Source organism: Tiliqua scincoides, chromosome 2 (assembly GCF_035046505.1).
Source record: "Tiliqua scincoides isolate rTilSci1 chromosome 2, rTilSci1.hap2, whole genome shotgun sequence".
Taxonomy (NCBI): Eukaryota; Metazoa; Chordata; class Lepidosauria; order Squamata; family Scincidae; genus Tiliqua; species Tiliqua scincoides.
In genome coordinates, this window is record NC_089822.1 from 208,389,909 (window position 1) to 208,534,087 (window position 144,179).

The 144,179-nt window shown below is 44.5% G+C and overlaps 3 protein-coding genes and 1 pseudogene across 5 annotated transcripts in view; 2 read left to right on the forward strand and 2 right to left on the reverse strand.

Annotated features, from left to right (window-relative positions):
* Nucleotides 1-4,467: 4,467 nt before the first annotated feature.
* Nucleotides 4,468-74,696, forward strand: TWF2 (twinfilin actin binding protein 2). The gene is made up of 9 exons (XM_066616729.1): nucleotides 4,468-4,544; nucleotides 26,583-26,660; nucleotides 45,617-45,795; nucleotides 48,627-48,722; nucleotides 53,128-53,232; nucleotides 68,234-68,359; nucleotides 68,514-68,664; nucleotides 69,305-69,426; nucleotides 69,920-74,696. Exons 1-9 carry the CDS (start codon nucleotides 4,520-4,522, stop codon nucleotides 70,085-70,087), a joined length of 1,050 nt encoding a protein of 349 aa, XP_066472826.1. The 5' UTR covers nucleotides 4,468-4,519; the 3' UTR covers nucleotides 70,088-74,696.
* LOC136642260 (5S ribosomal RNA) lies at nucleotides 62,783-62,899 on the forward strand (annotated as a pseudogene).
* Nucleotides 74,697-80,504: 5,808 nt separating the features above from the next.
* Nucleotides 80,505-113,752, reverse strand: LOC136638928 (hyaluronidase-like). Its single transcript, XM_066612957.1, has 4 exons — nucleotides 113,574-113,752; nucleotides 86,427-87,432; nucleotides 81,911-82,000; nucleotides 80,505-80,897 (listed from the first exon to the last, which is right to left on the reverse strand). Exons 1-4 carry the CDS (start codon nucleotides 113,750-113,752, stop codon nucleotides 80,505-80,507), a joined length of 1,668 nt encoding a protein of 555 aa, XP_066469054.1.
* Nucleotides 113,753-142,462: 28,710 nt separating this feature from the next.
* The window catches only part of ALAS1 (5'-aminolevulinate synthase 1), an 11,566-nt gene continuing 9,849 nt past the window's right edge, over nucleotides 142,463-144,179 (reverse strand). For all 3 annotated transcript variants that reach the window (XM_066616185.1, XM_066616183.1, XM_066616184.1), the window contains exons 10-11: nucleotides 143,543-143,705; nucleotides 142,463-142,760 (exon numbers count right to left, since the gene is read on the reverse strand). In XM_066616185.1, the coding sequence (XP_066472282.1) occupies nucleotides 142,600-142,760; nucleotides 143,543-143,705 (324 nt within the window). In that variant the 3' untranslated portion in view covers nucleotides 142,463-142,599. The remainder of the gene's footprint in view (nucleotides 142,761-143,542; nucleotides 143,706-144,179) is intronic.

A 144,179-nucleotide genomic window follows, 5' to 3' on the forward strand; every position in this document is an offset into this window, starting at 1 on the left:
CAGACTGGCAGAATGGGCAGCAAAATGGCAGATGCGCTTCAATGTCAGTAAGTGTAAAGTCATGCACATTGGGGCAAAAAATCAAAATTTTAGATATAGGCTGATGGATTCTGAGCTGTCTGTGACAGATCAGGAGAGAGATCTTGGGGTGGTGGTGGACAGGTCGATGAAAGTGTCGACCCAATGTGCGGCGGCAGTGAAGGCCAATTCTATGCTTGGGATCATTAGGAAGGGTATTGAGAACAAAACGGCTAATATTATAATGCCATTGTACAAATCGATGGTAAGGCCACACCTGGAGTATTGTGTCCAGTTCTGGTTGCCGCATCTCAAAAAAGACATAGTGGAAATTGAAAAGGTGCAAAAGAGAGCGACTAAGATGATTACGGGGCTGGGGCACCTTCCTTATAAGGAAAGGCTACGGCGTTTGGGCCTCTTCAGCCTAGAAAAGAGACGCCTGAGGGGGGACATGATTGAGACATACAAAATTATGCAGGGGATGGACAGAGTGGATAGAGAGATGCTCTTTACATTCTCACATAACACCAGAACCAGGGGACATCCACTAAAATTGCGTGTTGGGAGAGTTAGAACAGACAAAAGAAAATATTTCTTTACTCAGCATGTGGTCGGTCTGTGGAACTCTTTGCCACAGGATGCGGTGATGGCGTCTAGCCTGGACTCCTTTAAAAGGGGATTGGACAAGTTTCTGGAGGAAAAATCCATTATGGGGTACAAGCCATGAAGTGTATGCGCAACCTCCTGATTTTTGAAATGGGTTATGTCAGAATGCCAGATGCAAGGGAGGGTACCAGGAGGAGGTCTCTTGTTATCTGGTGTGCTCCCTGGGGCATTTGGAGGGCCGCTGTGAGATACAGGAAGCTGGACTAGATGGGCCTATGGCCTGATCCAGTGGGGCTGTTCTTATGTTCTTATGTAATCCAAGGCGGTTTACATAGGCAGGCTGTTCTAAACCCCCGTCAGGATTTTTACAATTGAATCTAGTCTTTCATAGAACTCCTTGTTCCAGCTGGATTCCTTCCTTGTCTGGCCTCTCTCTGGCCCTTTGGCTCCCACGCTCCACTTGACGGCAACTCCTCTCTGCCACCTAGGGTCAGCTTATCAGTATATCAGCATGTGGTCAGTTCTCTGGCACTTCTGGTTGTTTCGAATTGGCAGCCTCAGATCTTCAGGCATACAAGGTGGCAGCTCTACCAACTGAGCCAGACTTCCTGCCCTTACCCCAAGGAGACCTCCAGCAGCTGAAATTCCCCATAGGAATTCCCTACATCTATCACAGGATTGTATTCCAAAAAGCACACCTTCCGAGGTTCCCTACTTTCACTCTCAATGTAATCCTATGCATGATTATTCAGAAGTAAACCCTGCTGAGTCCAATGCACCTTCTCCCACATAGGTGTGTTTAGGATTGCAGCCGCAGTCACATAAGATGTTCTCCCTGCATATATTCTCTACCATATGGTGGGCTGATCTAGTAACTCTGTTTGGGTAGAACACAGAACACTTATCTGTAAGAAGAACACAAATGACCTAGAAATGATTGTCTGAATGACATCTGTCTTTAAATGTAAGGACTGTCCTCTGGCAAAGTTCCTCAGGAATGTCCAATAGGTAGTGACTATTGGAATGCAAAATGGCATTCTTATCTATTTTGCAAAAAGGCTGGCTGGTTTCCATTCCACTCTTTTTGGCCAAAAAAGCAAATGAGGCAGTGCTGGATTGCAAGGGAAATAGTAGAGTAGAATTACTCTGATGGTGGAAACCCAGAAATGAACACACATTCATTCTTTCTAAACATCTTTAAAGAGATCATCATATGCAGGGCTTTTTTTCTAATGGAATGCGGGGGGACGGAGTTCCGGCACCTTTTTGCAGGGGCCCCTCCCCTTCGGAGGCATTCCAGGAGGGCAGGGAGCAAAACAGAGGCAGAACAGACAGGCACAGGATTGTACTCTAAGGCTGCCATCCTATCCACAGTAAGCCCCATTCACTCAAGTGGACTTCTGAGTAGACATGCATAGGATTGGGCTCTTAGGCTGCAATCTTAGGCACTTTCCTGGGAGTAAGCTCCATTGACTAGAACGAGACTTACTTCAGAGTAGACATATCTAGGACTGGGCTGTTAATCCTGGCAGAGATATATATCTGCACCCATTTTCACATGCTAAGGGCAGGTGAAAAGGGATTCTACGTGTGTACAACGTGCTGTCCAGCCTTGCCAGAGATCCTCCTCCTCCTTCCCCCACAAGCATGCCCTCCGCCAGCCACATTTGCAGCTCCTCTCCAGCAATGCACAGCAGCTGCTCAGGGCAGCAGAGAACATACAATTGCATGCCAAGCGCCTTCCCAAAGACACAGAGTATTCTGATACCTGAATTAAACCATATTTAATCGCTTGTTTGCAAAAGTAGCTGTTTCTATGTGCACCTAAGGACCCCTCTCATGTAAGAATTCCTTTTTTGTTCTTACTCCCACAGTTGCTTAGAGTAATGTAAGCCATTTTCGGAATCCATTCACTGCTTCCTCTCCTCGAAGTAGTGCTACATACTAAACGCTACAAATGCACCTGTACAGTATTTTTCCCCATGTGTAGAAAAAGTAGCTAGGGGGAAGGGGATGTGGAGATTGACAGCCCAATCCTAAGCATGTCTACTCAGAAGTAAGTTCATCTTTAGGGGGGAATCACATAAAAATATTTTATTTCTCCAATAAAAAATGGTTTATAAATAAATAAATAAATACATAAAAGATTAACAAGTTGTGAGTTCCTGCACCTTTTTTTTCACAAAAAAGCGCTGATCATATGTAATCCTTCCATCTAACCCCAAGTAGCAAAAAGACCAAGCCTCAGTATCTTTAAAGTACAGCGTTTGTTTCCCTATAAGACTTTTATTTAAATGTGGGCAAAGGGTTGGTACTTGGAGTTTTATAACTGATGTGAAAAGGTTTAATATCAAAATCCAAGATAAGTCAAGGCAAGAGGGACAAATTTGCCTCTGATTCTTTGGGCCCTCTTTCAGTTGAGGCTAAGGGAGCACACAGAGCAAGACAGTCAAGTGTTCATTGTTGTCCAGTATAAAGTAGTATTTTTAAGTAAGCAAAGCACTTTGCATGCTGTGATCCTTACAAAGTTAAGGCAAGTCTCCTTTCCATACTGGCGGACAGATAGTGGCTTTCCTAAACATAGTGAGTTTAGCAGAAGCAGGGTTCAAACAGGGAGGCCCTGCCTTGCAGCTCAGGGCCCAATCCTATCAAATTTTCCAGCGCTAGTGCAACCTCAATGCAGCCCCAAAGTAGGGGAACAAATGTTCCCATGCATTGAGGAGGCCTCTGTGACTACCTCCTCACCACAGGATGCAGTGCATGCCTCAGTGGCATGGTTGCACTGGCACTGGAAAATTTGATAGGATTGGGCCCTCAGTCTCTAGCAGTGCCATCTAACCCCTGTATGTTTATGCATGTTTACTCAGATGTATGTCCCACTGTGCAAACAGTTGACACCTTACAGTCAGGTAAATTGCACAGGGTAAATTAGCACTGTGTTCCACTATGCTACACCAGAGGTTGGTTTGGTCAATCCTTGTTCTCCAGGACAGGCCCTACAGTCCTTGAAGGGCATGGGTGCACTCAGAGCATGAGCATGTCATGACTCCTCCCATTTTGTTGGGGTGAGTTTGGGCCAGTTCCCTTAATTACATGTGGGCTCAGGACACGAATTGACTGTGCACATGCAACCATATGGCTAGTCCTCCATGGCATGCTCTCCTGCAGTTGTGCATTGCAGGGCAAGACCAACAAACAAACACATGATGCTGTTGGCTTCCTGGAAGCCCCAGACTGTGAATTCTCTGAAAACTCCTGCAATTCAAGGAACTTCTTTCGAAAACAGACTGCTGTATGGGGAAAAGTCCAGCTGCGGCTGCCTTTCCACGTTGTCCCCCTGCCTGCTGCACCACTTCCCAAGGCGTCCTACTGCCTGCAGCTTCTTCTGGAAGCATTACAGTTCTTAGGGAGGCTGCAGAGGCGCTGGTGGTGGTGAGCCATTCAGAGCCTCACCCTCTGCTTGTCTACTCAAAAGTAAGTTCCATTATAGTCAATGGGGCTTACTCCCAGGTAAGTGTGGGCAGTCTCAAGCAGTCCACTCTCCCAGCAAATCGCTTCCTCCAGACCCGCTGCTGCACTGAGCAAAATTCCAGTGTGCCCCCCCCCGACCTGAATGAGAGGCTGCAACCCTATCCACATTTTCCTGGGAGTGAGCTGTGATGGGACTGGCCTCTGAGTAGACGTGCAAAGGATTTGCCCTGCTATGAGGAGCTCGCCCCCTCCCCTTGACCCGGGCAGTCGCGCCACGGCTCAGCCCAGCCCACGGGCGGCCCCCGCACAAGCCCCTCCTGCCCAGCTGGAGGAACCCGGAAGCGGGCGGCGCTGCAGCCAAAGCCGTTTCCTGCCCGGGAGAGAGCGGCTGGCTGTCTGGGGTGGGAGCTGTGCAAGCGGAGCCATGACTCACCAGACCGGCATCCACGGTAGGAAAGCGGGGAGCCCTGCAAGAGCTCCAGCCCGCGCCCCCCCTCCAGCCCCCGCCCCGGGCGCAGTAGCGGCTTCTGCCCTTTCATGCAACCCCGCCGCGTCCTCCTCCCCGCCCCGGCCACGCTCAGCAGCGCCGCATCCAGGGGCAGCCGCAGCCTCCTGCCGCGCTGGGGTGGGCAGGCAGGTGGCGCAGGTGCCGCGGGGCCTTCTCCTGCTCAGCGATCGGTGGGGAGACCCCCTGGGCTGCGCAGGAGGCTTCCCAAACAAGGGGCCTCTGTGATGTCCTGCGGGGGGTCGGCTAGGAAAAGGAGACGTTTCCTAAGCTGAAGGATGCCAGGCGACCGTGGAGCCTCCAAGTCTGGGCGAATACAGCAGTGGAGGCTCTGCCTCCTTAGGGAGGTTGACGTGGGACGTCAACCGGAGCCCTTCAAAAACCGCCACCACTGTGTGAGGTACCTAACCCATGCGCAGAGCAAGGAGGGCAGAGGGCTCTGCCTTCTTAGGGAGGTTGATGTGGAAGACGGCTGGAAGCCCACCAGGGACGTGTGGTGGGTGGGGAGGCAGGTGAAGGAGAGCTTCCCCACCGGAGCCTTTGAAAAGTGCCACCGCCGTGTGAGGTGCCCAAGCACCCACAATCCATGCAGTCTGTGCTCCCTCCCTCCTCGCTGTGCGAATGGGTTGTGGGTGCTTGGGCACCTCACATGGCAGTGGCACTTTTCAAAGGGCTCTGATCAGGAGGCTCTGCCTCACCTGCCACCCCACCCACCACATGTCCCTGGTGGGCTTCCAGCCGTCTTCCACATCAACCTCCCTAAGAAGGCAGAGCCCTCTGCCCTCCTTGCTCTGCGCATGGGTTAGGTACCTCACACAGTGGTGGCGGTTTTTGAAGGGCTCCAGTCAGGAGGCTCTGCCTCACCTGTCTCTCCACCCACCACACATCCTTGAAGCCCACTCCATACTGGGTGACATTCTGAACGTGTCAGTTTCTCTAGGTGTTACCCTGTTCTCTATAAGTTTTCCTCTATATGGAGTCTGCAAAATAGATGCAAAGTGACTGTTTGCAGCTCCTATTCCATCTGTATTTTCTAGAAAATACTGTATACAGTGATCTAAGCGTAACCAGTGGTATCTATTTTGAATGATTTGTTCTAGAGAGTGAAAGGCAGCCCCATGTGTGCCTGTCACATTTTGGTTTGGGATATAATCTTCATATGTGTACAGCAGCCTCTTCTAAAAATCTGCAAAACCCAGCCATTTGGGTTCATGGCAATGGGTGCAACAGCTTTATGTGATACTGTTGAGGCTTCACAGTATTTCTGTGCCCTGCAAAGAAGTCGTCAATAACTCTGTTCTCCAGAAGTGTGTCACTTTTTCCTCTGCTGCTCCATTATTTCTTAGCTTGTTCAAGCTCTGCAGTGTGAATCATAATTGCAGGCACCATTTCCCTTTCTGCATAGAAGGCAGCTACATCATTTGTGTGTGTGTGTGTGTGTGTGTCTTTAGCATTCTGTCAATGATCACACAAAAGGTAATGTGAAACATAAACCCTACCTAATTCTCTATGCAAGCCAGGATTTTGCTTGAAATCTGAAGAAGCTACAGGGCTGCAGAAAGTCGGAGTGATGCAGGGATTGTGTTGGAAACCTGTCAGAATGTGGTTGTACTGTATGTTTACTAATGTAAATTATACTGTATGTGCATAAGTTGTGCCGATTTAAATTAATGGTAACCATGACACAAGTATCCACCTGACTTTTGTCTTGCTATTTTTAACTTCTTACTAAGAATGTGCGTCTGCAGAATGGTGCCTTGGGCCTAATCCAGGCACAATATCATCTCACTTTAATCCTTCAAATAGCACTGTTTTCAGCAATTGTAGGCCTGGGATGATGCTAATCTGAATATGGTAGACTGGTGCCTGAAGACCTGGAAGGAAAACATCTGGATTTTGTTATAGGGTACAAGTGCTTGGGTATTGTTAAATTTTGAGTTATCTTGACGTATTTGCAAATGTTGGCTTACCTCCTGGCCGTGTAGGATCTAGCTAATAATGTCAGCTAATTTAAGCAAGTACCCTTCAGCCAGGACCAGTTTGGCTGGCAGGTGTACATTAAGCACTTTGAAGGCCATGTCATAAATTGTAGGTTGAGAACATATGCTGTGTGTACATTCATGTTTGAAGTGACCTTGCACAGCAGGGAACTGCATAAGAACATAAGTAGAGTCTCACTAGATCAGGCCGAAAGCCCATGTAGTCCAGCCTTCTGTACCTCACAGTGACTCACCAGATGCCTCGGGGAGCACACAAGACAACAGGAGACCTGCATCCTGGTGCTTTCACTTGCATCTGGCATTCTGAGGTAGCTTCCTTCTACCTCAGAGCCTGCACATACCCATCATGGCTTGTAACCTGCGATGGACTTTTCCTCCAGAAATCTGTCCAATCCCCTTTTAAAGGCATCCAGGCCAGATGCCATCTGCCAACTGCAGTTTGCCTCAGTTCCCTGGCATATGTACAATACATTTACACATAGTGAACATGTTGCTGCTTCAAGCATGATGATGTGTGCACAATGCATGCTAGTAGCTGTACTGTTATACTTGAAATGGTCACATGTGTCAGTCCCGTAGCATCTGTCAAAGACATGAATCCTTAACATGTGTACTAGATGATGCTGATATTGCCTGATGTTTCCTTTCTAAACCACTGGTTTAGGCACTTTGGAAGTATTAATTATTAATTAATTAATATGGAAGTATATATTTGTCAGAAAGAACCACTACATGCATGTGATACTGGCTAGCATGGTGTGTTTCAGCCGGAATTGCTATCTTGAATTCTGTCACTCGTGCTCATCTGTTTGGGCTCATTCTGCCAACTGAACAGAGATAAGAATGGAATTGTCACAATCCACAGTCTTGTAGCACCTGAAACTGAAGTAAGCCTCTGATTGGAAAAAACCTATATAGTTCTCAGTGCCTGGCAGAGCTAGTTGCCCAAACTTCAGGTAGTGTTGCACTACTTGATTAATTATTACATCTCAAGGACAAGACCCAATTTGAAGAAGTAACAGGTTAGAGTGAGATGTCATACTCATTTCGTACAGTGGGCTGAATTCATGAGGCCTGCTGAGGGCCAGAAGTTATGTTGTTAGGTAGGAAGTGATGCCATTAAGCATGTGTTGATCAGGAAAAAGCACTTTTTTGACTTAGGAACTCATTAGCTGCAAATGACAGAAGAGAAAATACACAAATCTTGATAATATTTCGAGATATAGGAGAGTTCAATTATCATGTGGGCCACCCTCTTAGCAGTGACACCTCAACACCGCTCAGCAGCTGAGAGCCTGAGGGCTAGAAAAAAAGCTTATGCAAGTCACATTTGGCCCCCGGGCCTTATGTTTGACACCCTGGTGTGTCAGGGGCCTTTGTTCTAATAAAATATTCTCAAAACATACAATGTCATCTGCATTGTTGTTCAATGCAGTTCCAGTTACCCCCAGAATGAAACAACCCTTGAGCTTGCATACAACTATGGGGATATTCTCGCTCCCCAATACTCTCCTTCCTTATCTGGAATAGTGGGATGTGTTTACATAATCACAGGTTGAGTATTTTGCTGACACCTTGACAGTACCATGGTCGCTGTCTTGGATCATTAGACTGGGGAAATATCATCATTTAGAGTAAAGTCAATACAAGTCAGTGGGATTTATTGTATGTGTAACTGAACCTGAATCAAGGCTATTGATTTGGATTAAGAACTGCAGTTTAACAGGCTTGTTAATAACTACAACATCTCTGGATTTTATAAACAAGCCCTGATTAAATTGCACCCTTGCATTTTTTTAGCTACTGTAAGTGCCAAACTTGATGCCCTGCCTGAGGAGCATATTGCTGATAAATAAAGGAAGTAAAGCAAGAAAGTTGCTTAGTATAGCTGACATCCTGTTAAATTGCTTCAGAAGGCGCTGTAAAGATGCTGGGTATGTCAGGAGAGTGTTGGAGGTTTTGGCCATTGGAAATGCTCTGAAGATGCAATTTGTTGGATGAATCTCTTCTTCCATTTTAACTATCTTGAAATATCAATTGGGGTTTTAAGTGTTCCATGAATTATGTAACATGATCAATATATGAGTGTAGAAGCTGGAGGTGCTGAAGTCCTCCTGGGTCAGCTTTTTAGCCCTTCTTGATGATGCAGAATTGCTACCTGCTATAGAGTCTTCAATGCATTGCAATTGAAATAGACAATGAATCACGCATGGGTATATTCCCCAATTGTCTTCGGAAGACTGCTGTGAAGAATGACATTTCTAAATTCTTCCTGTTGTTAAACACCTTGGTGAGATTCTTTCAGCAAGAAACTCAAATTTATGGTCACTGTTACTTGGTGGTTCAACCACCGTTGCTGGGGAATGAAGCCAATATCTCTTGGCCTCTGCTTCAGAGTTTTATTAAGACAAAAAAGGAAATTCTGTTTCCTGATTAACCAATATGTTTGGGAAGCTGGAAACTCTCTAATGTGGATTTTCTGATCTGCTTTCCTTACAGCAGCATCCTTTAGAAAATGCACCCGGATGAGTTTATTACAAAGTGCCAAAGATCACATGTGCATGGGAGATTGCAAAGGGATTCAGGCTCTTAAATGGGGATCATACCTCTCACAGCTGAATAAGTGCACAACACCAACATAAAACCAGTTTAGGCATATTGGTGGTAAGCTTAGCAGCCCCTGAACGTTGTAGGGTCAGCGCTGGTAGTGCTTTCTGTTGCTTTCTTCTTCAGGTTCTCTTCCCTACACTTCTGATTCCAGATGAAATCACTACATTTAGGAATGCTAGAAACTCTTGAATGGATGTGCCTTTCAAAACAAAACTTCAATTGCCCATCAGACATGATTATCTACACTCCAAATTCTTCTTTACTGGGTAGCTGAAATTAGACAGTGCTGTATCTGGTGGCTGTGCAATACATGATCCAAGTGCTGATACCCTCACTTTTTTAGTCTCTCTTCTCCCTAGTCACACACCCTTTTGTCTAACGTGCAACTTGAGAAGTAAGGAGGGTTTTCTTGTTTCGCTTTCACCACTGATAGGAGAAACCAATGTGAAGATTACCACATTTTACAGTTCAGAAGTAACGATACACTTTTTTTTCATTTAACGTTGTGGATTAGAGCATGGAATGTGTGTGCTGCAGTTTTGTTGTCTCATTGCATAAAGAGAGAGTGTGCAAGAGGCAATGCTCCTTCTAAGCCAGCATTCTTAACCTGTGGGGCCTGCACCCTAAATGGGTACCTAAAGAGGGTCCAGAGGGGGGCATGAAGGGCTCTTAGACTTAAGAAAAATGTTTGCTTTGGTGCACACTTTTTTGACTAGACAAGGACAGTTTTTGAATTTGGCCCCAACTACTGATGATTGGCCCTCTGATGGAGGGGAAACAACAACAGCTTCTCATTGCGTTTTCTTGTCATTTTTCTGATGTCTTCAAATTGTACTAACCAAACACATCCTGCCCCCCTCCCTCGATTTGTTTTGACCCTTTTATTTTTGTTAATTATTTTGCCCATACCTCTTTGTTCTATTGTGCAGTGTGTGAGATAAATGGGAAGATTTAACATATCTGAGTGGGATCAGAAAGGAACTAGAAAGCATTATCTGGTGGTGGTTTATTGGACATGATACCAAGATGCCCCACTTCTAATGTTATTTGTAGTTCTGCAGCTGGTGATCCGTCAGTGTCACAGACTAGCATAGTACATGGCAATGCTGCAGTGCTCCCACCCTCCACCCAGGGCGGTTGCAATGAAAGACAAATCCAAGTGTAGGACCTCAGATGTTAGACTTTCGGGGGGGGGGAGCACCCTGTGGAATAGCATTGTATTGTATAGTTCCTTAGGAAAAAAATCCCAAGATGGTGCTCCTCTTGTTTAACAAGCCATTTCTGCCCAAAGTTGTGTATACGCAACAGGGTTCAAATGTGTACTCCTGTGGGCTGGGCAAAAATGGGTTAAATTAACCAAGAGTTAACTTTCTGGTTCTAGTCTCACAACAGATAATTTCAAATAGCACCTCATTGCTTGTTGCAGGACCTGCTCTAAAACCCATTGAGCAGAAAATGTTTCATTCTTGGCTCTTCTTCCGGCACGGGCTGCGCTAGAGAGATGGAGTGCCTTTCCTCACTCTCCTATTGCCTGTCTATGGGAATGTTCTTCAAATGTACCGTTAAGGTGTGTCTTGTTCCAAGTTTATTTTACTGGGAGTATTCTTGTAATTGGTGACATAGATTAGCACTCCACCCTTTCAACCACTATAAAAGAGTGCCGAAATCCTTTTTTAATTTAGTGAACATAGTCTTGCCTCAGCTTATTCTCGAGGGCCTTCTGGGGCCGTTCCAGAAGTAGTAATAAATGCTTGACTAAATGCTAAGCATTTGTGTAGTGATTTTTTGTGTAGCACTTGCACATGTATTTTCTGGATGTAATCCTTACAGCAATCCCATAAAGTAGTATTATCCACCTTTTGCAGCTGGGGAGTTGAGGCTTAGAGAGAGTGGCTTGCCCAAGGCCATTTAGTAAGTCCCTGGCAGAGGTGAGATTTTGAATCAGGGGAAGTTTTGAGTCACAGTTTAGTCTCTTAGCCCCCACCCTGCATGAAATGATATCTGATTACCTCACAACAGTTCTCTAAGGGCAGGTTAGGCACACAGCCTGAAGGCAACACACTGACATTCATGACTGAGCTGGAAGTACAAACCTGAGGCAACTAATCTGTATTAAATGGCTGTGTGAGTGTCCCCTTAGCAGCCCTAACTTGTGCTAGCTTGAAATGAACCTGAACAATGCTTTTAAAATATAGGAAGTAGACTGTTTGGATCCCAGACCAAGCTGTTTCTGCTTCTCATTTCTCCTTAGATGGTTATGCTTATAAGCCACAGTGCAGCATTTTGGAGAAGAGCCATGAGTAGAAGACTGGTCAAATATTATCAAATGCAAACAAAAAAAAAATCACCAGAACGAACACAGCAATGAGACTTTTCCCTTTGCAGTTCAGTTTCCTGATTCCTGCTCATCTATTGTTTACATTTTGGACTATTATTAGAAGACACTAGCTCAGCAATGTGGTGTGAGACCCACGTTCCAAATTTATGTTTTTAAAGAAGTCTGACCACAGAGCTATCTAAATGCACAAAACAGCGTACAGACAGTGGGTTGTTTGGGCTGGCAGTAAAGCATCAAAAAAATTGCTGTGTTTTTTTTCTGCTTTCTGAGGTTCAGCCCTCATTGAAGTGGTAAATTCTATGTCTGGGTTGAACCACTTACCGTATTTTTCGCTCCATAAGATGCACCTAGTTTTTAGAGGAGGAAAACAGGAAAAAATATTCTGAACCAAACAGTGTAATAAAATATTTAATAAACTATAACAGAACAACATTTGAACCATGTAAAGTGAACAGCAGTCAACAGTGGCATTAAGAACCGTTATCACTGTCATTAACAAATGGAGAGACTTAAAGGTTTGAGTACTCTAGTTTTCTGGAAACCCCAAGAAATCATCATCGCTAGAGTCTGAATTTATGAAGCTCACAAAAGCAGGTGCACACAAATAGGGGATCACATTATCTTTCTGCTACAATGATGTTCTGCCAAATCCCAATCCACTGGGCCTTGTGCCCGCTTAAGGCTGATCAGTCCCCCTTGTGCAACTCACCAGTGCAGCAAGCAAAAGTGAGTCCAGTTCCAGTCCACAGATGCCAAGTAAATCAGTCCCATCAATCAGAGTCCAGAACCAATAAGCCAAATTACAGTCCAAGGTCAGTCAAATCCATCAGGGTATCCAAGTCCAGTCACAATCTACAGTCAGATTCCAAATTCAATAAACCCAGTCAGTCAGTCTCCTCTCCTACCTCCAACCTGCACTCCTTCAAAACCCACAAACCCTTTCTGCCTCTGGTACTCCTTATATCCCTGAGGGCCCTATTGCCTTCCAGTGGCTGCAACTGTGCAGCACACTCTGCTGAATGCCCAGGCCTTACCCTTAAAGGGGCCACTGCTGACACCACATCTACCTCCTCGCCAGTTCTTCCATGATTCCAATACAAATGAACAAGTGGAAAGTCCAACCACAACTTGAATTCTCAAGACACAACAAACCTCTGGATTTATGGTGAGAACCGAGCCTTACCTGGGGCTTGTGCAATAAGCAAACACTGGCATTCTGACCAAGGAGACAGTTTTTTCTTTGTGATGGGGGGGGGGGCTTACATTCAGATGCTGGATGAGGTGAGTGAAAGTGCCCCTCCCCTGCTGTGTGAGTGTGTGTGGGGGGCAGAGCATCTGTGTGTGTAAGAGAAGGGGGCAGCCTGTGTGTGTGAGAGAGGGGGGAAAGTGTTTGTGTTGCAGAGAAGTTGTGATGCTCCAGGCTTGGGGGGGGGAGAGAGAGGCTTTCCTGGGAGTAAGCCCCCCTGACTCTAATGGGACTTACTTCAGAGTAGGCATGCACAGGATTGGGCAGCGAGACTGCCACCCCACCCATGCTTTCCTGGGAGTGAGCCCCAGTGACTCTGAGACTTACTTCTGAGTAGCCTCTGACTGCCCGGGGAAGCAGAGCAGAGCAAGTGGGCAGGGCCGGGGCGGAGTTTTTTTGTTTGTTTGTTTGTTTGTTTGCAGTATTCACTCCATAAGACGCACACACTTTCCCCCCCACTTTTTTGGGGGGAAAAAGTGCGTCTTATGGAGCAAAAAATACGGTAAGTGGATGGTATGCAGGAATGGCACTGAGAGTGGAGTGTGTTTGGGGATGGTGAAGGACACACAACTGAATGCTGCCCCATACAAAAAAAAATCCCTTCATCTGGAAATCTAGTATGCCAGGGAGAAGATGAGACTAGAGTTTGAAAAAAAATATTTAGAGCCCAATCCTATCCAGCACAGGAGCAGCAACTTCAAATGGCTACTGCTGTATCCTGTGCTGGAAATGAGCAGGCTGGAGATCTCCTCAGGTGAAGGGGATATTCATCCCCTTACCCCAGTGATTTTCAACCTTTTTCATCTCATGGCACACTGACAGGATACTAAAATAGTCAAGGCACAACATCAGTTTTTGGTCAATTGACACCGTGCTGTTGGTGAGGGCTTATATCCCCCAATGGTCCTATTAATAAATGACCCTCCACCAAACTCTCACAGCACACCAGTGTGCCACGGCACAGTGGTTGAAAATGGCTGCCTTACCCTGCCACCCTGCTCAGTGCGGCTTCTCGAGCCTGCACCATCTATTTCACTGACTTCTTTTCTTGTATTCTTGAGCTCCTACCCTCACTCTGTGGTAATATATCTCAGACACAAACCTGCTAGCGAGAACTTGGCTCAGTGTGTACAGGAAGCAGAGAAGGGTTAGAGATTCAGTGCATTGATTCCATTTCAAACTGTAGGACAGCACCCTAAGCTTCACCCCTTCTCCTGTAAGTTGGCATACGTAATACCATAATAACCTGTCTTTGTATGCTTTGGAAATCTTTTTACTGGTAGTATGTAAGGGTCCCACAGAAGTCATCCAGAGCAACACCCTTGACTGGGATCCAACTGAAATCTAGAGTCCTGTTCATTGCCACATAATACTTCCATGATGAGGCACTGACATGACTGCTTTAAAAAGTCTCTCCATGAGCACAAAAAGTGATGTCCTATGACTAGGCATGTGACTTCAGTAAATAATCCCTTGCATTGAGGTTGGGTCTAGAAACTCTTTCACATATAGCCTAAGCATGTATAGCGGAATGCCAGATCAAAGTGTCAAAAGGAAATTTTATGACCCGAAACCTATGGTATATAGTTATAAATAAGCATGCTGCCCATGTGACCAGTTATTCCCTGTTTTGCCTGTATTTGTGTACACACAGCCCGTGTGTTCTACTGTGTTCTTAGACTGATTGACATTATAGAAAATCTGCTCTAGTAATTGGTTTTTGGAGCATAAAAAAGTGGTTGCCTGTGTAGTTATACTGTGTATGATTACTTTTTCCTCTCCTAGTTCTTGGCCATGACTTTTCTCTTGTCCTTATTCTTGCCCTACCTGATTTCCTGAAACAGAGTTTTTTTTTGTTTACTTCCTCATTGTGTGCTAGGTAGGCTCAGGTGGCATAATGGACTATCCTCCTTGCCAGATGTCACAGCACATATAATAAAAGAGCTCTTATTTCAGGACTGAGATAATTTGCAGGGCATCATTTGTCAGTGTGCCCAGAATTCCAGTTTGTGGAATTGCTTTTAAGCAAATAAATCTTGATTGAATGAACGGATGAATGAATAAATAAATAAATAAATGAGACAATTGGGCCATACGACCTGAAATGTTGAGATGCCAGCTAGATGTCCCTTGGGTCTTAGTCATACGTATTCAAGCAGCAGGACTTTCCTAATACATCTTTTGAAGACCTGTTTCATGTATTTAGGCTACATCCAAACTGTATGGAAACTGTCTGTGTGCAGTTGCGTCTAGCCAGTAGTTACACACAGTGCTGTTTTTCCACTGTTCTCCTAGCAGACTGCTGCAAGTGGCTTGCTGTGGCGGGGAGGGTAGCAGTCAGTAGAATTGCTACAAAGGAGTGATGTGGAAGCTCAAATTCAGGTGGACTTCTTAAGGAAGGTGTGTGTGACCTCAGTTACTGAGGGCTTATTTGGTGGTATGAGAGTCACTGTAACATGCACGCCCGTTGCCAACCCCTGGAAACAATTGACAGCATAGGCTGTCACTCCCATCTTGGTATCAGCTGTCCTGAAACAGGGAGCAGTGCTGGTGTGGGAAGAAATGATGGCATGGATTTTTCTTGCATGACTTCTCATATCATTGAGCAATGGCAGTGAAGGAACCATGTGGCAGCGGCAGCTCTCATGCAGATAAAAGTCACAGCAAAAGATGGGTGGGATGCAAATGAAGCTGGCACATCCTCAAACATATTTGTTCTTTCGTTCTGGCTCTGAAGTCTAGCATTTTAAAAAGAAATTGGTAAAGCATTTAGCTTTGCAAGAGGATTTTTTGTTTGTTTTGTTGTTTTTGTGCTGTATTCTAGAGCAGGGGTCTCCAAATCCCTGCCTGGGGGCCAGATGCGGCCCGCAGCAAGCCTCTTTCTGGCCCACAGCCACCCTTTTGTCCCCTGAAAGCCTCTGGCCCGCTCAACTGAACATGACCAGAACTGTGCTCTGATTGTGTCTGGAGGGTTCTGAGGGCCAAAGAGGTTGAATGAATGAGCCCATTCATTCATTTATTCACTCATCTAAGTTCCATCTCTAATTTATTTATTTAAATTTTATATTTAAATTTTTTTCCGGCCCTCCACACCACGGCAGGTATTTGATGCGGCCCTCTGGCCAAAATGTTTTGAGACCCCTGTTCTAGAGCAATGGTTTCCAAACTTTTTGCACCAGGACCGACTTTTTAAAAACACTCTGTTGAAACCCACCTAGCTTTATGAGACTGAAAAAGACGTTTCACTTTACTAGTCACTCACGCCTCTGTTTCTATGCTTTTTAGTATGGTGGGGGGGAAGACCTTCAGGAGTATTTGTTGAGTTCCATGTTCATCAGATCAGGCCCATCCTGGTGGCCTTGCATTCCCCTTTGTCTGGCCTTTGATAAGAGCCATGGCTTAGTCTCCTGCTTATGAGTAAACACACACATGTGGTCACTTTCCATAGAGCTCAATACATTTTCCTTGTCTGTGGTGGGAAGTCTCTTCTCAAGAGTTTGTTGGAGCCTGCAATTCATTGGATTGAGTCCATTCTGGTGATGTTGCATTCCCCTAGGCCTACCCTTCGAAATGGTCCAAGGAACATTTGCCTTCTTGTGAGTAAATGTGCACATGTCGCTCCTTTCTGTTTCCAAAGGGCTCAATACGTTTTCTTTGTCAGCTATCAGCATGTCAGTTCCACAACCCACTGGTGGGTCCTGACGTATAGTTTGGGAACCACTGTTCTAGAGCATTAGAATAACTAGCTTACCTGGATGACAATGGAAAGTCATGTGTTGTTTTTTTTTTCAGTCAGTGAATCCTGATGAGTTGTTTGGAGACAGATGAAACTGAGAGCACTGGCCTTATTCCTGATTTCGCAAGCTGAAATTACACAGTAAATTACATTTTTAGAAACGGAAACGATGCTGCTGCTGTCTTGGGCATGAATGACAATGCCTAATGTTTACTTCTCTGGTGGCACTACCTACATATTATTTCCCCTACATGAAGATGAATCTTCATTATGAAAATGTTTGTTGTGCAAACTTTTATGGACAATTGCAGCGGTTTTCAAACTCTCTAGGAGAGCTTAAACCGCTCTAAGTCCTTACAGGGGAAAGGGGGAGGCAGCAATGCGATCCTCAGGATCGCATTGCTCGGGGGGCTGTAGGGGCTTGGCTGTACTTACCGGAGCCTCCTGCAGCCTTCTGGGGATGCGGGGAGCCCTGTAGGGCTTCCCGAAGCTTCAAAAGTAAAAGTGGAGCAATTGTGCCCGGCCTCTGCAAAACCGGAAGTGGAGCGCAATCACCCCACTTTCACTTCAGCTTTGAGGAACCCTGCAGACAGTTGCACAGGACTCCCCACAACCCCAGGAGGTGTGCCTACTGTCCTTATTCCATCTAAAGGTCTCTTCCTCCCTCAGAAGACCCTGTCGTTTTCCCCTTGCTGCTTGGAACTGCCTCGCGGGACATCTGTGGGTAACATCCGCAGGTCGCCAGTTCGAGGCCACCGGCACCGTGAATGGCGAGACCTTGAAGCAGCTGACAAGCTGAGCCGAGTTATTCCACTTGCTCTTTGGTGTGAGCGAAGAAGAAGCTTGGCTGCCCTCCATGAGACTGCTTGTCAGCTTGTGTGGGACGAAACTGGAGGCCAGAATGTGATACCAGATCAGAAAGATCCATCTGAAATGTTGTGGTTCTTGAAAGATAGAACATTTCTTCAATTGTAAAAATCCCTACGGGAATTTAGAACAGCCTGCCTTGAATAAACCGCCTTGAATAAAGTCTGATAAATACCTTTATTATGATGATGATGATGATGATGATTAAGTAAATAACATGGAACCTGGCTTGTCAAGAAGGACTTTATATGTACAGGGTTTGGGTGGTGACTTTTTTTTAAATGGAGAGAAGCACTGAAGCATGCAATTGTTCTCCTGTAGTCTGAAACAGTTCAGTCCAGGAAGGATTATACCGTGTGCTGTCTCTACACATTTGGATTGTTGACGAGTGTGGATTCACTCTGGCTTTTCTAAATGAAGGCTAAATGAACGCCCTTAAAAAGCAGACCACACAAACTGTTGCTTATTAGTTCTCTCTTATTGTTGAATTCTGACTAATCCTTAATGAGCCAGTTACAACAGTGTACTTGACAGGCGGTAGAAAATTAAAGGAGGCCATTTGCTTCCCTCTCATTTTAAGTATCTCATGTTAGGCTGGAATTGAAAAGATTGGAAGTTAAAGAAAAGTAGTTGATACCTTAAGATGAGAAAAGAATTCGTTTGACCAGGAGAGGGAATTAATCAAACTATGCAGACAGGGCTCAACTTGTCTCATAGTCTCAGCTGGATTTGACTTATCCTTTAGTCCAGTCTCTATTTTTTTTTCTACTTGAAGAAGTTTTTGTTGAAACGCATTATAAATATTGACAATAGTAATCACCAAGTGATATTTTTTCTCTGTTGGGGCAGTTACAGTGTAACCTTTCCCTTCACTTACTTGTAGGAGAACCTCCAAGTACCATGTAACAGCTAAGTTGCTAGTGACGCTTTTCCAGTGAGAAAACTTCATAGGGGCCTTTGCACAAGGAGACTTCAGGAAGAATTTGCTATGCATTAAGTCAAAGGCCCTCTGCCCTGAATCGTATGGGTCATTGGGATAGTTTGGTAAAAGCCTGTCAGTTTCTATAGCCCATGATCACAAGGGCCTGATGTGGCCACAGCTGCATCTGAGTGCCTCTGACTTTCCATCTGATGGATGGAATTATTTGCACTGGACTGAAGTGCTTGAGAGAACAATTGGCTACGAAGCTCCCACAGAGCTTCTTTATCCCATTAAAAATACACTTTTAAATTGGCACACTCAAATCTTGAGCAGTATGCATGCTTTTTGTTCCAAGGGGAAAATGTTGCTAGAATATTATGGTTAAGTACAGTATTCTTAACCATAACATTCTAGCAACATTTTCCCCTTGGAACAAAAAGCATGCATACTGCTCAAGTTTTGAGTGTGCCAATTTAAAAGTGTATTTTTAATGGGATAAAGTAACTCTGTGGTCGGAAAAGGAATTTGGTTCACCTTTCTGGTTATGGTTGCCTTTAGGGTTGCCCTATGGTTGCCCTTGATAAATTTTGAGGGGTGAGTGGGTGAGTGAGTGAGAGAGAGAGAGAGAGAAGTTGGATGACCTCTGTCTAATTACATCTCCCAGGTTTTATGGATGTGTGAACACTGAGTTGGGGCACTGCAGGTTCCTTTCCTGTGCAGTAACAATATATAGAAAAACACAATTCCCTATGTCCTGCTTCAAAAAGCTTGTTTCTCTGTTTTTCCAGGTACTTTGACTTGCAGGAATGGTCTATTAAAAATGCCATGTTCATTTTTATCTCATCTGTATGAAGGTTCTGCATTCTTGCAAGGAGTAGGCAGCATAGTACTGAGAAAGAAACTACAGTGTATTTATTTCATGGATAAGCCCTTGGTCACTGTCTGACCAGGGTCTCCTTCACAAATTGACATTTTTACGTGAATATGAAAGACTGTGTGGAAAAACATAAAGCATGTGAGTATACATGTTCGGAAACTGCAACTAGTGCAGAATGCGGCGGCCCGTGTGGTTACTGGAGGTAGGCGGTTCGACTCTGTCAGTCCGCTTCTCCAGCGGCTGCACTGGCTGCCCATTCGTTTCCGGGCCCAATTCAAGGTGCTAGTATTGACCTTTAAAGCCCTATACTGCTCTGGACCAGGGTATCTTAGAGATCGCCTGCTCCCGTACAATCGGCTCGCCCTCTCAGGTCATCAGAGAAGGCCTTTTTACAAGTGCCGCCGCCTAGGGAGGTACGTGGGGCGGCTGCAAGAAATAGGGCCTTCTCAGTAGTGGCACCAACGCTATGGAACTCCCTTCCCCTTGACTTAAGAATGGCTCCCTCTCTTGAGACCTTTCGGCAAGGCCTGAAGACCCTTCTGTTTAAACAGGCCTTCTGAGTTCTTGGCCTTTTAACATCTTTTTAACATCTTTTAATATTTTTTACAGGCCTGATTCTTTTATGACTTGCTGCTGCTCTATGCTCTTTTTACCTATTTTTTTTTACTCTGACTGCTGTTTTTAGTATGTGTTAATATGTTTTTATTTGTTTTTAAATTGTTTTTAATATGTTGTAAGCCGCCTTGAGTCCCTTCGGGGAGAAAGGCGGGGTAGAAATAAAGTTGTTGTTGTTGTTGTTATTATTATTATTATTATTACATGCTTCATACATGTTTGAAGGTGTATTTCTTATAAAGGTATGCAAGCCATGGAGCTAAGACTGGCCTTGATGTCCTGTTGTTTAATTTGTGAAGCAGGCTAGGTGCAGAGGGAATGTGTTTAGCTTGCACAAAGTAAAATGTTTGGTTCTCTGAAAGAAAAAAAAAAACATCCTTGAGGCAACTGGAAAAGAACCAGACAGGAGCACATTGACTAGCAGATGAAATTATTTTGAATCATCTAATTGGCCGCTTTCCATCCTTCAAGCCCCCATTGTGCCCTGTATTGCCTTGCATCTGAGGAGTGCTAAAGTGTTCAGTAAATGGAGAGAAGCCCTAATGCAAACAAAGAAGCTTCACCTGATACAGAACTGTAATTTTGTGGGTGTCTGAATAATTAAGGCCTTGTGAAGTTGAGCGGTCAAAGTTATTGGAGCAGAGGAAACCCCTTGGAAAAAATGTGCTGAAGAACCTTTTAGTGTAATAAGATGACCGTTGGGATCTGTCTGTGAGGCTCTGGATCCCTGACACCTGATCCAACTTTCTCCAGTCATTTCTTCGCTCTTGGGAATCTTGGGAGAGTGAGTGACTAGTGATGATGCAGTTGTTTTACAGGTTTGGAATTCATGCAGTAATATATACACTGGTGTGGCTCTCTGACACTTTGTGAATTGGTGCCTTGAGGGCTGTATTTCAGATAGCAAGGGTCTGCCTCATAACTAACCCCTCAGGGCCCAATCCTATCCAATTTTCCATCTCTGGTGCAGCCATAATGCAGCCTCATGGTAGGGGAACGCATGTTCCCATACCTTACGAAGGCCCCAGTGACTGCCCCTTGATCACAGGATGCAGCGCACACCCCACTGGCACAACTGCACCAGTACTGGAAAATTGAATAGGATTGGACCCTCAGTTTCTTATTGGAGTACATCTAGAAGCAACAAGAGCTATTCTGAACCTTGATTGCCATGCCAGGGACTTGTTTATGAGGTCCACCAAATGCCCCTAAATCAAACACAGCAGTTAATTAAAACAACTTTGAAGTCCTCCGTAGAGAGTGGCAGCATGCAATTGAAATGCTGGCCTTTGCACTGCCATACTGATTCCACGAACACTTCACTATAGATCGTTAGAAGCATTGTGGTGCCTAAATTAGAGGGGCTGAAATGGATGTGTTGTTATGTAAGAGAAGAGTTGTCTGTCTAACTTGGGGTGGTGACACAGATGGCTGTTTATTCCTTTGAATTAAAACGAGGTGGTTGCACACTTTATTGTCTTGGTGACCTGCTCTTGGAGCTCGTAAATCTTCTGAGAGTAAATGTCCTCAGGAGCAAGTAATTGCTCAAGCCAGCTTTCCACCTTAGTCAGATAACCTCTCTTCCCCCCCCCCCATTGCCTGCAGGTAACCACTGTGCTGAGGGCTGTGACTTCCCACCCAGAAATGGCATAGCAAGGTTTTGGGGTACTGTTCTGTTAATCTTGCCTCACACAATTTGAAGCGCAATCCTAATCATATTTATTCAGAAGTGAGTCATTTGAATTAAATGGTATTGATGAGAGGAACACCTATGTTTACAGCAGCACCCTTCACCTTTCATACAAAGGCTAGTTCCTGATTGCCAAATACTCATGGAGCAGCTGTACAGATTCATTGTTCTTACTCTGTAGACAATTTTGATGACACTGCTGGGTCTTTTGTTTAAAAGCAGGTGGTGTTGTGGAAATGTTCCTCAATATGGTGGCATTCCAAACACTGAGTTGCAGAACCCATTGATGGCCACTGCATGGAGTAGCTGCCTTGTAGAAGCTCTTTCCACTGGCTTCCATGTGGGTAGGATAATGTGTACATCAGTTCTTAAGATACATTTTTGATTAGAGGGAAGCAGGTTTATGCTTTCATTTAATGTTGGGGATCTTGCATTGTACTTCATATGCATAATTTCTTTTTTCCTGTTCTGTTGCTTACAGAATGATGCCTACTTTGTTGCATTCAGGCAGTTCTCATGGCACCAAGGAGCCATTTCCTGCAGGGCTGCTGGCAACACAATTGTGGAAACTCTAGAGCAACTTCCCTCCCTTATCTCAGGAAAAGATGGAAAAGAGCTGTGTTGACATACAGTCAGGCCTTGCCTGTGTTCCTCATATTGGGCCTAGGATCTCTAGTCAAGATACACCTTGCTTGAGATCGCCACAAGTCTATGACCTTTCAAGATTCGTTCTTGTAGTAAAACTGAACGTAGTAGCACCTACTACCTCAAACCCAGTGAATGGGAAATGAAAACAGCTACTTGAAAACTCTGTGGCACGGAGTTTATGGCCAGAGAATGAAAGATTGATAGCCAAAGACTCAAGTTACCTGTCAGAGGACAGTGTCACTTCATATATTCGGGAAGGCATCCATTTCAGGGTTCATGTATTATTGATCCAGAACTGGCAAGCCACTATTGAGACATGGACTGATAGAGAAGGGGACATGCAAAGAAAAGCTAGGTTCACTTCTCTCCCAGATTGGCATATGTGTGAGAAGGTACTATAATTACTGTGGTGAGCAGTTTATCAGTATAGCTGAAGTAGGCCTGGAAGAAGGTCAGGCAAGTATGCTCGGCTCAGTCCCTGTGTGTGTACAGCACTGAGGGCAAGGGCACTTGTCGCTGGCAAGCGGATTTATGATGGCTGTATCTTGATATTCTTCGCCTCTCCTCTCCTATGTTTTCTGTGTAATTGGTGCTGAAATGTACTAGTGCAAAAATGTGCTGCCTTGTGCAAAATATGATCACTTGCAAATTTGACCTTTCATTAAAAACCTTTTAAACTTTGTGGCTTTGTAGAAGAAAATAAGTATTTCTTTACCCAGAGTGTAATTAGCCTGTGGAACTTTTTGCCACAGAAAGTAGTGATGGGATCTTGCCTAGATGCCTTTAAGAGGGGATTGGACAAATTTCTGGAGGAAAAGTTCATTACGGGTTACAAGTCATAGTAGGTATGTGCAAGCTCTTGGTTTTAGAAGCAGGCTGCCTCTGATTGCCAGATGCAGGGGAGGGCACCAGGACACAGGTTGTGTCTGTTGTTTTGTGTGCTCTCTGGGGTATTTGGTGGGACACTTTGAGATACAGGAAGCTGGACTTAGATGGGCCTTTGGTCTGATCCAGCAGGGCTCTTCTTATGCTCTTATGTTTGTGGCCCTTATCATTGTGGAAAACCTGTAGGCAAAGTCAGAGAAAGAACTCTGAAGCCAGGGCACTGTGAGCTGTTGGTTTCAGAGGCCTGCGAGACTCTCTTCCCTCCACAGAACTTCTTGTTCCTTGGCCCTTATTGTTCTTCTACTCACAACCGGGCCTGCTCTTTTCTTGTTCCCTACAACAATTAAAAACCCTTTGCAAGAGCTGAGTGTTGGAAAGCAGAGTAAATATGTGTCGATGTCTAATTTATAATGAGAGACAAGCTGGGATTTTTTTTTTTAACATAAGAATATAAGAAGACCCCCACTGGATCAGGCCCAGGGCCCATCTAGTCCAGCTTCCTGTATCTCACGGTAGCCCACCAAATGCCCCAGGGAGCACACAAGACAACAGACACAACCTGCGTCCTGGTGCCCTCCCCTGCATCTGGCAATCAGAGGCAACCTACCTCTACCTTGCAGATACCTACCATGACTTGTAACCCGTAATGAACTTTTCCTCCAGAAAATTTCTCCAATCCCCTCTTAAAGGCATCCAGGCAAGATGTCATCACTACATCCTGTGGCAAGGAGTTCCACAAACTAATCACGCGCTGAGTAAAGAAATATTTTCTTCTGTCTGTTCTAACTCTCCCAGCACTCTTGTGGATGTCCCCTGGTTCTGGTGTTATGTGAGAGGGAAAAGAGAGTCTCTCTCTATCCACTCTGTCCATCCCTGCATGATTTTGTATGTCTTGATCATGTCCCTCCTCAGGGGACACAATCCTTTTTTTGCACAATCCTGTTTCTGTAGAGGGAATGTGAAGATGGGTTCTGGTCTGTGTGCCACATCTGTGCTGCAACCCAGGTGTCTGATGTCCACATCACAGGATATGGGAAGAAAGTGGAACAGATACGGCCTCTGGTGGTGGTTGGGATTGGTGAACCTGAGCACCACTGAGTGATGGCTCCAGCAGCCTTTCAAGGCCACTCTTTGCTAATAATTGGAGTTGTGATGGCTTCCTTTCAGAGAGCAACTTAACTGGATATCGGTGGAGCATTCACTCTCCACCTTTACGGAAGGCATTGTCTGTTAAGCCTTTCTTGCAAAGGTTCTCTGTTACTAAGTCTGATTAAACTCTCAAGATTACAAAGGAGGTTTGTAATGAGTGCTGGCAGCACAACACTGGGAAACTCAGAGTCAGTGAGAACCAAATAATTAATCCTTGTTAAACCAGTGCTTGATATTTTGCCAACTAGGCAGCCTCTTGCTTAGGAAAGGGTGTCAGACTGCACAAATCTAGTAGTGAGTCGTTAATTGTTTTACTCCTAAGATTATAGCTTGAGACACTACTGTCAGTGATTGGCTATATGGAGAAGTATTTTAAATTGTTTCACAGTGTGTGCAGTGGAAGACAGGCTGTACCACAAAGAAGATTTGGCATCCAAATAGTCATGAAGATCAACACAGTGTCCAGTGTTTTCTGGTTATCCATCATATAATTTGTGACTGATTGCTATTAGGTCTTGTCAGAAGGGTTTTGTAGCCTTTTTCCCCCAGATAGGGGAGAAGCTTTCCTGCTTGCTGCCCTAAAGGGAAACTTTAGCCAGAGTAGGCTGTAAATCTGCTTGATCCCTGTAGACCAGCACCATCAATAACAGATGACACCCCCCCCCCCCATGAGTGCCAGGTCACAGGGCTCTCCAACCTTCTAGTTTGGATTTAGCTGTGTTTGCCTCCACCAAGTAGGATCACCGACCACAACCAGATACCATGTAATCATGCAGGTCTGCAAGGTCAGGGTTACATTCTGTACAGCATTCCCACAAACAACCGCCATTTCCTAAAGTTGTTTCTGAATGCAGAAAGAGCTGATAAGATCAGTAGAATAGTACTTCCTCTACCCGAACCTTAGTGAACATAGTAATAATAGCTATGTCCTGGTCCCGGTGTCTGCTGTGGCTTACAGATTATGAATCGCCCCCCAGAATGCACATGGCTTCTAATTACTACTTTCCTCTGGTTCAAATTTTCTTCTTCCTTCCATTTTAGCCTTAGCCATGCATTAGCAGTGCATCTAAACCACTAACTGTTGCTAATACTAACCAGATTCCCTTTCAACCATGATTGGCAACCCTGCTTTGGATATTGGTTAAAATGATGACCTTGGTTAGCATTAACCAAGGTTAAAATTGAAGCAGATGTTACACTAAGGTTACAATCTTATACAGACTTTCCTGGGAGTAAGCCTCATTGGACGCAGTGGAACTTACTTTTGAGTAGATACACAGAGTTGTGTCCCAGGCTACTCTTAAGGCTGACATGGGAAAGAATGGAGAATTTCTGCTGGAGTGGAGGGAGCACGTACTCCTGAGGCCGGCTTCCAATTTGCAAACCATGTAAAGCCTCTTGCAAACCTCTGCAAAACATCTGTACCTGAACCAGTGTTGGTATTTTTTCCAGCTCAGAAGCTATGCTTACACATGTCCAGGAATCTGCTCTTACCTGGGGACAGCTTATTGATGCATATTACTCCATGCTGATTACGCAATGAGCTTAATGGTGCCTGTGAATCCTACTCCCTAGCTTTACCTAGACTCATGTATGTCCATGTTTGGGGAAACGGATGAAAGCATTTTGGGGAATGATATCATACCTGGCAGAGAGCAATGCTCTTAGTCGGAAATCCTTCCTATCCTACATAAGGAAACTTTATCTGTTGCCAACACACAACCAACAGGTTTTCACTTGGCAGCATCTGCAATGTCACCAGGGGCTCAGGGGCTGCCCCTGGTCATTCTCTTTAAGCTCTTGGGTTTGTAGCAGACTATCCTTGAAGGGTCAGCGTAGGACAGACAGAGGGCGAATATCAGAGCTGCTCCAGTTCCGATTCCTATAAACGTCTGGCTGTCTCTTTGCTCAGCAGCTTATTGGTGGAGGCCGCGTGCTTCTGGATATGGCATCTAAAGCAAAACAGTCACCACAAGAGCAAAAACAGAGCTGCTTCTGTCCATCATCATCTTCCCCCCTTCCTGCAGTCCTCCCCACTGCCCTGTATATACATTTGGATACACTGTATATTTAATAAACTGTCACCTGAGCCTGCCCTGCCTTCACAAGCCAAAGTATCTGCTAAATTTGGGATATTATGTTCGCTCAGGCCAAGTATCAAGTTCTCTGGATCACATGTGCTTCCAGCGGGTATTTAACTCTGAAACTTCTGTGAGTCAGTAGTTTGCTGCATAGTGTGGATGAGAGCAAGTGAAATCTACATTTTTTTTGGTCACTTATTTTTTATTTTGTTTTTCTTTCTTTTCGATTTTCCTACTTCCTTCCCTTCTTGTGTTGAAGAGTGGAATAACATTTGGTTTGTCTTCCAAATCTGATCATCATGTTTCTGGTTCTTTTAGCTACCACAGAACTAAAGGATTTTTTTGCCAAGGCCCGGAACGGTTCCATTCGCCTCATCAAAATCATCATTGAAGATGGTAAGTTGGCGTCATATGGTTTCTTTATGCCAACTTGATTAGTTCCTCTGTGCTTCATCGCTGTTCAGCTTGGGTCTTAAAGAGGTTGCCATCCTGACACTGCTGGTGAATTCTGATGGAGGCTGCTGGAATGCAGCTGCTTGGAGCAGACTGATGGGTGCCAAGTGTGGGATCAGAACAGTTCTAACTTTGAAAAGGAGATGGATTTTTTAATCTTTTGATCCTCTTCATGTTTTGTTCAGCTTCTCCCATATATGGCCTTGCTGGCTTTTGCAGAGCAGTAGATGGAAGTTGCTGTACATTAGCTGGTCCAGAGACTGTCCCTCCGGCCCAGGTATTATCAGTGTTTTTGGATGTGGTGGCTGGGCTAAACACTGTTCTGCTTCCAGGGCCAGTTTTCTACTGGTCTTCAAGATGGAGCTCCTAAAAACTAAGTGTGTTCTATGTATGTTCTAAAATAATATTAGTGCTTCAATGTCTGGTGTGACCCCAGTTACAGTATTGTCTGAAGATGAGATTAGTAGTTCCCAATGCTTTGGTAATGGCTTTAAGTGGCATTGCTTTGCAAAGCTATGAAAGCTATAACAGAAAGTAGAATTTCTGTCAACTAGGAGGTATGTGGCTATGCTCTCCTTCAAGATTCATTTCCATGTGATGCTTAGGCTTTTTCTGTGAAATTGCTTTAGGAAAAGCTGTTTACTCCAAAAATGCTCCACATCTCTTGTGGCTCCCCTCTGCTCTATTGTCTGGAGCTGTTACTCAGCACTCGATCCATAATGCATGCCCTGGAAGAAGCTGGTGGTGAATGACTCATTTTCTAGCAGCGGTGTGCTTTACCCAGTGTAATATTGGGGAGAAGGCTAGATGAGAAGGACTCTGTTGAGGAGGACTTTCTTCAGTCATGTGACCCCCCAGTTTGAAATGGTGTACCCCAGCCAGAGGTTAACCAGGTCAGTGAGAACTAGGCCTGTGCTTTTGACCAACAACCTGTGTGTTTTCCTTTCTGATAGCTGGAGATCAGTTACATCCTGAGAGAATGTCATTCCCCTCTCAACTCTTGTACTTTTTAAAGATTGGGAATTTTTTAGTTATTTGATTTTCACTGTGAACCACTTTGTGAAAAGTGAACCACTTTTTGTTGAAAAGCCATATGTAAATATTTTTAACATTAATAATAATTTTCACCACTCTACATGCATCATTTTCTTATATTATTTCCATGGTGGTGGAGGGACTGATTTATCAGGGTGATGAGATTAACTCTTGAATATGTCTAGTCTGGGATTTTCCAAGATAAGAGGCTTAATCCTGTTCACAGTAGAGCATTCATTATCCAAATATCAAGTATCTGAATGTTGTGAATATTTATATTTATTGTCTAGTGAAGATTGATATTGCTGCCAGACTTTGTGAACATAGCTATGACTGGAGCTTTTCCCTGTTTGTATAAATGCATGTTCAGGTGGGGCCTCTTTATCTGCGGATTGTGCACCTACGAATCTGGCTCAATGTGGGTCGCCTGGACATATGTTGAGCCAGACTTGGTCCCACCTCAGCCCTCCGGAGGCGACTGGAGCTGTGCTCTGGTCGCCTCTGGAGGGCTTCCTGAAGCCGATAGAGGCAGTGCATGGCCACCTTCCAGGGGCTTCCCCAGGCCTAAGAATGCCTTATATGGCATAAAAACATTGCTTTTGGTTTCTCTTGGGAAACAGGAAGTAGCGTTTTCTTTTCTGCCACAACAGCCATTCTGAAGCTTGCAGCGGGCAGGTGCACATTGCCCCTGCAGGCTTCAGAAAACCCTCTGCATGGCTTCAGAGGGCTTAAGGGGCCTAAGATTGTGGATTTATTATCTGCGATTTTCAGGATCCACAGGGAGTCAAAGAGCGTATCCCCAGCGGATACCGAGGCCCACCTATATAATGATTTAGCAAAACTGGTGCTCTTGTCATTAATCCAATTTGGGGGCCTTTCAGTTCTGCTTCTATTTAAGTCATTTACCTTGGGTAGATGATACAAGGTCTGATACTATGACTGAGAACAAAATTTTCCAAGAAGGTTAGGTGGAACTTTTGGTTGATCACTATATGTGGAAATGCTGGTAGCTCTTAAGTGACTTCAGTCTCATGATCTTGAGAAAGATTACACCTCATAAGAAGCTTGCTAGGATGAATCTCTGGATATATGAAACATGCCTACTCTTGCATTTTAGTATAGCTGATTCAGTGTTGGACTGTTTAGAACTAGTGCATACATTTCTGTGAATGCAGTGTAGGATATATACTTCGTTAATACTGAATGGAGTATTTTTATCTATGTGATGTGTTGCTATAAAACTTGAGGGCTTATGAGCAAACTGCGTAAAAGGAATAACTCTCAGGTCTTTCTGATCTACTATATTTGGTGAAGAAGGAGCTCTAAGAAACGTCATAGAATCTCCATGATTGGAGAAAAGGAACTTTGTTTCAGAGCTCCTAGGCTCTTTGTAGAAAAAGAGGAAGATGACAGTAAATAATATTTTGATGGAGGTTTTTGACAGCCAGATATATGTGGCTTCGGAACTGACTAGGACTTCTGCTGAAGCGGAAGAAAACTGCAATTAGCATGACAAATTTACTAATACAGATACTTGGTGAATTGTCCCTTCTGTCTTTACAACCCAAGTATTTGATAACACAGGCCAACAGACATTTTGCTTCCTTAATCGTTACACCAATTCCTGGGTATATTTGGGGTGCTGATTCCAAAAATGGCATCAGTTTTGCCCTATCATGTCTAGTTTTGGAGACATGGCATAGCCGCTTTAGTGAATGGTTCAAGCAGCTTCCTCATGAGGAAGCCTACACCATGGCTTCCTTATGAGAAAGCTACTTGAACCATTCACTATACTACTGTATATCTCCAAAACTAGATGCAATAGGGCAAAATGGACGTCATCTTTTGAATCGGCACCCCAAATTCATATCAAACCACCATAAAGTTTGGGAAAAACTTTTCAGACCCTCAGTTTTGTAGACCTGTGTAATTTAACGTAAGGTATTTTAATGGAATTGCCTGTGTGTCTCTGTATGTGTACTTGCACTATTCTGAGAGAACAACTTATTCATGAGAACAGCCCCATTGGATCAGGCCATAGGCCCATCTAGTCCAGCTTCCTGTATCTCACAGCGGCCCACCAAATGCACACCAGATAGCAAGAGACCTCATCCTGGTTCTCTCCCTTGTATCTGGCATTCTGACATAGCCCATTTCTAAAATCGGGAGGTTGCACATACACATCATGGCTTGTAACCCGTAATGGATTTTTCCTCCAGAAACTTGTCCAATCCCCTTTTAAAGGCATCCAGGCCAGATGCCATCACCACATCCTGTGGCAAGGAGTTCCACAGACCAACCACACGCTGAGTAAAGAAATATTTTCTTTTGTCTGTTCTAACTCTCTCAGCACTCAATTTTAATTGATGTCCCCTGCTTCTGGTGTTTTGTGTGTATTAATATTAGAAGAAGTTAGGTATTCACCTCCAAATATTCATTACAGAAGCACACAGGACTCTTTGTCCGCAAGTGTTACAAATGTTATAGCACTTGTGTCAACCTAGCAGTCCCTGCTCGCTATGAGAGCAGGGGCCTTGTCATACAGATGGCCTGTCGAAGAGATGAAAATGTTTTCTGCAGCCTACTTGTAAACACAGCAATGTACCTGTTCACATAGTCCTGCCAAGTGTTTACTTGTGGACACATTTACTTGTAGACATTTTCCCACATCTGGGTCCTTGTTGCTCAATAGGGCATGCTCTCCAATTCATTGCGTAGGCCATGTAAACCTTCACATGTGTTTGCTATCCTGGCAGCTGATGCTTTTTGTTTTGCTACAGCTGCCTCCAAAGATAGGAACTTGTGACTCTAGGAAGCTGTCAGCTGAAGTTATCTGAGGGTGATCTGATGTGCATTATGGATATAACAGATGACCTTTACCATGCAGCATTGCAAAACTTTTAAAGTACTCTTCCATTGCCTCACAGAAAGTGTTCAGGAAAACTAATTGCTCTTGTAGTGCGACAGAGCACAAAAACAGATGTAGTAGTTACAAGAGGAGGAGCTCTGATAGGAACATTTTGCATGCAGTGAGGTACTAATAGCTGCCAGATCTTGAAAATTTCACATCTTTCCAATCCTTGTGGGCTGTGAATTTTTAAAAAAAATTAGTATTCAGGTCCCTTTTATCACTGAACTTGAAGAAGGGTTTGATTTTTTTTTATTTTTATTTAGGGGATATCTTTCTTAAAAGACCATTTTGCAATTGCTTCAAAGGTAATAGCAAGCCCCATTGTTCTCATAAATACCTTCTCAGGTTGTATGATATATTGGTTCCCTAAGGAAGTTGCCATTTGCGAAACAAAATGTATTAACTAATTAATTTAACTAATACTCCTTTTAGCACAGTGGGATTTTTGTTTTTAATTGAAATAAGCCTGTGGCCCAACAAAAGGTTGGTGAACACCACAGAAATCTCTGGTCTCTTATTGCCACCCTTTGGCAATAGCAGCTTTGCTGGCCTTCCTTTCTAGAATATGGCTTTTCCACAGCACAAAAGCAGCTTTTGCTGTAAATGTGGTAAGAATTGCATGCCCATTCTAGAGAGAAAGTAAAGCTATACAAAATAAAAACCTCTTTTCGAGATACTGCACCAGCATTCAGAAGCAAACACAAGTGATGGCATTTCTTGATGCTGGCATTTTTCACTCGATTAGGTCTAAGGGGTATAGCACATATATTTTACAGTGAGCATCACTGTGGTGAAATTACTGCTCCAGCTATAGCTTGGCTGCCCTTATCCGGATAGCCTGGCAACTGTTATTGATAAGCGAAAGCAAAATTCTAGATATGTCTATGCAGAAGTTCCATTATGTTCAGTGAAGCTCACTCCTAGTTAAATGTACAGTGAACCCTCCACTGACCTTGGCTTCCACAGATTTGAGCCACTGCCGATTGGAAAAAGGACTTTTTTGTCTGTCCATGCCTCGGAATGGTTCAGGAAGCAACTGGAAGCGACTTCCAGCTGCATCTGGGAGGCATTCTGAGGTGCAGGGTGGCCTGCAGCCCACTCCAGTTGCTTCTCCATGCCACAGAACATCCCTGGAAGCAAACCAGAAGTCATGGGCGTGAACCCAAAGTCATTTCCTGCAGGCCTCCTGAGACACGGGGGAGGGACGGGACAATGGAGTGGACCACAAACCTGGCACAAACTCCAGAGGCTCACAGGTAAGGCGTTGTGATGCTGCAACCTGCACCCAGCTTACCTTAACCCATTTTTGCCCAGCCTGCAGGTATACACATTTGTTCCCTGTTGTGTATATACAACGTTCGGCAGAAATTGCTTAAGCTGGAACTCCAGTATCCACAGACTTTGGAATCTGCAATGGAAGAGGATGTTCTGGAACCAATCCCCTGCAGATACCGAGGGACGGCTGTATATAGATTGCAGCTTAAGGCATTTTGGATTGTGTTTAATGAAGGAAGGCTTCTGTCTTCTTAGTTTTGCTATTATCCCAAGGTCCAGTTAGTGCAAAATGATCCTGCCCACTCCATATATCAGATCTGTCAACTTCTGTTCTATACTGTTCATTCACAAGGGATGTTATTTATTCTTTGGTTATAAATGTTTAGGAGGAGGAAGGGTTTATGTGGATCCCTGTGCTTTTTCTGTAGAGGCTGAAATGCTGTTCCTGAATTTTCCCCATAGCCATTACTTTTAAAGGTGAATTTTAATCATTCTTCAATGGCTTTGAGCAGTTGTCCACAAATTGGCTTGCCAGGGGCATGTACTTCTGGAGCTGCAGCAAGAAGGATGCTCTGCAGTGCGTATCCCTTCCCCTGAATTCTCAGTTGTGCTATGTTTTGGAGGGGATAAGAAACAGAAGGAGTCTTCTTGCCTCGTTTCTTGTTTTTTGTGTATCTGAGCACAAATGAGAACTGGAGACCTACATGTTCTCCAAGTCATCTGTGCATGTTGGAGAGTTTGGAGAAAGGGAGGAGGTTGTTGGAGGTTCACATATTAGTAAACCAAACCAATATTTATGGATCTCTGCTTTATAGAAGGTCACCTATTGTACTTTTCAGTATAACCCATGTTTACAGAATAGTTGGAGGCAGGAACGTTTGGTACATCAGCTTTCTAGAGACTCTTACGACTGAATCATCGGGTTTGGCCCATTGTCACAGTTGTGTGTAATGTTCGTTATTTCTAATCTCTGTGCTTTTAAGAAGCAATCTCCATCTGATTAAGCAATCTCTGTAAACTATAAAGTCAGGGTGTATCTGTTGGAGCTTTTCATCTAGTGCAATATGAAAACTTTCTTTCCCACATATAGATTGGAAGAATTGAAGTGCCAAGTGGAGAAATGAGTTGCTGTATATCTGTAGGGAAATGTGACTCATAGAGGCTGGGGTTGGTTCCAACAAAGGATTAGCTTCAAGCTTCAGTTGTGAGCTTCTGCCCTGCTTTCTTCACAATCTTCCTAGAAAAATGAAACTTTGGTTCAAGGTGGGAAGCAAGGAGAAAACTGCCAGCATTTGAATCAATAATCTCTCAGAGCAACTGAAGCAGATTGCGCGGCAGGAGATGCCGCATGTCCAGTTGCGAAAGAGGCATGCTCTGTGGTTGAAAAACATCAGTGTGGCTCATGGCTGTGAAGCCTGAAGCTCAGCTGCTACCAGAAGTGTTAAAGAATCAAAAGAAATCAAACTTGGGTGCAGAAAAAAAGAGCTATGCTTCAGGGTTTTTAAAGCTCATGCTACTAATGTCCATCTAGTTGATAAAAGAGCATTTAGATTAACCTGACCTGTGCAGTTATTTTCTACTCTAGTTGCAGAGTGGGTGTGAAATAACTCTCAAGAAACTTTCAGCAAATCGGGCTTCCCAGTGCTATGGTTTCTGCACTGTCTTTTGGTTTAGTTGCATCAAGTGAAAATGCCATCTCCTCACACCCAAAGTTTGCACAGGAAGTAAGAGTGCTTTAGGCTAGTCTGCCGGGTTCTTCTGCAGAATGCAAGAGCGCAGTGAGCAGCTTCATTTCAGTTCAAGAAATGGAACAGCTTCCTGTTGCCTGGCAGTGTGGTTTTAGTTGCTGCCTTTGTGTATCTACATATTATTGACCAAAGCTGAAATGTAGCCACGCATGGATAAGTCTGGGTGCATCTGAAAAACCCTGCTTATTGATTGGAAAGTGTTTTTGGGTGGCACTGAGCTAATCCGGATGTGCTCAACTGGGCAGCTCTTGATAGGAGAGAATCACAGAGTCTTGAGGGGGTCTTCAAGGCCATCTAGTCCTACCAAATCCTCCTTTTTGAAGTAGGAAAACCCAGGAAAACTGCCCAGCCAGGTCCTGATACCTGCTCCAGCTGCTACTTCCTCTTTTGCATTAGATCTTGGTTTGGCTGCCTTTGCCCAGACATACACAAGTGTGTAATGAAAGTGTGAATTATAAATTTGAGTTATGAGATTATGAAAAGAAACACTATTTTGAGATAAAAGCAGGGTGCCATCTGCTTGAATAAGTGGTAGAAGCTATGGGAAATATAACCAATTGGAGTGATAACTGTGAACGATTAGCTGTCTTTGGGGGGAAAAATGCCATTCTCTAGTTCCCAAAGGTGCAGTTGTTGTGGGCCTTGTTCTCCTGCTTAGTGGATTGGCTAGTAATAATGAATCAAGGTCAGCTGGCATAATAATTTTAAATAGGGATGGTGTCTTGCACAAGTTGTAGAGAGTGATGTCATCTTTTTGTTTTCCATTTTTTTATATGAGTAAACTATCCCAGCAGAAGGAAGGCTAAACAGAGACAAATTTTTTCCCTATGCTCTCCTGAATTGTTGCCAGAAAACTGCTTAAATCCCTGACTTCACTGGGAATAGATTTGAACTGCTGCTCCCATACAGAATGCTTTTATGTGTTGACATTGGCAACAGATTATCAGTGAAATTAGAGCTGCAAAGTACTGTAAACTGATTTGTGATGTGCTGTTTTCCCTGGTTTCTAGTTTCTGTTGTTCCTTTTAAGACTGTTCCAATATCTTGAGAATCACTATGTCCAATCATTTTTATTTTCTTAGTTCTTTGTAGATTCAAATACATTTTTCTTCATGTTCCATTTACCTTGGCTCAGAGTTCAGATGTGGTGGTGGCTCCTCCACCAGAATACTTCTGTGATCATTCCTGGAAGAAATGTATGAGAAAGTAGAACTGGGAGGAGGAACTATTACTTTTAAAATTATTTGAATGTGGAAGTTCATCTAGTTCTCAATGTTCCATAGTTCTGGCAATGATAAGAGAAAACTGAAATGAGGGGCATGCTTGCTCACTCCTTTTATACAGGTTTACTCTGGGCAAGCGTGAACAGAGATGAAGGCAAATTTTGAAGGTACTGTTTTCCTGAAGGTGTTCCTGTGAGATCTAACTTGATTGCAGTAGACCTGGTTTCAGAGACCCCTTTACAGGACACAGGGTTCAAATAGGCCACTTACTTTTCTATCACCTTCATCTCTTCTTTGATATAACAGACTGACCTAGTGAATATATTTATATCTCCATTTTTCCCTTTCTTGATTGGAAGCTATCACTTAGTAAGATATTGCCTTTGGATCCCCTGTGGGAGGAATAGGTTGAGGTGCTGGTGTGAACCCAGTGAAAGAGTAAAACAAAGAGTAGGAATGGTGCTGTGTAACTTCTAGATCACCCAACATAGAAAGGAGATCATGACAAAAGTCCCTCCTCTACTTCCCCTTTAAATCATCATTTTGACCAAGTGAGCTTGCTTTTGTTCCCCCTAGTTCTGACCCTGATGTATTGGAAGTAAATCAGCAAGACACAACTTTCATGTTGTGTCATGTAAGGCTAAGGTTTAAAATAAAACCTTTTAAAGAGCAAGCTAATGTAAAATTCAACCAGTCCAAATGCCAGCTCACCAGAGCTCTTTACCTACACCCTGGCCTGAAGTACAGAAACAATCAGTCACCATAATGCTTTCTTAATAACCCTGTGTCTCTTTGTTTTTGATTTTATGACTCCTTGCCAGTTTCCTGACTTTATACTCCCGCTATTGCTGCTGCTGTAACTTGCATTTGGTAAATTGAGCCTCAGTGATGAACAGGCACAAATCCATTACTTTTGGTGATCCCCTCCGTTTTGTACTCCTGTTTTTGTTTCCAGGGAGTGAATCTGTTACAAGTACCTCATTTAGAAGAGAATGGAGGAAATTCAGTGTGTTATCGAATATTTAAACCTGTTTTGTGGGAGGCTTTCCCATTATTCATGTCTGGAAATGCTAAATTTCACTAATTCTACTACATCAGCTGTTCTCAAACTCACCGCAAATAAGCCCAGCATTGCAGGGGCTTTTAAAAAAATTGCCTCTGCCAGCAGCAGCCTCCTGGGGGTTCAGGGAGCCCCATGGAGTGCTCTGCAAGGCTTCAAAATAATTTAAAAATGCTATCGCTACCCACTTCTGGGTTGCAATCACAAAACCGGAAGTGGGTCATGTTCACATTTTAATTATTTTGAGGTGCACAGAGCCTTGAAGAAGGCTCCACTGGGCTCCCTGCACCCCTAGGAGACTGCTGTAGACAGGGGTTAAGTTTGGGGAAAAAATGCCCCTGTGACCATGGCAGCAACATGATCCTGCGAATTGTGACACTGCATTCTCCCCTTTCCCATCCCTTAAAGTGCCTGGGGCACTTGTTCTCAAGCTGGTGGGTTACAACCCACCAGTTTGAGAACCACTACACTGCAACTGCTACAAGTTAATAGTTGGGGGTCTCGGAGAGTTCAGCCCTAGCTCGGGCTACTCATCTGAGTACAAATTTTTGCTGGACTAAAAACTTAATGAAAGTTGAGCTGCCCCCACCCAGTCCCCACTGACTGGCACTTACAATAAAGCAGGCTAGTCACTCCTGTGGATTCATTGCAAGGCTTCACTGGCCACACGGAAAACTTACAGATGAACATCAGGGCATAACAGAGCGCTTTGTAGCAATCTAGATCCCTTTTCAGATTGCCTCAGCTTTTCCACAGAGAATATGTGTGCACTTGGCTTCCTCCTTTTTTAATGACCTGTCTTGTCCCAGTCTCTTTTTAGAGTGTGTGTATGTTTTTGAGAAATGGGCTGTTTGAATGGAGACCACCAAGGGTGGATGGATTGAGGAATTTTTAGCAAAACTATGGCCACAGTTTATATGAATATGTTCTTGTCATCAGTGCTGAACTGGTAAATCTTGATATGCCGTAGCTCATTACAGCACCAGCTGCACAGTCGTGCCCCATTAAGACTAAGCAACAGAAAAATCAACTTTTGATTTCTTCGTTACAAGCGTTTTCTTCTCTTGTCACTTATTCCTGCTTTGATACTTGCTGTGCTTCATTTAAAGATCTTCCTTATTTTATCGTGAACACTTGGAGTGAGTTACAGTAATGTAAAACAAATGTCTAAAAATAGAAAAATGAAATTTTATAAAGCTCTTTCTGTCCCTTGTGATAATTGGGCTTTCCCAGCATAACCATCTGCAGCATTACCCAGCTGCAAAGTGACATATTAGCAGGCAGAAGTGGTGTTGCAGGAAGGGTGGTCTGCATAATAATTAGGCTGTTCCATATCTGGAAAATATGATCAAGATTTGCCTATTTTCTCTTCTCTCATTTGCAACAAATGAGTCCCTAGGTGAGAACAAATTGCTTATTTCTGGTCATCACCTGCTTAATGATGTCACTTTCTCAATAAGCGCCACGAATGCTGTTCTACCCTGTGTATGAAACAAGTTTGACACTCCTGGACTCATTCATTGGCATCCTTCAGTCTCGGAAGACTATGGTATCGCGCTCTGAAAAGTGGTTCTGGAACAGTGTCTAGTGTGGCTGAAAAGACCGATTCGGGAGTGACAATCCCTTCCACACTGGGAGCAAGTGTAGTCTGTCTCCCTGGCTATGGGCCTTCCTTGTTTGCCTCAGTCTGTTGGGCAAGTGTGTCTTCAAACTGGGAGAGGCCATGCTGCACAACCTGCCTCCAAGCGGGATGTTCAGAGGCCAAAGTTTCCCACCTGTTGAGGTCCATTCCTAAGGCCTTCAGATCCCTCTTGCAGATATCCTTGTATCGCAGCTGTGGTCTACCTGTAGGGCGCTTTCCCTGCACCCTGAGTTCTCCACTCCTGGATTAGGCAATAGAAATGATTAAAGCCTGGAGGGTATTGGCTTGTGATGAAAGAACTGAATAGCCTGAGTAAATGGTAATAAAACAGTAAAGTAAATGCCTGTGTGTAGGATGAGGAGATTAAGTAGTGGTGGGCATGAGCTATTGAGAATACTCACCACAATAGCTAAGCAAGGGTTGAGCACTGGGGAAAATAACAGTTGTGAACATTCTGGCCTGAGGAATAGTCAAGCTTTAGGTGTAGGCATTTCCATTACCGGCGTTCCCATTTTAGAAAAGGTGCAAACAAGTTTTGCTCTCTAGCTTATGTATTTTCCATTTGCCTTGCTAGTGAGACTTCCACATTAAAGGTCAAACAGCCATGTAGGAGTCCCACTAAGCTTAGCTGCAGACAGGTTGATATGGCTACTGAGAGCAGAGTTAAATTGGTTTCTGAGCTGTGTGCTACATTCCTCTAGTTGGGATGAGCACTTCAGTGCGCCTTGACAATAAAGCCTATGATGATGGGAAAGAGTAAGTGCTATTGAGGATTCTGAGCTGAAAAACATGCTTCAAAATTCTGTACCAGGTCTCTCAAATTGTGCTGAAAATGACTGAAATACAGAGCCCTTATAAATTAAGCACAATTTTGTGTTTAGTGTTTTTTTAATCATTTGTTTGTCACTGCTAGAAGCAAGTGCTTTGTGGGGGAAGGGGCAAAGGGCTATACTGGGCATAACCACTGAGAACCTTACACATCCACCCCTTCAGCAATTTCAAGAAGCAGTGTCCAGACACTTTGAATACTGTCTTTATGGCCTTAAGGACTAGAAACTTGTGTGTGTGTATGTGTTAGATGAAAGATGACATTTGAAGCTGGATTCTTTAGCCAGTGCCGCAGAGAACACTCACAGCCTTATATGATTCCTGGTTTTCTTTTTGCGTTGACATCATTTTCCCAATGGTGTGACAGTCCAATGGTTTTCATTGCAAGCATCAAAAGATCCATCTGGAAGGCAATGGGTGCCCAACTTGGACCAAATAATATATTATAAATCAAGTGGAACATGGTGGGAAAGGAGTTGGTATACTCGGATGCAGAAGTCAGCAGCATTTGGGCATGGTAACTTTTGCATCGTGACTGAGCGGGTAAAAAGCCACATGTGTTCATCCCCGTTAGCACTGCTATTTAAGCTATGGCATTATGTTTGCTTGTGGGGTGGGGAGGCTTATATTGTTCTCAGAGAAAAAGCCACAGTTCCGCACAGCTTGTGTGCGGAATCCTGAGCATTGTCCCCCTGTCTGCCTTCCTCCAAACTGACTGATAAATATAACCAGGTGGATAGTAGAGTATAGGATTCCAGTATGTCAGCACTGCCACTAAGAATTGAAAGTATAACAGAGGTGTGAATGAAAATGTGGATAGAAAAGGTAGATTGAAATTAGAGCTCGGTGAGAAAATGCTAGCTTTTGAAGTGCATATTGTCCATTTATCTGGCAAGTTGGTAATATTTTGTCACTGGCATGTGTCATGTGTGAAGGAGACAGAAACTTGGTCAAGCACCCAGGAATATGCAGCGGACATACACTGTGAAGCTACTTTTACCCTGGTGCCCATGCCCTCCGGGTATGAGGAATTGTTTGTCCCCCATCTCAGCTTATACACCTCGTAGATAGGTGGGAAACCCTGAGTATACCATTCAGAGTGAACTGGCTTTGAGTCTGATGTAGGACATGTTCAGTGCAATGAGAAGCAGGATGAAAGCCAACAGATGCTGGAATTGGGTCATCGCTTATGCTTTCTTACCTTAGTGGGTGGGAGCTTTTCATGCTCACTCGTCTTGGCTGGGTCAGTTATAACACGGTGGTGAACCTCCATAGTTAACAGTTGATTTTGCATGTCCTCACTGAATTTTTGCCAACTGTATGGTTCAGCTCCATGTTTATGCCTGATACTAATGTTGCAGGTGCACTCCATGGCCAGGCGCTTCCAGTTGATGTGTTGCTGGGAATTAGCATAGTATTATTCTACAGTCCCTTTGTACCTTTATTATTCTACGCTTTAATACTATGGTCCCTTCAGGACTATGCTCCTACTTACTTATTCCTTCTCAATAAGTATAAGCAGCCTTGCTATGTTTTGAAATGGTAATATGCATCACACACTACCTTATTACAGTATTATTATTTAGAATACGGCATTTGTATACCACTTTTCAACAGGGTAGTTCACAAAGCGGTTTACATAAAATCACTAAATGGCATTAGGTGAGAGAGGGAGGAAATGCCTTTTAAGGCAGAGGCTGCCATCTGCTGTTTTTTAAGAAGTACTTATATGAAAAGCAATTAACATTTGTGGCTGCTGTTTTAAAAAATGTGTTACCTGATTAGTGAATCTAATGTCTTAAGACCTTCTCATGTGACTGACTTCAATTAATCAGCTAAACACTGTGCCCTGTTTTGACATGATTGAAATGCAAGTTGCTTTGCTTTCTTGACTAGGTCACTACAGGTTGTTATCCTCTGTGGGTTTAGCTATAAAGATGATATTTGTTTTGGAATATGAGACATTAGTGTCATGAAGATCAGTTTTCTAGCAAGTGACTTCAGGTTGCCAAACTATACACCAGGATTGTCCTTGTTGGTACATCAACAAATCGATGGTAAGACCATACCTGGAGTATTGTGTCCAGTTCTGGTCAACACATCTCAAAAAGGGCATAGTGGAGATGGAAAAGGTGCAAAAGAGAGTGACTAAGATGATTACTGGGCTGGGGCACCTTCCTTATGAGGAAAGGCTATGGTGTTTGGGCCTCTTCAGCCTAGAAAAGAGACACCTGAGGGCAGACATGATTGAGACATACAAAATTATGCATGGGAAGGATAAAGTGGATAGAGAGATGCTCTTTACACTCTCACATAACATCAGAACAAGAACATCCACTAAAATTGCGTGTTGGGAGAGTTAGGACAGACAAAAGAAAATGTTTCTTTACTCAGCGTGTGGTTGGTCTGTGGAACTCCTTGCCACAGGATGTGGTGACGGCATCTGGCCTTTAAAAGGGGAATGGACCAATTTCTGGAGGAAAAATCCATTACAGGTGTTACCAAAAGGGCTGTTTTGTTTAGGGGAATTATTACACTACCGTTATTGGAACCTCAGGATTGCAGGCTGAATAACAAGATGGCGTAATGCAGAGAAATTCCCTTTAGCTTAAAGAGGAGACTGAAAGATAACTTTTAATAAAAGATTATAGTTTTATTACAAAGCACAAAGGTAAACATAATGCACATGGAAAAATGATAAGTATATGTTTCTTGGTCCTAGTACTTGAATCTAGTGTACCTAGCTTTTATGTTGGTTGCGTGTAAGGAGTATTTGGTGCATCCGAGGAAATTAGAAAAGGGAAAGGTTGTAGGGAAGGATTTTAGGGGTCCCTGGTCTGCCAAACCCAGTTGCTAACTAAAGATGGGGAGAAAAAGGGGGGGGGGAGAAGGGAAAAAGTTCCAGATGCAAGATAGTTACCTGTCCTGTAGAGCAGTTGGGGGGAGGGAGTCCTGTGTAGAGGACCCTCTGACACAACACAGATGTGTTGGTCCTTGGAGGGAGAGCCAGAGAGAGAGAGCATGTGGCGAGGAAGCCCTGTCTTAAAAAGGGTTTTCAGTTTAGCTTGCTTACTACCACACAGCAGGGTAAACATTGAAAAGATCAGGATGTCCCTTATCAGCAAAATTCAATGGCGTCTAATGGCTGGCTTCCTAGATGGGGGAACTTAAACAATACGAAGAGTCAGCAACACACAGAGGGCAGTTCAGGTTTGCATACAGCACTTAAGCAGTGATTGGGTTAAAACAATACAATAAATAATGTAGGAAACACTATGCCAGACTTCTTCATAGGGAGGTGGATTTAAGATGCCTATAATGTGTAACCACAGGGAGGTGGAAGTTGTGTAAACTTGTGACTTGACTTGATTGTGGCCTGTGTGCTGAGGTTTAACCTGCATGATATTTTAGTCCATAGTACATAACCAGAATAGAGAGAAAATCACAACTAAAAGGAAAAAGGGGATCTTCATGTAACACGGGTTACAAGCCATGATGTGTATGTGCAACCTCCTGATTTTAGAAATGGGTTATGTCAGAATGCCAGATGCAAGGGAGGGCACCAGGATGCAGGACTCTTGTTATCTGGTGTGCTCCCTGGGGCATTTGGTGGGCCGCTGTGAGATACAGGAAGCTGGACTAGATGGGCCTATGGCCTATTCCAGTGGGGCTGTTCTTATGTTCTTACAGCCCTTCCTGGACTATGCCATTTCAGACACAGGGGGAGGAGAATCACTTGGTTGAGTGCTTTTCCACATCAAACACTCATTGCATGCAGAAAACTAGGAAGCCCAGGCTGGGGCTGTTTCTCTAGCATTATAGCTTCATATATACATGCTGGCAGGCAGTTTTTTTTTTTTTTTGACATGAAGAACATTTAGTCACTTGCAGTCTGAAGTGTGGTTGCAGGAGAACGCAGCACAAATTCTGCCTCCTCCTTATGTGATTATCATTTGACTTTATGAGAAAATTGGCAAGGCTAGATGTGCCCCAAGTTAGCCTTTTTTATTTAACCTATTAATAATTGTTCCCTCACTGTTTCTAGCTGTAGCATACACCACTTCCTGTTCCAAGGACTTAGCCCATCATGTTATCTGCTCGCCATGCTGACTCACATTGCTGCTTCTCTGTGAGCTGGCCATGGTCAGCCATGGTCTCTTATCCTACTATCCCCTACCTTGTTGGGAGGATAAAAGATGGTGGACTGTCCATGTACACAGCCCCATGCAGGAAGGGTAGCCTATCAATGTGAAAAAGAAATGATCAGGGTTGATGGCAAAACTGGCAGAGCAGGAAACTGCAACGGGAAGTGTATCTCTCTGTGTTTGCTGGTAGAGTTGCACGGTCATGCTGAGCCTGAGGCAGGGGAAGCGGTGAGGAATTGGGCAATCAGATGCTGCACCCTCAGGCAAGAAATAGGACACTTTAATTAAATTCTGAACACTTGCATGGCAAGACCTTGCTTTCTTCTTCAACCAGTTTTGTATTTTAAAATAGCAGACTGCAAGCTGAACTCTTAAGATGGTTCCGTCATCACTGCTTGCTCTGCAAAAAAAAAAAAACCTTGCCAGGGTGACACAAGCAACTGTAAATGAAGGGGCAGGAAACGGCTGCTAGTGGTGACTTGTATCGGAGGGCAGCGCAGTAAAAGTTTCAGGGCTGAGTTGGCAGCCTGAGTGGTTCACAGCAACTATGATGAATGCTGGCTTTCCCCCAATTTTTTTTTGCCTGTTTTTCCTTATCTTTGGACACTTCTCACCCCCCAGAAGCTCCTGTGCAGGTCCAGCAATCTACAAAGCTCCTGGGACATTTTCCTGCAGCAGTTTTTGTTCTCTCTTGAAGCACCATTATCAGCCAACCTTATACATTTGTGGATTCCAATTATTGTTCCCTGTCTGAAGTAGCTAAGCCTTGCTGACTGGGCAGCCAAATCAGCCTGTCTAGGTAAAGGGGTGGGATGGAGTGGAGGTGGGCTCCACTCCTCCAATCAGGTGATGGTATTATATCATCAGATGTTACTTAAGGGATGCTCAAGCGTCCATCCATTTGAGTTTAGGCATTTTCCATCAATCTACTCTCCCCCTCTCCCATTTTGGTTTAATTCCTGTTCTGGAATTTTAATTAATTACATTTTGACTCTGCCTATTCCCCAGTCACAGGCGATTCAGTGAATTGTTGGATCTGAATGCTCTCACAGATGCCACTGTGGTTTCTGATTTTTAATAAGCACCTCCATGGTTCAGAGCTCTCCTGGCAGGAGGTTTTCCCTAGACGACCCTGCTCTGCCTGATCTCTCTATCCTGGGATGGTACAGATAGGGGTAGCAGATAGAAATGTCAATTTTCCCCCCATTCAGCTAACCCAATAAAAAGAAAAGGCAGGGAACAGGAAAGGCTATGTGGGCCCTAACCACTAGAAGCTACAACCCTTGGCCGACTTTCTCCCAATACAATCCCACATTCTTAATTCCTGTCTTTCCCCCTCTCCCCTCTTAGTGGTGGTGTTGACTTGAAGCTGCAGGGGTAGATCAATACTGGCAGAAGCATGGGAATATTTGGCTGTGGGAAAAGCAAGCACTGGGCCAAAGTGGCCCTGTACTCTTAGGCCGAGAGTCATTCCTGTGTAACATTAAGAATGCGTGGCTGTGCGTTGTGGGGTTGAGTTCTGGCAAAGGTCCTGGATCTCCTTGTCTCCTTTTCCTGTTTTTGTTTATCATGAGCAGGAAGGCAAGTGAGTTACTGGAGGAGTCTAGAGAGACTTTGCCTGATCTCACCTTCTTGGGAAATTAGTCTGCAGTGTAAACAAAGCAGGTGATGCAACAGGCAGTTCTCACTTACTGGCCAAAGGCCGTGGCCAAGTGGTTCCTGACTGTAGCAGTGGCTAGAGTTCAGCTCCTTGCTGGTATTTACTATGCACTATAACAAAAAGCACCTTTGGAGAGATTTCAGCCCTGTTTCTCTTCGCCTAGCCCGTTCCTTGACGTGGAAATAAGGAGTGTTCTTTAGCATAAAAGCTGCCTCCTACTGAATCAAACCATTGGTTCATCTTGCTCAATACAGGCTACTCTGATTAGAAGTGGCTTTTCTCCAGAGATTTTTACCTTCCGTGTGTTTTTCCCTCTAAGATGCCAGGCGTTGATGATTCTTATTTTTGAAACTCTCTTCCTGTCACAATTGCAGTAAAAAAAAAAAAGTAGTAATAATCTTGCAGATGGGGGAAGGGGGAAAGTGTTTTTCAAGCTTTTTGCACTTCAGCTGTGACCCTTCTGTCTCTCTTTGTGAGATGGTGCAGCCTAGTCAAGAGAAATTGAAAGCTCCCGCATGATCAGTGGTTTCCCCTATTATGGCCATTATGCCCTCAATCCATATGGCACTTTACAGAGAGTGAAATTACATGTCCCTTCCCTGAGGTGATTACAATATAGATAAAGGCACAAGGGGAATGGAAGCAGGAGTAGTATACAATCTGCGCCATGGTTTCATTTGCACATACTTAAACTTAATTACAAGAGGGATCGGAGACTAAGAAATGATGCAAAAGGCTTCACAGGAAAGGTGAGTTTTAAGAAGATTTGAAGGACGCAAGTTCACTGTTGGGAGATGTCCATTCACAACAGTGACCAACTTGGAAGCACAATGGAGGACAGGTTAGCCGTTCCCATTCTGCTCCTATAGCTGTTCTTGTCCCTATTGTGATGCCACTGCATTCACAGGGACTCCATGGGCACATCAGTTTGTGAAACTTTGGAATAGGTCTCTGGCCAGAGGGACAGTGTGTCTTCTGGGAGAGGAGATTCCTCCTTGGCTTCCAGTCAAGCAGTCTGTCAATAAGCTATTTAAAGTGATTTGTATCACATATTTCCCTCCCAATAATTGGAGTGCTGAAGGTGGCAGTAAACACAAAATAAAGAGGCACTCTTCTTGCATCCCCACGCTGATGCATTTACCCCTCTTTTTGTAAACTCATACAACAGAACAGGTTTAGAACTGGGAAGTATGCTAGTTATGTTTGCCAACAGGTTCTCCAGTCCTGTTTCAGACTTCTGACAAGATCATGTGAGCTTACAAAGCATCATGAGGTTTTAACTTGTTCCTCAGTCTTGACCATCAATGGTATTAGTATGGATGAAACCTCCTTTGCTTACTTGTCTTGCTCTTCTTTCCCCCCTGACTTGCAGAGCAGTTGGTGCTGGGAGCCTACAGAGAACTGTCTCGGCGTTGGGATAAGGACTATGACTCCTTTGTGCTGCCTTTGCTGGATGAACTGCAGCCATGTTACATCCTCTACCGCCTTGACACCCAAAATGCACAGGGCTACGAGTGGCTTTTCATCTCCTGGTCGCCTGACAACTCCCCTGTAAGCTTTTGGTTTGTTTTCTTTAAAAGAAACCCTGCTTGAGATGTTCCTCTCTAGAGGGTTCATATCTTCCTAACATGCATAGTTAGTTTGTGCAGGTTGAAAAGGTATGTTAAATGCTACACTGTAGAAACAGCTGCTGCTGAAGTGACTGTGCCATCTTGCCAGGCTTTAATTGCAACTCTGTCGTGGATAGATATTATGTGTTGCTTTGCCTCTAGATGCTTCCCATAGTACTTTGCAAATGCTGCCCATTATTGTGTGATGGCCTTAAATTCAATGAACTAACTGTATGTTACAGTTTCTTTGGGAGAGCAACCCTGAGATTCATAGTGAGGAATATCTGTTGTCTACTACTTCTAATCCTTAACATTTGTTTAATACCTTTAAAGATGTAAGTGGCCACAGGAAAATGGACCACAAGGGTTCACCTCACCCAAATTCCAGAAAAGCCATTGTGTTGGGTTATTTTGTAACAGACTGATTTCCCATGGCACCATAAAGAGCACATTTATTATGGCATAAACATTCCTTCGCTTAAGGACCTTAACTAAGTCACAGATAGTTGAATGAATCACCTGATATGTGCCAATCTCAGTGACTTAACATATGATGACACAACAGGAGCTATTTTTTTTTGTATGAAGGTTACCCCTCAGGGTTATGTCTCCCTGCATTTACAAATGCTCCACTTTCCAGGGACATTTGTTGTGAGCTATTCCTCAAAAACCTTATATAGAACTCTTCTGCCTGGCATTTTAGAGCTACTGTGCCATCTGGTGGCCACGCAAGGTAATAGTGTTACTGATTTTAGAACTTGCTCCTTAAAATCCATCCGTCTCTGTGACATAGAGCAGGGGTGTCCAAAGGTTTTGGCAGGAGGGCCACACTGCGTTGGGGGCCGGGGAAGAAAAAGAATTAATTTACATTTCAAATTTGAATAAATTTACATAAATGAATATATTAAAGATGAACTTATATGAATGAATGAAGGTCTTGCAATTGCTCAAGGCCTATAAAAGGCTTTGCACAAAGCAAGGCTGGCCTTTTCTTTGCTGCTGCTACTGCATCACAGACCTGAAACAGCAAGCAGTGGAGGAAGCCCTCATCCCACAGCTCACTCAAGAGGCCAAACAGTTGCCCTCACGCTGAGAGCAGTTGCGTCAGGCCAGTGTGGTCTCCAACAAATCTCCAGAGGGCCAGAGGCTCATTGGAGACTAGGGGCTCCATGAGGGCCGCATAGAGAGGCCTTGAGGGCCGCAAGTGGTCCCAGGGCCGGGGTTTGGGCACCCCTGACATAGAGGGAACCATGGTGTGGTCACACTCTGCTCATATATGCACCAATTACATACTATAATATCTTTCACAATCCAGAAATAGATACATGGACAAGAGTGCATTCAGGAGGGCTCTTTCTGGACTGAAGGGAATAGAATAGAATAGAGTGGTACAAATAGAATAGAAAGTCTTACAGTGCAATTCTATGCATGTCTACTAAGAAGTAACTCCCACTGAGTTCAGTGGGGCTGACTGTCAGGAAATTGTGCGTAGGATTGCAGCCTCAATCAGTTAAGAAATACTTGTTGACTCTCAGACTCCAGCAGCCACCAATTTCCATTCATTTCGTATGAATAGAGTTCAGGCATGCCCCCTTATCAGCAGGGCTCCATTCTGGGACACCCTTCCCCCCCTCCCCGATAACTGAAACTGTAGATACAGGCAAAAGCCCCTCCCTGCAGTCCTGAGCTGCTCCCCCCTCCAGAGGTGAGGGGAGCTCCACTCCTCTTGCCTCCAGAGTGGCTTCTGAGCTCAGCTGAGGCCAAGGATGTCCATCCCTGGCCTTTGCCGAGCTCAAACTGAGTTCAGCAATAGAAATAAAATGTGACTTCCTATTTCATGGAGAAACCAGAAGTGACATTTTTAATGCCTTATAAGACATTGGGAGGCCTGGGGAAGCCCTGGAGGGGTGTTATTCTTAGCCATCCTCTGCCTCAGTCAGAAGCCCCTCTGGGTGAGGGTAGCAGAACTCTCCTTGCCTCCAGAAGGGGCATGCGGGGAGGGGCATGGCCAGACCCAGTTCATGGATAACTGAATCACAGATACAGGATCCGCAGATATGGGGCCCCCCTGTACTTGTTTAAATCCCCTATCAGTGCTCTAAATGTATGTCTGTGCTACAAACCTGGATGGTAGAAGCATATACTGGAAATGGGCCCTGTTCACACATTACTCTAAAGTACTTTTGCATATCTGGCTCTGAAAAGAGTATGAACCCTTTGTGGGCTAGTATGTAGATTTTAAGAATGTCTCTCTCTCTCGCATTCTTCCACATCAACATTGTTCAGACATGGCCGCAGACAGTGTACAAGAGACTCAGATGAGTTTTTGGTGTCATCTGTGAAAATGCCCTAAATCTCAGCTTTAAAAATTCTGAACAGGAATATTTCTCCTTAAAAAGGAAAGCCTCAGCGCTGTGAAGTTGGAGACAGAAACAGGAATCCAGGCTGCTAGGAAAGACTTGATAGGAGTCCAGGCTGCTAGGAAACTTCTTGATAAGATAATACATGATTCCTCCAGGGAATAGTTCCCAAGTGAATTGATTCCATACTTAATTGTTTGTAGAATCAGTCCTGTAGATCTTATACTTGCATGTCATACTTGGCTGATGTCATGGTCTATCTGTCCAGGCATTTTAGAACAATCATTTGAAGAGCATTACAGTAAAGATACTGTAGCCTCAAAACAAGGCTGGTAGGGGTCATGAATCTATTCACATAGCCATGGAATGTCTTTCCCCATGACTGATTGTTTTCTTCCCTCTGAATGACCAGGTTAGACTGAAGATGCTCTATGCAGCAACCAGAGCAACAGTGAAGAAGGAGTTTGGAGGAGGACACGTAAAGGATGAACTCTTTGGAACAGTGAAGGTACAGCTGTTTGGCATGCACAACAAGCCTGGGAGAGATGCTTATCAATTGGTTTCTTGTATAGTATTCAGGAGGAAGCTACTGGGGTTTCTACAGCTAATAGGAACTTGTTTGTACAAGCAACCCATTCCTACAGCTGGGTTCCTATAGCCTGGTCTATTCATTCTGTTCTTTCTGAATCCATTTTTGTTGTTGTTTAAGATTACTCTCAAGTTATGCTCAGTCACTCAAAACAATTATTATTCAAAAGCTCCTGCCTGCTAGTGACTCTAATTGATTGGTACTCCCATGATACTTGAATGTATTATGCTGAGTAGGGAATGCTGAGATTAGAAAGCTCACTGTGTTCAATAGAAAAGAAAAAAGAGGGTTCCGAAGAGTCACTTCAGTTTGAAGCCTCCATGTTCTGATGCTGTTCAAGTATTAATAGCTGGAGATATAAATATGTAGTAAAGTAGCCGCAACATACCCTAGATCAGGGGTGTCAAACATAAGGTCTGTGGGCTGAATGCAACCCCTGGAGGCAATTTATCCAGCACCCGTTATAATTGAGCTATCCCTACTTGATAATTGGGCTCTCTCATTTCTTGAAAATATCAAGATTTCTACATTTTGTCTTTTGTCATTTGCAGCAAATGAGCTTCTATAAGAGAACAAACTGCTTATTTCTGGCCATCATCTGCTTAATGATGTCACTTCTGGTGAATGCTAACTTTGGCCCTCTGTGGTTGGTTGGCAACCTTCAGTCTCGAAAGACTATGGTATAAGCCTACAACACCCGGTATTCCCAAGCGGTCTCCCATCCAAGTACTAACCAGGCCTGACCCTGCGTAGCTTCCAAGATCAGCCCTCTGTGAAATGAGTTTTTGACATTCCCGCCCTAACTCGTGCACCAAGGTGAAACTTGGTTTGCTTAAGGTCATTTTACTCAATACGCAGCAGCGAATCCTAGTTTGTGAGGATAGTGTTCATGGTCCTGGGATTTTCATGGAAAGAACCATAAGGTGGCAGCATTGCTCAGGAAGTGGGGGGTGTGCTACATTATGGAATTCATCATCTATTTCTGACTATATATCTGCAACCTTCTTTGCTTATTATGCAATCCTCAGGGCACATTTATTTTTGTCCAGATAATATGTTTTAAGTCCAGTGTACATGAATCAGTTCTCTCCATTGTCCAGTTTCCTTCTTTAAAGTAAGCTGCATGTGTGAATTGGAAACACCACCAGCTTATCCTCATAACCCGTTTCAGCACTGACTGGTCCCTGAGTCTTTAGAAGCAGAGGAGACATGGTATGCGCATAACCAGTTTCTACAGACATCCTCTTAGTTGAAGATTCAGCAGTTGAGGAATTCATTTGAGGAATAGGGTTTAGATCAGAACTGGGAACCATCCAGGTATATCTTCTCCTCCAGCTGCAGTAAGGTCATTTCTGGCATCTTTCAGGAAACTCAAGCTGATCAGCACAGATATTCCACTTAGTTTCTATTGTATTGGGTGTGGTACCTAAAGCAGGCTTGGCCCTGTATCAAGGATGCACAGTGCCAATGTCTTCATGGGTCATTTTAAGGATTGTTATTTAACAATGGCTGCACTTGCATGGCATGGACTTCTGTGGCATGCAGACCACATGTTATAGAAGACTGACATTTCCTACTCCTTCCTTACATTATCATTGGGCAGATCAATTTTGCTGTGTTTGGTTGCATCAAAGACCCTAAATCTAAAATTCACTGTCTTGCCTCCTGCTTTGCTCGACTGAGTCAAATGTAATATGACTGCAGCAGAGTCGCTGGCCATTCCTCAACCCCACAGGAGCCTGAGAACTTGCAAGGTGTGGGCTCTGACCATAAACATCACAGCAGTGTGGAACAAGCTCCTATAACAATGTGAAGGGGGACATTGTTTCTACAGACTACCCCAGTCCCAAAGAACCTGGCAGGTTCACTGTAGCAGCCAATCCTCCATCCGAAATAGATCTATAGAGCAAAGAGATGAATACCAAGTTCCAAAATCATAGTGGACAGCCTAATTAAGTTTGGAACTCCAAGAATTCTTCTCAAAAATTTAGCAGTTACTTTGTCTATCTCCTGATTAGCTGCTTCAATCCAAACAGCTACTCCGTAAAGTAATTGAGGAAAAACTTGAATTTGGAGAGCATGAATGGCAGCAGGGATGTACTGGTTGCCCTTATAAAAATGGAATTGGGCAATCGCGTTTTGAGATAGCAGAGCTGAAGAGATAGCAGATCTACGATGGTACAACCAAGAATGTCGATAATGAAAAATAATTCCTAAGTATCTGAAGGATTTAACTTGTTGGAATATTAAGTTATCAGTCCTCCAGGGGGACAGGGCCCAGGATTTGGAAAAAAACTAGGATCTTTGTTTCTTCAGAATTGATTGACAAAAGATTGAGAAGAAAATATTCTTGGAAGGAGATCAGCAATCTACGAAGACCTAGCTTGGTAATAGATAGTAACACAGCATCATCTGCATATAAAAGGATCGGAATAGGGGTACCATTTAGTGAAGGAGCAGAAATTCCTGAGGAAGGGAGAAAAGAGGGAAGATCAGCAAGATAAAGGTTGAATAGAAAAGGAGCAAGAATACATCCCTGTCGGACACCCTTGCTCACCAGTGTACTCTCCGACATGGCACCTGAGCGATCCAATCGGATGCGACAGGTGTTAGAAGAGTGTAATGGTTGAATCAAAAAGAGGAGACGGGGGTCAATCCCCCATTTAGTCAATTTCCTCCACAAAATATTCCTATCAATAGAGTCAAAGGCACCTCTGAGATCTATAAAAGCAGAATAAAGTTTAGTGCCATGATACTCAGAATACTTGCTAGCTAAAAAGGAAAGAGTAAATATATGATCTATTGTGGAGGATCTTGGACGGAAACCAATTTGTTCCCTGCCCGGGAGACCTATCGAATCAGCCCAGGATATAAGTTTGTTTAAAAGATACCTGGAATACAACTTCCCAATAAATGAAAGGAGACTGATTGGCCGATAGTTGTTAGGAGAGGCCAGGTCACCTTTTTTTAAAGATTGGTACTGTAGCTTGGACTTCCACTTTTAAGTTTTGGCTTAGACTCCATCTTAATATCCACTCGAATTCTATTCTCTTAGATCTATTAAAAGACTCTTTTTCATCCAACTGGTTTAAACTCATTGATGCCAAACTATCTTCTTTAGATCTTTCTCCTGAACTCTTAGCTGATTTGGACCTTCAAAAAGTGCACCATCTCATTAAACTCAAACTTCGGGAGCAAGACTATGCAATTTTACTATCTAGCTTAAATCCGACCTGCTCACCTCTCTCTTTTGGTTTGTCCCCTTCTCTTGGCCTTCCTGCGAACTATTTTACCCAGCTTACTAACCCAAGTAAAAGACGGGCTTTTATGCTGGCGAGACTGAATATCTTTCCATCAGCATTACACCAAGGGAGATTTTCTAAAACTCCTCGTCTAAATAGATTATGTTTATTTTGTTCAGTTGAACCAGATACTCTGGATCATATCCTTCTGCGGTGCACTACTCATCACAACCTCAGGTCTCACTTACTTGATTCTTTTCTTTCTTCTCTTCCTGTTTCCCTTGTTGATCCTTTCCCAATTCTTCTCAGTGATTACTCCCCTCCTATTACCAACCTGGTGGCGAAATTTGTAGCAGTAGTCTCTAAGGCTAGAGTCTGAAGTTAACATCTTTAAAGCTGTTCTATTTTATTATGTTATTTATTTTCTGTAAACTTTTAATATGCCAATAAAGGTGTTGAAGTGTGTGTGTGTAGAGCAAAGGCCAAGGAACCAAGAAAATCCAGCTAGGAAGGGGTTAGTGGAATCCAAAGGTTCCATGTGGCACACTATTGCAGTGGGCTGCAATAACAGTGGGTTGCTAGAATTCTTGGTAGGCTGCAACTCATGACCTAGTAATGGTTCTAAGAAGCATTAATAGCCGGGTGTTTTTTTTTAATGGTGCTTTGCCCAGGTGTCTTTTCAAATGCCTCTTTGAGTAAGATCTAGCATTCCTGAGGTATTGAAGGAGAATTCCTTTTGCTTTCAGAAGTTTCTGGTTTTTTGTGGCTCTGATAGAAGAGCTACTTACTGTACTTGCTCTTGAATTACTTAAGGTGTGCACCAGTCCTGTTTGTAGTGTCCTCTGTCAAATGTTGCAGCCCTTCTAGCAATGTGGAGTTGTGTTTCTTTAATGAGAGCTTTTGAAGAGTCTCTGGCTGCACAGAACTGAGTGACTGTTGAGGGTCCTGCACAGGTCATTGACTGTGGTGCATGGTCCAGCCATTCGCCCAATGTAGCCCATAACAAATGTTCCCCTGTTTGACTGTGTTGTACTTTGTGCTACATCCATGGTTCTGACATCAGCTGTTCTTTTTGCCTACAGGAAGACATCTCACTCAGTGGTTATCAGAAGCATGTGTCCTCCTGCTCCGCCCCAGCTCCTCTTACTGCCGCTGAGCAAGAGCTCCAGCAGATCCGCATCAATGAGGTGAGAAGCTGTTCGTTGGGACACTTATCTGATGATTGTTCTTGTTCCCTACACCTTAGCATGGCTATGCCCCATAGAACTACGACCACAGTTTTCAGTATGTACGTTCTGTTAGGCAGAAATTGGGAGACAGTTTTTCTGCAGGATTCAAGAGCAGCAGCCATGGCATATTCTTTTCTCCCTCTCCCCCCCCCCCCATTGGAAACAAATAGAATGTCCATGTGCTTTCATTAGAGAGAGGGGAGAGCATAAGAAGAACCCCGCTGCATCAGGCTAAAGGCCCACCTAGTCCAGTTTCCTGTATCTCACAGTGGTCCACCCAATGCATCACATTACAAGTTGGCAACCTTCAGTCTCGAAAGACTTTGCATCACCAAATACATCACCAGTTGCATCACATTAGGTGGAAGCTGTGAGGGGAATGTTCCTGGAGCTGTAAATAATTATAGGTAGATCCTGACTTCCATTTCCATTCCCATATCCATTTTCTTCTTGCAGTGTCTGCCACATAGCATTTTTTTTCATTTCATCTGCTTGCTCTTGCTTTTCTTCAGTTGCCTACCTTTGGTTGACTTCAGAAAAGAATGGTGTGTGGAAGGGTATCCATGCTCTTTACCATCATTCTTGTTACAGATGCCTTCCTGTAAAGTGTTGCAATAATTCCACAGCAGCATTCTGTTCCGTCACTGATTTGTAAAAGCATACATAGAATTGCACTTTCCCGACATTGAAATGTTGCTATTTGAGTGCCAGCAAAACACAGTGGTTCCTAGGACAGAAATTGAGAGCCAGGGTGGTGTAGTGGTTTGGGAGGTGGACTTAGACCTGGATGATCCAGGTTCAAATCCCCCCTCAGCCACAAAGCTTCCTGGGTGACCTTGGGCCAGTCACTTTCTCTCAGCCTCACCTACCTCACAGGGTTGTTGTGAGGACAAGAAAGAGGGGAGGAGCAACTGTGTAAATCGCCCTGAGCTCTTTGGAGGAAGGGCGGTATAAAAATATGAATAATAATAATAATAATAATAATAATAATAAATAACTAGAAGGACAGCAGGACTGCAGCAAATCTGATCTGCCTGCAGCAAATAAGTCATGTCTGTGTTCTGAGTTGCTTCCCCGTGTTGCTTCCCCACTTCCTTGTGGACTTATTCAGTTCAAAAAATTCAATAGTTCAAATAATTCAGTTCAAATTAAAAAGTCACTGAAGGTATTTCGAGATTTTTTTCAACACCCTATTGAAGCTCACCTCCATAGTTCTTACCTTCCTTGTCCCTTGTCCCAAATTATTTACCTATTTCAGGCAGGAAAACCGAAGTTGAAGACCTATAGTTGTTCCCCCATCTTTTGACACAATCCCGGCCTAGCTCTCATCTTCCATTCTGCACTGTACTCTTAATTTGCATTTTCGATGACAGGCATCCAACTTTGCTGCAGAGTCACCTCCACCTCTTCCTCTCCCCCTCTTTGTATCTACATGGCTCAGTGGTTATGACAGGCTGTGAAGAGAGTCCTGCTCTGTTCAGTACTCCTTTTGCTGGGTCAGTGTGCATGTGATCTGGTGTCATTGCAGTAGACAAGATGTCAGTTTTGTTTTGAGTGCAGCTCAGAGAATTGATTATTGCCTGTGAAAGCCAAATAACTAGCCCGGATACTGCACCTCAGTCTCTAGTGCTGCAGTCAGACAAGTCAGCCAGAGTACTTTGGATTCCATGGACAGATTTTTGTCTAGGATTGCATTTTCCTTCTTTCTGGTTGCCGGGAAGTCAGAATGCACAACTGGAAGTGCAGGTGGTCCCCCAGGAAGAGGCAGCTATGCTCTCTCTCCCCCCCTGGTCCAGGACACTCTTTTCTACCCTTTAGAAAGTTCTTAAGGAACTCTTTGCTACCATGTTAGGCCATTGGTTCATTTCACCATGTAGATTGGTAGCAGCTCTCTAGAGTCTTGGTGTCAAACTTCACATTTCAAGAAATATGTATTTTGGCCAGTTCATTGTTTGAAAGAAGTTTACTTAAAATTGTGTACAGGGTGTAGCAAAGGAGCAGCAGAGGGAGATCCAAAGTAAATCACATCTGAATAACAGGGAAAAGGAGCTCTGGAAGTCTCCTTTCAATCCCCCATAGCTTGGAAATGCTGCTTGCAAGACTAGAGATTATTCTCTAAGGTCAATATGTCCTGTTCTGTTCTGCCCTATTTCCGACATTGCCTTTGGCCCTGTTTGAACTGACTGCGCCCTTGTCAAATGACAGGCATTGCCCCTTGCATGCCCTCGGATATTGGTGAGTCACACTGCATGCTAATGGGTGTCGCCTGCCTCTCCATAAGGTCTTCCTTTGCCCTGTTGTTATTGGACAATAGCCATTCAACTTGTGTCTGAAACATACTTCTGTTGCGAGGGTCAGTCCCCTATTGTTACTTACTCAAAGAGACTTCTTTCTGCAATAGGTGCTGTGTGCAACCACAACCAGTCCGCACGCAATTGGGAGCTAAAGGGCAATGACTTCAATTGGGTGTGAGCCTCTTCTTCTCTCATTGTATCAGTGTTAAGACTTGTTGTATTGCAGGGCCTGTTTCATGTTGCTTGATTTCAGCTGGTTTTTGCCTGTGTTTTTGCAGGGTAAAACAGCCCAGGTAAGTGCTTTCTGTTACTGGTTGCTTTCTGTAGTTTTTTCTTCTCCTGCTTCCTTGAGTGAAGTGCGGGGGCTGAACTAGGACATGCTACAAGAAATGTACACTTAGCGGCTGGCGTCCCAGATTTAAAGAAAACAGAGTGTCTGGTATATCAGAGTCACTCCTCAAATCATTTATAGTCTCTTGTATAGAAGTCTTAAAATAAAAGCCTGAAAGATTTATCTTTGCTATGGTATAGCATCAAAATGTGCATACATTGCGTGCGCACCCACATCATAACATAATGTCACTTCCTAAATGGTCAGGGTTCTCCTGAACACCTGCACTGAGCCTAAAAAGGATAAATTGCCTTTTCCTCCTTCCTTTGCCTTACTTGCACATACTCTTGGCCCGTTGGGTATGCTAGCACTTATTGGCCACAGTTCATAAGCCTGGAAGCTCCAGCCAGTTTAAGAATCAAGCTGTGGAGTCATGTGGGTGAAAGACAATATTTCTTTAGAAGTGGTAAAAAAATGATTAGGGTATTGCGTGATGTGTGTGAGGTCAATAATTGACTTTTTATATGTTACATGTATGCCCGTTTGTACAGGGCTTCCATGTCCTTTCATCCCAAAGAGAGGCTGCTAAATTTTTGGAGTGATGCTTTCTTAGAATGTCTCTTGTGACATCACAGGATAGAGTTAAGTTAGCGCAGCATTAGGAATGGCTGAACTTTACTTTTCCAGCATTGTATCAATTTTGCATATATGTTTATATAAAGAAGCTATATAAGTAACCTGGAAAATACAATAATAAACCCATGGATTTCAGTACAGCAAAATGACATTGTCATCTGATCTTGGTCATTCCTCTTGTATAAGACCTTTCTGAGTTGAGCATGGCAGTGTGCGCACCTTATGTGAAATATCTCAAAGCACTTTTGTTTTCCAAATTCTCTCTGTGTCACTTTTAGTGATAATCCACATTTTAATTTAAATTATAAATTTTGTAAATTGTAGGTGCAAAGCATCCTTCACAAACAGGATTATGTTTCATGAACTGGTTGTATAGAGAAGGTGATGAAGTCTTCAAAAGATCATTTTCCACAATAGAAGCAAAAATGTAGATTTGTTGTACGTTCCAGCTGTTTTACATTAGTCCCATGTGTGTGTTAGATCAAAGGTTTTGGAATGTGGCATCTTTTGAAATGTCCTACCAATAATAACGTCTTGAATTGTTTCTAAGCAATTCAGTTGTGATGTTATTGTGGTAAATTAAAAAATAAAAGATAAAAATTTGGAGAGGCATAGAAATTTAAATGCAATTAAAACTGGAACTTTAGCAAATTTATTATGGAGAGATTGTTGATTCTTTGCTGTGTGATGCACTGTCTCTGAAATGGCATATCTCTAGCAGCCATTTGCATTAGCTCAGAAGCAACCAAGCTTGTCCCATTAAGTCTAAACATTTCCATCTTCACTAAATATTGAAATCAGTTAAATAGAAATCCAAATAGGGACTATAAAGCTGTTTTTCACTCTGCCAGTGATATTTGGAATTTTTTGAGATATCAGTACATTCAACCAGTGCCCACTTTCTTAGCTGCATTCTCTGCAGTGCCTCTGTTTTCAATGTACTCCTCTAGAAGAAAGGACCTTTTAACTGTAATTTCTGTTACAAAATACTCAGTCAGTATTTGTTCTCTGGTAATGTTTTCCAGGACATTTGGTCTGCATAGTTCTTTCGCTCAGATTAAACACAAGTGATTTCTAATAGAGAATTACACTATTAAAATTAATAGAGAATACAAAGAGAATTACCTCTTCATATTTAAAATGTTGGGATTCAACATCCATTTTCTGGGGAGAGCCGATATTTGGGAAACTGCAACCTTGCACTCATTAACCCAGTTTTGCCCGGCCCACAGGTGTACACATTTGCTCCCTGTTGTGTTGGGCAGAAATGACTTAAACTACTGAAGAGGTGCCTAGTTTCAGGATCACTTACTCCTGTGTTTCCATTGCAAGATGATGACATATTTTCTGCAGAAGTAGAAGGCACTGAGAAGATTGAGCAGAAGTTGAAAATATGTCCCTGGGAAATCCCAGCTAGTTGCAGTTCAGAGACATATTTTCTGTGAGGCTTTGGACATACAAACACCCTTCAACTGTTAAACTTGGTCAATCTGCGATAGAAATGTGAGAACTTGTGTGGTGTCTGTCTTTTCAGATAATCATTTGAGACCCCACAAATATTTTGCATGAGGATTTGAGCAGACTGACTGCCTTTTAATTAATTTTTTTTTTAAATGTTAGATTTTATGTTTTAAATATGTTACATCAATGTATGCAAATATGTTAGAGCCACCAGTCCTTCACCACAATTCTTAGTCCCAGCACCTCTGCTCTTTTCCCTGTCCAACATTTAGTGAACCTAGGTTTTTCTTTCTCACTTTCTATTCTGGTATGCAAATCCTGAGCTCTGCAAAACAAAGAAACAAAAACCAATTCAACTGCAACAAACTAAAGCTTTACCCATAAGGTAAAACTCCTACAAATTTGCCTTATTTGCATAATTAGGCTTTGTAGTGCAAATCTTCAGACTCCCATGCTTGATTTCAAATCTTTTGTAATTATTCACACAGAGAAGGAGAATGTGTTTCTGTGTTTTAATTAGAAGCACCTTAACTAGTGTTCCTTCATCAGTAAGAGAAACAGCTTGTGTTAGGGATTTTTCTTACCTATGAACAGGCATTTCTGTGAATTCTTAATGTCTGAAAATATACAGATCCATAATCATATGCAATTTGCTAAGGTTTGTAGGGACCAGCTGAACAAATGTAGCAGGGTTGGTGCTAGGTTGCTCTTGGGCAGGGGTCTCCAAACCCCGGCCCGGGGGCCAGATGTGGCCTGTGACAAGCCTCTATCTGGCCCACAGTCAACCTCTTGTCCCCTGAAAGCCTCTGGCCCATTCAACTGCACATGACCAGAGCTGTGCTCTGGTTGTGTCTGGAGGGTGTTCTGAGGGCCAGAGAGGTTGAATGAATGAGCCCATTCATTCATTTATTCACTCATCTAAGTTTCATCTCTAATTTATTTGTTTAAATTTAATATTTAAATTTTTTTTCAGGCCCTCAACACCATGCCAGATATTTGATGCGGCCCTCTAGCCAAAAAGTTTGGACACCCCTGCTTTTGGGTAATACGGCCCCGTCCCCCTCCCATGCATAAGTTCCTAAAACTTTTCCTCCCACACACAGTCTCCATAATTTGTTATGGTTTTTCTTTGTGGGTTGGTTTGCTATCATGAACAGTTGAAAGCGACTTGATGAGTGAATGGGAGGAATGCAGGGAGGCAAAGCCTGGGCGGAATCTTGATGTCTGTCTTCTGGAGCCTCCTCTGTATTCCTCATCCTGCACAGTTCAGATTACTCATGGCACCCCAACTGAATCCTGGTTTTGTATGATGTTGCACACTAACAGCCCAATCCTGAGCTCCTGTGGCACGCAGCTTCGGTTGCACGGAAAACGGCTACCACCAGATTCTGCGCGCCACAGGCTATGACAGACGTACCTTGGGAGAAGGGGACTTTTGTCCCCTTCTCCTGGGTAAGGGAAGTAGCCCCGCAAGGGGGCTACTCAATTCACCGCTGACCAAAAGGTTGGCGGTGAGGTAAAGGCATTTGTGTAGGGCGCCAAGCCCTACACAAACAGGCAGGATTCAGTGGAGCAGAGCTTCCTCCCTGCTCCCTCCCCCGGCACACCTCCCGCCTGCCCTCTCCCCACCTCCCCATCATGCCCGCTCCCAACCCTCTGCTTGGCTCCCTCTGCCCAGAATGCCACCTCCCCCCCATACCCCTGCTTTCCTTACCGTGGCTTGGCAGTCCACAGACACTGGCCTGGCATTAGGCCTCGCAAATTAGGTTCGCAACAGTGTGCACCAGCGGTAAGCTGGCGCATCAAGTTCAGGATTGGGCTCTAATATAGCATCCTTGTGCCAATCCTGGTTTGTTGCAAGCTGTGGTTAGAAGTAGTCCAGATTGCCAGTTTCGATACTAGAGCAGATCGTATTTGTTCTAAACCAGGTACAAAAGTAGAATCTTTCCTCCCCTCACATGCAAAGTGAAAGGGGGGAGTGTATATGTGGAAGGCTTCAATCCTGGCTTTGTGAGACACATCAAGTGACCCTCAGTCTTACCGAGTTCTTTACCTTCCATCTTTTTCCTGTTACTGGGTCTTTTACGTTTTACTGAAAAGGAATTACGTGTTGCTTCTTCTAGTGTTTATGCAAAGTAGCACCTTTAACCTTTGTTCCTGTGGTTAATGCAGTGGAACACCTTTACAGACCTGAGGCAGAAGGTTCAGATTTGCGAGAACATTTAGATGCCTCTCCATGGTGTAGCTACACGTGATGACTTGTTTCTTTAATGTAGACCCTTCTGGAGGAGTTTAGCATGGAGCTAACCTTGTTGCCATTTTTGTTCCCACTGCGAATGCTCCAAGGATCTTCATTCCCTGGCCTCCAGCAATGAGATGGTAGGCCCTCCTCCTCAAATTCTGTTCATTTGCTTTCACTTTTTTGTGCTTAAAACCTCAAGAAACCTCCTTTACCTACATAGCATTGTACACTGTCCTCTACTTATTGTGAGAGATTGATTTGTTTGAATTTGATTGAACCCCTGGGGGCTGGGGGATAAGAATAGGACCTCAGGTTGGCTGTACTTGTCGTAAGAGGCAACTAAACAGCCACTGGGTAGATGGGACTCGTCAGCCTGGGAAGGCAGCTCATCTGAGAGAAGGAAAACTCTGATCCCAAACCTCCACCGCCTTGTGGCTACATCCAGTTATGGAAGAGGCTTCAGGAGTCAACCTCAAGGCAAAATCTGGAGCCGGAGTCCCCCCCCCCCCCAGAGGCAGTTCATGGCTGAACACAGTCACATTCTGGCAATGCCGCTGGAACCAACCATATTGGCTTCTGCCTCTCCATTGGACCATTTCAGCGACATGGAGAGGGGGGATTTGCTGCATGGGTAACAGTCTATCCTCCATATCTGCTTTGCGCACTGGAGAGGGCACTGTTCCAGAACTACCATTCAGAGCGTGATACCATAGTCTTCTGAGACTGAAGGATGCCAACAAGGATTTGTTTGTGAATTTGTTTCTGTTCTGTAAACACAACTTCTGTGCGCAGTTAGACCAATTGTTACCTGCCTTCTAATTCAGAGGCTGTAAAGCTAGTGAGGCATAAAGCCTATTGGCCTGAGCTAGGAAGTCCCAAATCTTTTCTCAGCCATGATCTGTATAGATAAACTGCTCTCTGGGCTTCAGCCCTCCCCCACAAGAGGGGCTTAATGCTAAACTGCCTTTTAGCAAGCAAGCTGGGATTATATGCAAGTATAGTGTATGTAAAGTGATGCAAATGCCAAGACATATTATCATTCCTTTAAATCCGCTCTTTAAAATAGGTTAATTTGTTTTAGGAAAAGAATCATTGGAATGATAACTAGGCCCCTTTGTTTCCCACCCTGTTTGTGCCTTTGCAAGAGGGAACATTTTGGGAATGAGGAAGTCTTTCTAGCATCTACCTTTGCATTTTCTAAGAAGTCACTTTCAGAGCAATCCTATGTATGTGCACATTGTAAATCCCATTGTGTCTTGTGGCACTTTGCCAGATAAGCATGCACAGGATCTTAGCTGTGGTTCCTTCCTTAGGTGGAAAGTAACAATAGTCCTTAGCAATTGTATAGCGCTTTCAGTTGTTCAGAGCACTTCACATGAGCTATCCTGTATATAACCAAATAGTATATTGTGGCTGAGGACCTAAGAGGGAGTGGCTACCCAGTGAGTTCATGACAGAGGTGAGATTCCAGCCTTGGAAGTCTTAATTCATAGCTGCTATGCTATACCAGCGCACCACTATATACTGTGGGAAGCCATTAATGCAGCTCACTTGTGCAGTGTGCAGATATGAACAAAGTCCAAAATCTGACATCTTTAAGAACTTAAGGAGGACTTTACTGGATCAGACCAAAGGACCATCTTGTCCAGCATCTTGTTTCCCACCCAATGACCCTGGGAAACCCTTGAGCTGCAGAGAAGGCCTTTCCTACCATTACTCCCCCTGCAGCTGATATTTTTTGTCCTCTCAGAACTTGCATTTGAGAGCATTTGTCTGAATTTCTTTGGTTTTTTTTTTTTTTTAATGCAGTAGGTTGTAGGGAAAGCCACTGTGTGCCTTCCACAGAAAAAATTACTGTATCCTCTTTTGCACAATAAATAAGACCAAAGCCTACAACTACATTAAAAAAAATTGGCAGCAATTTTGCATTCAGGTCCCTGAATATGGTCCCAATGAAAGTAGCAGCACTCCATACAGGATCTGAAACGTTGACTGTTTATCAAAGTTGCAGTAGGAGCCAGTGCAGAAATATGTACTCAGAATCAACAGATTCGTAGCTGCTATGCTGTTCCTATGGGTAGTAACCTTTTTAGGGGTGTCTTAGCCCAACTGTGTTCATATTATGGTGGTTAGTGACCTTTGTGGGTTATGAGCCCAGATCCGGTTTTGAGGAAGCTTTCTCTTTTGTTTCTGTCACCGTGTGACTCCACTTTCCTACATTCTACATGACAGATGGTAGTGGGCTGTTGCTGCTGCCCATCAGTGGTCGAATACCCTTACCTTGAAGAGGTAGGCCCTTGCCTGCATTTTGCTACCCATTCCCTGTGGGGAAGTCTTTCTCATTCCCAGTTTGGTCACATCCTTCTTTACCTTGTCTCAAAGAAACAAGCACACAAAACACTCCCAACACACCAGAGTTCAGGTTTTGCTTTCATACTGACTCAGTGAACATGAAGCCTACTTTCTAAACTACCTTGAGAGAAATCTGAAGGGTAATTTATCTCATGGGTGATGTGAATCCAATTCCCTGCCTTTCCTTTTAAGTGAAGCAGCTGTTACCCTGCACTTGCCTGATCTCATCTGATCTCGGAAGCTAAGCAGGGTCAGGCCTGGTTAGTACTTAGATGGGAGACCCCCTGGGAATACCAGGTGCTGTAGGCTTATACCATAGTCTTTCGAGACTAAAGGTTGCCAACCATTTTTTTTTAAAGTGAATTTAATGTACTGGTGAGTTGTTTTATGGTTAGAGTACTATTAAATCTGAATTGGTTTTAGAATTTTTTCATCAGTTTACAGCTGTTTCCCTCCATTTCTATGGTTTACTTTATTAAATTTTCCTTATAATCCATAGTATAATTTGCTGAAATGCCATCGTGATAAATATTGCCACAGATTCATGGTTAATTCAAGTGGTATATTGAAATTCATGTTAGAAGAATTCATAAATTTTAAATATTTCAACAGTTGCATTTAAGGAGAACTTATTTTTTGAATTTGAAGGGATGAACCTTAGAATGTAGCCAAAGGATCCTGGAAAGTGTTGGCCTCTGAAGCATCTTTAAGGGATTGAGGGAGTCTGAATCACCCTGGACTGTTTAGAAATTAGTCTTCAGTTGCTGCACGTACCTCCTGAACTATAATTTGTAGAAGTTCTCATCATTTAATAGTGCTCTTAAATTACTACTCCAGGATTTTTCAAATTGGCAAGATCTGTGCATGCCTCATATGCTCCATCAGTTCAGGTTCATATGCGCCCATCAATTCACGTTCAGAATTCCCAGTGCTGAAGTAGCAGCCACCTTAACTACAGCCGCTACAGCAGCCGGGAAGGCCCTTACATGGCTGGCCCAGGTGTTCCATGCAGTGAGCTTTGGTGGAACAGGAAGTGGCCTTTTGTGTTCCATTGAGGGCAGACCTACAGCTCCTAATCCTAACCTGTGAGGTGGTCAAAGGTCAGTTCTGTATGTTTTGCACAGATTGCCATGGTAGCTACTACACTGCACATCTTTCTGCAGAAGGTGGTATGGTTACAGTTAACAATATTGCTTTGCAAGTCTGTCTATTGTAGACACACCATTTAAATCTATTTTTTATTGCAACATTTAACAAAATGGTAATCGGATTTTATATATACATTTTATATATACATAAAATCCTTACAAAAGGGCAAATAATATATGTAGTTGAACATGATCATGAAAGTAAGTTTCCCCTGAGTAATAAGTAAAATCCGAAGTAACATAATCAATTTTAAATAGCCTTTTTCAGAGCTTCCAACCTACAGTCTTTCTCATTGTGTCAATCATGTGTTTTCCTATAGATATTTCTTCTGCTGCTTATGATGTGAACCAAACTATATTTGGATGGATCTGGGGTTTATCTAATGATGCAGTACAGCAACACTTAATAGCTAATCAAGGCTGCTTCTGAGCTTTTGAGCGCATGCAGTGAAGTGAATCTGAAATTACTTCTGATAAATAAAAAATGTGAAATGCAAATTTTTCCATACAGTGGAAAGAGGTATTTCTACCGCTTGGAGAAAAGTAAACCCCAGTACCCAATCCATTATCAAGAGTGAAAGTGATAGATGGATAGTTACTCAGTGAAGCATGTGGCCTATTTCTTGCTCGTATGTAAGGCATGAAACTTAATGATTTTTCCCCTGATGATGCTGTATGTACTTTGCAAGGCTCTTTTCTGTCTGCTAATTATTTTAGATAGAAGATTTCATTTTAAATGGAATGGCTTATTAGTTGTTGAATGAGTGTTGCCAGATCTAGCTGCAGGATTTAGCTTAATAACAATTAAATTTTTAACATAGAACATTATTACTAGCACAATTAATTAATCAAGAGAAGCTTCTCTTCCCTTTGAATCCCCTACTCAATGAACCCCTCTAATTTTATAAAATGAGGATGTGTACAGAGAAATATAATTGTGGATGAAGAAGGTGGATCAGAAAAAGTTTAGGTGTACACATTTGGTCCCTGTTACATATGTACAACACTGGGCAGAAATGCTTATATCTGCTTGCTTCCATTATTAGAGGCTTCCAACTTGATCCTTTATAGCACAGCTGCAGAATTGACTCCTTGGCTCCTGCCAGTAATGTGAGAGAATACGGGCTTGCCCTGTTTATCCATGGGTTCGAAACCTGTGAATTTAACTCACCTGAGTTCCAGGGTCGGACCTGAGCAAGTGGAAGCACCTTCCAGTCATGTCCAGGAGGCTTTCTGAGGCCTGCAGAGGCCGCACATGGCCTTTTCAGGCTTCAGAAAGCCCCCTATCATGTCCAGAAGATGCTTCCCGTCACATCCAGAGTTCAGGTAAGCCCCAACCCACAGATTCGTTTATCCACAGATTTTGGCATCTGCAGGAATTCCAGGAACAGAACCCCTGCAACTGCAGAGGTCAGGCTCTATTCTGTTCCCCAAGTCTAGCACCGTGACTGAGTTCCATCTCCTGCTTTAGGGCAACAGTAGCAATTAGCACTGCTGTGTCCAGCCTTAGGTTCCTGGGCCACACAGGGACTCAAAAGAAAGGCCAGACAAGTGCCTTATGCCTTATCCAAGCCCAGGGCAGCAGTTCTAAGCTCACTTATTAGGAAGTACATACTGTTGAATTTGGAAGTCAATAATATGTAGATGGCTTTAAAAAAAAGCTAGACAAATTTGTGAATGACCATTCTGTCAAAGGCTGTTGACTGTAATAACTGAACAGGACTTTCATATTTGCAGAAAGTGCACTATCCATTGCTAGATGCTTGGGGAAAATGGGAATAGCTGACAGCATTATGCCCTGCTTGTAAGTTTCCGACAACTGGAGAAAATAGCATGTTGGTCCAAGTGGACTTGGCCTGATCAAGCGAGGCACTCTTACGATGCAACATTCTTTTTAATAATCATCCTTAAGACCCAGGCTGCAGAGGTGACTCATGCCTGTAGTGTTTGATACTAGTGCAGGAAAGGAAAGAACGGGGCTTTAGGATTTTGAAAATAAGCCAGAAAAGCAAGGCAATCTGGATTTGACTCACTTGTTTCTACAGCAGATGTGGATCCAGCCCAGGTCCTTTAATATCAGTGCATATTCTGAGCCTTCAGTAAGGGCTTGGGATGCTCCAAGTGTACTCAGACCTTCAAACCCACAAGTTTGAAATGAACGGGTGAATTATTTTTAGGTATGTTCTTCAGCCTAGAATGCTGAAGAGTTGATTCACTACAATAATGATGATGATTTACTTTCCCCCATCTTTATTGCAGAAATGGATTCTTAATCTTGGTTTAAAAATGCTTGAATTCATAAGCATAAGAATCATAACAATTCTTATTCATTAAGTACCTAATCAACTAGCCGCTGTACAAAACTTATTGAAAAGAACAAACAATGAGGCCCTGTCCAAAAACATACAATCTGACACTGAAGACAGTACAGAAGAGAGGAGTAAAACTGAATATAGCAGTGAATCTACAGAGATGATCACCGTCATGGACAGCCTCAGAAGTTGCCTCCTGACCAATTCCTCCCCCCCCCCCCGTATTTAGCTTTTGTGTGGTGCAACAGTGGAGTGAAATGGGTCAGCTGAGGATGCCGCTCCATCGCTACCCTCCAGCTGTCTTTTTCATCAGCAAATGGGCTACCTCACAGGACCCCTGTCAAATCATCTCTCTAGGGGACTTCTTCCCCCAATTACACTGAAAGTAGACGATGTCCATCTTGCCCCCCCTTTTTGTGACCTAGAAAGGGGGCCACAGAATGCCTGCCTTTCCTTGGTGTTGCTGAGAGAAGAAGCTGTTCATCCCTTTCTGTTTGTCAGCCACCAAGAAAGGGAGAAGGGTGGATGACTGTGTTCTTTCTCAGCAGGACCCAGCACATGTCTCTACCCAAGGGCCCCTCATCCTGGCACCCACCCTAAATATCCCATATTTATGCTATCCCTTTAGTTCTCAAACTCTCAGGGAGTTTGAGGACCGCAGTAAGTCCTAGCGGGGGAGCGGCGGGGGCGGGGAGAAGGCAGCAGGTACTGGCATTTAGTTACCATTCCATGCAACAGCCTCCCGGGGGTGCGGGGAGCCCTGCTTGACTGTCTGCAGGGCTCCCAGAAGCTTAGAAAGTGAAAGCGGAGCAATCATGTCCCGCCTCTGCAAAACCGGAAGAGGAGCTCAGTTGCTTTGCTTTCACTTTTTAAAGGCTGGGGCGCCCTGCGGAGAGTTGTGCAGAGCTCCCTGCATCCCCGGGAGGCTGCAACAGGGACTGGTAAGCAAATGCCAGTCCCTGCAGCCGCCTTAGATCCCCAGGATCGGGTCACTGCCTTCACCGCGCCCCTTAAGGGGGCAGAAGCCAGGGCCCTCAGGCTAGGATGTCATTACGTCCTAGTTTGAGAAGCCCTGCCTTAGTGGCTTCTTTCAGAATATTATTGTGATAAAAAGTGAGTTTTACTGTTCAGCATGTGTAAACAGTGACTCTGGAATTTGCCAGGAGCTATGGTCTCTTTGAGGGGCATCTGATGACCAGTTTGCCCGAACTCGTCTTGGTCCTCAGGCTATCACTATTGCATAGAACCATGTGCCTTCCAACAATTTTTTTCTTCCAGTTACTTCCTGCAGATAGCAGACTTGTCAGAGCACGTGGCTTCTTTCTTGCCTTCAGCATTGTTATTCCTGAAAAACTGAGTGTTTTAGGCTGTTTCTTCATGCTAGGTCTTACTCAGAGAATCACTGAGATAAAAATGAGTCTACTTTTACCTTTCAAATACAGTGTTTTCAAGTACTGCTATCTTATGGGTGCCCGTTTTCCGGGCAGTCATTGAAGGTAGTTTGTTGCCGCCTTAGGGGTTCACTGAATTGCTTGTGCAATTAGTTGTCTTATAAGTCAGCTAGAGTGAAGCCACTTCTCCTGGGAGTCTCTAGAACAAAACAAAAGATACATTCCTAGTTCACATTGTTCAGAGCCATATGGTGCATTTCATGCAGCCAGGTGTTTCTTTCCCCAGTGGGTAACTTTGGGTGCTGCCATTAGGAGTGGAAGAGCAGCAAGGAAGAGGGGCAGCTTAATCTGTTCCCGTCTTGCCATTCTCCGCTCAATATAGCCCCTGCCAACGCCCGTGAGGAAAATATGGAGAGCCCGCTCTGCCCCCCCCCCCATGGGTGGAAAAGCAGCCTGGTTTTGAGTGGGCATGCAACGGGAAGGGAAAGGAGTAAGCAGCCCTGGTATTACTTTTCAGTTTAAAAAAAGACACACAGAGAGAAAGACATAGTAGCGTGTAATGTTTAGTTTGACTCTCCACTGGAGCCTTCTTGAAGTCCTATCCTATCTGCATAAAAGGGGGCTATAAGAGCATCCCTTTGCAACAGGCTCTTTCTTTCAAGTGCTTATAAGCTTGTAAGCATCAGCAGCATGGCGTTGTGTTTTGCTGTCTTCCTCATCTTTCTCATCTTCGTCTTCCTCCTGTCTCCTTGGTTTCAGCTTTGTCTCTTTTCTTCCCCCCCCTATTGCCAGGTCAAGACCGAAATCAGCGTAGAGAGCAAACACCAGACTCTCCAGGGACTGGCTTTTCCTTTGCAGCCAGAAGCGCAGCAGGCCATTCAGTTACTAAAACAAAAGAAAATCAATTACATCCAGCTGGTAAGAAGATGCTGATTTCTTAGTTTGGTCTTTAAACAGCTTGCACATTTCTCCACGATGCCTACTTGCTCAAGACTGTGCCCTCTCTGTCTTCGTGGTTTATCCCAATCCAAATGCTGCTCTGAATTTTGCCATCTTGTCTTTGTTTAAACAGAAACTGGACCTGGAGAAGGAGACTATAGACTTGGTTCACACACATGCCACTGAAATCGCCGACTTGCCCAAAAGAATTCCTCAGGATTCTGCCCGCTACCATTTCTTTCTGTATAAGCACTCTCACGAGGGAGATCATCTCGAGTCTGTTGGTAAGCTCTGAACAAATCTTCAACTTCTACAGTCTTCTCTCTCTCTCTCTCTCTCTCTCAACCATAAGTTCCCTTTAATCCTTACAAACATGGGTGTATGGGTGTCCTGTGAGGTAGGCATAAGGATTTATTTTTTGTATATTCAAGGGTTTCTGGCTGTATGAATTCTCTTGTCTATTAACCAGGGAATCCTGAGTACATGCCTTTTAATTCTCTTCTACAGGTATATATTTGCTCACACAATTCCTCCAGTGCCAAAAGGAGCTGTATAAGCTATTCCTCTAGTGCCCAAGCTACGTGCAAAGCATTCTGAGATCTACTTGTTCTGTGTTCTTGAAGCTCTATTATATATGAACAGAAAACTGCCTAATGCTAGGTTAAAATTTATTATTATTATTATTATTATTATTATTATTATTATTATTATTATTATTATTATAAAGCAATTCATAATATTGCAGATTCATTGTTGTTCATTAACCACTGACTTTTGTGTTCTGCACACTTTAGAATGAATTTCCTTTGTTCTGTGACAAATGGACAAATGTCATCTTGCAAGGATGGCAGTCACACCCCATAGGGTTGTGGAATTAATCTTACTGGGTCCAGGGATGACTGATCTGCCTTCTCTTCCTTGCAGTGTTTATCTATTCCATGCCTGGTTATAAATGTAGCATCAAGGAGCGCATGCTGTACTCCAGCTGCAAGAGCCGATTGCTGGACTCCGTGGAGCAAGATTTCTGTCTAGAGATTGCAAAGAAGGTAAGGTTTCATCTTCTACCCGTTACAATTGCCTTGAAGAAGGCAATTTGCCTGTTCTTTGCAAATCAGAAGTTCTAAGTGATGTAAAGGGATAGTTGCTAAAGTAGGGACTTCTCTCAGGGAACCAATAGATGATTTTGAGCAAGAATTGTTCATGGAAAGTATCCACATGCTAAGAGGTAGAAGGACAACACCATAAAAGCAATGGGGAAAGCCTTGATTAAGAGTCATTTCAAAACCACAAGGTCAGCCCAGTGAATGAGGGAAAGCTAGCAATCAGTAATACGTTTCTTCTCATTTTAATGAGAAGTTGAAGTGGCCAGATCCTGGAGAAGATCTGATTGGAAGCAGCATTGTATATTTGGGGCTAGGAGATTTATTGGGGAAGGAGGAGTTGGTACCAGTGTGTCATTAAGAGAATGAAGACATCTGCTAAAGTTTAGTGTCTTGGTTGCAAAACTGAGCATTGCAATCCCTCTTTCCTGTGTATCAGATTGAAATTGATGATGGAGCTGAGCTAACTGCAGAGTTCCTGTATGATGAGGTCCACCCCAAGCAGCATGCCTTCAAGCAAGCCTTTGCCAAGCCCAAGGGGCCCGTGGGAAAGCGAGGACAGAAGCGACTTATCAGAGGACCAGGCGAGAATGGCGAAGACAGTTAGACCCTGGCAGACAGGAGGACAGGTCAAGAAAGGGGCTGTGGATGTCTGTCAGCCTTCAGAAATGCAGCTCCAACCAAATCCACCTCTCTGCATCTGAGCCTGTCCGCCAAACTCCAGAGCCTTTCCCTCCACCTCTTATTTCAAAGTCATGTCCGCCTTGGTTTCATTAGGGGGAGGGAGGGGAGGAATTTGGGGCAGGGGAAGAAGAGGGAAAGCTGTGAGTGTTACTTGCTCTTCCTCCTTGCTCTTCCTTCTTGGTAGTGGGGAAAGCCCCTAATTGTTCTAGTTTGAAATGCTCTTGAAACTGATGCTCCTGCTACTGCTTCACATTGTCACCTGGTTTACCTGGAAGCTGCACTGCTCAAAGAATTTTGTTCACTGCTTGTCTGGGGGAGCTGCTACAGGCAGACAGCATGCTCCTTCTCTCTTGGGTACTGTGGCTGCACTGTTGCTAATCATGGTATCCATCTTAGAATTGCCATATTAACACCAACCCCTTTCCAAGGTGACTTGTTAGCATAGGTCTTAAGCCTCAGAACTCCTCTGATTTTACTGTAAATGGTCTGAAGTTGTAGGAGTGTGGTGCAGAGTTTTGCACTGCAGGAGGGGCAATCTCCCCTTTCTTCCTCTTCCCCAGTTTGTTTAGCTTAGGCCTGTGGATTTGGTAGGTAAAGTGCTAGAGGTTTGCCCAAAAGGCAGAAGCTGCTTGTTTAACTCAAGAAAAACCACTCTCTTCCATGCAGCTGAAGTGGAGAAAGGTGCTCTCATTTCAACAATGGCTTTGACATCCACTTCTAGGCCTTACCATATAGCCTTGTTTATAACAAAATAGAGAATTTCCACCATGTGTCCATGAAAGGGCCCTGGAAGTAACTGAAAAGTTTTGCCATTGTCCATTTCGACCTACAAAGCTGTCTACTGAAGATAACTTGGCTAATTGCTGTTCTCTTCTCTCTCTCTCTCTCTCTCTCTCTCTCTGCGCATCCCCACCTTCCCACTTTGATCACTCATTGCCTTACACTGCAGCCATATGAGAAGAGACAGCTCAGGCAACTAGAAACAGGGCAGCATAACCCCATCTGCTCCTCTTGACAACTCTTGGACTTCCTAAGCTCAAGGCTGCAGCAGTTTGAACATGTGACCTCATGTAAAGCTCTGGTATGCTTTACCGTACATTGCCAACACACCAGCATCTCACCCTGAGTTGGCTTTCAGCCTAATGAGTTACGGACATAATGTGTTCACCTGCTGAGAGAGTTCCTGAGGTTCATTCCTGAACTATCTTCCCTCAAACTAGATAGTTCCAAATAGTGCATGCAATGGAACTTTTGCTGTAGAGTCATCCCCCCCTTTTTATCTCTTCCCTGGGTCTCCATACCCAGCAGTCCCATGCCTTTGCTGTGTTCTCTGACACTGTGCTGACTCGCAGCTAGAGGCTTCCAAGCAAAATCACATTGGTCTTTAGCTGTATACTTTGCCAAGCCAAGGGAACATTGGCACTTTCACAGACAACTGAACACTGATTGGGTTGTATTCTTCATGGAATGTACTCTGACCACAGGGTGCTTCATACCCTGTGATAGATGTTGTTTACCATGGCAGTAACACTCTGTGCCCAAGAGTGATTGTTGTAGATCCATGTAAACCAGGTTGGGGGGGGGGGGTGGCTGACGACATGAGAATGTTAAGTATATGCAGAGGTGACTGGAGCAGCTTATGGTAGGAGGGCGAGGTTGGATGAGATCTTCACAGCCCACACTAAAGGCAAGCGGACAAGTAGGCACTCTCCCACGTCGCACAAGTCTCAAGCCAGGATTGTGACCCAGACTGGGGGCTTTGGAAAATCATTGTAGTAGACGTGTTCATTCCATGGGGAGGGGGGGGGAAGGGGGTCATTGAATTTAATGTGCATGATAAAAATTCTCCTTTCTGGCCCCTGCGAAACTTTGTAGTGGTCTGTTTTGTATCTCATGCGAAAGAAACTCTTAAGTCTTTTCTGCAGAACCAGTTGTGTGGTGTTAGCTTCATGGCTTTGAACTTTGATTTCTTCTCTGCCCTCCCTTTTTTTAAATATAAAAAAAGAATAGAAAAGTCGGTGTACTCTTTTGAAGCCTATGGAAGAGCCAGATAATTTAAGCAGCAACGAATGTTGCAACAGTAGCTGACAAAGAAAGAGCCTGGGTTTGCTCTAGTTCAGAAAGCAACTGCAATTTGGTCTGCAGTTTAAGAAAGGTAGGGCAGGTTTCTCCAAATTCAAAGCATTCTGAACTAGAACAGTCTTGGGTATCTGTCTCTTTTTGGGGGGGTGTATGAGTGTATTTAACCACACACAAACTCCCAATTAATGCAGAAGCAAAATCTAGATATTGGCTATCACTCAGCTCTTCTTGAAGGGACTGTGTGCTCACATTTATCATCTGGAGAGGTTTATTGGGAGGATTTGGAACAGTCTTCACTATGATTGAGTCTTGCGCATGATCAGGACTTGATGACGATCGGTAACAGTAAGAAGCACTGACTAGGATCAGAGAATGAACCTAAGCTTAGCATGACCTGTCCGGACAACAGGATCCAGATTCAAATAGGGACAACTGAATCCTCTGCTGGTCGATGTGTGTTTTGTTTCACCAAACCCCAAAAGATCAAGCCACCTACAGAGATTGTATAGTTGCTTGTACCTTTTCCCTGGAAGAGCTACTATCTGAATTTGGGCCACTCCAGCAACTGAGACATAGATGCATTTTCCCCCCTAGGCTCTTTTTCCTACAACACCATCATTGTTGTCAAATTTGCGCTGTTTAACTATTTGGTTTCTCTTCTTTCTTTTCCCTTTCTCTTGTGAACATTGAGGCAGCACTTCTGTGGGGAAATCTGGGTTGGGTTTGTCATGCACACGTGAATCTAGTCCATCCTGTGTTTTGTGTGCTGTTGGCTGCTGTCACCTGCTGTGGGCATTCACACTGCCACTGTGAGGCATAGTAAAGAAGCAAAATATTTTTTTGTCTGTATTTTGTTCTGAGGTAATGCATACTGGTGCCTCTGTCATTCTGTTCCCTCAGGAATGTGTAAAAGTCTACCTGTATTAAAGAGAGTGTCTGGCAGGCCTAAGAGAAGAAACAGCCCAGAGGAATGCTTACTCAGACAGATGTGTTTTCTGAAACTAAAGGAGAACGATCACTGTGTACTTGAGATCATACTTCTTTGGGATTACTACCATTAACCACAAAAGATGAAGAACAAGGATATAGATTCATTTGAGTGTTCTTTGGTGACCACTCTTTTCAACTTCTCTGACCTCCTCTATCTCTAAGGTCTGTCCCACATTAATGGATCCATAATGCATCCAAAAGGATTGGCATCGCTAGAGCAGCCAAGCCCTACCTTTTGACTTGGCCTTACGTAGTATTTGGGCTCTATCAGATTAGTTTGAATTCTTTTTTTTCCTCTATTAATACAGAACATTACCATATAATGGTGGTGGTCCAATGACTATCCTAGAACATAATCAGTTGTAATTTAAGGACCTATCAAAACTTCCATGTGGGAAGAGAATGAGTATGCTGCATCTTGGTACTTCCCCCCCCTTGTTTTCATCTTCTCCTCTGCAGCAATCTAACACTAAGGGCCAAACCTGAGTCTTTTAAAACAATGATAGAACTGCTGTTTGCCTATCCATCCCTCCCTCACCCCATCCATGCCCATGGCCAGAGTCTGTGGCTGCCCCAGCAGGCAAATTACCTGTTGAGAGACTATTTGGAGAATCTCTTGTTCCAGCAGGTGACCTGGGTTTCAGAGTCATCTGGTTGACCTTAGAATAAGCCACGCAAGGAGGATACCGCAATGATCTTCCATAAACATCTACTCTTCCCAAACTCATATCCAGATAGTACAATAGAAAGTTCCCTTTCCCTGCCAATTTTCCAACACTGATGCAGTCTCCAGATAAGAGAACAAATGTTCCCATCCCTTGAGGAAGCCCCCAGGATGACGTCCACTACCACCACAGAATGCAGTGTGTGCTTCATCAGTGCTAGAAAGTTGCATAGGATTGGGCTGTTAGTTTATTAAGCCAATCCAATATTGCTAAATGATGGCACCCAAGATGGTGTTTGGGATATGCATCATAACTCTTATTTTGAACTTGTCTGGATAAAGATGTGATTGTTTTGGTTGCTCATATCTTTAAATTGAGTACCAGGGCAAATTTTACAGCAATTCCAGAGAGACTATTGATTCCCAAGTGGCCTTTTCAAGAATCACATAGTTATAGCACTGAGACCTTGGTTATATTGAAGGACAACAGTTCTGTATTATTGCACAAACCCAGCAGCCGCTGTGATAGGTTTAGTGCAGACCAACTTCTAGCAGGTTTTCAATGCTTGGTCAGAAAGAGCTGGCTGACCTGATGCCAAAAATGTCATTGGGTTCAGCTTGGCACAGTGAGGATATGCAAACCAGCCGCTACCGTTATTTTATCTACACTACCAGTGCCTCCGATTTTTACACGAGCACCAGGTTTGAAGAGACTCTGAGATGCACATTCCTGATTGGGCTGGATGATGCTGTGGATTTGGAGATTTTGGGGGAGGCAGGGCACACTGTACTGAATGCTGTATTTTCTAAAAAATAAAATATTTTTAAAGCAATCTGTGTCATATGTTTCTTGGGAAAACTGAGACAGCTGTGTATGCATTGGTCACCTTAAAAGCTCACTGTGTAGAGACTGCAGCCTCCTGGAGAGCCTGTCATCTACATTGACTTGTTGCTCAAAGAGGCAAGTGATTGAGGGAAAGTGGTGCAGAGGCACGGTAGGATTCAACTCACCACATGACCAGAAACTCAAGTGACAACTCAGCACATGGTTGTGTTACCACATGCTGAGACCCTACACCTTTCCTGATGACACTGACAATCTACACAGATTTAGCTAAAGGAACATTGAGTTGTCACATTGCACAAAGTTAAAGTACCTATTGTAATCCAGCACCATGTTTTTGTTGTCAGGAATCCTTTAAATCTAACCATAATACTTGTGGTAACTTACTAGTGAGGGCATTTCTCTGTATCCCCCACCTGTGGGAGATGCCTGATTTTCAAACACAAGTCACACTCATTTCCTCACTCACTTCCCAGCATGTTTACTATTCACATGTTGCCCCTGAAGGATCAGTGATCAATTTTCTGGATGTTCTGTAACCTGTAGAAGCCACTCTTTGCATAAGTAGGTATGAAAACAGACCAGTTGAGCCTGGATTTTGAGTTTGCCGAAATGAGTTTGCCAATGAGTTTGCCAAAAGTGGTAGCCAGTGGCAGGAGGATGCCCTGTGGCTAAAGAAAGGCTTGTCTACAAGCACTGCCACTTTGTCCGCTTTTGGCAAGAAGATGCCTAAATTCAGAAGAGCTAAACAGCAGTGAAGACGTCTATGTTGTTTGGCTTTGAAATAACCAATAGGAAATAAGTGGCACTTGCATTCTCTGTGCTTGGAAACTCAAGTTAGGATTACCTTACAAGAATTTGGAATGGGAATAATGTTCACTCTGCCATGCTCCATCAGGTTTTGACTTTCAGGCAATGTACGTTTCATCTGCAGGTCAGAAAATATAGCCCCTCTTTTCCACTATATAAAACTCTGGAAATCTAAGCTTGTGAAAGGTTCGTATACAGCAGCTGCTAAACAGAACTATCAGAGTTTAGTATTGGTGCAGAAAATCTTCATGATGCCCTTTGAGGCAAAGTTAGATCTGCTATATCCTGGTGGATATTTTTAAACTCAAAAAGGAGCTTTTGCTCCATTTGCAAAGCTGCTCTGGATCCCATATGCGTGCTCAGTTTATGGACTCCTTTGTGTGCTAAGGAATGCTGCCAGTATGGATTTCTTCTTTCATGGGCATAAATAGGATGGCCAGGCAGTTCCACAGCTGCTCAGGAGAATCAGAAAAATGCCTTTGTGACAGTTGGCATAGATAAGTTGATTGTAGTCACACATGCTGTCCAGGCTGAGGACAGTGTTTAGTGACTGCCTGCTTAAAGGTATCTGAGAAAGGGGTTAATAGCTTGCAAGAGCAAAGAGAGGAAGAATATGCCAATGAAATGTACACATCTGATGCAATGACGGCTGGAACATGTCATGATGATTCACCAGCCCCTGGGAAATCTTGAGCTTCTGTTTGGTGGATGGACTGTACAATATTTCATAATAGATATGGTTAGTTCAGAAGTTGGATGCTGAGGGTTTGAGAAATCTGCTGTGCCTTTGCTCAGTGGCCCCCAGCCTATAAACCATCAGATGCATGGTAGCTTCTGAATAATTGGGTTTTTTTGATGTGGTATTGGAGGACATTGGGATGGCAATGGGTGGAATCAGAGCTGCACTATTCAACTCCCACTTACCACATACTGCAAAACTGCCAGGCAGGTGATGACAAGAGAAATGCGGCAAGTTGTGCTCAAAGTGAAGCTACAATCCAAACACTATGCTAGGACCACCACTCAACCCAGGTATGTTCAACCCATATTCCCACCACAAAGTTTTGGCCATGTGAATTGGTACTACTCAAATAGCATTTATATACACTGCGTTTCTATAATGTCTTGATTCATGCATTACTTTTCTGAGACATGACTTAATTCCCCCAAGTGTATATCTTGTAAGCAATGCTGTGACATATTTTTCTGGCAGTGATCACCAGCAAACTCTCCAGTAAGCATCCTTTAGTGGAAAAAGCAACCTTGCTGTTCTATGTGTAGTTTTTTTGTACAGTCATTCATCTTTTGGATTACAATTTCAATTCATGTTTTATGCTTCAATCACCATTGCTGATTTGGGGCAAACGTTTGGAAGTGCGAAGGGGCAGTGTCTGTCTCCAAGCAGCGGGGAACACAATGGTGGTTGTGACTCCCTAGCACGTGCCTGTGGTGTATCTGTGCCACTTGCTATGACACAGACACCGCACTTTTACTGTGCAGGAATGTGTAAATGGCAAATCAACCCAACTGATGAGTGGCACTCATCCCTCGATAAATGGCACTGTAGCTAAAATTCTCCTTAAGTGCTTGCAACAATCATCTTTTTAACAAAATACAACTATGTGACTGAGCAATGAGCCAGAGCCAGGAAAGTTGCCAGCAAACCCCTCATAAAGAGCCAGCAAACCCCTCATAAAAAAAGAACATTAAGGGTGGGCAGCAAAGTGTATGTAAGATCCTCATAATTCTGAGCTTACCAAGCACTTGTATAATCATTTACCTCCCCACAGCTTCATGGGAGGGCTGGAGAAAAGAGGAATGTGAGAGCCACTGCAGAGAAACAGCAAGTCCTGGCTTGTGTGCAGAAAAGTCCCTCTCCCCCTAATATCTGCTTCCCATAGATGTTCCGTGCCTGTCGTAGTGTCTGGCTGTAGTTAAGGTTGCTAGGCTTTATTTTGCTGGCAGTCCTGGGCCTTTGACAGTTGTGTGATAGACACACATTCAACACATTCACTTTTGCCTTACCGGTATTGAGGAAAGCCACACCTGCTGAATTTGTCCAACATGGTTCATTTCTTACAGTCAAAGAGCTGCTTGGAAACAGGTGATAACATCAATTCCTCCTGGATTCTCTCTACTTTAAAGGTTGTAGGTAATGGGATGAAAGATGACTGACAACCATGACTTTGCTTTTGAGCACTCTCAACTTTCTTAGATCGGTTTTGAAGGAACCTTTTGGAGTGGCATGCATCAATACCGCTGGACTTAAGAGTTTGTCTCTTAACAAATCTCTTCCCTGCAACTCTGTAAGGGCAGACAGGTGAATGCACTAAAAGCTTGTTTACTAGCACAAAAAAGGCTGAGTAGGTTGTTGACACTTAAGAAGAGTAACATATCTTGCTTCTATGTCAGTATGTACAGGATCTGACTGCACGGATATCAGGCAAGATAGCTGTGTCCCCTCAGCTTCTTTGGACATTTATATGTAAACCTAGCTGCTAGCTACTCAAAGATTTTTTTATAGCACTGAACTGGAAACAGATGGGCTTCATGACAAACCTTTCTCCAGTCCCCTGATGAACAAGGTGGCTCAAAGAGTACAAAAGGTATATAACTTCAGATTCCACAATTGCTTCTCATAAGAGCAGCAGACAGAAGGAGCATCGCTTCTACAATCTGCTCCCCTTCACACATACACTCCATGTATCAGCCATAACCCATCTTAGAAGGCATTTTTCCCCTTCAGGCTGTCAATGTAGTTCTGAATTTTTATCAAAACTAGTATATACCACAGTGCAGGGCTGATCTCATTTGCCTGGTAAAAGCAGGAGAGTAATTGTACAGGGTGACCCAAAAAAAACAGAACCCATAAAAATTTTATTAAATCCTACAAAGGTCCAGTAAATTTCAAGAAACTTACTGGACTCAAACTCAAGACATATTGAGGAAGATTATTGTTCCAATATTTCATGCACAAAGTCGACTTGTATACCCTGAAAGAAAAAAGATGAAAAATTGAAATTGACAGTTTTATCCAAAGATTTGTGGGTTCTGTTTTTTTTTGGGGTCACCCTGTATTTGATTGTGTCTGTATATCCAAGTCAGAAGGAAAGTCTGAAGAAAAATGGTTTAATTTGTCTGGCAATTGTGATCAAAAGATGTGATCACTCTCCCTGCCTCCTTTTGTGCCAGTTTAATAGTGGAGACCAGGCGATGCCTCACTCTCTAATCTCTTGGTTTTACTTCTTAAAAGGATAGGATGGGAAATCCTGGCTTTCTGTCACTTTAGCAGCAAGAACATTTCAAAACTATGCAGCTTGTTACAGACAAGAGGATTGTTCTAACTTGAATGCATCCTAACACTAGAGTCCCCCCATAGTTCACAGGTCAACTTGCCTACAATCTACCTGTTTCTTCCCCACCCCCACTCTCTCCATTATATCTATGACATTACTGAAGTCTTGCTCATGTCACATAATGGTGATCTACATGGTTAAAGACTGTGCTTTGGGACATACAGTTTCCCTCTAGGTTTGATGGCTATGTTATAGCAACCTGGAATAATAATTCTTGTTGTCAGTTTTGCTCTGGACCATAGAACATTTTGCATGCAAAACAGAGAGCAAACTTATAATTATTAGGGTGGTGCAAAGGCACTGATGTATTAGGCACCGATGGCTTTGTGGAAGTGCATATCTTTGGGCAGGGCTGGAAACTGGATGATCAGGTTTTTCTATCTCCATATTTCATGATGACCTGTGATTAATCTCCTTGGAGAAGCCAGCTTGGGCTAAAATTTCCACATCCTACTGGGCAGATTTCAGATGTAGCAGCAGCTCAAGCAGGTAGTTTTGTTAGCTGAACTAAGAGGGTTTTTGCTTTACTCAAGCAGTTCTATAACAACATTGGGGAAGCTTCTTCCCCAGCAGCAACTGAAGAGCATAACTATTATTGCCACAACTAGAGAAGGAGCATCAGCCGCTGTCTCTGTGCCAAAGATGCAACCTATACATTTGTTGCTGCTTCTCTTGGACCTGGGAATTTCCTGCATAAAAAATGGTAAGGGGTGAGGGTTTGGTGATACTCAGCACCCCCACTAGGTTTGTCTGAGCATCAGACTAGGGAAGGGAAGACCCAAATTCAGATCTTCACTCAGCTGCAAAGCTCCCTGGGTGACCTTGTGGCCAGACACATTCAGCCTTAATGGTTGATGGGAGGATAAAAATGAGGAAAGATTCATATACGCCACCCTGAGTTAGGTGGAGGAAAGGTGGATTTAAAAAAGACATAAGGGTTAGGTCGATATGCAAGTCACAGGAAAAATATTTAATTTAAAAAATTAAACTTTTCTCTCCCCTTTGATAGAGAGGTAGCTTCACCCATACGTACACTTCCAATTAAAACAGCACCAATCACAGTTTGAGGACATATAGCTGATTCAAGTAGGAAATGTTTGTTCTGTATATAAATAATCTGCTTAAATACATTATGATTCCAAAAGGTGAATGCATCATTATTTAACTTATAAATATCCGCTCCTGATTGGTTTAAGTTTTGCTTTAAAAAAACACCACCACAAGCATTAGAAAACCACTGTTCTTGTCACAGCTTAGGAAAATGTGCACCATGTTGAATTTTAAAGCTGTTTCTATGCTGGTGAAAAGTGTTTCCAAACTAAAAAAAAAATCCCTTGTGCATTGGAGTAATAAAATCCTGCATAGGTGATGAATGTTGTTGGGAAAATCCACATGCTCGCTTTCCCTGTGAAACACCACAAGTGGACGAGGTTCTGGGAAGCTGGTGGGAGTCACAGAACACTTCACAAGACTTCTGCCACCAAACAAAATGCTCAAATCGTTCTTCCTTTGGCTCCACTGAGTAGGGGATCACACAACTTACATTGCACCACTGGCTTCACAACATTCACATTTAACAACAGGTCCAAAGGGCTCATAGAAGCCAAGCCAAGAGTGCAGATAGAACCACCACTGCAATGCACCCGTCATGTGTCTGCAGGCGTAAGCCTCGTCCTCGAGAATGGCAGCTTTCTCCACTCCAACCTTGGTAGCAGTTGCACATGAACTCCTCTCTCATCTTGTTCCTCTGCTGCTGGCTCAAGTTCCCTTTCACTGACACATGAGGTTGATCACCATCTATGTTTGTTTGAATCTGGAAGGAGTCAGGACTGAGGTGCAGATAGGTGTCAGAGGTTATCCTTCTGCGAATACAGCGGCCATGATTATTGCAGATAGACTGGCTGCAAAGCTTAGTTGCCGTGGTCACATTGAGGATGTAAGGGCCTAAGGTGCTAATCAGGTAGTCCCGAACCTTAACACAGTTGGTCTGTCAAGGAAAAAAAAAATCAAATCAGATACAGAATTACAAGTGCTATCTTATTGCCAAACGATTATTGAAAGCAGGATCTTTAACACCCTCAGGAACTTGGTTATTCAGAGATGACTAGCAGTGAAAATTTGTCCAAACTTGCAATCAGGGGAGCCACTAACTGGAGTCAGAAAAGGATAAGCCTGTGTCAACTGTACATCTCAATTAGAAAAACGAGGCCAAAGAGGGCCGTTCATCCAACTGGTGCTATAACCCTGATCGAGGACTGGTTTCCTTTTTGAATTCTCATCTAGATAGTTTTCAGTCTGGGGAAGGGATGGAAATGATCCCTAACATATGCCACGACTGACAATTCTGCATTTCAGAAATTCAAAAGAGACACTGTGTGCAGCTTGGGTAGTGACACTAAAGCATTTTCAATACAGAAAATCCATTTAGGGTACAAGCCTAACTGCCCCCTGGGCCGGTGCAAAATCCTTGTGCCAGCCCAAGAGGGTCACAAATGTGTCGTAAAGCAAGTCTGCCCCTCCCTGAGTGTCAACTGGGCTGGCACAGGGATGTGCGCTGGCCCACAGAGGCTGCATCCAGCCTCAGCACTGACATGGAGAAGTAAGGCTGTGTTGGCCGAGCTGAGCTGACACAGGAGTCTGGGAGGAGGTGGGAGGGAGGGCATTCCGGGGCAGGGGGCGGGTAGGTGGAGGGCATTCCCAGGGGCATTCTGGCAGGCAGGGAGTGGGAGGCGGGGTTGGGACCCAGCAGTTATGCCAGATGCTATGCATCCCAGCAGTTATGCCCCATTCCCTGAGCTGTGTGGAGCGGCTCCAAGTTGCTCCGTTCTCCTCTGAACTTTCGTCACCTCCTGAGGTGGCGCAGGTCTGAGGAGACCCATTGGGGCTGTGGTGGCTCACCCGGGGGTTGCCAGCCAACTTAATGCAAAGTAATAAGCAAGAAAGAGGAGTGCAAGGCAGAAGAAAAAAGATGTGTAGTTTTGAGAACCACTGTGAAATTACCCGGTTTCGAGAATAGTCCGCGTCACCCCAGAGGACAATGCCATGAGCCCCCATGGCTGCAGCCTGTCCAATTGTGTACACCAAGTCTGCCTAGAACAATAGAACACAGTAGTTTACTAGCAGATGGGAAATGCCAAACCATTTCTGCTGGACATCCTACATTTTATCTTCTGTGGTACCCTTATCCAAGGATTGTCTCCTGTACACATGAAGAATCTTGAGGCAGGTACAGTTAAAAAAAAAAAAAGGAACCATGTAAGTCAGTTTGCAGATCATGACACTGAATGGAATAAGAGTGATGGACCTAGGCTTAATACAGATACTGAGGACAGGGAAACTTCTAGTGCTCAAGATTACTGGAAACAACTTCTAGGCAGGGAGAAAGGAGAAGACTGAAGGGAGCACAGCTCCACCAAGAGCACAAATCCTCTACTTCCTTCTCTTTGGCCCTGACCACATGACTAAGTGTGCAGGTGACAGCTGCAGGTCAGCCCAAGGGCAGTGTCAGGGATGAGCTTAGACCAGCGCTTTTCAACCGCTGTGACATGGCACACTGGTGTGCCACAAAGCTGTCTCAGGTGTGCCATGGGATCAGAGGCGGCAGGTAGCAGCTGAGAGCCCACCTGCGGGAGAAGCGGCTGCTTTGAGCCACCCACTGCAGGCAGCACAAGCAAGGGAGCAGCCAGGGAAGGGGCTGGTCGCATGCAGCAACTGTAGAGTCAGCTTGGAGCTTGCTCCTGCTACTGAACATGACACAGGCTGCAACCTGATCCTCACTTTCCTGGGAGTAAGCCCCACTGGCTATTATGGAGCTTACTTCTGAGTAGACATGCATAGGGTTGGGCATGAAGGCTGTTGTTGCCTGCCTGCATGCTGATAGGCCAACAAGAGAAGCCTGGAGGAGCCAGGAGGTGGGAGCTGCAGAGTGAGTGAGAAGAGGGAGCAAGAAGCAGGCAAGCAGGTACATAGCGAGCGAGTGCTGAGGCCCCCAACCAAAGGTTTCAGGGTCCCTGAAAGTCCCTTTTCCTTGCCAGTTTGCCTGCAACTCCCCAAAGGGACCCTCCCTGCACTTTGGGGCTTTTAGGATTGTGGCCCAGCGCCCTTCCTCTATCTACACTTTCCTGGGAGTAATTGACTATGACGCTTACTTCTGTGCAGGCATGCATAGGATTGGGCTTTAGGTTGCACTCTTTTTTTCTCAAATACACAAGCAGGCAGTTGGCACTGCTCTCTCCTCTTCTCCCCCACCCCACCCCCTTCCCCGGATTATTCCCCCCCCCCAATCTCACAATCACAGTTAGCAACTCTCTTACTGTCCCTCCTGTCACTTGTCAGTACCTTCCAAAGATACAGAATCACTGCCTCACATTCTCTCTCTCTCTCTCGCTCTCTCTTCCCCACCCCCAGTTTAACAACAACAACAGTATTTATATACCGCTTTTCAACAAAAAGTTCACAAAGCGGTTTACAGAGAAAATCAAATATCTAATGGCTCCCTGTCCCAAAAGGGCTCACAATCTAAAAAGATGCAAAGGAATACCAGCAGACAGCCACTAGAACAGACAGTGCTGGGATGAGGTGAGCCAGTTACTCTCCCCCTGCTAAATAAAAAAGGAGCACCCACTTGAAAAAGGACCCACTTAATCCTGCACTTGTTTCAGTCCTGTCTCCTCACTGCCCCTCACCCACATTCTCCACTATGTGATCAACCTGCCCTGTCTTTGCCAACACTTTCTGGCACTTTTGATAAGAATTTGAACATAGAATTTTTCCTCTTTTTCAGAAACCACATATACTTCCCTCTCCATGCTTCTTGTCATTTTTTTTGTCATGTAATGATTTGATTGTATTAATTTTATTAATTCAAGATTAACTGTAATGTAGTAATTTAATGTAAGTAAAAAAACTGGGAGCGTGCCTTGACATTTTTAGTGCCTTGTCAGTGTGCCGTGAGTTGAAAATGGCTGGCTTATACATTGTCTGAGGACTTATAGCCCACCCAGCCAGCTCAACCTCTGAATCACCCCCACTCACAAATGGGAACGTACCACCCCCCCCCCAGGCCACCTTGTAAATTAAAGGTTTCTAGGCTCTGTTCCCATTGGCTGGTGGGGAGGGAGGAACTATCACTACCAAAAGACTCTACCCTGCATGCACCAATAGGAAGGGCAGGAAGCTCCCCACCTCTGCTTAGTTTGTGCAGGGTATAGGGGCCCAATGCACCCTGTGGAGCCCAGTACTGGGCTTTAGCCCTGGGCTTCTAGTAACCTGGCAGCAGCACTGGGTACCACTGCCTTACCTTCCCGGCTGTACAGGCAGTGCCAGTGAGGAAGGAACAAATGGCCAAAGACCTGCTTCACTTTCTCCCTGGAGCTCTCCTGTGCTCCTTCCAGGCCTGCTTTTAAACATGCCAAGACATGCAATCATTCCCAACACTGGAAGGGGGAAGCAATCTCCAGCCGTCACTGACCTCCACACGAAGAGATTCTAGTCTCTCCTTCTGGTCACTGCTCCCAGCAGGTGTGAGCTTTTATACCGTGTGGGTTTAAAGCACATTTATCTGTGCTTTATACTGTGTGGGTTTAGCATAGAGTAGCACACTTTTTGGCCTGAGGGCCATATTAGGATATCAATATTAAAATCCTGATCACAATGGAAGCTTGTTGGTGTAATGATCACTTTATTTTGTGAAACGAAACAATTCTTCTATTAATAATCTGGGCCTCAGATCCTTCCTCCATGCACTGATGCTCCACCTGGAAGTGAGGCTGCTATCTTTGGGCAGACATTGCGAGGATGGGCAAGTCCAGGAGGAGGACCTAGGGGCTGGATTGTTGGTCACAGCCGAGCCACAGTTAGAGAGCTAGAATGGAGGCTTACTGGGACTTTGCTCGCCTCTAAGAACATAAGAAGAGCCCCGCTGGCTCAGGCCAAAGGCCCATCTAGTCCAGCTTCCTGTATCTCACAGTGGCCCACCACATGCCTCAGGGAGCACACAAGACAACAAGAGACGTGCATCCTGGTGTCCTCCTTAGCTTCTGGGACAATGAATGCATTCTCTTTTTAAATTTGAAGTTAGGCTCTTTAGAAATCTTGTTAAACAGGTTGCAGGGTCACGCTTTTTATCCCTGCAGTCCAGAACAGAGACTAGCCATATTTTCAGGGTTGCTGCTTGATACAAAAACATCAGATCCATTTGAAGTCGAGTGAACTGATGAAGGTCAAAGAGGACTGGTTTGCATGCGTGTATACATGAAGGTAAGTGGCAGCAATTTTATTGTCCACATTTAACTTCTTGTGTATTACCTTGTGAAACACAGTAAGAATTTTAATCCTAAATAGAAAGGAATGCAGAACACGAAAGAGGCATTTTCAAAGCGCATGCTGAGTTATACGCCACCATGGAAAATCGAGACTCCTAATGGATCGTTAATCCAGCTGTAGGGCCCAACATATTTTTGAACTCCTCACGCAGAAAGACTTATACGCCACATAGTTGGAGGAAAAGAAAACCACAGGCGAGCATCGGCAGTAACGTGGTGTGAAAGCGGATCTCAAATGCTAAGCATTAGCCCCATGTGGATCCGATTTAACAGCATCTCTCATGCAGTGGTGCTCACAGCAAATGGAAGAACAGAACAACAAATGAGCAACGCTGCCTGGAAGCAAAGGCTCCTACAGGCATGGCCAGCCCTTCCAGGAGGCCAACTGAAGCAATCACTGCAGGCAGCAGATTGGTGGGGGGCACCCCTTCTCCGCCCTCTGACTTGTACCTGCTGCTCTTCCTACTCCTCCTTCCACTCTCTAGTTTGGAGAAGGAAGAGGTGGACAGACAGACAGACAGACAGACAGACAGAGGAAGTGCAGCAGGAAGAAAAGTGCCAAGCTAGAACACGGGAGAGTGGGGAGAGCAGAGGCTGGCACATCACTAGATAGAGGAGGATAGCATTTGGTAGGGCGTCTCAGGCTTCAGGAATTCTTGGGCCAGCTCTGCCTATGATAAGGACAAAAATGGTACTGTTTTCTCTATGTTGCCTGTGCCTTCGTGTAAATAAAACAGGTTTCCCACAATTATCCTTTCAGGGGAGGGCAATTGAGCACTTGCATTGTGTGCAAGATTCAATATCTGGCATTTCTAGGTAAGACTGAGGAAGATCATGTCTGAAAGTACAGGCAGTGTAGACTGTTTGCTGCTCCTCGAAGTCTGCCACTTAATGTGAGCCACAGCTAGAGGTGTTTGTTTCCGGTGAGTAAGATCGGTTTACTGCCTAAGTCTTACTAATAACAATGGGCTTACTTATAAGCAAAATAAACAACACCATTTTCAAACACCTCTGGCCACAGCATTTGCATTGGGGACTAGAGAGTTGCATTGTTTCTGGAGAGTAAGATAGGATGACCACCTAAATATTACTAAACACAACAGGCTTCTGAGTAAATAACACCATTTTCAAACACCTCCAGCTATTACTTATAGCCTGGAAGCAAACTAGGGATGGGCAATCACCTCACTCACCTGGTCCAACTCTTTCAGCGTGTGGGAGTAAAATGGCCGGGCATACACAAAGACCGGCAGAGAATGCTCAGAGGAAGGCAGCTCTGCCACTCTCAGGGCTTCAGCCACTTTGGCCCACACAAACTTCTTCCCCTGAGGGGAGGTTCTCAGCGCTTCTTCCATGTAGATCGAAGGGTAGAGAGCCTTGCTGTTTTCCCAAAGCCAGCTCAGCTCATCATTACGCTGCTCCTCCAGCAGGGGGCAGTGCCCTGTGAAATCCTGAAAGCCATCCAAGTAGTGGTAGTTATAGCAGTCTGGGAAGAGGTAATAGCCCCACCAGCCATTGGGACGCAGTGACCGGGCTAGCCGGAGGGTCTCAGACATGAATGTTTTGGCAGCTGTCTCAAATTCAAATTTGGCCCGTGTTTCTACCTGGGAATCAGAAAAAAGGGGGTTCCTCTGTCTTACAAGCAAAAGGGACATGTTCCGGTATACAATTTTCTTATCCCAGTTTCGTATCCACAGGGGCCTCCAGTTCTCCCAATCAATCACAGCAAGGCCTGCAAAGGAGTCAGAGGGCATGGCTGCTGAGATGTCCTTTTCCATCTTGTCCAAGTGTTTTGTCAGGCTGGTGTTCTGAGGGCAGCCTCCGTTGACAGCCGTGGGCGGCGCAGTTGTGTTCAGGTAATAAGGATATAAACCCAGCTGGTCATGGTAGAAGATGGTGATGTTCCCACCCATGAAGGCTTCTTGGGAATTCACCAGGATGCCATAGGCTTCCAAGTGGAGGGGCACCTCCAAGGAAGCTGAGCAGCGAGAGGTGGGTGCATTCCAGGCCACTAGAAAAGGGCGGTCTTTCACAATCGGGGGCAGGGATGGTTTCTGGGTCTGAGTAGCTGCAAGCAAGGCTGGGTACAGAAACAGCAGCAGGAAGACATGGCGATGGGAGGACTGGTGTAGCCTCAAGTGTGTGGAAGTCCAGTCTGGCGGCCTGGTGGGGCACAAAGCTTCTGCCTTGCATGCAATGCTGCAGAAAGGACAGAAGAGTGTAAATCAGGGTTACGCGAGCAGGATGCACAGTACCAGATATTCCTAATTGTAATAAATTCTCCCTATTCCAATTTTGAACTGCAGTTAACGTGTAACAAATTGGTTTTCTCTTCAGAGCATGACTGTTCCTGGATAATCAAATACTATGCGTGCGCGCAGTCATTTATTGGAGGAATGTTCATCTGACAGTAACACTGTTTGTCCCAAGAGCTTCCCGGAGCCTCAGGCCTCTGGCTCCTTTAGGGTACTGTAAAAAGCACAATAAAAAACCAGTGCTCTCCCTGGAGTTTTCAACTCACATTTCAGGCTTGGGAGTGGTGGGGGTAGAGTAAAGAAGTGTGGGAGACGACCTAGAGGACAATTAATTAGATTGCTCTGAAAGGGTGCCTCTCGCTCTATTACAATCCCTTCTAAGGGGAGGCTGCCCAGAGTTGCTAATTGCTGCTGTTTCAGGAGTTTCCCCCAAGCTAATCTGCTGACTAATTCCATTTGCAGGATATATGAATAAGGGGAAAAAGAAAAACCATGTGAGTCACTGCTCCTGAGGGACCCTTCCATTTTGGGGTCGGGCATCTGTTTGCAATGCTATTTACTAAAGAAACTATGATAGTCTAACATTGGAGTGTTGCCAGGGCTGGCCCATCCAGGAGGCCAACTGAAGCAGGCAACAAATTGGTGGGGGGAACACCCATCTCTACCCACTGCTTCTCCTTCCACTCCCCGGATTGGAAAAGAAATAGGGAGCAGAGAGGAATGGGGGGGGGGGGAAGAGTGCTGAGCCTAAAACACTGGAGAGTGGGAGAATCAGACTGGGAGGAGCAGAGGCTGGCACACCATTGTGTAAGGGGGGGCAGCATTGGCCTCAGGCATCAGGAGATTTTGGAGCCACCATTTAGCTTTTCTTAATTTAGAATTTAAAAATTGAAATCTACTTGTAAATTCAAAATCTTTCCTTTTAATCTAATAAAACATTGTGAATAAATGTCCTGCATCAAGAGCCCCAGAGGTTCTAGTCATCCATGCTATCCAAAAGTGCGGGACCTGCCTCTCCACTCTCAGCCGAGCACTGCGGGATTCCATTCTTCTCTCCAAATGCCTCCCAGCTTAGTGGGGCCAGTTCCACTGGGAACTGAGCAGTCATATTAACCTCATTCTGCATAGGCCGCAGAGCAGACAGTCGATGATTACAGCCTTCAATCATTGCTGACCTGTATTAAACTTACTATCCCCCTGGAGGCGAAACACTTCTCAGGCAAATGCATTAGCCACTAATGCCCTGAACTCTCAGAAAACCTGGTCTAACATGATGTCGTAGAAACCGCCTCAAAGGCAGAAAGATCTCATTTCACTTACCTTGATTAAAGTTGAAACATTTAGTTCGTGCTCCCTAATTGAGGTACAACACAAGACACCTCCTCCCACTTGTTGAGCAGACATGCAGATATCCCTCACCAATGGCTGTGCCAGGCAAAGGGACTACTAAGGCTCTGGGCCTTATTGCAAGTTACACCTTACAAGAGCCTAAATCCTTCTGAAAATGGAAAACACAGAAGATGGCTCTTCATGGATCTACCCAGCTGCCTCAGACCAAGAGAAGGCCTCTGTGCTGCCTGAATCCCTTCATACCATTTTGCTGCTCCCCATGTTCCGCAGGGAAGACAGGGAGGAAGGGTTAGCAAGGACAAGTGAGCACCCCTCTCCATGGATAGGGGTGGAGGGACACCCCCTCCCGTCCTAGGAGCACGGTCTGCAGTCTCCCACCTCCACACCACTTCAGTTTCCAATGAACACTGCAGTGCATGCTGGGGTTCTGTCCTGCTCCTGTTCATTGGAAACAGAAGTGGCAAGGAGGAGGGGGAGCACCGCACCACTGGGAGTGAAAGGGAAGGAAGGTGGGCAGGCTCATGAGCACCTCTCCCTGCCCACTTGGTGCTTCATAAGCACTTGGGGGGCAGGGAGAAGAACTTCTATCTTTATCACAAACATGATGACCAGATAAGATCCAGAAACACATCCATTCTCTGGCTGTGACAATCAAGATGATCCAGAGGAAAGCAGATGGGGTGGGTGGGAGGGAAAAATATCAACTGCAGTGTTCAAGAATATAATCACCTACAACAGGGTGAGAAGAAGAGGAACTATAGTCTACCAAAAGATCACTACATTTCTGATGGATCACCTAAGGGTTACTGGGGTTCTTTGCAAGGAATGATAGTCTAGGATGGTGAACCTTGGGTCTGATCTGTTAAGACATTTCTTTCTTAATCAAGAGAGCATACTCAGGATGCTCAAGCTATCTGCCCCTTGACTCTGAAGAAATCTTGATCAGGACTTTTTAACTTTGTTAATTTACAAAACAAATATAAATCCCCAAATCAGAGCAGACCAAAGTTAGCCCACTCCTGATGTATAACAGTATGGCTGACTGTGTCTTTGTCTCTGCTCTGCCTCAGTTTTCTTCTACAAAACTACTATGCCATTAATGTGCAGGTGGAAAGTCATCTGTTCTCTTCCCATAAACTCTTCCCCAGTCACACACACCCACCCACTAGCAGGTCTTTCACTCCAATCTGAAAAGCAGGTACAATTCCAATGTTTGCATGGTGGAATATGGTCTCAATAATGGTCTCATATAATGATCTCAATAATGGTCTCATAGTGGAATATGGTCTCAATAATACAATCACAATGGAAATTTTCTGGGGCCATTCTAACAGATTAACCCCTCCTTTGAAAGAATGCCCAGGAAAAATAGGAATAAATCATTCTCTTCCTCCCTCCCTTTCAAAGCCATTAGTTAATTTATCTGAGATGTCAGATGCTGGTAATTAACCTCCCCTTTTCCTGCCTCTCTCTCCTGCTTTGACCTTCTATATAAATGCAAAGGCTTTCACCTCTCCAACCTCCTGGACTTTTAGTGAAATCAACACAGACCAGAGGCTTGTCCTTGCACTGTGCAGGATGTAGCCTTAGTTTTAAGCACAAAAACACTATTTTATTCATGCTGTCAGAAGCAGAATAGTTGTAAAAGGAACAGTTGTCTCTGTCTGAGTCCAAGCTTCAGGAGCTCTCCAGGGAAGATTAAATGGTGACACTCAATCCAGAGCAAAGATTTCCTCAGGAGAATCTCAGCCATCAATGCAAGAGATAGGAAGGGGTATGGGGTGGAGACACATTTACACTCAAAAGAAAAGCCTTACCATAAGAAATCAGCCACTTGTTAGAATCTTCTAATTAGCAAGTAAATGTATCAGAGGGTTTTACTACAGAGATGCCACAAAACACCCATAGAAATTTTCCAACTATGGGCACAATCCTAACCAGGTCTACTCAGAGAGTAAGTCCTATTTTGTTCAGTGGAGCTTACTCTCAGGAAAGTGTGGTTAGGATTACAGCCTGAGTCTATTGCATTTTAAACCCACCCTTCCTTCAAGGGATCCAGGGCAGTATACATGGTGCTCCCTATTTTGTCCTAACAAACAACTCTGTGAGGTAGGCATGTAAGAGAGAGATGGCAACTGTCAAGGTTACCCAGGGAGCATCATGGTTCAGTGGGAATTTGGTCTCCCTGACTCAGTCCAATGCTCATCACACTGGCGCCCAATAGTCCCCTCTTCTCCACCAGCAGTAGTGTTGCTGGCTGATATTCCCTTGAACAATTTTCAGAATAATAACAGCATTTCATAGAGTTGGAATATACCCACAGGATCATCTAGTCCAACCCTGTACCTGTAGCAGGAAATTCTCATAGAGCACCTCCACCATTTAATTACAGTGCTTTTTCAACTATGGTAATTCACACTTCACAATAATCCTCACAACAGGCATGAAAGCAAGCTAAGATTATTACCCCCATTTTAAAGACAGGAGGCTAAGGGATAAGGATAGACCTTATCCTAAGGATAGCTTGGCCAAGGCTACACACTGAGTTCAGAATTTAAAAGAGATTTCTTGTCCATACCCATTACACTATATATACCAGCTCAAACATTCTGGAAGCTTGCTGGGAAGAAGTCAGACTGGTGATTTTGTGGCAGATTGATGGAGAACAGGCCAAGTGAAAGAAACCAGAGGGGACCTGAGATATGGCTACTTTCATGGAAGGCATTTGTACCTCTGCAATGGAGATTATGGTCTAGTAGTGCAAGGCCCATTTTGATCACCGAACCAGACCCTTCTATATGAAGTTTACTACAATAAAATTCCAAACTTGAGCACCTTTGCTCAAGGTAATACAGCATTACCTGGCCTTTTGCCCTCAGTGTTAAATTTACAAAGGTGGGGAACATCAGTGCTACTGTAATGCTATTAATTTCCAATGAACAGAAGTGATGTGTGCTGGGATCTAGGTGGGCTCACCTTTTGTTCATCTATAGCAGGGGTGACCAACCCCGGCCCTGGGGCCACTTGCAGCCCTCAAGGCCTCTCAATGCGGCCCTCAGGGAGCCCCCAGTCTCCAATGAGCCTCTGGCCCTCTGGAGATTTGTTGGAGCCCACACTAGCTCGATGCAACTGCTCTCAGGATGAGGGCGACTGTTTGACCTCTCGTGTGAGCTGTGGGATGATTACTCCCTCTACTGCTTGTTGTTTCATGTCTGTGATGCAGTAGTGGCAGCAAAGGAAAGGCCATCCTTGCTTTGTGCAAGGCCTTTTATAGGCCTTGAGCTATTGCAAGACTTTCATTCATTCATATAAGTTCATCTTTAATGTATTCATTTATGTAAACGTATGTAAATATATTCAAATTTTAAATGTAAATTAATTCTTTTTTTCTCCGGCCCCCGACACAGTGTCAGAGAGACGATGTGGCCCCACCTGCCAAAAACTTTGGACACCCCTGATCTATAGAGAAGGGAGGCTGTGCGCCATGCTCTTGGTACATTAAGGGAAGGGAAGAGGGAGGGAGGGTTAGTGGGATCCAAATTGCCTATCCCATAAGAACAGCCCCACTGGATCAGGCCATAGGCCCATCTAGTCCAGCTTCCTGTATCTCACAGCGGCCCACCAGATGCTCCAGGGAGCACACAAGACAACAAGAGACCTCATCCTGGTGCCCTCCCTTGCATCTGGCATTGACATAACCCATTTCTAAAAACAGGAGGTTGCGCATACACATCATGGCTTGTACCCCATAATGGATTTTTTTCTCCAGAAACTTGTCCAATCCCCTTTTAAAGGCATCCAGGCCAGTCGCCATCACTACATCCTGTGGCAAGGAGTTCCACAGACCGACCACACGCTGAGTAAAGAAATATTTTCTTTTGTCTGTTCTAACTCTCCCAAGACTCAATTTTAGTGGATGTCCCCTGGTTCTGGTGTTATGTGAGAGTGTAAAGAGCATCTCCCTATCCACTCTGTCCATCCCCTGCTTAATTTTGTATGTCTCAGTCATGTCCCCCCTCAGGCGTCTCTTTTCTAGGCTGAAGAGGCCCAAACGCCGTAGCCTTTCCTCATAAGGAAGGTGCCCCAGCCCTGTAATCATCTTAGTCGCTCTCTTTTGCACCTTTTCCATTTCCACTATGTCTTTTTTGAGATGCGGCAACCAGAACTGGACACAATACTCCAGGTGTGGCCTTACCATAGATTTGTACAACGGCATTATAATATTAGCCATTTTGTTCTCAATACCTTTCCTAATGATCCCAAGCATAGAATTGGCCTTCTTCACTGCCGCCGCACATTGGGTCGACACTTTCATCGACCTGTCCACCACCACCCCAAGATCTCTCTCCTGATCTGTCACAGACAGCTCAGAACCCATCAGCCTATATCTAAAGTCTTGATTTTTTGCCCCAATGTGCATGACTTTACACTTACTAACATTGAAGTGCATCTGCCATTTTGTTGCCCATTCTGCCAGTCTGGAGAGATCCTTCTGGAGCTCCTCACAATCACTTCTGGTCTTCACCACTCGAAAAAGTTTGGTGTCGTCTGCAAACTTTGCCACCTCACTGCTCAACCCTGTCTCCAGGTCATTTATGGAGAGGTTGAAAAGCACCGGTCCCAGGACAGATCCTTGGGGCACACCGCTTTTCACCTCTCTCCATTGTGAAAATTGCCCATTGACACCCACTCTCTGTTTCCTGGCCTTCAACCAGTTCTCAATCCATGAGAGGACCTGTCCTCTAATTCCCTGACTGTGGAGTTTTTTCAGTAGCCTTTGGTGAGGGACCGTGTCAAACGCCTTCTGAAAGTCCAGATATATAATGTCCATGGGTTCTCCCGCATCCACATGCCTGTTGACCTTTTCAAAGAATTCTATAAGGTTCGTGAGGCAAGACTTACCCTTACAGAAGCCATGCTGATTCTCCCTCAGCAAGGCCTGTTCATCTATGTGTTTTGAGATCTTATCTTTGATGAGGCATTCCACCATCGTACCCAGTATAGATGTTAGGCTGACCGGCCTATAGTTTCCCGGGTCCCCCCTCTTTCCCTTTTTAAAGATAGGCGTGACATTTGCTATTCTCCAATCTTCTGGCACCATGGCTGTTTTGAGGGACAAGTTGCATATTTTAGTCAAGAGATCAGCAACTTCATTCTTCAATTCCTTAATAACTCTTAGGTGGATGCCATCAGGGCCCGGTGACTTATTGATATTTAATTTATCAGTTCCCACCCACCTGATGCTTTATTTGAGCTGTGGCAACTTTTTATTTTCTTCCCCCTTCTCCATCCAGCATCACTGGAGGGGGCAAAAGCTGCTGTAGTTCATACCCACCTGCCCTCCCCCCTCATCCATGGGAGGGCATGCACGCAGGGGCAGCATTTTGGAGGGATTCAGGCAGTATGGGGGCTGCCACTGACTCAGAATACTTAAGTCAGCATGAACTTATCCCAATTCACTTTGTTAACAGAAATGTGGACTAGTCTTAGCACAGGTGGCAAGAACAGGTTTCAGTCAATCACTTCAATATTTTGAGGAAGGTGTGATTGTGTTTCCACTGAAATGAAAAAGAACACACAGGTAGACAATCAGCAATTAAGCAGTCAGTCACTTTGCATGACATTTGTATGATTCATAATAATTCCTATCCAACCAGAATATTACTGTAAAGTACAAGGTGAGAGAGATAGACATAAAATACATCTATTTATTACATACTTCACTTACCTTTCTGATGTGTGGTTAAGCTTTGGGTTTTATTAGTTATACATGATTGGCAGGGAAATTAACAGCTACTGAGATACAACACGTTTCCACAGGGTAGAATTCAGGTGGTTTAAATGCAGCTCTGTACGTGCTCAGAAGCACTTCTAAGCAAATTCGTGTCAAACAGACAAGTGAGTGAGCCTCAGCCCGTTAAGCCTCTCAGTCGTACAGATCTGCTTGCAATTGCAAGAGCACATAGGGTCGCTTCTAATGCTGAAGCTACAGTGGCACCCCACGCAAGGAGAAAGCTACCATGTGCAATTCTCATCAATTATAAAATTACTATAGTATCAAAAGTATATTGAGTTGTGCCAGGTAAGCAGAGTCTGGGGTGGGTAAAATTATTGTTATGGTTGTCTGTAGTAAACTCAAGTCCTGACCTGTCCCATCTCCAAGCATTATGGTACTGCATAAAAGTTTTGCAGCAGGTATGGTAGTGGCATGTGGTTTTGCTTTAATAGCAACCTGCCTTTAGTAGGTTTCTGGGCTGACTTGCAATTACAATGCAAAGCCACAGGTTGTCAGAGCTCCTCCCAATGGCCCTTGGCCATTCAGTCTCAACTGCTACTATCGAATGGGTGCAGTGACTCCTGGGGGGTAGCATTTTTAGGCCCTTCCGACGGTTATATATCAGATCTCTTAAAATGATGTATAGGAGAGCACTTGGGGTACATTTAAAACCAACCAACCAGGAAGATCAGAGCTCTGGGCAGCTACTGATTTTTTAAGTGGTGAAGTTTCTGATGTGCCTGTGACAAATATAGGAGATTATGTCCCACATGCTCCCATTTTTCATAAAGCTCTTAGCTTGCTAGACCCATTTCTCTGAGTGCATTTAAAAAAAAATATTTAATATGGCATTAATGCTTGGAAATCCAACAGTAGCATACTGAATGGAAACACCAGAGAGGTTGAATATTCTTAGTCTAGAACAGGGGTATCCAAAGTTTTTGGCAGGAGGGCCACATCATCTCTCTGACACTGTGTGGGGGGCAGGGGGGGAAAGAATTAATTGACATTTAAAATTTGAATAAATTTACATAAGTTTACATAAATGAATATATTAAAGATAAACTTATATGAATTAATGAAGGTCTTGCAATAGCTCAAGGCCTATAAAAGGCCTTGCACAAAACAAGGCTGGCTTTCCCTTTGCTGCTGCTACTGCATCACAGACTTGAAACAACAAGCAGTGGAGGGAGCCCTCATCCCACAGCTCACACGAGAGGTCAGTTGCCCTCACACTGAGAGCAGTTGCGTCGGAACAGTGTGGGCTCCAACAAATCTCTCGAGGGCCAGAGGCTCATTGGAGACTGGGGGTTCCCTGAGGGCTGCATTGAGAGGCCTTGAGGGCTACAAGTGGCTCCAGGGATGGGGTTTGGGCACCCCTGGTCTAGAATACTGCAAAAATGTTCAAAGGGGAAACTGTAGGAAAACTTAATTCCTGACAAACCCTGTGCTCCTCCTTCATGCCATCTTGATCTCTAGAGGAGTGGCTTAAGAAGAAAAGCCTGGCTGGATCAAGCCAAAAGCCCATCTAGTCCAGCCTCTTGTATCTCACAGTGGCCCACCAAATGCCTCAGAGAGCACACAAGACAGCAGGAGACTTGCATCCTGGTGCCCTCCCTTGCATCTGACATTCTGAGGTACCTACTTCTAAAAGATTGCACATACCCATCATGGCTTGTAACCTGTAATGGACTTTTCCTCCAGAAATTTATCCAATTCCTTTTTAAAGGCATCCAGGCCAGATGCCATCACCACATCCTGTGGCAAGGAGTTCCACAGTCTAATTACATGCTTGAAATGTCTTTACTGAATATTAAATTAGGGCATGATTCAGCAGAAGTTAAGCACTAACACTGCACATTGCCAACCTGCATGTCACCCCAGGAACAGGAACCTGCTCTTTCCAGCTATGTGTATCATGCAAGGCATAAACAGAAACACACAGATCAATCAAAGTGATGTAATGCATTTGATGAAAACATTTTCCAATCTCATTTTATACTCCCACCATCATCTCATGCCATTTAGTCTTCACCAGCACTTTCTCTGTTAGAAGCCAAACACTGAGGCTCCAAATCCTATCCAATTTTCCAGTGTCGGTGCTGCTGTGCCAATGGGGCGTGTGCTGCATCCTGTGGTGGTGGTGGGGGCAATCACAGAGGCCTCCTCAAGGTCAGGGAACATTTGTTTCCTTACCTTGGGACTGCATTGCGGCTACACCGCTGCTGGAAAGTTGGATAGGATTGGGCACTCAATTGATAATTACAATTTTGAAAGAGAGGTTTTTTGGGGGGAAAACCCAAGTAATCCAAAGGAGCTCCATGTCTGAAGAGGAGGAGGAACCCATGGAGTTTTTTTTCCTTACTATATTTAACAAACCCAGATCTCACTCTAATATAAAGGGCTCAGAATGTATTATAAAACAGGAATTCAGACAGAATAATGCTCCAGAGGGCAGACAGCTTGAACTTTGCAGACTGCTTTTTAAAAACTGCAATTGCACCAAATCATATTTCCAGGGTCATGTTGGCAACCTTCAGTCTTGAAAGACTATGGTATCGCACTCTGAATGGTGGTTCTGGAATTTCCAGGGTGCTTGTTTGTAAAACACAAAGTCATAGGCTAATCATGTATGCATGCACAAATGTGTATTACACACACACACACACACACACACACACACAGATGAAAACTTTTACACACATCCCCACAGTGAATAATTTAACTCAACCCTTCTATTCCCAGATGGAAGGAAGCTACCTTGGTGTCCAGCGCTTGCACAACTATCATCAAGAAGCAGCAATGCTTATAAAGGAAAATGAGAAATTATTTCTTAGCTTGCAAATCCAATTATACATATATAATTAGGGGGAAAGGGCAGTTAAAGTAAGGGGACAGGGATTCTCCTAGCCTTAAAGTCACAGAAGACATTCTAGCTGATTGTATCCAAAGCAGAGTTCTTGGTCTCCGATCTACTTTCCAATGCAATTATTTCCTCTTCATTCTGTCAGCCACGCTGAACAAGTGCAATGTCAAGCCCACCATGGTTTAAAGTGATGGGCTAGGGGCCAGTGGCAAACTTGCAGCCCTCCAATTCCGGTATTCACCTTGGCAAAGAAGAGCCACTTCTCTTATCATGCACAGCTACCCACATGTCAGGTCTCGAGGAAAGCTGCCTGCTGCTGCTTCAGCTGTCTGCCCTGACAGGTGAATCTCTGGGAGATTTCGAGTGCAGCCCTGACTGCCTTTATCTTCTTTTCCAGAGAACAATGCCAGGCAACTGTTCAGCAAGAAACTGAGGAGAGAGAAGGCAAAGGGCACCTACCTGAGGAGTTCTGCAGCCATGGGACCCAGCCTCTGCCTCCAGATCCTCTTGCCCACTTTAATGTCCTTAGATTTGGGCTCAGACCTGGAACATCAGGGCACCTGCTAAGCCAGCTCCTTCAGTGGATCTCCTCCAGCTTGGACCAATCCCCTTTTCCACAGGCTGCCTAAGGTGCCTCTTGCCTGCATCCCTTTCAGAGAGATTTGCACCCCAGTTTCGTACTCAGAGCCATCAAGCCAGTGTTCCTGAGACCAAGAGAACTGAAGGGGAGGGCAACTACCTGTGGATGCTCCCCCCTGCCTCTGTAGTGGTACAATCCATGTCTGTGAGCTCGTGAACAGCTGTGTTTATGAGCATGTCCTCCAGGCTAACCTCGTGCTTTATTGTGGCGAGTGCATGTTGCATTCATTCAGTCAAACAGAAACTCTACTATTCTTAACTCTTTCAGTGGCTGGCTGGCAGGCAGACAACATCAGTCAGCAGCTTGTGGCCGCCTTTCTCTAATCTTCGCAGGCTATCTCATTCTAAACACAGCCTTGCCCATTGTCCTAGTGTTGACTCCTCTGTAGTTGCTAAAAGGCAGCTGGACTGTGCGAAGTTATCCTACCAGCTGCCAACAGGCTTCTCTATTAACAATCGCACCAAGATTGCAAACTGGACAAGCTTGCTTCACCAGTACAGCACAGGGGCTTTAGATGCCTCATCTGCCTCGCAAACTTCAGAGAGTGGCAACAGGTCTGTCTATTTTATCTTAAGGCACGGAATGGCAAGACATGCCAACGAAATATCAAGAAAAATATCAAGAAAAATCTTCATTTTTTTGTTGCTTTTTTTTTTTTTAAAGGGGGAATCTTTGTCCAGGATTTTCTGAGCAGAAATAGCAAAACACAGTAGCAGGGAAAGAGATTTTCTGGGCAGTGATGCTGTTTCTCTTGCAACTGTGAATCGCTCACAAGGTGGTCTAGAACAAGGGCGAATCTAGAAGTAAAGCTTCTCGCAGCTGTTTCACATATTATATTGCAGAAAACCTTGGTATATTGCCAAGTGCACATGTTCACAGGCATATGTTTGTCATATTAACACTTTACATGTTTATGTGTAAACTTTAACCACACAAAACACAGGTATGAAGCAGTCCTAAAATAGACAGGGCTACCAAAACTACTCTACAAAACTGAGTGGACACTTACTATTAAAATAAGTGGCATCTGTCAACCCTGACTGATGGGCAAGTAAAAACTTCCTCTTGGCACAAGTTCTAAATGGGACCCACAGCTAAAGGCAGGGTCAAAGACTGCCCCAGAGCACAGTCGGAGGGCACAAGATGCAGCCATATAAACAAGTTACGGTGTCAGCTGGGCGATGACCTGGATGGGTGATGACCTGGAAACCCCAAGTATGCTGCCTTGAATTTCACAATGAAATAAAGGTATACATACCCACATCCTACAAAGTAATCCAAAAAGTGGAATTCTGCAGACCATAAAAATGATACAAAGTATTAACGCCCATTTATACAATATGTCTTAAGCTGGCTCTGCCACAATTCATTCATTAAGGATGTGAGTTCATGTACCCTGTTCCTCATTTCCTGTGTGTTACATGATTAGTAATGATTAGTCTCCTAGTCACATGATTAGGCGAAGGGGAAACAGTGCAAGTCCTTAATTGTGTGTCTGAACTAGTGCCAATTTGCATTATCCTGTGTTTGGGTATCATGGGGGGGGGGGAAGCAGGGAATTGCATGACCATCAGAAATCTTATTCAGTCAGTCACATTTTTGGTTGCCGGGATTGCTCACACTCTTTCAAGCAGACCTTCAGAGACATGAGGGCTAAGAGCTTGTGAGAATTGCCATAAAGTGGCTAAGCGGCTGAGCTACATATCAAGGAGATTTCTGGTTTGAGTTTTGCCTCTTCCAAGCAAGGGGACAGCTTGATATAGAGCCTGCAGGAGCTTAGCACTTCTACTGTGACTTCTAGTGCGGAGAGAGACAGAATGTCTCAAAATGGAAGCCACTGGGTCTGTTGCAGCTGGCTGGGCAAACAGATCATATGGAGCTGAAACTCTGTGCCGAAGCAAAAAACTAGGCTCCGTTCCCGTTCATCACTTGCCTACTCTGAAACTGGAAGAGACATGGCCTTTTTTACAGCCAGGTTCCAAACTCTGCTATTTCTGCAGGGAGAACCAAATGCAGCCAGAGGGAATTGGGCACAAACATTCTAGCCCTTTTCACGTAGTAGGCTACTGAAGCAAAGCTGCCTGGCAACAACGGGCAAATATGACTGCCTGGATCGGAGAAGTAGCTCTTGGACTATTGCCTTTTACCCCATTGCCAGTCTCCCAAGACAGCAACTGCCATCTGGTCATATGGAGAGAGCAGCCCATCACAGCTCCCTGGAGGAGCTCTGAAGCTCTGTCACAGCTTCCCAGCATTTTTCAGGCTGTTATATTCCATTAGTGGCACACCACACTCATTTCCCCCTCTGGAATAGAAGGAAAGACATGTCCCCTCCCCACTGAAGCTTCACATCACAAGAGACCCAAAGCACAAATACATCAGGTCAAAGTTTGAGTCCACCTTGCATCCTGTGGAGATGACACATCAAAAGTGTGTGTGAAACACATTAGGCTGAAAGAGAATTATTGACCAAAAAACTGTATTGCTCAAGTATTGAGCAATATAAAAAAATGTATATTAAAAAGTACTGCTCAAAAAAGGAGCACAGGCATACTGCTCAGCATGGTTGAATACCGACTCTCATCCCAGTTTAATTCTTTTCTTACTATAGCAGGCGTATGTTAGCACAAGTGTCCTGAATGGTAGCTTTTTCTATTTCTTTGACAAGTACATGAACGAAAACTCTGCAGTCCCTCAGCTAGGGATCACCATGTGCCATTTCCATGATCTACTTCAGAAAGTTTCATCAGCGAATCTGTACCACTGCATCCATCTTTTGCTTTTAGGAGAAGGCAACCCTAACCACTCTGCAATTCTGGAGCTTCTGAATCACATCTCGTGGCACTGGTTGCTGCCTTGGGAATCTGATGGTTTAAAAAGTTCGTCATACATATGCACATACTTTGGTAATCCAAAAGTATGAGTATGGCTTTAGCATCCTGCTCTTCCGTCCAGATGGTCTCCCAGACAGCAGGTTACAGAATTATTTTTAAACAGAACAGCAGCTCCCCAATCCAACCCCAATACACTAGTACGGTGTTCTTCAACCTGTGAGTCTGAGGAACCCCACTGGGGTCACGAAGCCTCATTTTGGGGGTCGCAGCAACATCTCAAAACCTGTGCAAGAAAGGCTTGGATCCAATCCAATAATGTTACTGCCTTATCAAAACTGAGTTCTTGATATAATTCTGCACAGCCTCTTCTTGCTGTCTTGCCCCACAGCTCCTAAGGCTGCTACCTCACAGGGTTGTTCTGAAAACACAAGAGGTAGAGGAAAGTGGTGTGGGCAGTGATGGTGTGGACTGGGTCCCAGGAGGGGGACAAGAAAGGTGGTGGGTCCCCAGTCTCATACTTTGTTTGTTTGTTTGGATCGCAATGAAAAAGGTTGAAGAGCACTGCACTAGTACAATGGAAAAGGTAGAGCAGCAGCAAATTTAGTTTGAACCTCCATTTTAATGCTATTGGACTGACAGGTTAGATGACTGTCTGAAAGAGTGTGGGGTATGTCTATATACACCCATGCTAGTGCTTGCATGTACAAACACATTAAAGATGGTCCATTCCATATGGGCAGGGCTTCTGCACATTTCACTGTAGCATAAAAGAAGAAATTCACCTGTGTAATTTCTACCACCTCCGTGGCAGGGAGAAGCCCTGTCACGAATCTCCCTTCTGTGCACAGAAGCCTCGTCTCATATGATGTCTGGCAATGGTGTACATTTTATGTTCCAATTAGCATAGTGTATACACACAGCAATCAATGCAGATGGCTTGTCTGTCGCAAATACTGGCAAGTGTCAGATCGACATCTGGAAGCTGGGAAGGATCTTGTCAGCCACCAAGGCCTTCATCTCAGCAGACTGCTCCCCTGGTTCTCAGCTGTTCGGAATCATGTTAAAGAACTGGAGATAATTTGGCTCTGCTGGACCTGCACATCTCCCTTGGACTTGCATCCAAAGGCAGCTCTGGAATAGGCTGAGTTAAAGGAGAATCCTCAGGAGTTGTTGGGCAATGCAATTTCCTGGAGACTTTCCAGCCCAGTCCCACCTGCTGTGCTTCATTTCACAATCCAGTGGAATTGAAACAGTAGTGATTCGTTTCCCCCCCCCTTTTCTGGGTACGTGACTGCTCTCATTCTCATGAAGCAAAATAGACTTTCTAAACATTTTCTAGAAAAGACTTTGTGTGTGCCTAACAGTGCAATTCCATACAAATTTACTCAACTGTTTAATGGATCTTTCTTGGGCTATAGCTCACTGGTATTGCACATGCTTTGCTTGCACAGAATTCTAAATTCAATCTCCAACTAAAGGCTAAGGGAAAAGGCCGTCTCAGTGGTGTAGCTGGGGCTTGCTTCATCCTGGGTCACACTCCCCAGATGTTGCCCCCAACCAGCTGCCTTGAAAGTAATTGAAGTGATGTGATGACATCACTGTAATCACTTCTGGATTGCTCGAGGTGAGGCGGGCCTCTTCTTCGGAAGTGGTTTTTCCCGCTCCAAGCATGACTGTGGGGGTGGAGGGCAGGAGAACCTGCCTGTCGCCTCCTCAGCCAGTCATCTTGGTGTGCTTGCTGGAAGCAAAGGCGGCTGTTTTGGAAGAAGCTGCCAACTTCTCTCCCAGTGATTGCTTTGGTGCGATGCCACCCACTTCTTCTGAAATGGGTGGCACTGCTCTGAGGGAGATCACGCTGAGACTGGCTATGGCAGAGAAGGAAGTTGCAGCCAGCCTCGAGGTGACAGCAAGCCTTGGAACTAGGCTACCCGCTTTCTCAGAAACAGGCTGCATAGCTGCAAGTGACTGACTGCTGTGGAGGTTAAGGGCAGGTCTCTACCTCCCACCACTCCCACAGCTAGTGGCCAAAGGCTTCATGAGCCAAATTGCTGGGGGGGGGGGAGTGGCAGATAGGGGAGACCCGAAGACCCTATGGAGCTATGCCACTGGACCCTCCACCTTTGACCCTGGAGAACGGCTGCTTAAAATGGACAATACGGGGCTAGATGGACTGATTCACTCTAAGGCAGCTCCATATGCCAAGGACAGCATTGTAAGAGCAAGGGGAAGGATCACTGCCCAATAGCAGATCACCTTCTTTGCATGCACAAAGTCTTGTGTATGTGGCAATGTCGAGTTCTACGACAATGATACCTGCAGCACTTTATCATAACACCACCCAGTTGGTTCACTCTGTAGTCAGAAGCAGCATCTTTATCATTCCTTCCTTTCCCATATGCAGGTGGTGACATGAGCGCAGACTTTAGATTGCCCACTCGACACATGAAACAGGTGGGGTGTGGGGCAAAGTTATGCCTGGGCACTACTCCACTGGGGGTTGGAAACAGCACTGAACCTCCAGCTCCTAAGGTCAGCCAGTGAGAAGGGAGGTGATGAAGGGCCAGCTGTCTGTCACTCATGAGTGGCCACTAACAGACCAGCTACCTTGTTTTTGTTTCTTATTTTCCCAGCTGCTGTTCCAGTTCTTTAAAAGTGTCTGCAACAGGCCCACTTAAACAGACAGACCCAGTCTGTCGAAATTCAGAGGACTTTAGGAAAAAGAACGTGTGGATTTGGACCCACTTCTGACAAACCTTTCTTGCCCGTTTCCCTTTGAGAATGCAAGTCACAGGTACTACAGACAGGTAAACAAAACTATGGGAGGTGACTCCTGCCATGTGTTAATCATCAAAGATTAATCCATATTAATGCTCCTTAATGCTCCATTTGCTTTGCCAGACTCGTAAACCAGGTTGTGAAATGGTGTTCTTTTTCACCTTTCAATGCCTGCTCTTAGGTGGAGGTTTTCACCTACTGTGCCATACCATACCATGGGCTGGTAACTCTCTAGCCAGATCAATTGGTATAAAGTACAAGGGTGGATGTTGCATTAGTTAGCATATAACAGGAAAACAGCTATTATAAGTGAAGAGCCCACACTACACAGAGGCTGGGGAACAAAGGAGTCAAACAGAAAACAATGAGGACTGCATTATTAGGCTCTGCTGATGAACTACAAAATACATGCAGTGAACTGAACAGTCAAGAGAAGGACAGCGTTCCTTGTTTTGTGAGTCCTGCCATGGCTAGGCAAGAGTAGGTGTATGCTTGTATATTTTTATACACCCACCCACAGAATACTAGTGTTCTCTTCAGGACACAATGGGTACATCCTGTGTGTACTAGGAGTCTTTAGGGAACAGCAGGAGAAGGGAAGGATTACATACTGTCTGTATTCAGAGGCTAATATCTCTTTTAAAAGGGACTCTGGAGAGCATAGTAATGTAAAGTAGATCTAAAGAGAGGAGCAATTTCCTCCAAATAGATTGCAACCAATAGGCCTCTCAACTACCTTTGTGCACAGGGCAATTCCCTTTGATACAGAATCCTGGCTAATAGATGTCTGGAAATGTGGCTGCCAGGGGAATCAGTTTCACATAATAGCCCAGAGAGATTGTAAAACAACTTGAATGTGGCTCTGTTTGGAGGATCATTTCTCAAGTTAGTTTCTTTGCTGGCATTCTTTAAGATGCATGCAGAGAAGTGGGTCTTCCATTTTGATTTTTTTTTTAAGTGCCTGAGTAGTAGTTCAAGAAGTAGTTCAAGAAGACGCAGGGAAGCATGCAAGCTTCAGGGATCCCCATTAGAGCAATCTAGCATAAGCTGCTCATATTAAATATAGCCAGGAATGAAAAGCTGAGGCGTAGGAGAGCAAGGAAAGAACCAAAAAGTGGAACCAGATCAGGTTCTGAGATGAGGTGCTCCTCAGATCCGAAGAAGCTCAACCGAGTTTGAGCCTGATGTCAGAAGTCATTCTGCCAAGTTAGATGTGCCTAAGCCCACTCACTTCAGTTGGCTGAGGTGTACATAGACTAGTAAATTGATCCTGGGAAAAGCATTCACACAATGCTTTTGGAATATGCTATGCCAGCATGATTCACTGGGGGAAAGGGATGGTGTGCTACTTGCTTTACAACAATTTATAGTACATTCAACATAGTTAGAGGTATTTGAAAACAGTGTTATTTGCTTTAATCAAAAGTAAGCCCATTGTGTTTAGTAAGACTTAGGCTGTGATTCTATCTTACACACTGGGGAAAAAACTTACAACCATAGATTTTAGAAACCAGTTTCCCAGATTCCAGAAGGATAGCTGTGTTAGGGCCCAGTCCCATCCAACTTTTCAGCACTGAAGCAGCTGCAGTGCAGCCCTGCAGTAAGGGAACAAATGTTCCCTTACTTTGAGGAAGCGTCCGTGATTGTCCTGCCCCCACCTCAGGATGCAGAGCATGTCCCATTGGCACAACCGCAACAGTGCTGGAAGTTGGATAGGATTGGGCTATTAGTCTGTTGCAGGAGAAGGAGCAGAAAAGCAAAAGTCTTGTAAACTAAACCTTGAAAACTAACACTTTTTTTTAAAATAAGCTTTTGTGGACTACAGTCCATTTCATCAGAGGCATGACATGAAATCCTCTGTGGGCATGTATATGTGCTTCATATCTTGTATCTGATACACTGTATTCCAGGAAAGCTTATGGTGAAATGAATGGGTTAGTCTTTAAAGTGCTTCAAGGCTTTAGTCCCCCCCCCGTCCCCCCCCCCCAATCTTTAATGATCAGGCAGGAGGAGGAAATGTTGGTAGGTGGACTTGTTTCTACTCCATCAGCCTCAGTCCTTCCTCTGCACCCCTCCCCCATGCCCATAGGCATTTGCAATATCAAAAGGTAAGCTGTCAACTAAGTAACCATTCCAGACCTGAAGTTCAAAATAAAGCTATACATGGTGAATTTTGCATTGCATGGTAATAATCCATCAACACTGGGAATAGTCCAATGGCATAGCTAAGGGGGTACAGGGGGCAGCAGGGGGTATGTATGATTAATACCATTGCTTTATATCTATCATTGGAAAGGTAATTCAATATTGAATGCAATGAAACAAACTGCACTGGAATACCTCTTTTCCAGCAAAAATTATGGCCAATTAATCAGAAAACCTTTTATTTATTTACTTAATAAATTGAATTTGATTTCATTGTGGGGAGGAAGGCCACAAACTCTTCTTTGACCCCAGGAAGCAGATGCCTTAAGCTATGCCACTGCCCCATTTTTCACTTTTTAAAAAGTCTGGGTGTGCCATCACTTCCGGGGCATCGTTTTGCACTGGGCTACACTCTGATTAGATATGCCACTACAGTAGCCCTCAGAGTTTCAGGATTATAAGGAACCTGACATTTTAAAGCCTCTAATTTCCCTATCCCTCCTTATAATTTTTAAGATGATTAGCTGAGAACCAGAAAGTTTTGCCCTGAACCATAAATAAGCCAAAGCAAACCTGTTTTTCTGCTTGTTCTTCCCAAGACAAGTCAAGCGGTAATCGTGTATATTTTTACTGGGAAGTTAGTCCTATTGAACTGAGCACAACTGACTCCTGAACAAACAGGTTTAGGACTGGACTGTCCAGCTCTAGCAAACCTGGTCCAGGTTGGTAGAGAAAAAGAACACAGTCCATTGTTTAAAGCAGTGGCAGAGAGGCTGAAGCTCAGTGGGAGAGCACATGGTTTGACAATGGAAGGTCCTGGGTTCAATTCCTGGCACACCCAGGCAGAGCTGGGAAAGACCTCTTCCTGGCACCCTGAGCAGCTGCCGCCCATCAGTATAAACAGGTGGAGTAAAGATCTGTCTCAGGATAAGGAAGTGTCAAAAGCTCAGCCACTATTTTATCTGAAAAAGCAGAATAGCATATACACATATTACTTAGTAATGTGTTTTCATCATGAGTAGGTTATAACAAAGCATTCTATACACAGGCTGGAAAAGCGAGCCTTGCATCCAATTCAAGGTTCCACATTAATAAAAAAAGACACATTCTAGTCTGCTAGTGCAACACTAAAGGATTAAAATAATAGGTTGCGTTTATACTATACAACTGCAGTCTCTTTGTTGTTGTTGTGCAATTGTAGAGGGAGCATCCACAGGAGACCACGATAATGAACCCCATTCTCTGAACTGTTTTGACATCTCTAATTGCACCGCATGGAGACTTTTGACATATATGGGAGTAAACAAACCATAAAAGCAGCAGAAAATCCACTGAACTTTAAAGATCTCTGGCAAAGGAAGAGGAGGAGAAAAAAAAACACAGAGCAGCTGCAATGACAGCATATTTAAGCTGGATTTCAGGTCAAATTGGTTTCAGTCTGGAATAATTTCTCTGCACACATTTACTGTCTATTCCCACCCATGTAGCAAAGATGACAGGGCAGCTATGCTCAGTTTCATTTTCCCCTTGCATGCAACAGACACTAACTCTCCAAATAATTTTTTCAAGTTCATCTGAGTATCAGACTCTCCTAAAACATGTGTACTCACAAGAAAATGCATTCATGCAAATATATATAATGTACCAAATCAGCAAATGCAAGATGGACCTCTCATATCTCAATCAATTATATAACAATTCAAAGAGCTGGATTAATAATCTCAAATGTTGGAAAAACTCCATTCATCCAGTAATCTCCAACCTCAAGTCCCACCGGATAGATAAGACAAATAAATACATTTCACTGGGTTGCAGAAAATGCTTTTCAGGAGTAACACACACTGTTGCAGGGGATTTGGGCTAATCCTCAAATGCTAACCTGCTACTCAGATTGAAAAGTACTTTTATCACCTAGATTCCAGATTTATTTTAAAAGAACCAGATTTATTTTAAAAACATAAACAACCCTTTCACCAACACTTACTGAAGCAGTATAGATAGCACAGCAGTTTGTGGGAGGCATCTAAGAACCGGCTAGTTTACTCTGAAACTGCTACAAGAATCTCAACAGACATGCTCTCGGAATTTAAGCCTGTTCTCATTCATAATAAAATAGTTGACATTAACAGCCTTGCTAAACCAGGTGAAATGACAATTAAAAAAATTTTTTTTTTAAATTGTTCATGAATGCTTGCATTCCAGCAACGAGGAGCATTTAACACAGAAACTATGCAGAGTTGTGGCAGGGTAGTATGTTTGAACGTGAATCTCTCCAGATCACAAAGAAAAGGGGTCTCATTCAAGGAGCAAAAAGGGCAGATGAGTTGGTAGATGGGTCCTCAACACTCTCCTTGCTCAGAACTCTCTTCCCCATAGTTATCCCCACCGCAGATGGCCTGCAGTCACCATGCACTGACAACCCCATGTGGTACAGAGCTGCTGAAATGGCCACCGCTGTATCATAAGAACATAAGAACAGTCCCACTGGATCAGGCCATAGGCCCATCTAGTCCAGCTTCCTGTATCTCACAGCGGCCCACCAAATGCCCCAGGGAGCACACCAGATAACAAGAGACTTCATCCTGGTGTCCTCCCCTACATCTGGCATTCTGACTTAACCCATTTCCAAAATCAGGAGGTTGCGCATACACATCGTGGCTTGTAACCCATAATGGATTTTTCCTCCAGAAACTTGTCCAATCCCCTTTTAAAGGCGCCTAGGCTAGACGCCAGCACCACATCCTGTGGCAAGGAGTTCCACAGACCGACCACACGCTGAGTATCCTGTGGGGCCAGAGCAGTAACCTGAGGTCTTTTGGAGGTAAGGGAATATCAGTTACCTTACCCTGTGTAAAGCCCTAGTGGCCCCAATGGATCTACTTGGAGCTGTACCAGCTACTTAGCTGGTGCAGAACCAAGGAGATCCATGTTCGGCTCTGTGACTCAGGAGGGGGGATAGGATTCAGTGTCAGCCTCTGCTGCCATCCCCACCTCCTCATGGGCCTAAACCTCCTCTGGCCCTCCTTCCTCCTGCCCAGTTTCGCCCCTCCCCATCTTCCTGCCAAGTGGGGGATTTCCTTTCTGCCACCACTGCCCACTTCTTCTCTAAGTAGTGCTGGCCTCCCCACTGGAGCGGTTCATCTAGTGGCCGCTGCAACATTCCCTATGGCCACAGAGTTGGATCGGGCTGCCCTACAGTTGTTGTAAAGATAAAACAGAAAGGTGGGACCTTGTATGCCACCCTGAGTTCCTTGGAGGAATGGAAAAATACAACTGTCACTGATAAAGTGTCAGAACAGATGGATCTGACAGTTTGGTTCTAAGCGTAACAATTAATCATTCCATTGGCTTTGGCATGTGTGTTTTTCAAGTGGAAATAGCAGCTGCAGGTGAAAAACCCACCTCCCCACTACACACAGCTGCGATTTGCCTGGAAGAGAAGCTTCCATGTGTACAAATGATTTATCCTTTCCTCCAAGGGAAGGTGCTCCAGTCTCCTGAGCATTTCAGATGTCCTTTTCTGTACTTTTCCCAGCTCTGTGATATGGTGCTTTGAGATGTGGTGACATGCGCCTTCAGCAAGAACTGCTTTCATGCTTCTGGAACAAGCGGGACAGAGACCTTAAAAAACAGACCCCAAAGCCTTTTGAAAAACCATGGAATTCACAAATGCTGAGCCACACACAGGAAGCGGCAGTGGCAAAACACAGCTCAGGCAACCAATTTTCAAGGAGATGGAACTACAAAGGGCTGTGTTAGGACTTGTCCCTTCTCATTCCATTTCAGAAACTATTTTGAGAAACTGAAATAAAGTTTGTGACTGGGGGCAACCCAGACTGGAGCTGGGAAAGCATTCTCAGGCTGGAAATACAAACTGTTTTTCTGGGAGTGTATGAGCCAAACCATCTGTAACCACCCATAGTCATTCTTATGTGGCCCTTTAGCAATGCAAATGGTTCTTCCCTGCCCTCTCCATGTCATCCTCACAATAACCCTGTGATGTGTGTGTGTGAGAGAGGGAGAGAGCGAGTAGTTGGCCCAAGATCACCCAGTGAGCTTCATGGCTGAGTTCAGAAGAATCCTAGAGAGTAGGACCTAGTCCAACTTTCTCACCATTACATCACATTTCAGAACAGAGGAATCTCTGGGATGAAAGAAGCACTACTAGACTATGAGAGCATACAGTCGAGCTCAGGGAAAGAGCAGATGCTTATACACAGAGGCAATATCAAAGGTCGGTCAGATCAGGCCCTGGCTCACACCCATCACTGGGCCAACTGGTCAGTCCACAGATCCTCAGAACTAGTGGCAATGATAACACTCCATGCATCATGAGGGGTTGCACAAGAGCCACTATTGGGGGCCTGAAAGCCAACCCTCAGACAGAGCGAATCAAGGCAACAGCCCTGGGTTTCAACATCATAGTATAAGAAGATGATTGAGATGTCAGTGGCTCTATACTAACTCCTCCAGCATCACTGCTGAAAATGTGGCAGTGATGCTAGATGCATCAGTAGGAGGCCACTGTGATCCTGTCTGGAGAGTGATCAGAACAGGATCACACACACGTCCTTACTACTGCTGTTGCTGTGACTGCCTCCCCTCTCCACCTTTTCTACATCTTTAAAGTAGGTGAGATGAAGCGATGCTGGGAATGTCCCAGGTGAGATGTCTGGAATGTAGCCAAGGGGACATGACCTAAGTTTTGGGAGGGCAATTTCAGTGGAATGGAGTGAGAGGAAACCAGAAAAGGGGATCTAGAGTAGAGAGGAAGTCAAGGCATATAATAGTGAAAATTATATTTAAAACTACAACTACTTCTGGGTCTATACAGTAGTATAAATTGGTGGTGTATATTTATATCCTACTTTCTAAGAGATTGTATTGGCAAATCTGTTATTTAAAAAGAATGTCTGATGATTAAAGAAAGGATTTGGACAAGCATAATTGGTTTCAAATGTGTAGTGTTGACTTTTCTCATTATAATGTCTTGAGGACTCAAGTGGAACTTCTATCTGAACAGATTCAGCACATGATGAACTCCACCACAAGCCCATAACACTGCTAGCTTTTAGTCGGTCCATGCTGGTGGTCAGCTGGAGTAAGATGGTTGTGTGTGTGTAAATTGGACACGGTGATGATGAGCTTTAGGCACACAGTTTAAATGGTCCAATGTAGGAGGGATTCAAAAAGTGCCAGACCGTCCCACTCAGTGCCCAGCATCTGATAATGACAAATGTCATCACATAATGTGGCTGGAGGGCAACATGTCTGAGGTCAACCACAGCATCTTATCTTGGGAAGAGAGTCCCACCAGGTTCCTACAGACTCTTTGTAAACCACAGCTAAAAATCTGATTGATAGACCAATGATACTCTTGGGGATTGTGTAATGCAGGATTGCGTGATGTCAAACTTTTATAACTTATTGCAAGTTTTCCGTGAATGAGTGTTTGCTCACAGTGTGGCAACCATTTCTCGACACCAGCACTTTTTTCAGAAGGGGCTCTTGAACAAGGACAGCACACAATGAAAAGCCTCGAAAGAGGGAAATGTACTTAAGTAAAATACTTGAGCACATACTTATTTCATCAGGACATAGCTAAGTAGTTCAGCAATTACCATCATGCCATGCCTTTGCAATTGCAGGGTCACATCTTAATCCATGCTCAGTCGCAGGCCAGGCACTACATGCAGAATGTGCCCAGCTTAAGATTTAGGATGTTCATCCTTGAGCAGCGGCATAGCTAATGATCGTGTAGCTCAAAATGATGCCCTGGAAGCAATGTCACAAGCGGAAGTGATGTCACGCATGGGTTTTTAAAAAGTAAAAATCAAGGGAAAACATACCTCCCCCCTCCCAGAAGCACTCCATCCACTTGCTCTGCTGCTTCCCCTTAGCCAGTGGCATAGCTAAGGTACTATCTGCTACCAGGGGTCAAAGAAGATTTTGTAGCCCCCTTTCACAACAAAATCAAATTTAATTAAGTAAATAAATACAAAGCGTGCCCTTTACTGGTTATAGACACTGTGCTGGGCTAAAGAGGGACGGTCTCCCCCTGCTAAATATAACAGGAGCACTACTTGAAAAAGTGCCTCTTTATTCAGTTAGCAGGGATCACTGTATTATGATACATGGAAATGAGAGTTGACTCATATTAACACCTTATTGGTTCAATGCTGTACCATAACAACATCTCATTGGCTCTCAGAACAATCAGTCTCAGATCAGTTTTGAGTTAGGAAATCCAACTTTTGTTCCATAAGGTAGTTATGTTTTCATTTTATGGTTAATTGGCCATAACTTTTGATAGAATATAGATATTCCAATGCAGTTTCTTGCATTGCATTCCTCATTAAATTACCTTTCCAGTGACATATAACATATGGTATTATTCATACATACCATTTTTTTCAATTTTGGCCACTAGTGTCAAGCTCAGTTTGTTGCCGCCCTAAAGCTTGTTGCCCAGTGCAACTGCTACCCGCTGTACCACCTTAGCTACACCACTGTCCTTGAGCAAGGTAAAAACAAAATAACAGACCAGCCATTATGATGAAGGGGGCCATTAAAGTTCAGAAAAGAAAGGGGAAAATTATCCACATGGCATAGTGAGTTTACCACACTACTTAGGATGCAATCCTATACACATTTTGGGGGGAGTAAGTTCCATTGAATGCCATGAGACTTGCTTCCGAGTGAAAATGCATAGGCTTGCGTTGTGAGATAACAAAGTGAACACCTGGGAGAGGAGCCATTCAGTCGACTGATGCCGCTATCTGTGGACCTCTGGGCAGTTTGTTTAATTGCCTTAAGCCAGTGGGTCCCAAACTGTGGGTCAGGACCCTCCGTTGGGTTGTGATCTGATTTTTGGTGGGTCTCCAAAGGGTGATGGTAAGATCAGATAACTAACTGCCTCAAGCCCTAAGGCTGTTCCAAAATCAGATACTGTAGCTGCTAATTACCCTGCAAAGAGCTCAGCTCCTGCAGTTTGCAAGTATGTGTAAATATAGGGAGATAAATGTTTGAGGTGATTAAAATGTTTTTACTGGTGATTATAAATAAAAAAAATTATTATTTCTTCCTAGATCCCTCCTGCTTTTTAAAAGTCTGATAAACTTAGGTGTGTTCTGATAGAGTCATTTTTAAAAGTGGGTCTCAGGTGCTTAAAAGTTTGGGAACCACTCTCCTAGAAGAATAGCCCAATCACATCTGATCACATTTCCTAGGTGGGTCCCAATAGTGTGTCATTTTAAAAAGTGGGTCTTGGCGCTAAAAAGTTTGGGAACCACTGCCTTAAGCAGCAGAGGATGGGGGGGGGGGGTTTGCCCAGCCTCCTCCCAGCGAAACTCCGTCTCCCACCCAGCACAAATCCCCCATCAGAGCTCAGGCTCTCCCTCTCGCAGGCAGGGATAGTAAGTGCCTGTCCCCATGTGATGGTCAGAGGAGCGGAGGGAGTTGCTGGATCTAACCCAACATGTGCCTGTCCTTCCCTTCCCTGCAGCGCACGAGGAAAGGGAGCAGAGAACGACGGACAGACAGTGGGGGGGAAGGGAGAGGCAGGGCTGGAGAAGGGGGGGGGTCCTAGCCAAGTGCTTCAGGATACCAGCCCAAGAAGTGCCAGGCAGCCAGCCGCCTCCCTCTCTGACCCACTTCAGGAGATCCGGGAACAGGCACCCCCCAGCGGCCCTGGACGAACCCAGCCCCCGTCAGCGTGCGTTTTTGGAGGTCTCTGCGAACAAAGGAGTCATTGATTGGAGGGGGCTCCCTCCAGGCAACCGCACGCAGGGCTCGGGAGGGGCCAGACTTGTTGCCGCTGCTGCCCAACAAAGAGGAGGAGGAGGAGGCGCCCCGCGCCCGCACACGCCCGTCCCCCATCACACGCAGCCTTTACCTCGTCCGCCTGCTCATCGCTCCCAAGCCAGGCATCCCTCCCGGGCTGGACCGCGCAGCGCAGCGCCTGCTCCGCTGAGGCCACCGCTTACTTACCTGGGGCAAGGGCAGGACCACCCCTTCACCTGCCGGCCACGCCCACTCGCTCCAGGCCACGCCCCGCACCAACCCACCTGGCGGCGGCACCCTCGCTGAACTTTGCACATCTCTCTGCGAACCGGTCCCTGATCGCTCACCTGTGACTCAGTTCCGACCGGAACAGGCTCGGCGGGGCGGGGGGCGGGGGACTGGCAGCAGTGCCAGCAGCAGCTTTCCCCTCCAGCTCTCTTCTGGATGGGGAAAGCTGTGCCTGCCTATGAGACCTGAGTTCAGCTGATCAGCAGTGGGGAGGTGTCCAAGGGGGGAGGTTGTTGGAAGTGTCGAGAGAGATCCGCCTCTTGCAGCAGGCTTGCCTGCAGCCCCGCGTAAAGCGAAAATCGCGTATACCGTGCAAGCACTCACAATTGCCTGGAAAATCCCTGACATCTGTAAAATGGTACTGTCTCTTTAAGAAAGGAGAGACCCCCCCCCCCCGCTGGAAGAAAGACTGGAAGCAGCTTCTTTCTCCCTTCTCAGGCTCCCTCCAAGGCATGTATTTAGGAAGCAGAGGGCAGAATTGCCTGCAGTGGTGAACTGCTGCTGGCTTTTGGTTTTGGTTGTGTGGATCTTGTAAAGATGAAATTGTTCAAGCCTGTGGCATGCAAGATGTGGGCTGACCGGACTAGGGAAAATGGCCAGTGTGGATTGCAGCCGCAAGGTAACAAATGTTCCCTTACCTTGAAGAGGCCTCCATGATTCCCCCCCCCCCCCAGGATGCAGCACATGTCCTATTGGCACCACTGCATTGGCACTGGAAAGTTGGATAGAATTGGGCCATAAGTAGGAAACACACCACCAGGTCTAGGAGGATGCCGATAATGGACAAGTTGGACAGGTCTGACTCAATATGCAACTTTATGTCTTGGGGGGGAAAAATCCACTTCTGATTGAGTCACTCAGAATGAATTGATGCTCTCAGACTGCTGTGGACTACAACTCTACAGTGCCACCTGCTGACAAAATTGTCACAGCAGAAATGACATCCTGCTGTACAGGACTGTTACATATCTAGTTTGGAACTAACTGTTCAGAAGAAAGTTGCCCTTGATTGAACAAACCTCAATTTAACAGATGTTGAAAACAAGAGCCGTTTACTCCTTCACTAAAAACTAGTCATATATTTTGCGCATGTGCACCTCCATTGACTTAGGTGCATATGGTACAGTCATGTAATTTTGGGTGTTCTTTGCATTAGTCCATTAAATTGAGGGTTCAATGTATTTCAATACAGTTATTTTATAGTGAATGGATGGTTTCTGGTGTCTGATAAATTGGTAGTTGACAGGGGGTCAAATCAGTTCCTGGTTATCTGAGGAATCATTGCAAACCTCCATATTCCTAGGCTATTTATCTGTATTCCAGGGAGTTCTATTATATCCTCACAACCCTGGTGACCAGATTTTCTCTTTCTCTAGGATATGTGCTCTTTTTTAGCCTTGTGTCTTGGAAAAAAAACTTTAATGCCTTCCTTTTCCCTGCAAGCAGACCCCTGCAGGCAGCCTTCTTGTAATTAATAAATTATATGTAATATAGTTTTAAATTTAATAATAAGTAATCTAGTGTTTCTGTTAACCACGTGAAATCAATATATGAGTATTTTTAGTTTTTATTTTGTCATGTCCTACATTTTTCTTGGATGTCCTACATTTTGGGATGCCTTGTTCTCTTTTGCAGTTATGACATCTGGTCACCCTGCTCACAACCAGGCTTGGCCCAAGTTGACCTGGCACTCAAAATAGCATGAGAGTCTGCATCCTGCAACCAGTATTCAGGCACATATGCATGCTCCCATCCAATCTCTATTGCCACCACCTCACCTCACTCCACCTGCTGCCTTTAAACTGGCCAGGAGGGAAGGATCCTGGGAGCAGAACCACTCCACTCCCTGTATCTTCCTCACGAGACCAATTGCAAGGAAGCAGGCAGTGACCACAGCCTGGAGGCAGCAGAGGTGCAGTGGTGGCTCTCTCCTCCTTAGCTGTACCACTGGAAGTGGAGGAGATAAGCTATGTCATCCACCTTTCACTCACCAGTTACATGAGAAGAGGATGGGGCAGTGTCAGGTGGAGTGACCAGGCAGCCAGAGAATTGGGGGAGGTCACAGGCAAGCTTGGCATGGGGACATCCCTATGAATTTGCTGCCACCTCCATACTGCTGCTTGAAACTCTTGTTTGACCTCTTGGCCCTGCTCATAGCAACCCTGCAAGATTGTTTAGACTGAATGACAGTGACTTGCCCTACTCTAGCAGTCAAGCTAGAGTTTGAATCTGGGTTTCTCATCAGGAAATACATATAAAACTTGTACTGAGTCAGACCCTGAGTCCATTTAGCTGGCTGGTCTGCTATTCTCTGGAGTTTTCGACTGAAGTCTTTCTCAGCCCAACCTTGAGATTTGAGTACTGAGGCTGAGACCTTCTGAAAGCAAAGGATGTGCTCAATCACTAACTATGATCCACATTCAAACCAGTATTCTAGCCACTAGGCATCATTGTTGGTTGGAGTATGGATGCATGTGCTTAGCATAGATGTGCCAGGGACTTGGCCAATCAGTGCTACCTTATGCGTGTATATTGGCTCTGCCATTCATATTTTACATGTTGGCAACTGGAAACAGTGGTGTAGCCATGGCAACTCAATTATGGTGTAAATTTAGAGGTCCTTAGCTGTGAATAAAATGACAATTGTACCTTCCAGTAGGTTACTTAAAAATGACAATTTCTGAAAATCCTTTCCTTTGTAAGATATTACTTTTTTAACAAGAGGAATTGGCAAAGGGGAAACAACAATATATTGTAATATTGTCTGCTGCTCCTGATTGGCTACTTTATGCATCGTTTTATTGTTTTATTTTATTGTCTTACTACATATATTTTATGTTAGCCACCCAGAGCATCCACATCAGTGGGGGAAAAGCAAGGTAGAAATATTATAAATAATAAACTGGAGGATGAGGGAGAGATTGTTTTATTATCAGTTTCTTATCCTAAGCAGCTGGTCTCAAAAGCTGCACACCTTGGTTTAAGTCAGTTCTGTCCAACGTTGCATATATGCAACAGGGATCAAATGTGTACACCTGTGGGCTAGGCAGAAATGGGTTAAGGTTGTGTTTGCACAGTGGCTCAGATGCAATGATTCTTGATTGGGACCTCCAGCAGTTGTGCCATTGGGTGCCTATTTGAAGATTGCAGGTACTGTAGCCTGAGGATATGGACAAGATATTTTGGGAGCCGTAGCCTGCTGCCAAGGTGCCCTCCTTGGCTCACATTATCAAACAAGGAGAGAAGGACTGTCTGGGTTGAGGAGGTGATAAGTAACCATTATAAGAAAGAGTGGTTTGGCAGCCTTGAAAGTTGTTGTTGTTGGCAACCTTCAGTCTCGGAAGACTATGGTATCGCGCTCTGGATGGTGGTTCTGGCACAGCGTCTAGTGTGGCTGAAAAGGCCGATTTGGGAGTGACAATCCCTTCCACACTGGGAGCAAGTGTAGTGTGTCCCTGGTCTGTCTCCCTGGCTATGGGCCTTCCTTCTTTGCCTCTTTGCCTCAGACTGTTGGCCAAGTGTCTCTTCAAACTGGGAAAGGCCATGCTGCACAGCCTGCCTCCAAGCGGGCTGCTCAGAGGCCAGGGTTTCCCACCTGTTGAAATCCACTCCTAAGGCCTTCAGATCCCTCTTGCAGATGTCCTTGTATCGCAGACTCACAAAGAGAGTCTGGTCCAACAAGAAGCTGACGGAACATACCAAGATCCAGGTCTACAGAGCTTGCGTCCTGAGTACACTTCTGTACTGCAGCGAGTCATGGACTCTTCGCTCACAACAGGAGAGGAAACTGAACGCATTCCACATGCGCTGCCTCCGACGCATCCTCAGCATCACCTGGCAAGACAAAGTTTCAAACAACACAGTCCTGGAACGAGCTGGAATCCCTAGCATGTATGCACTGCTGAAACAGAGACACCTGCGTTGGCTTGGTCATGTTGTGAAAATGGATGATGGCCGGATCCCAAAGGATCTCCTCTGTGAAGAACTCGTGCAAGGAAAGCGCCCTACAGATAGACCGTAGCTGCGATACAAGGACATCTGCCTTGAAAGAGGCAGTTGTGAAACCGATTTTGAACAATCCTCCAGACCCAGAGGACTGTAGTAACCATTGGCTAGTCACCAATACTACTTTCTTGGGAAAGACACTCTTATTTGCATACAGCTCCAAGCACTCTTGGTATACATGATGGTGTTGATGATTATAATGCTGTCAGCTCATATGGCAATTCATACTGCCAGCATTTTAACTAAGTACTGTATCCACAAAAACCACAACAAGGGGAGAAAACCCCACAAGATAGTGACTTGCTTGGGGTGGTTATCATATCATGCATCCTCTAAGGCTTTTTAACCCCTACTCTGCCCTTCAGTACGTAAGAGCATAAGAAGGGCCCTGCTGGATCAGGCCAAGTGCCCTTCTGGTCCAGCTTCCTGTATCTTACAGCGGCCCACAGATGCCTCAGAGAGCTCTCAAGAACACAAGATACCCATATCCTGTTGCCACCCCTTGCATCTGACATTCGGAGACAGGCTATCTCTAAAACTCACTCCTGAGCAGCTGGCACCAGCAGGAACTAGAGACAATACTCCAGGTGGGACCTTAGCATCAATTTGTACAATGGCTCAATAATATTGGCTGTTTTTTTTCCTCAATCTTTTTTTTAGTGTTCCCAAGCATAGAATTGACCTTCTTCACCGCTGCTGCACAATGGGTTGATACTTTCAGCAAGCTTCCACCAGCACCCCAAGATCTCTCTCCTGATCCATCACAAACAGTTCAGAACTCATTAGTGTATAGTCAGAACCCATTAGCGGATAATGGCATAAGTAACTTATAACCATTCGTGTATATAACTGCACAGTACAGTAGTACCAAGCCTTGCAGGAAAGCAGAGACTTCCTGTGCCTGCACAGCAAAGAGGACTTGACTGCTTGACTCATGCTTTCCCTCCTAGGCACATGTAGAGCAACCCACACTGTACTCCTACTGCCTGGTACCAGTGCTTTGCAGGCTCACTCCCCTGCCACACGGGAAAACTGAACAGTAAGATTTGTTTCCAGCTTTAACTCACTGATCATGTGATATGCTCTGACAGAGCTGACTTTGTTTTAGTCTGGGCAAATTTGATGATGGCATGCTTAAGCCAAATACTCAGATAAGACACATTTTCTCTCTTCCAATGCAACTTAAATGTCTGCTCATTTGTTTTGCTTTCACCTACTTTCTTGAACTAAGAAACGTGAAAGAAGATGTGGCATGCAGTCAAATGCAGTTGTGCTGGGACATAACAAGTCTCAGCATTGCTCTGAGAAAGGCACACAACCGAGAAAGGTGGCCACAGCCAGTCTCAGCACAGTTGCTCCAAGGAACTTGAACCTGTTCACTAGTGTTCTCTTTGGAATAGAAGAACTACCTTTTGGGCTTAGACCTGAGGATAATAAAGGAGGGTTGCCAGAACACCTCAGGTTCAGAACCTAGGACTGTTCACATATGTAAGCAAATGGAGAAGGGCCTGGTGGGTGGAGCACCTAGCAGTGGATGACTAATACCACTTTCCCTGCTTCACCCTATTAACTGGGAGTGAACAGGGAAAAGGTAGCTCTCACACTGCCACCACCCAAAGTTAGATACCTTACATGGAAGGAAGTCTCCTTGAAAAAAACCCTCCTCCAAATGAAAAGTAGCCCCCAAATCTGGGGAGTCTCCTAAGAATCGAACAGCAGTGGAATGTGTGTGGCAGTCTGTAAACTGAAAAATAACATATCAATTCAAAAGAAATGAAGACCAGATATCCTGCCTCCCCACTTGTCCTCTGTTTTATTCTTTTCCTGTTTGTTTAACAGGCTTGTGACCCCACAGCCAGACGCTCAACAAAGAAAGAGATATGGACTGGTGAGCAGCCTTTCTCTTCGTCAAAGAAAGTGGAGGGTCCTCTGGTTTCTTCTCTTCCTCACATTGGTTCACATGGTCCTTCGTCTCACCTTGGCAGCAGTATTGATCTACTGCATCATAAACTACAGCAACATGTTCTGCAAGATATGCTGCAGGAAGGGGGAAAAAAAGGCTGCAAGGGGGAAGTAAGTGGCAGCCAGTGTCCCCTTTTGCTGCACTCACAGAGAGCCACTATGCCATAAGATCAACCTTAGACCCAGCTTTCCTTTTTTGGAGTGGGGGATATGATATCATACAAGCATTATGCCTGCCATGTTTTTGGTCCCTTCTGTGGCATCACTTCCTATATCTGGAGAGAGGAGCCTCATTTCATAGCTCATGACACGGGACTATGGGTTCTTTCGCGGGGGAGGGGAACAACTTTACTTCATTTCTGCAAGTTGGAGTTCTGATGCATGGTATATCTTTGTATTCACCAGATACCAATCTCGTTTGTCAAAAACATCCTTGGAGTTACTCTGCTCTTTGAGCAGCACTTCATCTTTGGCAGGCAATGAAATCTCAAGACTGTTAAGAAGCCCACCATCTCCATCACTTGTTGCTCCAATGGAAGATGCAGTTGGACATCTGAGGCATCTTCCCAGACCCCTTGAAGCTAGCCTAAAGAAGATTCGCTGTGAAGCCATGACCCACCACTGGGTCAAATCTAATACTAGAAACATTTTGAAGGCTTGTGGCAGTGCCCAACCCCTGAGTCAGACTCCCAGGAAGAGCGTAACTGCCATTTGTCCAGCCTCCAGGCATCATTGAGGTGCACCCAGGGCCTATTTTGTACCTTCCACAAGGCTCTCTGCTTGTGCACACACCCCAAAAATGCCAACTTCAATTTTCAAAAATAGGTCTTGTAGAATGTGAGGCCTCCCCGTGGAGGGAGGGCCTGCCCAGCCTTTCCGAGAGGGACCCCCTTGTGGAGGCCTCAGAATAGTTCACCAGAAGAAAGGGGGGGGGGTTGTGTCTCCCAGCTCCTCCTCTTTGGGTTGGCAGCATTTGCCAGTCAGGAACAGGGGCTGCAGTCAGCAGATCCTCCTACCTACTCTTCTGACTCCCAACTGCCTTGTCATCCCTGGCCTCCAGGTTTATGTAGGGCAGGCCCCTCCCCTTTGGCCCCTCCCCTTCCCTCACAGGGATGGTACAAAAAGGGCCTGTCTCTGGGACTGCCCTCCCCTGGGTTTACCACAACTCCTCCCCTTCCTCTCTCTGTTTCTCTCCCACCTGGAGCTGCCAGGGTTGTTCCTGAGAGGGCTAGGAAGGCTGATGCCTCTGCTCTGGTCTCTGCCTTTGGGGGGTGGGCTGGCCCTGCCCACCTGGGTCCTGTAGCTCTGCAGAGGAGGTCCAGTTGTGAGCTCCCGATGTCATAGCCAGGTGCCCTGCCCTGCAAGGCAGTTTCAGGCTGGCTGGGCGAGGGAGTGCTCCCCCTCTCCCCCAAGGCAGGGGAGGGGTGGCTGCCCAGCATCCTGTCTCCCCCCTCCCTCCTCCAAGGCGGTGTTCCTCTCTGCGCTTTGCCACCCACAGGAGTGCCCAGGCAGCCTATGGGGAGGTGGCCCCATGTTCCACCGGCTTCCTCCCTGATCCTCTGGCCCAGAAGTCTTCTCCCTGGGTAAGCTGGGGACCTGTGGGAGGAGGGGAACCCTGACATAGAAAAAATTAAAAACACAAAACGTGAAACTGTTAAATTTTAAATTGCATGAATAAGCAATACAGATTGGCCCTTGTTATTCACAGGGGATCCTTTTGTGTTCCATAACATTTTCTTTTTGTATTTGAGAAGAATCATCAAATATGGTTATACCAGCTGAACCTTCTTATTGATTTGACTTAACAGGGGTCCCAACCCACATCTGGGAGGTATTCTGAAGCTTCTGAGGGGCACTTCATGTTTGACAAGCATATTAGTATTTATATGCCATTTTTCAACAGAAAGTTCACAAAGTGGTTTACAGAGAAAATCAAATAACTAATGGCTCTAATGGATCTGGACAAAAAACTGGAAATGCCTCTCATAAATCTCCAGGAGGTCTTTTGAGGTGTGGAAAGGTTGCACGTGAGCTCCTTGTGCTTCAGAAGGTCTCCCAGAGGCTTCTGAGAGGCACCTCTGGTTTGATAAAAAAAAAAAACTGGCCTTCTGAGGCGCAGGGAGGCAGCGCATGGCCTTCCCATGCCTCAAAACGCCTCCTGGATGCCACCAGACAACATTTCTGGTCACATCCAGGAGGTTCAATTTGGGTCTTCACATGTGGATTGGGACCAGCCTCAAGTCAAATCTGTGAATCCCAAACCCACAGATAATCTTTCTTAAATACAAAAGAAAATGATATAGCACACAAATCATTTTGAAGCCGCCTTGAGTGCCCCAATGTGTGTGTAGAAATTCTTTAAATAAATAAATAAATAAAATATTGTCAGTTGCATTTTTTACCTGGGTTAAAAAAACTAATCTGGCTAAAACTGTGCCCCTCAAAGGTCAGTACTGCACCCTTCTGAGTTCAGCACCTTAGGCAGCTGCTCAGTGGCCTAATGATAGCACCAGCCTTGGGTGCATCTGTGCACATGTTTCCTCAGTTGCAATAGGCGTAGCATGTTTTCCGCTAGGGAGCCCCTGATAAGGGGCAAGGAATCAAAGAAGAGAAGGACACTCTGGGCTTTTGTCATAAGAACATAAGAACAGCCCCACTGGATCAGGCCATAGGACTAGATTAGTCCAGCTTCCTGTATCTCACAGCGGCCCACCAAATGCCCCAGGGAGCACACCAGATAACAAGAGACCTCATCCTGGTGTCCTCCCTTGCATCTGGCATTCTGACATAACCCATTTCTAAAATCATGAGGTTGTGCATACACATCATGGCTTGTACCCCATAATGGATTTTTCCTCCAGAAACTTGTCAAATCCCCTTTTAAAGGCGTCTAGGCTAGACGCCATCACCACATCCTGTGGCAAGGAGTTCCACAGACCGACCACACGCTGAGTAAAGAAATATTTTCTTTTGTCTGTCCTAACCCGCCCAACACTCAATTTTAGTGGATATCCCCTGGTTCTGGTATTATGTGAGAGTGTAAAGAGCATCTCCCTATCCACTCTGTCCACCCCCTGCATAATTTTGTATGTCTCAATCATGTCCCCCCTCAGGCGTCTCTTTTCTAGGCTGAAGAGGCCCAAACGCCGTAGCCTTTCCTCATAAGGAAGGTGCCCCAGCCCAGTAATCAACTTAGTCGCTCTCTTTTGCACCTTTTCCATTTCCACTATGTCTTTTTTGAGATGCGGCAACCAGAACTGGACACAATACTCCAGGTGTGGCCTTACCATAGATTTGTACAACGGCATTATAATACTAGCCGTTTTGTTCTCAATACCCTTCCTAATGATCCCAAGCATAGAATTGGCCTTCTTCACTGCCGCCACACATTGGGTCGACACTTTCATCGACGTGTCCACCACCACCCCAAGATCTCTCTCCTGATCTGTCACAGACAGCTCAGAACCCATCAGCCTATATCTAAAGTTTTGATTTTTTGCCCCAATGTGCATGACTTTACACTTACTGACATTGAAGCGTATCTGCCATTTTGCTGCCCATTCTGCCAGTCTGGAGAGATTCTTCTGGAGCTCCTCACAATCACTTCTGGTCTTCACCACTCGGAAAAGTTTGGTGTCGTCTGCAAACTTAGCCACTTCACTGCTCAACCCTGTCATAGTGCTGCTTTCACTGCTTTCACTGTCATAGTGAAAGCCACACTAGGCCATTCTCCTGCACTGCCAGTCATCATCTGGCAGACATCCTGACTCTGTAGGAATCCCAGGAGTCATTGCAGTGGTGGCATAACTGGGGGTGGGGCAGATCACACCACATGACACCCCTTGGGGATGTGTGACACCACTAGTGGCTAAAATTTTGGAAACCTTTTGGAAAATGTGTATTTATGAATAATACCATCATGTTATATATCATTGAAAAGGTAATTTCATGCAGAATGTAATAAAACAAACAATGTTGAAATATCTGTATTCTGTCAAAGGTATGGCCAATTAACCAGAAAAAGATAACACAACTGCTTTATGTAACAAAAAGTGGATTTTCTAAACTCTAACCTGACCAATGAGACTGATTGTCCTGAGAGACAATGAGGTGTTATTATGACACAGCAGTGAACCAATAAGGTGTTTTTGTGTCAGCTCTCATTTCCGTAGATCAGAGCTAATTCTAAAACTCTTATTCAGTTATGTGAGTTTCATCAATTTGGTCACTGGGTTTTTGTTGGTTACTTATTTATTGGGTGACCTGTACTGTTATATATTAAAATAAATAAAATTAATGGGGGTTTTACTGACCCTTGCTATCTAGTGACCAGGATGTGAATTAATGTTGCTCCATTCACAGCAGGCTGGAGGGAGGTAGGGGCAAATTTGGGTTAAAGGGAACCCCAAACCTGTTGCTTCCCTTGCCACCTGCACTTAACATGAGTCACTTCATCTGGGAGGGGGGGGGCTGCTGCAATAACTAAAGCCCCCAGCCCCCTTCCACAATTTTGCCCTATTTCAGGACCCTCTTGGTGCACTATTTTGAAAAAAACACACAAAAGTCCTGTTATGCCATGTTGGCTGTAATGTGTAGTTTAGTCCTCAAAAGAAACAGAGACCCCAGCAAATAGCCACTGGAAAGGACACTCTGCAACTAGAGGCAATTTCTTCCCCTTCTAAGTATAAGAGAGTCATCACTTTGAAAGGGGCATACTTGCCCAGCTAGCAAGGCCCTAACTGTTCTGCTCATTTGAGTGTGATTTATTTTTGGGAATATACCCTGCTGGGATGTTGGCTTTGTATACTCAGCATGTCAAAGAATCCATTAGAAATAGTTGACCCTCATTTTTAACCATGCACCACAAAACTGTAGTTCCCACCAGAGTCTGCCCTGAGGGCCCTTGGAAAGTCAAGGCCCTAGGCTCCTGCTCTGTAGGACCCTGGAAAAGAGGGCTTGAAATCTTAATAAACACATTTATCAGCAAATATACCTATGTCCTTGCAAAGTGAAGGATAAATTCAGGAACACAGCTCTGATATGTGGACAGAGCGCAACTTTGTTCTCAGATAAAAGGGAGCTCTGGTCTGTTTCTCCCCCCCCCCATAGGCTATTTAATGGCAGTTGGCATGTGGGAACGATTTCACAGTATGATCCATTATGAATATTGTTCTTCGTATAATTTCACTTTGCATTAGTCTAATAAGCTTTTTTATGACAAGAATAAGGGTTTTGTTGGTTGGTTTGTTTTAATTACAGTACCTCTATTATATAACTAGGATATCCTATAGATCAGGGGTATCAACCATAAGGCCCATGGGCCTGATCCCACAGAAGCTCCACAACCAGCCAGCTTGTGAGCTGCAGAAGTGACTCTCAGTTATAATACGAGCTGAGGGATGTTGCCTTATCTTCTTTGGGCCTGCTGGAACCTGTTGAAGGAAAACCAGGCAAGGTGTGCAGGTTGCTAGAAGCGATGCTTGTAAGGCAGTCAGTAACTTGCAGCCAGGGTGTGGTGACTGAGGGAGAGAGCATTAGTGGGTGAGTGCTGGTCAAGGGAGTATTGGTGGATGTGGGTAGTGTGGTCATTATAAAGGGAGACTGGCCATTGCCCATTTCAAGATGACAGTGATTATGTACTGCTCAGGTCATCAGCTTCTCTGGACAGCAGGGAAAAAACTGGAGGGGTAGCTACTGGGCAGAAGTGGAGCTGCTGAAAGTGTGGTCCATGTGATAATTGGGCTCTCCCATAACTTGAAAACATTTTCAAAATTTGCATATTTTCTGTCATTTGCAACTACTGAGTTCTTTAAAGTGCTTGTTTCTGGTCATCACCTACTTAATGATATCACTTCCTGCTTAATGACATCACTTCTGGCCCTCAGCAGATGCTGTACATGCTAACCTTGGACCTCTGGATGAAATGAGTTTGACACACCTGCTGTAGAAAATAGGAAGCCAAAAAATATACTTAAACATTCTGAATCAAATCACTGATTTTTCTAGATCAGTATCGTCTATACTGGCTGTCCAGAGCTCCAGACAAGAGCTTGTCACCACCTTTCTTGGAGATGCCAAGGATTGAACCTGGGACCTACTGCATGCAAAGGAGGTGCTCTCCCATTGAACTACATTGAACTGGATCATTAGGAAGTGTATTGAGAACAAAACGGCTAATATTATAATGCCGTTGTACAAATCTATGGTAAGGCTACACCTGGAGTATTGTGTCCAGTTCTGGTCGCTGCATCTCAAAAAAGACATAGTGGAAATGGAAAAGGTGCAAAAGAGAGCGACTAAGATGATTACGGGGCTGGGGCACCTTCCTTATGAGGAAAGGCTACGGCGTTTGGGCCTCTTCAGCTTAGAAAAGAGACGCCTGAGGGGGGACATGATTGAGACATACAAAATTATGCAGGGGATGGACAGAGTGGATAGGGAGATGCTCTTTACACTCTCATATAACACCAGAACCAGGGGATATCCACTAAAATTGAGTGTTGGGAGAGTTAGAACAGACAAAAGAAAATATTTCTTTACTCAGCGTGTGGTCGGTCTGTGGAACTCCTTGCCACAGGATGTGGTGCTGGCGTCTAGCCTGGAAGCCTTTAAAAGGGGATTGGACAAGTTTCTGGAGGAAAAATCCATTACGGGGTACAAGCCAAGATGTGTATGTGCAACCTCCTGATTTTAGAAATGGGTTATGTCAGAATGCCAGATGCAAGGGAGGGCACCAGGATGAGGTCTCTTGTTATCTGGTGTGCTCCCTGGGGCATTTGGTGGGCCGCTGTGAGATACAGGAAGCTGGACTAGATGGGCCTATGGCCTGATCCAGTGGGGCTGTTCTTATGTTCTTACAGCCCCATGTTTTTCAGTAGATGGCACCAAGAGGAACATAGTAATAGACAACTGCTAACATAATGCTTGGGGGTGGGGGGATTATAGAGATATCAGGAAAGAGCTCTCTATTTAACTGTCACTGCTCCTGCAATTCATAGGCAACTGACTTGCTTCTTCATGGGGTGTTTCTTACTACATGAACAATCACCTTGGAAAGCATAGAAAGAGTCACTCCGCTTGAAATCTATCTTGGTGACCACTGGAGGGCAGTGTCATATATGAAATAGAGCAGGAAATAACGGGAGATGCAGTCTTTTCAACACCCCCTTGCAAGTCTTGTTTCTGAAATGCACCTGCAGTGGTAAAAATAATGCATCTGTGAGCAAAGTGCAAGTATACACAGGCATATGGGGGATTATCAGGAACACCACACTTAACTTTGTGAGTTGACGCAAGCATTAATTCTAAAAATATATGGGCTAAATTGTTGAGATATTAAACAGTACCTTGAGATAAATTCAAAGGACAATTAGCAGAAGGAATGGAATTAAATTCCTCTTGGCAAGGCTTTGCCTTCCTTTTGTATCAGTTTGGTATTTTCTTTTGCTTTGGAATACCTGCAAAGAGGGCAGCATGGAGTACAGAATCTCAGTTGCAACAGGTCAGTGGTAGCTGCTACTGTGAAGGGAGCATGAAGGGCAGGTGGTAGCACCAGAACAGAAGTCCAGAATTGCAGGCTATCTTATGTAAGAGCAATGCCTTTAAGCACAAGTCTATTCTTCCTGATGAGGTTTTATTGGGTGTTAAAGGAACACAAACTGCTTTCTAGCTTCAACATCCACTCTGCTGTGGTATGAGAGTTGGAATTTCTGTCCTGCCCCAACAATAACCCCACAAGTTCTGAACCTCTCTAACTGCAACCCTTCTTTGCCCAGTGGCACACAGGTGCCTCTGAGATATAAGAAAGATGAAGTGATGATAGCATCAAAAACCTGGAAAGGAGGATTAGGAAATGAATGACAGATGAGAGGGGAATGTGGGCAATGTCCCAGGTGATTGAATGAAAAAAGTGAGCATCACTCAGAATCAGGGAGAAAGGTGACTTGAGACAAAGAGCATATATTCAGATACTGATTTGCACATATGAAGGGCACAGGAGGCTGTGTAGATAGAACACTGCTAAACTCAGCTTGCATTCTGCAGAATAGATGAATATTTCTAACTGCTGCAGGAAATTCTCCTCCGGATATTTCCAGTGTGTTATGGGGTAGTGGAATTCCTACAGCCCCAGATTCCAGCCCATATGTGCTTTTGATTGTTTTGTGCTGGAGTGCTCCTGTGCATTATGAGGCAGGCCACATACTGACTTCTGACAGTGAAAAGTCTATTTTTTTCAATTATCTGGTTCTTACTCAACTTCTAGTAGCAGGAGAGAGAGAGGAGACACCACAGAGGAATGTGGCAACCATGCTGATGAAAGTGGCTTGTGGCAGTACTTGTGTTGCCCTCCTTCCTTTCCCAGTGGCTGAAAGTGCTTTGTGGCACTTTTGTGACACCGGTGGGTGGTGCAAGGGACTTGTGCTGGCCCTACTGGAGGTTGGGATTGCGTTCTAAGTCTTACTGAACACAGTGGGCTTACTTTTGAGTTAAAACACACACACAGAGTTTTCAAGCACCTCTGGTAATAACCTACCCAGGAGTGCTATGCATGTAAGGAATGCAACACCAGGCCAACATTTTTTTCTAATCTTCACCTGCCCAACTGTAAGGTGGACAAAGAGTCAAACTATTTCAGCTGCTGATAAAAGCATGTCAGCATTCTCCTCCTTGTTTGAATTAGAAGCTCTGTTTGAATGATGGAGACAAGGTCTCCTTTTTCTCCAGAAAAGGAGAGAAGGGGCCATTAAGGCCCTCCTTAAAGGCTCAAACTCTACTCAGTTCTAACCATTTCATTGCCCTCTAAAAACAGCAGGGGGGGGGGTGGTCGGCACAGAAGGTAAGGGAACCAGAGCCTTTATGCCCCATGTAATTCTACCACTGGTCCAAAGAGGTTAAAAATGGGCAACAGCTCAGGAAAGGAACTTGCAGGTCTATAAAAAGTCTACCTCCGTTCCCTCTTTACAGCAGGGAAGGCCCCACCATGATGTACAGTGGACATTCAGCAAAAGAACTAGACTGAGTGATGGACTTTGGCAATCTGCCGATACTTTAGCCTTTGAGACTGCAGTGCTTTCCTGCAGTCTCTTTCTGCAGTGTGTGAAGACACACACTTTCCTGGAAGTAAACCCTACTGAATACAGTGGAGCTTCTGAGTAAACATGCATAGGATTGTGCTGTAAATTGCTTTTCAAAAATTGCATTTTTAGACCCCCTGAAATGGTGTGGACATGTGGTGGGTGGTGTGTCACTCATCACCAATGTGCTACAGACACCAGGCACTAGCTAACAGGTGTGTATGACACTGTCTCACCACATCTACAAAGCACCCGCTATACTGCATAGCTGGGGATGTCTGTGGAAATAATTTTTCCTGCAGCAAGAGATTCTGGTTTGAACTCTATCCCAGTTGCATAGCTAATGAAAGTGTCGCCCAGTGCAGAACTTAAAATGATGCCCAGGAAATGATGTCACAACTGGAAGTGACATCACACCTGGGCTTTTTTAAAAGTGCAAATTGGGGGAAACTTGCCTCCTCCCCCCAGCACTTCAGCACCCACTTGATCTGCCACCTTCCCCCAGCCAGTGGCATAGCTAAGGCATCTATATGCAACCTGGGATCAAAGAAGATTTTGTTGCCCCCTCCACAACAAAATAAAATTTAATTAAGTAAATAAATAAAACGTGTGCCCCTTATTGAATAGAGACACTGTGCTGGGGTGAAGAGGGACAGTTATTCTCTACATGCTAAATATAAGAGGAACCCCACTTGAAAAAGTGCCTCTCTACCAGTTAGCAGGAGTAGCTGTATTATGATACATAGAAATGAGAGCTGACTCATATTAACACCTTATTGGTTCCATGCTGTGCCATAATAATATCTCATTGGCTCTCAGAACAGTCAGTCTCATAGGTCAGTTTTGAGTTAAAGCAATCCACTTTTTGTTCCATAATGCAGTTGCATTTTTGTTTTTTGGTTAATTGGCCATAACTTTTGATAGAACACAATTGTTCCAATGAGGTTTGTTTCATTGCATTCTGCATTAAATCACATTTCCATTGATATATAACATGATGGTATTATTCGTACATACCAATTTTTTCACAATTTTGGCCACTAGTGTCAAGCTCAGCTTGTTGCCCCCCTAAAGCTTGTTGCCTGGTGCGACTGCTACCCCCTGCACCCCCTTAGCTATGCCACTGCTCTATCCATTTATATCTGGACTGTTGCTGCAAGCCAGCCAATATGGAACCTCTGGGGCATAAGTCATGGGTGTGTCCTCGGTGCAAGGAGCTCCAGGGTCTCAGGGAATGCGTCCGCTCCCTTGAAGCCTTGGTGGCCGACCTGGAGAAGCGCATGCAGACAGAGGAGGACCGTGGGGAGACTTCCAGGGACGATCAGGCTTCGTCCCAACCTCAGGCGTGCAGCTCCTCGGCTGCCCGGGTGGGAAGTCTCGGGACTGGAGGACGTCATCCTGGAGAGGAGGGAAACAATCCCCTAGGGGGGATCCCTTCTCCAGGGGATGGGCCCATATCCGAGCGCACTCGGGATACTCCTCGGCGGGAGGGGGGTCGGGGGCTTCTTGTAGTGGGGGATTCGATTATTAGAAACATAGAGGGGGGGATTGCGACGGATGTGAGGACCGCATGGTGACTTGCCTGCCTGGTGCGAAGGTTGCGGACATCACTTCTCGTCTAGACAGGCTAGCAGACAGTGCTGGGGGAGAGGTAGCGGCTGTGGTGCATGACGGCACCAACGACGTGGGCAAGTGTAGCTGGGAGGTCCTGGAGGCCAAATTTAGGCTTTTAGGCAGGAAGCTGAAAGCCAGGACCTCAAAGGTAGCGTTCTCTGAAGTGCTACCTGTTCCACGCGCAGGGCCAGCTAGGCAGGCGGAGATCAGGGGTCTCAATGCGTGGATGAGACGGTGGTGTAGGGAGGAGGGGTTTAGATTCGTTAGGCACTGGGGAACGTTTTGGGACAAGCGGGGCCTGTACAAGAGGGACAGGCTCCATTTGAACCAGAATGGAACCAGACTGCTGGCGCATAACATTAAAAAGGTGGCAGAGCAGCTTTTAAATTGATCCCTGGGGGAAGGCCGACAGGAGCCGAGGGGCATCCGGTTCGGGACTCCTCATCCCTATGGGATGAGGATGGGGAGGTTAGAGAACAACAAGACAAAGGCAGGGTAAGAGAAGAAATTGGGAAAGGTAGGGTGATGGGATGTGATAGACGTTTTGGCACAATGAGAGGATGCGGGGACAAAGGAGCAAATAAGCAGCCCATCCTGGGGCATTCCGTGTATAAATGCTTTTATGCGAATGCCCGAAGTCTACGAGCAAAGGTGGGAGAACTGGAATGTCTGGTGACAAGGGAAAACATTGACATAGTGGGCATAACGGAAACCTGGTGGAATGCGGAGAATCAGTGGGATACCGCAATCCCGGGCTATAAACTCTACAGGAGGGACAGGCAGGGGCGTGTTGGAGGTGGGGTGGCCCTTTATGTTAAGGAAGGGATGGAATCCAGCAAAGTAGAGATTGAAGGTGGGTCCGACTCCGCCGTAGAATCTCTGTGGGTTAAATTACCAGGCTTGTGCAGCGATGTAATACTGGGGGCGTGCTATCGTCCTCCAGACCAGAAATCAGATGGGGACCTTGAAATGAGGAAACAGATCAGGGAGGTGAAAAGGAGGGACAGGGTTGTAATCATGGGGGACTTCAATTATCCTCATATTGACTGGGTCAATTTGTGTTCTGCTCACGATAAGGAAACCGGATTTCTTGACGTGCTAAATGACTGTGGCTTAGATCAGCTAGTCACGGAGCCCACCAGAGGACAGGTGACTCTGGATTTAATATTGTGCGGTACGCAGGACCTGGTTAGAGATGTAAACGTTACTGAGCCATTGGGGAACAGTGATCATGCTGCGATCCGTTTTGACGTGCACGTTGGGGGAAGAATACCAGGCAAATCTCTAACAAAAACCCTTGACTTCCGACAGGCGGACTTCCCTCAAATGAGGAGGCTGGTTAGAAGGAGGTTGAAAGGGAGGGTAAAAAGAGTCCAATCTCTCCAGAGTGCATGGAGGCTGCTTAAAACAACAGTAATAGAGGCCCAGCAGAGGTGTATACCGCAAAGAAAGAAGGGTTCCACTAAATCCAGGAGGGTGCCCGCATGGCTAACCAGCCAAGTTAGAGAGGCTGTGAAGGGCAAGGAAGCTTCCTTCCGTAAATGGAAGTCTTGCCCTAATGAGGAGAATAAAAAGGAACATAAACTGTGGCAAAAGAAATGTAAGAAGGTGATATGGGAGGCCAAGAGAGACTATGAGGAACGCATGGCCAGCAACATTAAGGGGAATAATAAAAGCTTCTTCAAATATCTTAGAAGCAGGAAACCTGCCAGAGAAGCGGTTGGCCCTCTGGATGGTGAGGGAGGGAAAGGGGAGATAAAAGGAGACTTAGAGATGGCAGAGAAATTAAATGAGTTCTTTGCATCTGTCTTCACAGCAGAAGACCTCGGGCAGATACCGCTGCCCGAACGGCCCCTCCTGACCGAGGAGTTAAGTCAGATAGAGGTTAAAAGAGAAGATGTTTCAGACCTCATTGATAAATTAAAGATCAATAAGTCACCGGGCCCTGATGGCATCCACCCAAGGGTTATTAAGGAATTGAAGAATGAAGTTGCAGATCTCTTGACTAAGGTATGCAACTTGTCCCTCAAAACGGCCACGGTGCCAGAAGATTGGAGGATAGCAAATGTCACACCTATTTTTAAAAAGGGAAAGAGGGGGGACCTGGGAAACTATAGGCCGGTCAGCCTAACATCCATACCGGGTAAGATGGTGAAATGCCTCATCAAAGATAGGATCTCAAAACACATAGACGAACAGGCCTTGCTGAGGGAGAGTCAGCATGGCTTCTGTAAGGGTAAGTCTTGCTTCACAAACCTTATAGAATTCTTTGAATAGGTCAACAGGCATGTGGATGCGGGAGAACCCGTGGACATTATATATCTGGATTTTCAGAAGGCGTTTGACACGGTCCCTCACCAAAGGCTACTGAAAAAACTCCACAATCAGGGAATTAGAGGACAGGTCCTCTCGTGGATTGAGAACTGGTTGGAGGCCAGGAAGCAGAGAGTGGGTGTCAATGGGCAATTTTCACAATGGAGAGAGGTGAAAAGCGGTGTGCCCCAAGGATCTGTCCTGGGACCGGTGCTTTTCAACCTCTTCATAAATGACCTGGAGACAGGGTTGAGCAGTGAAGTGGCTAAGTTTGCAGACGACACCAAACTTTTCCGAGTGGTAAAGACCAGAAGTGATTGTGAGGAGCTCCAGAAGGATCTCTCCAGACTGGCAGAATGGGCAGCAAAATGGCAGATGCGCTTCAATGTCAGTAAGTGTAAAGTCATGCACATTGGGGCAAAAAATCAAAACTTCACATATAGGCTGATGGGTTCTGAGCTGTCTGTGACAGATCAGGAGAGAGATCTTGGGGTGGTGGTGGACAGGTCGATGAAAGTGTCGACCCAATGTGCAGCGGCAGTGAAGAAGGCCAATTCTATGCTTGGGATCATTAGAAAGGGTATTGAGAACAAAACGGCTAGTATTATAATGCCGTTGTACAAATCTATGGTAAGGCCACACCTGGAGTAGTGTGTCCAGTTCTGGTCGCCACATCTCAAAAAAGACATAGTGGAAATGGAAAAGGTGCAAAAGAGAGCGACTAAGATGATTACGGGGCTGGGGCACCTTCCTTATGAGGAAAGGCTACGGCGTTTGGGCCACTTCAGCCTAGAAAAGAGACGCTTGAGGGGGGACATGATTGAGACATACAAAATTATGCAGGGAATGGACAGAGTGGATAGGGAGATGCTCTTTACACTCTCACATAATACCAGAACCAGGGGACATCCACTAAAATTGAGTGTTGGGTGGGTTAGGACAGACAAAAGAAAATATTTCTTTACTCAGCGTGTGGTCGGTCTGTGGAACTCCTTGCCACAGGATGTGGTGCTGTCGTCTAGCCTAGACGCCTTTAAAAGGGGATTGGACAAGTTTCTGGAGGAAAAATCCATTATGGGGTACAAACCATGATGTGTATGCGCAACCTCCTGATTTTAGAAATGGGTTAAGTCAGAATGCCAGATGTAGGGGAGGGCACCAGGATGAGGTCTCTTGTTATCTGGTGTGCTCCCTGGGGCATTTGGTGGGCCACTGTGAGATACAGGAAGCTGGACTAGATGGGCCTATGGCCTGAGCCAGTGGGGCTGTTCTTATGTTCTTAACTACAATTCCCAGGAGGCCTTGCAGGTCTCTTGTTATCTGGTGTGCTCCCTGGGGCATTTGGTGGGCCGCTGTGAGATACAGGAAGCTGGACTAGATGGGCCTATGGCCTGATCCAGTGGGGCTGTTCTTATGTTCTTACATAACTTATATGTCCCAATATGTCTTGCAAGAAAGTAGATTCATATGCTCATTAGAATTTAATGAGCTTCATTAGACCTTCAGGTGTTTGGAACACCGTACATTGCACAAATTCTCCATTCTCCCTGAGGTGGCACCTTCCCTTTCTGCCTGGTCTGGTTGGCCTCTCTCTCTCTCTCTCTCTCTCATGGGCTCACTGGCTGACTGCTTTTTTTGTCCTTCCTCCCCGCTCCCCCCCTGCTCCCTTCCTTGCATAAGGAGCTTACTTTGGGCAGCAGACAAATGAATGGCTGACCAACTGACCGGCTTTTTTTATCCCCCCCAGGGCTCACTACTTTGGATGACAAGTCCAACTGCTGCCCCTTCCGCTGGTTGGCACTGCTCCTTCTCCTTCCCTGGCTCTGTGCCTTGTGAAGAGGCAAGGCAGACCTGGGAAGGAGAGCACTAGAGACTGGAGAAGTGGATTAAACCACCCACTATTCTAGTTTCTACTCTTCTTCCTTCCTGTGTCCTTCTTCCTATTCTTCTTCCACCCTGGGACCAGCCTCTGCTTTTTGAAAAGGGAGGCAGGACAGAGGGGGAGATGACCAGGGAGGAGGGGGAACTGGAGTGCTCCCCTTGTTGCCACACAAACATGGAAAGCTTCATCATGTATACTGGTGTCCATATTTCTGCTTTGCAGAAACCAGCATGAAAGGGTTTAGTTTGAGTCTTGACAAACTATAGCTTGGACGATCTGGAAAATATGGTGCATGCTGTTAATATGCATGCTTGGGGTGGGGTGAAGAGGGCTTTACCTTCCTTAGGATACCAGTTTAAGGCTAGCTACTATCAAGTTGAGGGAGGCCTTGTGCTGAACCCTGCCCTCACAGGACTCATGTATCTGACTCAGGTGAGGAACTCTGGATATTGCATAAATACATGCATGGAGCCCTAACTGTTCTTAAAAGAACAAACCAGAGAGTGAGTTAGGTGACCCAGCCTTCACCTGCCCCACTACCTGTCATTGACAGATGGGGGGGGGAACACACCAGAAAAAAAGATACTCAAACATTTATCTCCCTATATTACACAAGCTTGCAGACTGCAGGAGCTCTGCTGTTTGCAGGGCAATTAGCAGCAATCTTGCAAACTGCAGGAGCTCAGCTCTTTGCAATGTAGTTAGCAGCTGATTTTTGAATAGCCTCAGAGCTCAAGGCAATTAGCTATCTGATCTTTCCATCACCCTATTTTCATTGGAGGCTCTGTGGGACCCACCAGAAATCAGGTCCTGACTCAACAAATTGATCCTGATCCACAGTTTAAGAAATGCTGCTGTGGTTTATCCTTGATCATTAGGGGTGTTTATTTCTGGTAGGATAGGTTAACAGCTTAATCTTATCCAACTTTCCAGCACTGATTCAACCTTGCCAATGGAGAGTATGCTGCATCCTGCGGTGGGGAGTCAGTTATGGAGGACTCCTCGAGTTAGGGTACATTTGTTTCTTTACCACTGGGCTGCATTTGAGACAAGGCTATGAAAGCAAATGTTTATGGGTGTTTATAGCTAAATTAGTTTAAAACAAAATGTTATGTTTATATGCTTAGTACATTTCACAAACAAATTTGCAAAAATCCATGTTGCTCTGAAGCTTCAAGCAGACAGCTTTTGCTGAAATTGTAAGCTGGCTGATTAATGAGTCTCAAGGAATGTTTCTTAGCAAACTGTCAAGGACATAAGATAAGGTGAACTTCATACATATTCATACTTCATACAGTATGAAAAAAAGGGAGTATGAAGCTGAAATTTACATCTGAAGCTTAATTGCTAGTCAACATACCAAAGCATCAGATAAAGCACTGTCTCTGAATAGGGAGGCAAATTCCACCTTCAAGTTTGCTTCTAAGCAGAGAAATTGAAAAGGAAAAAAACATTTTTGCATTTTAAAACATTATATTTTCAGAAGGACAATGTTATGAATACTGGGAAGAGTTATTTACACCAAAGCATCATAGAAGTGCCAAATAAATTACTAAATTAGCATGCTTGCATGCCAATAGTTCTTTAATGCCTCAATAATTATAGAGATTGTTTTTTTAAAAAAATGTAATCAATATATAAAGGCATAGTAGTGAATTTTAGCTGTCAGAATAGTTAGATCAAAGCATGGAATACACAGAAAGGGGAAAACTATTAAAGAGGCTTAAAGCCACAAGTTTGAAAATTGTAATTCAGATGCAACCTTGGCAGAAGTAATCTGTCTCGCAGACAGCTCACAGATATGGAATATAGGAGCTGTATCGCTGTAACCTTGAGGAGGCAGATGTCTGGCAAAGTTAATTAAGAGAGTCTAACAAGGAGACTCTAAGAAAAGTTACTCCTCACAAGATAAGAACTCTGTATATCTCTGTAGACGCAAAGTGACAGATTTAGATACTTTAATCGGAACTAGAGAGTTACAACTTAAAGTGAGATTAGATACAGCATACAGAGGAACTAGGGAGTAGCCAGGAAGCCGATATCTCTTGGCACCAAGAAAGGTTATACACAGGTTAGAAGCATTTTTAATGAGGAGACAGTTTATCTTGTTTGACAGACAGAAGATAACATAAATAACATATATGAGAAAGTCCCCTGATTAAGCCAAAACATAATGAGAGCCTCTAAAAGCTGACGAAAGAAGCTGGATTTAGTTAAAATGAAGAAAGGTTTCTTAAAATCCTTATTTACAATAAGAGGTTGGTTTGTCTTGTATTAAATATAAGTTTATACCACTATACAAATCACATATAGAGAATTACACATGGAATAAAGGAAAGACCAAAAGGCTTAGTTTAAACAGAGGTTAGCAGAAAGCCCACAGTGATTGATGAGACCAAACAGAAAAGAATGTTAGAAAGATAACACTGGGGGCTCTGCCAAGGCCAGTGATAAGCACAAGACATACTAAAAATCTAGTTCTGTAATATATGAGTAAAGAGTGCCATCTACTGGTTGTTGGAAACAAAATTTTCTATATGTCTCAAATGTACATTTTGCCTTTTTTGGCGTTTGTAACTTGAAGCCAACCAATCAAATGCTTGTAAAGTTATCTCTAGCTAATTCTAAGAAAGCCCCCATTTCTGATGTCACACACCAGCCAATGAGAAATGTAAGACTCCTCAAACAAAGGAGCCAGAATCACATATAAGGGAGAGGCTCACACTGGAAAATTGCTCTCTCTGCGGCTCTGAGAGCTCCCACATGGCTCTCATTGCGCTCTTTGCTTTGGACAGGAGTCCCTGAGAAGCCCGTTGCTGGCAACGAAATAAAACTTGCAGACGATCACCATTCTTGCCTACTGAGTTTGCTTTTGAACTTTGCTCTTGACCTTGCAACACATTGGCCCTGGAAAGTTGGATAGGATTGGGGCTTAAGTCTTTCTGAACACAATAGGCTTATACTTCTGAGTAAGGTAAATAACACCGTTTTCAAACATCTCTACAGATCATGGTTAGCAGCAGAGTATTTCATCTACATGACTCTCAGCTTAACTTCCCATGTAGGTTTTTGTGAGGCTAAAATACTGCTGAGTGAGCTCTCTGGAGTGATACAGGTATTACAACTGTAATAAGTATTCTCGCTGTCATGCCCTGGAAGAACACAGAGGCTCAACATCTCACAGAATTTTCCTTTCACTTGGTAAAACAGAAAGGTTAGAAGAGATATAATGGTTTATATAGGATTAAGACAAATGTAGCTCAGGTTTTATAATTCAGCTAGTCTTTTCTGATTGAAATTCAGAGATGTGTGGGAAATACATGAGTCATAAAGATAGCCAAGAACTATTTTCTTTCACTGGGGAATGTGTTTCAGGAATGCAGATAATGAATCTGGATAGAGAATACAAGTAACAGGATTTTGGGTTGATTGAACAGTTTAGGCAGATTCATGGCACTGGGAAATGGGCCAGGAAACAAACAGCAGGGATTACAGTGTGGTTTTGTATGCTTTTGCTCCAAAATCAGTTTAACTGAGTTAAATCCAACACACTCTGAGGGACAAAAGAAAACCAGGAATAGCACAGACAGTATTTCCAAGTACAGCGTACCCTTGGTATCTATAGATTTGGCATCCTTGCATTTGACTCTCAGCGGATGCCATGGATGCTGGGGGAAAAGCAACTTCCTATTTGCTAGTCAAACCAGAAGTGGCTATAGATTCTCAAATGCAGGGGGGGGGGGTTCCAGGAATGGATCCCCTCATTGTAAAAAGGTTGGACTGTACTTGGCCCATGGTTAACAAGACTCATACAGGTCCACTTCTCTTTTCATCTAACCTTCAAGGGATTTTTTCTGGGATTCACAGCTGGCATTGGTTCAGCTTTGAAGCTCTCCTCACCATTAAGGCTACTAACTACCTTTCAATCTAACCCACTTCATAGGACAGAGGATAAAATGGAATAGCCTTCTGTAAACTAACCTGAGTTCCTTGGAGGAAGAGCTGGATACAGATGTAATTGGGAAAGAAGAGGTGGAATTTCACAAGTAAGCAAGAGAAGGTACTGAAAATAGAAATATTCTAAAGATCAACTTAAGAGATGGTAAGTCACTCTGGGAAGACTATTTTTCAATATGCCAAATAGGTACAGGGTAGTAGCAAGGAAGCCTGGGTTGTGGCATACTTGCATTTGATCAGGGACAGAATGGTATATTTGAAGTAGTCTTAAAAAGCACATGGTTGAACAAAGTACTTTTTGCATTGTGTAGCCTGCTGGGAAGCTGTGGCCCAGAGAGATTTTGCTGCAACTAGTTGAACAAAGCAAGACATAGGATTGTGCAATATCACATGGTGAACCTTGTGCAGCTGGCTCTCTTTTTTCTACCCATGAGCCACTTCTTAGTCCTTTTTACCTGCTACTGTTATGCAACCTTTCGCTGGACAACATACCAAAGCCAATAGTACATCACTATTGTACAAGCAGGGACGGTGTGCGCATAGTTTTGACTCCTTACTGAAGTAACTTGAGACAAGTGTTTACAGGAAGTTGCCTTATACCAAATCTGACCCTTGGTTCACCTAGATCAGTATTATCAAATAGCGCAGAAAGTGAACATTAATGAATACTCAACAGAGCTGCAGTTCCCCCACTCCTGCCTCAACATTCAAACTTTTGCTTTGTCCTTGATGAACTAGTGCACCATGCTAAATAAGTATGTAACAGCCACCTGCAAGTTTCTCTGGTATTCTGTCTCACATTTTCTTTTTAAAAAGAGTGTAAGGAATGTTTTTAACTGACACATGGCAACCTTTGTGATCTTCTGCACAAGACTGCCAGCAGGAATTGGCAGCAACACCTACTGTAAGACTTGGCCCCTTCATGCAGGGGTCTATAGCCTGGGCACTACAATTGGTAGTTACAGCAGCTCTCCCAACAAGTTTGCAGCAGCTTGGTGATTTATCACTCTCCTCACCCCTGCCCTGTGGGATCAGAAGTGCTTTCTGTTTGTGGTCAAGAAGGCTAGGATGCAACTTGCAGAGAATGTCTTCCCTAGCTAAGAGGCAAGCATATACTGAGGAACACCTCCTTAGTCTCAATAGGTATGTGACAGCTGCTCACAGTTGTGCATGCACACAGAACCCAGTTTCTCAAAAGAGATGAGAAACTGCTGGGACCCTCTGTTCTTTTCAGTACAGATACTTTACATTGAATCAGGTTTACATATAAGTAGTGCTATCATTCAGTGACCATATTCATAATAGTCAAGTTGTGTGATGCTGCAGTTTATGCAGTGGCTCCAGGGTAGGTAGATTCCCACGTAGTCCCTTCCTTGCTTGTACTTGGGCCCAATAAAGCCCATGTGTGGGGTCACCCCAGTGCTTTGGCTTTAGCACAAGCCTTCAGCTTCCACACTGTCACACCATCACTGTTCTATTCTTGGATTATTTAGACCAGTGGTGTCAAACTTGTTTCATACTGAGGGCCGAATGGCATTCATGATGCCTGCTGAGGGCCAGAAGTGATGTTGTTTGGCAGAAAGTGATGTCATTAAACAACTCATAACAAAGAACACTTTTTCTCATTTAGGAATTCATTAACTACAAATGACAGAAGAGAAAACATGCAAATCTTTTATCATATTTCAAGATATGGGATATAGCCCAAATTTCGTGGGGCTGCCCTTTTAGCAGTAACACCTCAGCACTGCTCAGCAGCTGAGAGCCTGAGGGCCAGGTAAAAAGCTTCTGCAGGCTGCATCCTGCCCCCCCCCTTACATTTGACACCCGATTTAGACATTGAGAGGAAGGGGATGTCATGGAGTTGGGCAAGTTGCCTTTCCCTTTAAGAGAGATTTTAAACTGGTTGCTAAGTAAAATAAGACATGAGGCTATTCAGGTGTAGCTAATTGATAATTTGGAGTATAAAAACCTGGGTGTGGGTTTGCAGAGAACAGGAGCACAGCAGAAGGAAAGAACCTTGGGTTAGCAGGCCTTGTACTGGAGCATGCTAAAAGGAGTATTATGTGACTGACTGGCCTATAACATTGGTAACTCTTAGACTTCTGTTAAGTAAATTATCTAACCTTTCTAATTTTGGTATGCTATTGTGAGTGCATGTACTAATGTTTATAGAGCAATTACAGTTCCCTTAAAGACTAACTTTTTTATAATAAAATTCTTCTGTTTTGAAGATTAAGTGCAACACATTTTATTGACCAATTGAATGTACAGGTGGAGCCTATTTTTCCAAGTTAGTTCTGGGTGACTAAGAAAAAACACTTTGTGCTAAATTCCATAGAGTTAAGCAAATACACTGCAGCCTGACATTGGGGCTGGAAGGAAACTAAGGCAGCTGTTATCAATCCCCTCTGTACTCAGCCCTCCCATTGCCAGCTGTCCTGCTTCTTTCACAGGTGGGATACTGAGCTTTTAAGAGTCCAGTCCTATGCATTTCTACTCAGAAGTCCCATTCCAGTTAATGGGGCTTGCTCCCAGGAAAGTGTGGATCGGATTGTAGCCTAAATCTCATGCTTTGTTTGTTTTGAAGGCTTGCTTGCTGGGCTGTTTTGTTTCTGTAGGCTGGAGCATGGAGAGCATGCACCATCTCAGTTTGAAGGGAGAGGGAATTGGGAAACACTCCCTGGGTTTTTTAAAGCAATCCCCTCTGTTGCTACCACACCTGTGTGTGTGTGGGGGGGGGGGGGAAGAGAGCTCCACCTTGCTGCATGTGCTCTGGCTACAGAGGTTTTCCACCCCCTCTTCAGCCTCTTTGCTGGCTCAAGGGCTCCAAGAGTGTTACTGTTCCTTCGCAAGGGGAACCTCTTCCATGGCTCCAGGGCTATTTCCCTGCCTGTGCCAGGCGGAGCCTTTTTGCAGTGTGTTGGGTTGCCTGGAAAGAATCAAGAAGCCAAGAAGGGCAAAGGAGACAAAGGTGTGTGTGAGACTTTGAGTTCACCCCACCCCATTCGCTTTGAGGCAAATCCAATTTTTTGAGATAAAAAATCCATGGATAAATAGGTTGCACCTGTACTTCAAAAGAACCTTGGTGCTTATGGTATTATAAAGCAGACCACATTATCCTCAAGGGTTAGGTGGATTAGGCTGGTGAAAGTGTGGATTGCATCCTGGCCAGGGTTTGGGAATTTCCCCTAATCTCTCTGACTCCTTGGGTGATAATTGTGACAGGGGAAGATGGAAATGGTAGCCACCACACCCTTGTCAGAAACAAAGCATTGTATTTGTCTTTTAGTGTCCCATGAAGCAGTTCAAGTTTAAGCTCTTGTCACAGGCAGTAAGCACCAGTTTTCTACAGTAGCCACAAACAAGCTTTGGAGGACATTACCAAGCAGAAAGCCTTCAACCTTCTCCTTCCCCAAGTCATCAAAATATTTCAGTTGTTGTGCACCCTCCATAAGAAAGGCCTTTATATCCTCTCTTCTTTCAGGTTACTTCATGCTATAGAACAGCATAAAAACAGAAAAGAGCGAGAATATTAGGGCAACTCCACCCTATATTAACCACATTTTAAGTCAAGGCCAGATGTTACTGAAATGAAAGGCTAATTATTCCATTAAGGATTTCTGCCTATTCCACTACTAATGAAACAAGCATGTTTGTGTAAAACATCACCATTTGGGTACTAAAAAAAAATCAGATGTAAACCATAACTAGTATACAGCATCTTGAAGTTTATTTTCAGGAATTCTTGGGACTAATGGATTAAAATGCAGAGTGATATGCAGGTAAAAGGCTACATTGAACATTGAATACTAGACACCCAGACATGGACGTGGCTATGGTTTGCTTCAGGCAGTGGCGGACACAAGTTTGCTCATTCCATTGAAGTAGGATCTTTCCCTTTCACTCATTACTTCAAAGTGCAAGGGTTGCCTACAGAAATTGCATTCGGCTGAGGAGTGGGGCTTCAGCTCCAAGCCAGTCTCCTTCCAGGTAGCCAGCAATTTCTCTGCAAGGTAATAAGGAAACATGTTTGAGAGAATATCAAAGCTGTTGTAAAATATTTGCTAATCAAAAAACAAATTAAAAAATCAAGATAAATGCACCTATGAAATTAAAGCTTAGTTTCAAGATTCATTAGCAATAATGTCTTCTGTTCTTTGCATCTCACATTAAAACCTGCAACAGGTAATCCCAATTTATTTTCCACAATATTCCCTGTTCTAGGCCCTCTGCACTTTGACTGGTAAGAGAGCATGCACCACCATCCAGCATAGAATATGCAGGACTGGGTCTCCCATAATTATTTGAATTGCATCTTGGGGCTCATCCCAATGGCAACTGGTAAATTGCAGAGGGGGTATACATTCAAGAGCCAAGGATTCTTCTAAAATAAGGCTCTGAAAAGACCACATTTATTCTTACAATGTGTCTTATATTTCCGGGATAATCATCTGTAGATACAACAAAACTAAACTGGCACAGGTACTTAAAGGGACCATTTAACTAGCAATACCAGCTCAATCACAAAGAATTTCAACAGGTGGCTGAAATTCAGTTTCATATCACACTGTTCCAATTCTGTAGCTTTTAAGGTAGCACCTGGTCAGCTGTCAAATGCCTGGAGCAGTTCACATTTGGGACAAAACACAACATTTCTTTGGTGGAGTGCCAACTGAGGACTCCAAGTTTTCTAAAGATTTAATTTCTAAATCTTTCTAAAGATCCTAATTTTCAAGTTTAAAAAAGCCATCTGAAATGAAGCTGCACTTTACAAATCTGTCTACTCACCAATGAAGTAGTTCATCATCTGTGGGGTGTGATGAGGGGTGGGAGCAATACGTAGCAGCTCTTCACCACGTGGGACAGTTGGATAATTTATTGCTTGGACGTAGATGCTATGCTGGCTCATCATTCTGTCACAGATTGCAGTATTTTTAGCAGCATCTGCAACCTAAAGTTAGCAAGATTAGATGCAAAATAACACATCAAAACTTACAAAATCCATTGCTGAAAGCGTAATTGTTATACCATAATGATATGCTGCTGAATAAAGAGGCATTTTTCAAGTGGTGCTCCTCTTATATTTAGCAGGGGGAGAATAAATGTCACTCTTCCGTCATAGTGTCTTTCTAGTGGCTGTTTGCTGGTGTTCTTTTGATACTTTTTAGATTGTGAGCCCTTCCAGGACAGGGAGCCATTTAGTTATTTTATTTTGTTTGTAAACCACTTTGTGAACTTTCTTGTTGAAAAGTAGTATATAAAAATTCTAAATAATGATTGTTATAATTACTTGTAATGTGAAAGGCCAAATCATTCCTATGAACTCCACAAAGCTAAAAAACCAGTATTTGGCAGACACCGCCAGATGTACGGAATGGTTAACCAGCAGACAGAACTAAAACTAAGAGCAGAAAAGATAAGGCGG

Coding starts and splice junctions, on each gene's coding strand:
- TWF2 (XM_066616729.1), top strand. CDS start 4,520: ATGACTCACCAGACCGGCATCCACG. Junction 4,545..26,582: donor TCACCAGACCGGCATCCACG/GTAGGAAAGCGG, acceptor TGGTTCTTTTAG/CTACCACAGAACTAAAGGAT. Junction 68,665..69,304: donor AGATCATCTCGAGTCTGTTG/GTAAGCTCTGAA, acceptor TCTTCCTTGCAG/TGTTTATCTATTCCATGCCT.
- LOC136638928 (XM_066612957.1), bottom strand. CDS start 113,752: ATGGGGGACGGGCGTGTGCGGGCGCGGGGCGCCTCCTCCTCCTCCTCT. Junction 87,433..113,573: donor CGCACGCTGACGGGGGCTGG/GTTCGTCCAGGG, acceptor TCCTTTCTGCAG/CATTGCATGCAAGGCAGAAG. Junction 82,001..86,426: donor CGCTGAAAGAGTTGGACCAG/GTGAGTGAGGTG, acceptor CTATTGTTCTAG/GCAGACTTGGTGTACACAAT.